Here is a 141010-nt window from a genome sequence, read left to right on the forward strand (position 1 = left end):
AGGGACAGGCCTCTTGGGTGGACTACAGGAGGGAAGTGAGATTGTGTAGGGAAAAAATCAGAAGGGCTAAGGCTCAGCTAGAAATTGGATTGGCCAAGTCAGTGAAAGATAACAAAAAATCTTTCTACAAATATATAAATTATAAAAGGCGGACTAGGGAGACCATACAGTCCCTATTGGACACAGAAGTAACAACAGTGACTGGGGATGAGGAAAAGGCTGAGGTACTTAATGCCTTCTTTGTCTCAGTCTTTAGTTGTAAGGAGGGTCGTTCCGTCTGTGTACAAACCCAGGAGCTAGAGGAGCATAATGAGGGTCCCATGATCCAAGAGGAGGTGGTCAGAGACTTGCTAGCCCGACTAGACACGCACAAGTCTATGGGGCTGGACGGGATTCACCCTAGGGTACTGAAGGAGCTGGCGGATGTGCTGGCCAAACCCCTTTCCATAATCTTCCAACAGTCCTGGAAGACTGGGGAAGTCCCACTGGACTCGAGGCTGGCTGATGTTGTGCCCATCTACAAAAAGGGCCGCAGGGAGGACCCAGGAAACTACAGGCCTGTCAGTCTGACCTCAGTGCCAGGGAAAGTCATGGAACAGGTGATCTTGAGTGCTATCATGAAGCACATGCAAGAGAACCGGGTGATCACGCCCAGTCAACATGGGTTCACAAAAGGCAGGTCTTGCCAGACTAACCTGATCGCCTTCTATGACAAAGTGACCCGGCTACTGGATGAGGGAAAGGCTGTGGATGTAGTCTTCCTGGACTTCAGTAAAGCCTTTGACACAGTTTCTCACAGCGTTCTGCTTGAGAAACTGTCAGCCTCTGGGCTGGACAGGCGCACACTCTCCTGGGTGGAAAACTGGTTGGCTGGCCGGGCCCAGAGAGTGGTGGTAAATGGTGTGAAATCCAGCTGGAGGCCAGTGACAAGTGGGGTTCCCCAGGGCTCAGTACTGGGTCCAGCCCTGTTCAATGTCTTCATCAATGATCTGGATGAAGGCATCGAGTGCACCCTTAGCAAGTTTGCGGACGACACTAAGCTGGGTGGAAGTGTCGATCTGCTGGAGGGTCGGGAGGCTCTGCAAAGGGATCTGAACAGGCTGGACCGCTGGGATGAGTCCAATGGCATGAGGTTTAACAAGGCCAAATGCCAGGTCCTGCACTTGGGGCACAACAACCCTATGCAGTGCTACAGACTGGGAGAAGTCTGTCTAGAAAGCTGCCTGGAGAAGAGGGACCTGGGGGTATTGGTTGACAGCCGACTGAATATGAGCCAGCAGTGTGCCCAGGTGGCCAAGAAGGCCAATGGCATCTTGGCTTGTATCAGAAACGGCGTGACCAGCAGGTCCAGGGAGGTTATCCTCCCTCTGTACTCGGCACTGGTGAGACCGCTCCTCGAATCCTGTGTTCAGTTCTGGGCCCCTCACCACAAGAAGGATGTTGAGGCTCTGGAGAGAGTCCAGAGAAGAGCAACAAAGCTGGTGAAAGGGCTGGAGAACAGGCCTTATGAGGAGCGGCTGAGAGAGCTGGGGTTGTTTAGCCTGGAGAAGAGGAGGCTGAGGGGTGACCTCATTGCTCTCTACAACTACATGAAAGGAGGTTGTAGAGAGGAGGGTGCCGGCCTCTTCTCCCAAGTGACAGGGGACAGGAGAAGAGGGAATGGCCTCAAGCTCCGCCAGGGGAGGTTTAGGCTAGACGTTAGGAAAAAATTCTTTACATAAAGGGTCATTGGGAACTGGAACAGGCTGCCCAGGGAGGTGGTTGAGTCACGTTCGCTGGAGGTGTTTAAGGCACGGGTGGACGAGGTGCTGAGGGATATGATTTAGTGTTTGGTAGGAACGGTTGGACTCAGAGTACCGGTGGGTCTCTTCAAACCTGGTTATTCTGTGATTCTGTGATTCTGTGATTCTGTAAGGCAAAGAAACGTAAAGCAAGGCAACGTAAAGCAACTTAAAGCAAGGCAACGTAAATAAGTTAATGTAAGGCAACGTAAATTAAGACAACGTAAAGCAAGGCAACGTAAAGTAAGGCAACGTAAAGAAAAGTAAAACAAGACAACGTAAAGCAACGTAAAGCAAGGCAACGTAAAGCAAGGCAACGTAAAGCAACGTAAAGCAAAGCAAGGTAAAGCAAGGCAACGTAAAGCAGCGTAAAGTAAGGTAACGTAAAGTAAGGCAATGTAAGGCAACGTAAAGTAAGGCAATGTAAGGCAATGTAAAGTAAGCAATGTAACGCAACATAAAGTAAGGCAACGTAAAGCAAGGCAACGTAAAGCAAGGCAACGTAAAGCAACGTAAAGCAAGGCAACGTAAAGCAACGTAAAGTAAGGCAACGTAAAGTAAGTGTACGTAAGGCAACATAAAGTAAGGCAATGTAAAGCAATGTAAAGCAAGGCAACGTAAAGTAAGGCAATGTAAAGCGACGTAAAGCAAGGCAACGTAAGGTAAGGCAACGTAAAGCAACGTAAAGCAAGGCAACGTAAGTCAAGAGAACGTAAAGCAAGGCAATGTTAAGCAACGTAAATCAAGGCAACGTAAAGCAAGGCAACGTAAATCAACGTAAAGCAAGGCAACGTAAAGCAAGGCATCGTAAACCAACGTAAAGTAAGGCAACGTATGGTAACGTAAAGCAAGGCAACGTAAAGCAAAGCAACGTAAAGCAACGTAAAGCAAGGCAACGTAATGCAAGGCAACGTAAAGCAAGGCAACGTAAAGCAACGTAAATCAAGGCAACGTAAACCAAAGCAACGTAAAGCAACGTAAAGAAAGGCAACGTAAAGTAAGGCAACGTAAGGCAACGTAAAGTAAGGCAACGTAAATCAAGGCAACGTAAACAAGGCAACGTAAATTAAGGCAACGTAAAGCAACGTTAAGCAAGGCAACGTAAAGCAAGGCAATGTAAAGCAACGTAGAGTAATGCAACGTAAAGTAAGGCAACGTAAAGCAAGGAAACCTAAAGTAAGGCAACGTAAAGCAACGTAAAGCAAGGCAACGTAAAGGAAGGCAACGTAAAGCAACGTAAAGCAAGGCAACGTAAAATAAGGCAACGTAAGGCAACGTAAGGTAAGGCAACGTAAAGCAAGGAAACGTAAAGTAAGAGAACGTAAAGTAAGGCAACGTAAAGCAACGTAAAGTAAGGCAACGTAAAGCAAGGCAACCTAAAGTAAGGCAACGTAAAGCAACGTAAAGCAAGGCAACGTAAAGCAAGGCAACGTAAAGCAACGTAAATCAAGGCAACGTAAAGCAACGTAAACCAAGGCAAGGCAAGGCAACGTAAAGCAAGGAAACGTAAAGCAACTTAAAGCAAGGCAACTTAAAGTAAGGCATTGCAAGGAAACGTAAAGCAAGGCAACGTAAAACAACGTAAAGCAAGGCAAGGCAAGGCAAAGTAATGCAAGGCAACGTAAAGCAACGTAAAGCAAGGCAACGTAAAGCAACGTAAAGCAAGGCAAGGCAAGGCAACGTAAAGCAAGGCAATGGAAAGCAATATAAAGCAAGGCAAGGGAAGGCAACATAAAGCAAGGCAACGTAAAGCAACGTAAGGCAAGGCAACGTAAAACAACGTAAAGCAAGGCAAGGCAAAGTAATGCAAGGCAACGTAAAGCAACGTAAAGCAAGGCAACGTAAAGCAACGTAAAGCAAGGCAAGGCAAGGCAACGTAAAACAAGGCAACGTAAAGCAAGGCAATGGAAAGCAATATAAAGCAAGGCAAGGGAAGGCAACGTAAAGCAAGGCAACCTAAAGCAACGTAAAGCAAGGCAATGTAAAGCTACGTAAAGCAAGGCAACGTAAAGCAACGTAAAGCAAGGCAAGGCAAGGCAACGTGAAGCAAGACAACGTAAAGCAACGTGAAGCAAGGCAACGTAAAGCAACGTAAAGCAATGCAACGTAAAGCAACGTAAAGCAAGGCAAGGCAACGTAAAGCAAGGCAACATAAAGCAACGTAAAGCAAATCAACGTAAAGCAACGTAAAGCAAGGCAAGGCAAGGCAACGTAAAGCAACGTAAAGCAAGGAAACATAAAGCAACATAAAGTAAGGCAAGGCAAGGCAAAGTAAAGCAAGGCAAGGCAAGGCAACTTAAACAAGGCAACGTAAAGCAACGGAAAGCAAGGCAAGGAAAGGCAACGTAAAGCAAGACAAAGTAAAGCAATGTAAAGCAAGGAAACGTAAAGCAACGTAAAGCAAGGCAAGGCAACGTAAAGCAAGGCAACGTTAAGCAACGTAAAGCAAGGCAACGTAAATCAATGTAAAGCAAGGCAATGTAAAGCAACGGAAAGCAAGGCAAGGCAAGGCAACGTAAAGCAAGGCAACGTAAAGCAACAAAAAGCAAGGCAACGTAAAGCAACGTAAAGCAACAAAAAGCAAGGCAACGTAAAGCAACATAAAGCAAGGCAAGGCAAGGCAACGTAAAGCTAGGCAAGGCAAGGCAACGTAAAGCAAGACAACGTAAAGCAACGTAATGCAACGTAAAGCAAGGCAACGTAAAGCTACATAAAGCAAGGCAAGGAAACATAAAGCAAGGCAAGGCAAGGCAACGTAAAGCAACATAAAGGAAGGCAACGTAAGGCAACTTAAGGCAAGGCAACGTAAGGCAACGTAAGGTAAGGCAACGTAAAGGAACGTAAGGTAAGGCAACTTAAGGCAAGGCAACGTAAGGCAAGGCAACGTAAGGCAACGTAAGGTAAGGCAACGTAAGGTAACGTGAGGTAAGGCAACGTAAGGCAACGTAAGCTAAAGCAACGTAAATTGAGTCAACGTAAGGTAAGGCAACGTAAGGCAACGTAAAGTAAGGCAACGTAAGGTAAGGCATCGTAAGGTAAGGCAACGTAATGCAACGTAACGTAAGGCAACGTAAGGCAACCTAAGGTAAGGCAACGTAAGTTAAGGCAAGGTAGGGGAAGGCAATATAAGGCTCCGTAAGGTAAAGCAACGTAAATCAAGGCAACGTAAGGTAAGGCAACGTAAGGCAAAGTAAGGTAAAGCAACGTAAGGCAAAGTAAGGTAAAGCAACGTAAGGTAAGGCAACGTAAGGCAAGGCAACTTAAGTTAAGGCATCGTAAGGCAACATAAGGCAACGTAAGGCAACATAAGGCAAGGCAACATAAGTTAAGGCAACGTAAGGCAACATAAGGCAACGTAAGGCAACATAAGGCAAGGCAACATAAGTTAAGGCAACGTAAGGCAACGTAAGGTAAGGCAATGTAAGGCAACGTATGGCAAGGCAACGTAAGGTAAGGCAACGTAAGGCAACGTAAGGTAAAGCAACATAAAGTAAGGCAACGTAAGGTAAGGCAACGTAAGGGATACCAACGTGAAGGATATCGAGAAGAAAAGAAATATTTATGGCCAGTGGAAGAAGGGACAGGCCTCTTGGGTGGACTACAGGAGGGAAGTGAGATTGTGTAGGGAAAAAATCAGAAGGGCTAAGGCTCAGCTAGAAATTGGATTGGCCAAGTCAGTGAAAGATAACAAAAAAATCTTTCTACAAATATATAAATTATAAAAGGCGGACTAGGGAGACCATACAGTCCCTATTGGACACAGAAGTAGCAACAGTGACTGGGGATGAGGAAAAGGCTGAGGTACTTAATGCCTTCTTTGTCTCAGTCTTTAGTTGTAAGGAGGGTCGTTCCGTCTGTGTACAAACCCAGGAGCTAGAGGAGCATAATGAGGGTCCCATGATCCAAGAGGAGGTGGTCAGAGACTTGCTAGCCCGACTAGACACGCACAAGTCTATGGGGCTGGACGGGATTCACCCTAGGGTACTGAAGGAGCTGGCGGATGTGCTGGCCAAACCCCTTTCCATAATCTTCCAACAGTCCTGGAAGACTGGGGAAGTCCCACTGGACTCGAGGCTGGCTGATGTTGTGCCCATCTACAAAAAGGGCCGCAGGGAGGACCCAGGAAACTACAGGCCTGTCAGTCTGACCTCAGTGCCAGGGAAAGTCATGGAACAGGTGATCTTGAGTGCTATCATGAAGCACATGCAAGAGAACCGGGTGATCACGCCCAGTCAACATGGGTTCACAAAAGGCAGGTCTTGCCAGACTAACCTGATCGCCTTCTATGACAAAGTGACCCGGCTACTGGATGAGGGAAAGGCTGTGGATGTAGTCTTCCTGGACTTCAGTAAAGCCTTTGACACAGTTTCTCACAGCGTTCTGCTTGAGAAACTGTCAGCCTCTGGGCTGGACAGGCGCACACTCTCCTGGGTGGAAAACTGGTTGGCTGGCCGGGCCCAGAGAGTGGTGGTAAATGGTGTGAAATCCAGCTGGAGGCCAGTGACAAGTGGGGTTCCCCAGGGCTCAGTACTGGGTCCAGCCCTGTTCAATGTCTTCATCAATGATCTGGATGAAGGCATCGAGTGCACCCTTAGCAAGTTTGCGGACGACACTAAGCTGGGTGGAAGTGTCGATCTGCTGGAGGGTCGGGAGGCTCTGCAAAGGGATCTGAACAGGCTGGACCGCTGGGCAGAGTCCAATGGCATGAGGTTTAACAAGGCCAAATGCCAGGTCCTGCACTTGGGGCACAACAACCCTATGCAGTGCTACAGACTGGGAGAAGTCTGTCTAGAAAGCTGCCTGGAGAAGAGGGACCTGGGGGTATTGGTTGACAGCCGACTGAATATGAGCCAGCAGTGTGCCCAGGTGGCCAAGAAGGCCAATGGCATCTTGGCTTGTATCAGAAACGGCGTGACCAGCAGGTCCAGGGAGGTTATCCTCCCTCTGTACTCGGCACTGGTGAGACCGCTCCTCGAATCCTGTGTTCAGTTCTGGGCCCCTCACCACAAGAAGGATGTTGAGGCTCTGGAGAGAGTCCAGAGAAGAGCAACAAAGCTGGTGAAAGGGCTGGAGAACAGGCCTTATGAGGAGCGGCTGAGAGAGCTGGGGTTGTTTAGCCTGGAGAAGAGGAGGCTGAGGGGTGACCTCATTGCTCTCTACAACTACATGAAAGGAGGTTGTAGAGAGGAGGGTGCCGGCCTCTTCTCCCAAGTGACAGGGGACAGGAGAAGAGGGAATGGCCTCAAGCTCCGCCAGGGGAGGTTTAGGCTAGACGTTAGGAAAAAATTCTTTACATAAAGGGTCATTGGGAACTGGAACAGGCTGCCCAGGGAGGTGGTTGAGTCACGTTCGCTGGAGGTGTTTAAGGCACGGGTGGACGAGGTGCTGAGGGATATGATTTAGTGTTTGGTAGGAACGGTTGGACTCAGAGTACCGGTGGGTCTCTTCAAACCTGGTTATTCTGTGATTCTGTGATTCTGTGATTCTGTAAGGCAAAGAAACGTAAAGCAAGGCAACGTAAAGCAACGTAAAGCAAGGCAACGTAAAGCAACGTAAAGCAAAGCAAGGTAAAGCAAGGCAACGTAAAGCAGCGTAAAGTAAGGTAACGTAAAGTAAGGCAATGTAAGGCAACGTAAAGTAAGGCAATGTAAGGCAATGTAAAGTAAGGCAATGTAAAGCAAGGCAACGTAAAGCAAGGCAACGTAAAGCAACGTAAAGCAAGGCAACGTAAAGCAACGTAAAGTAAGGCAACGTAAAGTAAGTGTACGTAAGGCAACATAAAGTAAGGCAATGTAAAGCAATGTAAAGCAAGGCAACGTAAAGTAAGGCAATGTAAAGCGACGTAAAGCAAGGCAACGTAAAGTAAGGCAACGTAAAGCAACGTAAAGCAAGGCAACGTAAGTCAAGAGAACGTAAAGCAAGGCAATGTTAAGTAACGTAAATCAAGGCAACGTAAAGCAAGGCAACGTAAATCAACGTAAAGCAAGGCAATGTAAAGCAAGGCATCGTAAACCAACGTAAAGTAAGGCAACGTATGGTAACGTAAAGCAAGGCAACGTAAAGCAAAGCAACGTAAAGCAACGTAAAGCAAGGCAACGTAATGCAAGGCAACGTAAAGCAAGGCAACGTAAAGCAACGTAAATCAAGGCAACGTAAACCAAAGCAACGTAAAGCAACGTAAAGAAAGGCAACGTAAAGTAAGGCAACGTAAGGCAACGTAAAGTAAGGCAACGTAAATCAAGGCAACGTAAACAAGGCAACGTAAATTAAGGCAACGTAAAGCAACGTTAAGCAAGGCAACGTAAAGCAAGGCAACGTAAAGCAACGTAGAGTAATGCAACGTAAAGTAAGGCAACGTAAGGCAACGTAAACCAAGGCAACATAAAGTAAGGCACCGTAAGGCAACGTAAAGCAAGGCAACGTAAAGCAACGTAAAGCAAGGCAACGTAAAGTAAGGCAACGTAAGGCAACGTAAAGTAAGGCAACGTAAAGCAACATAAATCAAGGAAACGTAAAGCATGGAAAGGTAAAGCAAGACAACGTAAAGCAACGTAAAGCAAGGAAACGTAAAGCAACGTAAAGCAAGGCAACGTGAAGTAAGGCAACTAAAAGCAACGTAAAGCAAGGCAACGTAAAGCAACCTAAAGCAAGGCAACATAAAGCAAGGCAACATAAGGCAAAGTAAAGCAAGGCAACCTAAAGCAAGGCAACGTAAACCAAGGCAACGTAAAGCAACGTAAAGCAACGTAAAGCAAGGCAACGTAAAGCAACATAAAGCAAGGCAATGTAAAGGAAGGCAACGTAAAGCTACGTAAATCAAGGCAAGGAAACGTAAAGCAAGGCAAGGCAAGGCAACGTAAACCAAGCAACATAAAGCAACGTAAAGCAAGGCAACGTAAAGCAAGAGAACGTAAAGCAAGGCAACGTAAAGCAACGTAAATTAAGGCAAGGTAAAGTAAGGCTACGTAAGGCAACGTAAAGTAAGGCAATGTAAAGCAACGTAAAGCAAGGCAACGTAAAGCAAGGCAACGTAAAGCAACGTAAAGCAATGTAAAGCAAGGCAACGTAAAGCTACGTAAATCAAGGCAAGGAAACGTAAAGCAAGGCAAGGCAAGGCAACGTAAACCAAGCAACGTAAAGCAACGTAAAGCAAGGCAACGTAAAGCAAGAGAACGTAAAGCAACGTAAAGCAAGGCAACGTAAAGCAACGTAAATTAAGGCAAGGTAAAGTAAGGCTACGTAAGGCAACGTAAAGTAAGGCAATGTAAAGCAACGTAAAGCAAGGCAACGTAAAGTAAGGCAATGTAAAGCAACGTAAAGCAAGGCAACGTAAAGTAAGGCAGCGTAAAGCAACGTAAAGTAAGGCAACGTAAGTCAAGGCAACGTAAAGCAAGGCAATGTTAAGCAACGTAAAGCAAGGCAACGTAAAGCAAGGCAACGTAAAGCAACGTAAAGCAATGCAACGTAAAGCAAGGCAACGTAAAGCAAGGCAAAGTAAGGCAACGTAAGTCAAGGCAACGTAAAGCAAGGCAATGTTAAGCAATGTAAAGCAAGGCAACGTAAAGCAAGGCAACGTAAAGCAACGTAAAGCAAGGAAAGGTAAAGCAAGGCAACGTAAACCAACGTAAAGCAAGGCAACGTAATGTAATGTAAAGCAAGGCAACGTAAAGGAAATCAACGTAAAGCAATGTAAAGCAAGGCAACGTAAACCAACGCAAAGCAAGGCAACGTAATGTAATGTAAAGCAAGGCAACGTAAAGGAAAGCAACGTAAAGCAACGTAAAGCAAGGCAACGTAAAGCAACATAAAGCAAGGCAAGGCAAAGTAAGGCAACGTAAAGCAACGTAAAGCAAGGCAACGTAAAGCAAGGCAACGTAAAGCAACCTAAAGCAAGGCAACGTAAGGCAAGGCAACGTAAAGCAATGTAAAGCAAGGCAACGTAAAGCAACGTAAAGTAAGGCAACGTAAAGCAAGGCAACGTAAAACAACGTAAAGCAAGGCAACGTAAAGCAACGTAAAGCAATGCAACGTAAAGTAAGGCAACGTAAAGCAAGGCAAAGTAAGGCAACGTAAGTCAAGGCAACGTAAAGCAAGGCAATGTTAAGCAATGTAAAGCAAGGCAACGTAAAGCAAGGCAACGTAAAGCAACGTAAAGCAAGGAAAGGTAAAGCAAGGCAACGTAAACCAACGTAAAGCAAGGCAACGTAATGTAATGTAAAGCAAGGCAACGTAAAGGAAAGCAACGTAAAGCAATGTAAAGCAAGGCAACGTAAACCAACGCAAAGCAAGGCAACGTAATGTAATGTAAAGCAAGGCAACGTAAAGGAAAGCAACGTAAAGCAACGTAAAGCAAGGCAACGTAAAGCAACATAAAGCAAGGCAAGGCAACGTAAGGCAACGTAAAGCAACGTAAAGCAAGGCAACGTAAAGCAAGGCAACGTAAAGCAACCTAAAGCAAGGCAACGTAAGGCAAGGCAACGTAAAGCAATGTAAAGCAAGGCAACGTAAAGCAACGTAAAGTAAGGTAACGTAAAGCAAGGCAACGTAAAACAACGTAAAGCAAGGCAACGTAAAGCAACGTAAAGCAAGGCAACGTAAAGTAAGGCAACGTAAGGCAACGTAAGGTAAGGCAACGTAAAGCAAGGCAACGTAAAGCAAGGCAACGTAAAGTAGAGGCAACGTAAAGCAACGTAAAGTAAGGCAACGTAAAGCAAGGAAACCTAAAGTAAGGCAACGTAAAGCAACGTAAAGCAAGGCAACGTAAAGCAAGGCAACGTAAAGCAACGTAAAGCAAGGCAACGTAAAATAAGGCAACGTAAGGCAACGTAAGGTAAGGCAACGTAAAGCAAGGCAACGTAAAGTAAGAGAACGTAAAGTAAGGCAACGTAAAGCAACGTAAAGTAAGGCAACGTAAAGCATGGCAACCTAAAGTAAGGCAACGTAAAGCAACGTAAAGCAAGGCAACGTAAAGCAAGGCAACGTAAAGCAACGTAAAGCAAGGCAACGTAAAGCAAGGCAAAGTAAAGCAACGTAAAGCAAGGCAAGGTAAAGCAAGGCAACGTAAAGCAAGGCAAAGTAAAGCAACGTAAAGCAAGGCAAGGTAAAGCAAGGCAACGTAAAGCAACGTAAAGTAAGGTAAGGTAAAGTAAGGCAATGTAAAGCAAGGAAACGTAAAGCAACGTAAAGCAAGGCAACGTAAAGCTATGTAAAGCAAGGCAAGGTATGGCAACGTAAAGCAAGGCAACGTAAAGCAAAGTAAAGCAAGGCAACGTAAAGCAACGTAAAGCAAGGTAAGGCAACGTAAAGCAAGGCAACGTAAAGCAACGTAAAGCAAGGCAAGGGAAGGCAACGTATAGCAAGGCAACGTAAAGCAACGTAAAGCAAGGCAACGTAAAGCAACGTAAAGAAAGGCAACGTAAAGCAACGTAAAGCAAGGCAACATAAAGCAACGTAAAATAAAGCAATGTAAAGCAAGGCAACGTAAAGCAAGGCAACGTAAAGAAAGGCAACGTAAAGCAACGTAAAGCAAGGCAAGGTAAAGCAAGGCAACGTAAAGCAACGTAAAGTAAGGTAACGTAAAGTAAGGCAATGTAAAGCAAGGAAACGTAAAGCAACGTAAAGCAAGGCAACGTAAAGCTATGTAAAGCAAGGCAAGGTATGGCAACGTAAAGCAAGGCAACGTAAAGCAAAGTAAAGGAAGGCAACGTAAAGCAACGTAAAGCAAGGTAAGGCAACGTAAAGCAAGGCAACGTAAAGCAACGTAAACAAGGCAAGGAAAGGCAACGTATAGCAAGGCAACGTAAAGCAACGTAAAGCAAGGCAACGTAAAGCAACGTAAAGAAAGGCAACGTAAAGCAACGTAAAGCAAGGCAACATAAAGCAACGTAAAATAAAGCAATGTAAAGCAAGGCAACGTAAAGTAAGGCAACGTAAAGAAAGGCAACGTAAAGCAACGTAAAGCAAGGCAACGTAAAGCAAGGCAACGTAAAGCAAGGCAACGTAAAGCAACCTAAAGCAAGGCAACGTAAAGCAACGTAAAGCAAAGCAAGGTAAAGCAAGGCAACGTAAAGCAGCGTAAAGTAAGGTAACGTAAAGTAAGGCAATGTAAGGCAACATAAAGTAAGGCACCGTAAGGCAACGTAAAGCAAGGCAACGTAAAGCAACATAAAGCAAGGCAACGTAAAGTAAGGCAACGTAAGGCAACGTAAAGTAAGGCAACGTAAAGCAACATAAATCAAGGAAACGTAAAGCATGGAAAGGTAAAGCAAGACAACGTAAAGCAACGTAAAGCAAGGAAACGTAAAGCAACATAAAGCAAGGCAACGTAAAGTAAGGCAACGTAAAGCAACATAAATCAAGGAAACGTAAAGCATGGAAAGGTAAAGCAAGACAACGTAAAGCAACGTAAAGCAAGGAAACGTAAAGCAACGTAAAGCAAGGCAACGTGAAGTAAGGCAACTAAAAGCAACGTAAAGCAAGGCAACGTAAAGCAACCTAAAGCAAGGCAACATAAAGCAAGGCAACATAAGGCAAAGTAAAGCAAGGCAACCTAAAGCAAGGCAACGTAAACCAAGGCAACGTAAAGCAACGTAAAGCAACGTAATGCAAGGCAACGTAAAGCAACGTAAAGCAAGGCAATGTAAAGGAAGGCAACGTAAAGCTACGTAAATCAAGGCAAGTAAACGTAAAGCAAGGCAAGGCAAGGCAACGTAAACCAAGCAACGTAAAGCAACGTAAAGCAAGGCAACGTAAAGCAAGAGAACGTAAAGCAACGTAAAGCAAGGCAACGTAAAGCAACGTAAATTAAGGCAAGGTAAAGTAAGGCTACGTAAGGCAACGTAAAGTAAGGCAATGTAAAGCAACGTCAAGCAAGGCAACGTAAAGCAAGGCAACGTAAAGCAACGTAAAGCAATGTAAAGCAAGGCAACGTAAAGCTACGTAAATCAAGGCAAGGAAACGTAAAGCAAGGCAAGGCAAGGCAACGTAAACCAAGCAACGTAAAGGAACGTAAAGCAAGGAAACGTAAAGCAAGAGAACGTAAAGCAACGTAAAGCAAGGCAACGTAAAGCAACGTAAATTAAGGCAAGGTAAAGTAAGGCTACGTAAGGCAACGTAAAGTAAGGCAACGTTAAGCAACGTAAAGCAAGGCAACGTAAATCAACGTAAAGCAAGGCAATGTAAAGCAACGGAAAGCAAGGCAAGGCAAGGCAACGTAAAGCAAGGCAACGTAAAGCAACAAAAAGCAAGGCAACGTAAAGCAACATAAAGCAAGGCAAGGCAAGGCAACGTAAAGCTAGGCAAGGCAAGGCAACGTAAAGCAAGGCAACGTAAAGCAACGTAATGCAACGTAAAGCAAGGCAACGTAAAGCTACATAAAGCAAGGCAAGGAAACGTAAAGCAAGGCAAGGCAAGGCAACGTAAAGCAACATAAAGGAAGGCAACGTAAGGCAACTTAAGGCAAGGCAACGTAAGGCAACGTAAGGTAAGGCAACGTAAAGGAACGTAAGGTAAGGCAACTTAAGGCAAGGCAACGTAAGGCAAGGCAACGTAAGGCAACGTAAGGTAAGGCAACGTAAGGTAACGTGAGGTAAGGCAACGTAAGGCAACGTAAGCTAAAGCAACGTAAATTGAGTCAACGTAAGGTAAGGCAACGTAAGGCAACGTAAAGTAAGGCAACGTAAGGTAAGGCATCGTAAGGTAAGGCAACGTAATGCAACGTAACGTAAGGCAACGTAAGGCAACCTAAGGTAAGGCAACGTAAGTTAAGGCAAGGTAGGGGAAGGCAATATAAGGCTCCGTAAGGTAAAGCAACGTAAATCAAGGCAACGTAAGGTAAGGCAACGTAAGGCAAAGTAAGGTAAAGCAACGTAAGGTAAGGCAACGTAAGGCAAGGCAACTTAAGTTAAGGCAACGTAAGGCAACATAAGGCAACGTAAGGCAACATAAGGCAAGGCAACATAAGTTAAGGCAACGTAAGGCAACATAAGGCAACGTAAGGCAACATAAGGCAAGGCAACATAAGTTAAGGCAACGTAAGGCAACGTAAGGTAAGGCAATGTAAGGCAACGTATGGCAAGGCAACGTAAGGTAAGGCAACGTAAGGCAACGTAAGGTAAAGCAACATAAAGTAAGGCAACGTAAGGTAAGGCAACGTAAGGGATACCAACGTGAAGGATATCGAGAAGAAAAGAAATATTTATGGCCAGTGGAAGAAGGGACAGGCCTCTTGGGTGGACTACAGGAGGGAAGTGAGATTGTGTAGGGAAAAAATCAGAAGGGCTAAGGCTCAGCTAGAAATTGGATTGGCCAAGTCAGTGAAAGATAACAAAAAATCTTTCTACAAATATATAAATTATAAAAGGCGGACTAGGGAGACCATACAGTCCCTATTGGACACAGAAGTAACAACAGTGACTGGGGATGAGGAAAAGGCTGAGGTACTTAATGCCTTCTTTGTCTCAGTCTTTAGTTGTAAGGAGGGTCGTTCCGTCTGTGTACAAACCCAGGAGCTAGAGGAGCATAATGAGGGTCCCATGATCCAAGAGGAGGTGGTCAGAGACTTGCTAGCCCGACTAGACACGCACAAGTCTATGGGGCTGGACGGGATTCACCCTAGGGTACTGAAGGAGCTGGCGGATGTGCTGGCCAAACCCCTTTCCATAATCTTCCAACAGTCCTGGAAGACTGGGGAAGTCCCACTGGACTCGAGGCTGGCTGATGTTGTGCCCATCTACAAAAAGGGCCGCAGGGAGGACCCAGGAAACTACAGGCCTGTCAGTCTGACCTCAGTGCCAGGGAAAGTCATGGAACAGGTGATCTTGAGTGCTATCATGAAGCACATGCAAGAGAACCGGGTGATCACGCCCAGTCAACATGGGTTCACAAAAGGCAGGTCTTGCCAGACTAACCTGATCGCCTTCTATGACAAAGTGACCCGGCTACTGGATGAGGGAAAGGCTGTGGATGTAGTCTTCCTGGACTTCAGTAAAGCCTTTGACACAGTTTCTCACAGCGTTCTGCTTGAGAAACTGTCAGCCTCTGGGCTGGACAGGCGCACACTCTCCTGGGTGGAAAACTGGTTGGCTGGCCGGGCCCAGAGAGTGGTGGTAAATGGTGTGAAATCCAGCTGGAGGCCAGTGACAAGTGGGGTTCCCCAGGGCTCAGTACTGGGTCCAGCCCTGTTCAATGTCTTCATCAATGATCTGGATGAAGGCATCGAGTGCACCCTTAGCAAGTTTGCGGACGACACTAAGCTGGGTGGAAGTGTCGATCTGCTGGAGGGTCGGGAGGCTCTGCAAAGGGATCTGAACAGGCTGGACCGCTGGGCAGAGTCCAATGGCATGAGGTTTAACAAGGCCAAATGCCAGGTCCTGCACTTGGGGCACAACAACCCTATGCAGTGCTACAGACTGGGAGAAGTCTGTCTAGAAAGCTGCCTGGAGAAGAGGGACCTGGGGGTATTGGTTGACAGCCGACTGAATATGAGCCAGCAGTGTGCCCAGGTGGCCAAGAAGGCCAATGGCATCTTGGCTTGTATCAGAAACGGCGTGACCAGCAGGTCCAGGGAGGTTATCCTCCCTCTGTACTCGGCACTGGTGAGACCGCTCCTCGAATCCTGTGTTCAGTTCTGGGCCCCTCACCACAAGAAGGATGTTGAGGCTCTGGAGAGAGTCCAGAGAAGAGCAACAAAGCTGGTGAAAGGGCTGGAGAACAGGCCTTATGAGGAGCGGCTGAGAGAGCTGGGGTTGTTTAGCCTGGAGAAGAGGAGGCTGAGGGGTGACCTCATTGCTCTCTACAACTACATGAAAGGAGGTTGTAGAGAGGAGGGTGCCGGCCTCTTCTCCCAAGTGACAGGGGACAGGAGAAGAGGGAATGGCCTCAAGCTCCGCCAGGGGAGGTTTAGGCTAGACGTTAGGAAAAAATTCTTTACATAAAGGGTCATTGGGAACAGGAACAGGCTGCCCAGGGAGGTGGTTGAGTCACGTTCGCTGGAGGTGTTTAAGGCACGGGTGGACGAGGTGCTGAGGGATATGATTTAGTGTTTGGTAGGAACGGTTGGACTCAGAGTACCGGTGGGTCTCTTCAAACCTGGTTATTCTGTGATTCTGTGATTCTGTGATTCTGTAAGGCAAAGAAACGTAAAGCAAGGCAACGTAAAGCAACGTAAAGCAAGGCAACGTAAAGCAACGTAAAGCAAAGCAAGGTAAAGCAAGGCAACGTAAAGCAGCGTAAAGTAAGGTAAGGTAAAGTAAGGCAATGTAAGGCAACGTAAAGTAAGGCAATGTAAGGCAATGTAAAGTAAGGCAATGTAAAGCAAGGCAACGTAAAGCAAGGCAACGTAAAGCAACGTAAAGCAAGGCAACGTAAAGCAACGTAAAGTAAGGCAACGTAAAGTAAGTGTACGTAAGGCAACATAAAGTAAGGCAATGTAAAGCAATGTAAAGCAAGGCAACGTAAAGTAAGGCAATGTAAAGCGACGTAAAGCAAGGCAACGTAAAGTAAGGCAACGTAAAGCAACGTAAAGCAAGGCAACGTAAGTCAAGAGAACGTAAAGCAAGGCAATGTTAAGTAACGTAAATCAAGGCAACGTAAAGCAAGGCAACGTAAATCAACGTAAAGCAAGGCAATGTAAAGCAAGGCATCGTAAACCAACGTAAAGTAAGGCAACGTATGGTAACGTAAAGCAAGGCAACGTAAAGCAAAGCAACGTAAAGCAACGTAAAGCAAGGCAACGTAATGCAAGGCAACGTAAAGCAAGGCAACGTAAAGCAACGTAAATCAAGGCAACGTAAACCAAAGCAACGTAAAGCAACGTAAAGAAAGGCAACGTAAAGTAAGGCAACGTAAGGCAACGTAAAGTAAGGCAACGTAAATCAAGGCAACGTAAACAAGGCAACGTAAATTAAGGCAACGTAAAGCAACGTTAAGCAAGGCAACGTAAAGCAAGGCAACGTAAAGCAACGTAGAGTAATGCAACGTAAAGTAAGGCAACGTAAGGCAACGTAAACCAAGGCAACATAAAGTAAGGCACCGTAAGGCAACGTAAAGCAAGGCAACGTAAAGCAACGTAAAGCAAGGCAACGTAAAGTAAGGCAACGTAAGGCAACGTAAAGTAAGGCAACGTAAAGCAACATAAATCAAGGAAACGTAAAGCATGGAAAGGTAAAGCAAGACAACGTAAAGCAACGTAAAGCAAGGAAACGTAAAGCAACGTAAAGCAAGGCAACGTGAAGTAAGGCAACTAAAAGCAACGTAAAGCAAGGCAACGTAAAGCAACCTAAAGCAAGGCAACATAAAGCAAGGCAACATAAGGCAAAGTAAAGCAAGGCAACCTAAAGCAAGGCAACGTAAACCAAGGCAACGTAAAGCAACGTAAAGCAACGTAAAGCAAGGCAACGTAAAGCAACATAAAGCAAGGCAATGTAAAGGAAGGCAACGTAAAGCTACGTAAATCAAGGCAAGGAAACGTAAAGCAAGGCAAGGCAAGGCAACGTAAACCAAGCAACATAAAGCAACGTAAAGCAAGGCAACGTAAAGCAAGAGAACGTAAAGCAAGGCAACGTAAAGCAACGTAAATTAAGGCAAGGTAAAGTAAGGCTACGTAAGGCAACGTAAAGTAAGGCAATGTAAAGCAACGTAAAGCAAGGCAACGTAAAGCAAGGCAACGTAAAGCAACGTAAAGCAATGTAAAGCAAGGCAACGTAAAGCTACGTAAATCAAGGCAAGGAAACGTAAAGCAAGGCAAGGCAAGGCAACGTAAACCAAGCAACGTAAAGCAACGTAAAGCAAGGCAACGTAAAGCAAGAGAACGTAAAGCAACGTAAAGCAAGGCAACGTAAAGCAACGTAAATTAAGGCAAGGTAAAGTAAGGCTACGTAAGGCAACGTAAAGTAAGGCAATGTAAAGCAACGTAAAGCAAGGCAACGTAAAGTAAGGCAATGTAAAGCAACGTAAAGCAAGGCAACGTAAAGTAAGGCAGCGTAAAGCAACGTAAAGTAAGGCAACGTAAGTCAAGGCAACGTAAAGCAAGGCAATGTTAAGCAACGTAAAGCAAGGCAACGTAAAGCAAGGCAACGTAAAGCAACGTAAAGCAATGCAACGTAAAGCAAGGCAACGTAAAGCAAGGCAAAGTAAGGCAACGTAAGTCAAGGCAACGTAAAGCAAGGCAATGTTAAGCAATGTAAAGCAAGGCAACGTAAAGCAAGGCAACGTAAAGCAACGTAAAGCAAGGAAAGGTAAAGCAAGGCAACGTAAACCAACGTAAAGCAAGGCAACGTAATGTAATGTAAAGCAAGGCAACGTAAAGGAAATCAACGTAAAGCAATGTAAAGCAAGGCAACGTAAACCAACGCAAAGCAAGGCAACGTAATGTAATGTAAAGCAAGGCAACGTAAAGGAAAGCAACGTAAAGCAACGTAAAGCAAGGCAACGTAAAGCAACATAAAGCAAGGCAAGGCAAAGTAAGGCAACGTAAAGCAACGTAAAGCAAGGCAACGTAAAGCAAGGCAACGTAAAGCAACCTAAAGCAAGGCAACGTAAGGCAAGGCAACGTAAAGCAATGTAAAGCAAGGCAACGTAAAGCAACGTAAAGTAAGGCAACGTAAAGCAAGGCAACGTAAAACAACGTAAAGCAAGGCAACGTAAAGCAACGTAAAGCAATGCAACGTAAAGTAAGGCAACGTAAAGCAAGGCAAAGTAAGGCAACGTAAGTCAAGGCAACGTAAAGCAAGGCAATGTTAAGCAATGTAAAGCAAGGCAACGTAAAGCAAGGCAACGTAAAGCAACGTAAAGCAAGGAAAGGTAAAGCAAGGCAACGTAAACCAACGTAAAGCAAGGCAACGTAATGTAATGTAAAGCAAGGCAACGTAAAGGAAAGCAACGTAAAGCAATGTAAAGCAAGGCAACGTAAACCAACGCAAAGCAAGGCAACGTAATGTAATGTAAAGCAAGGCAACGTAAAGGAAAGCAACGTAAAGCAACGTAAAGCAAGGCAACGTAAAGCAACATAAAGCAAGGCAAGGCAACGTAAGGCAACGTAAAGCAACGTAAAGCAAGGCAACGTAAAGCAAGCCAACGTAAAGCAACCTAAAGCAAGGCAACGTAAGGCAAGGCAACGTAAAGCAATGTAAAGCAAGGCAACGTAAAGCAACGTAAAGTAAGGTGACGTAAAGCAAGGCAACGTAAAACAACGTAAAGCAAGGCAACGTAAAGCAACGTAAAGCAAGGCAACGTAAAGTAAGGCAACGTAAGGCAACGTAAGGTAAGGCAACGTAAAGCAAGGCAACGTAAAGCAAGGCAACGTAAAGTAGAGGCAACGTAAAGCAACGTAAAGTAAGGCAACGTAAAGCAAGGAAACCTAAAGTAAGGCAACGTAAAGCAACGTAAAGCAAGGCAACGTAAAGCAAGGCAACGTAAAGCAACGTAAAGCAAGGCAACGTAAAATAAGGCAACGTAAGGCAACATAAGGTAAGGCAACGTAAAGCAAGGCAACGTAAAGTAAGAGAACGTAAAGTAAGGCAACGTAAAGCAACGTAAAGTAAGGCAACGTAAAGCATGGCAACCTAAAGTAAGGCAACGTAAAGCAACGTAAAGCAAGGCAACGTAAAGCAAGGCAACGTAAAGCAACGTAAAGCAAGGCAACGTAAAGCAAGGCAAAGTAAAGCAACGTAAAGCAAGGCAAGGTAAAGCAAGGCAACGTAAAGCAACGTAAAGCAAGGCAACATAAAGCTATGTAAAGCAAGGCAAGGTATGGCAACGTAAAGCAAGGCAACGTAAAGCAATGTAAAGCAAGGCAACGTAAAGCAACGTAAAGCAAGGTAAGGCAACGTAAAGCAAGGCAACGTAAAGCAACGTAAAGCAAGGCAAGGAAAGGCAACGTATAGCAAGGCAACGTAAAGCAACGTAAAGCAAGGCAACGTAAAGCAACGTAAAGAAAGGCAACGTAAAGCAACGTAAAGCAAGGCAACATAAAGCAACGTAAAATAAAGCAAAGTAAAGCAAGGCAACGTAAAGCAAGGCAACGTAAAGAAAGGCAACGTAAAGCAACGTAAAGCAAGGCAAGGTAAAGCAAGGCAACGTAAAGCAACGTAAAGTAAGGTAACGTAAAGTAAGGCAATGTAAAGCAAGGAAACGTAAAGCAACGTAAAGCAAGGCAACGTAAAGCTATGTAAAGCAAGGCAAGGTATGGCAACGTAAAGCAAGGCAACGTAAAGCAAAGTAAAGGAAGGCAACGTAAAGCAACGTAAAGCAAGGTAAGGCAACGTAAAGCAAGGCAACGTAAAGCAACGTAAACAAGGCAAGGAAAGGCAACGTATAGCAAGGCAACGTAAAGCAACGTAAAGCAAGGCAACGTAAAGCAACGTAAAGAAAGGCAACGTAAAGCAACGTAAAGCAAGGCAACATAAAGCAACGTAAAATAAAGCAATGTAAAGCAAGGCAACGTAAAGTAAGGCAACGTAAAGAAAGGCAACGTAAAGCAACGTAAAGCAAGGCAACGTAAAGCAAGGCAACATAAAGCAAGGCAACGTAAAGCAAGGCAACGTAAAGCAACGTAAAGCAAGGCAACGTAAAGCAACGTAAAGTAAGGCAACGTAAAGTAAGTGTACGTAAGGCAACATAAAGTAAGGCAATGTAAAGCAATGTAAAGCAAGGCAACGTAAAGTAAGGCAATGTAAAGCGACGTAAAGCAAGGCAACGTAAAGTAAGGCAACGTAAAGCAACGTAAAGCAAGGCAACGTAAGTCAAGAGAACGTAAAGCAAGGCAATGTTAAGTAACGTAAATCAAGGCAACGTAAAGCAAGGCAACGTAAATCAACGTAAAGCAAGGCAATGTAAAGCAAGGCATCGTAAACCAACGTAAAGTAAGGCAACGTATGGTAACGTAAAGCAAGGCAACGTAAAGCAAAGCAACGTAAAGCAACGTAAAGCAAGGCAACGTAATGCAAGGCAACGTAAAGCAAGGCAACGTAAAGCAACGTAAATCAAGGCAACGTAAACCAAAGCAACGTAAAGCAACGTAAAGAAAGGCAACGTAAAGTAAGGCAACGTAAGGCAACGTAAAGTAAGGCAACGTAAATCAAGGCAACGTAAACAAGGCAACGTAAATTAAGGCAACGTAAAGCAACGTTAAGCAAGGCAACGTAAAGCAAGGCAACGTAAAGCAACGTAGAGTAATGCAACGTAAAGTAAGGCAACGTAAGGCAACGTAAACCAAGGCAACATAAAGTAAGGCACCGTAAGGCAACGTAAAGCAAGGCAACGTAAAGCAACGTAAAGCAAGGCAACGTAAAGTAAGGCAACGTAAGGCAACGTAAAGTAAGGCAACGTAAAGCAACATAAATCAAGGAAACGTAAAGCATGGAAAGGTAAAGCAAGACAACGTAAAGCAACGTAAAGCAAGGAAACGTAAAGCAACGTAAAGCAAGGCAACGTGAAGTAAGGCAACTAAAAGCAACGTAAAGCAAGGCAACGTAAAGCAACCTAAAGCAAGGCAACATAAAGCAAGGCAACATAAGGCAAAGTAAAGCAAGGCAACCTAAAGCAAGGCAACGTAAACCAAGGCAACGTAAAGCAACGTAAAGCAACGTAAAGCAAGGCAACGTAAAGCAACATAAAGCAAGGCAATGTAAAGGAAGGCAACGTAAAGCTACGTAAATCAAGGCAAGGAAACGTAAAGCAAGGCAAGGCAAGGCAACGTAAACCAAGCAACATAAAGCAACGTAAAGCAAGGCAACGTAAAGCAAGAGAACGTAAAGCAAGGCAACGTAAAGCAACGTAAATTAAGGCAAGGTAAAGTAAGGCTACGTAAGGCAACGTAAAGTAAGGCAATGTAAAGCAACGTAAAGCAAGGCAACGTAAAGCAAGGCAACGTAAAGCAACGTAAAGCAATGTAAAGCAAGGCAACGTAAAGCTACGTAAATCAAGGCAAGGAAACGTAAAGCAAGGCAAGGCAAGGCAACGTAAACCAAGCAACGTAAAGCAACGTAAAGCAAGGCAACGTAAAGCAAGAGAACGTAAAGCAACGTAAAGCAAGGCAACGTAAAGCAACGTAAATTAAGGCAAGGTTAAGTAAGGCTACGTAAGGCAACGTAAAGTAAGGCAATGTAAAGCAACGTAAAGCAAGGCAACGTAAAGTAAGGCAATGTAAAGCAACGTAAAGCAAGGCAACGTAAAGTAAGGCAGCGTAAAGCAACGTAAAGTAAGGCAACGTAAGTCAAGGCAACGTAAAGCAAGGCAATGTTAAGCAACGTAAAGCAAGGCAACGTAAAGCAAGGCAACGTAAAGCAACGTAAAGCAATGCAACGTAAAGCAAGGCAACGTAAAGCAAGGCAAAGTAAGGCAACGTAAGTCAAGGCAACGTAAAGCAAGGCAATGTTAAGCAATGTAAAGCAAGGCAACGTAAAGCAAGGCAACGTAAAGCAACGTAAAGCAAGGAAAGGTAAAGCAAGGCAACGTAAACCAACGTAAAGCAAGGCAACGTAATGTAATGTAAAGCAAGGCAACGTAAAGGAAATCAACGTAAAGCAATGTAAAGCAAGGCAACGTAAACCAACGCAAAGCAAGGCAACGTAATGTAATGTAAAGCAAGGCAACGTAAAGGAAAGCAACGTAAAGCAACGTAAAGCAAGGCAACGTAAAGCAACATAAAGCAAGGCAAGGCAAAGTAAGGCAACGTAAAGCAACGTAAAGCAAGGCAACGTAAAGCAAGGCAACGTAAAGCAACCTAAAGCAAGGCAACGTAAGGCAAGGCAACGTAAAGCAATGTAAAGCAAGGCAACGTAAAGCAACGTAAAGTAAGGCAACGTAAAGCAAGGCAACGTAAAACAACGTAAAGCAAGGCAACGTAAAGCAACGTAAAGCAATGCAACGTAAAGTAAGGCAACGTAAAGCAAGGCAAAGTAAGGCAACGTAAGTCAAGGCAACGTAAAGCAAGGCAATGTTAAGCAATGTAAAGCAAGGCAACGTAAAGCAAGGCAACGTAAAGCAACGTAAAGCAAGGAAAGGTAAAGCAAGGCAACGTAAACCAACGTAAAGCAAGGCAACGTAATGTAATGTAAAGCAAGGCAACGTAAAGGAAAGCAACGTAAAGCAATGTAAAGCAAGGCAACGTAAACCAACGCAAAGCAAGGCAACGTAATGTAATGTAAAGCAAGGCAACGTAAAGGAAAGCAACGTAAAGCAACGTAAAGCAAGGCAACGTAAAGCAACATAAAGCAAGGCAAGGCAACGTAAGGCAACGTAAAGCAACGTAAAGCAAGGCAACGTAAAGCAAGCCAACGTAAAGCAACCTAAAGCAAGGCAACGTAAGGCAAGGCAACGTAAAGCAATGTAAAGCAAGGCAACGTAAAGCAACGTAAAGTAAGGTGACGTAAAGCAAGGCAACGTAAAACAACGTAAAGCAAGGCAACGTAAAGCAACGTAAAGCAAGGCAACGTAAAGTAAGGCAACGTAAGGCAACGTAAGGTAAGGCAACGTAAAGCAAGGCAACGTAAAGCAAGGCAACGTAAAGTAGAGGCAACGTAAAGCAACGTAAAGTAAGGCAACGTAAAGCAAGGAAACCTAAAGTAAGGCAACGTAAAGCAACGTAAAGCAAGGCAACGTAAAGCAAGGCAACGTAAAGCAACGTAAAGCAAGGCAACGTAAAATAAGGCAACGTAAGGCAACATAAGGTAAGGCAACGTAAAGCAAGGCAACGTAAAGTAAGAGAACGTAAAGTAAGGCAACGTAAAGCAACGTAAAGTAAGGCAACGTAAAGCATGGCAACCTAAAGTAAGGCAACGTAAAGCAACGTAAAGCAAGGCAACGTAAAGCAAGGCAACGTAAAGCAACGTAAAGCAAGGCAACGTAAAGCAAGGCAAAGTAAAGCAACGTAAAGCAAGGCAAGGTAAAGCAAGGCAACGTAAAGCAACGTAAAGTAAGGTAACGTAAAGTAAGGCAATGTAAAGCAAGGAAACGTAAAGCAACGTAAAGCAAGGCAACATAAAGCTATGTAAAGCAAGGCAAGGTATGGCAACGTAAAGCAAGGCAACGTAAAGCAATGTAAAGCAAGGCAACGTAAAGCAACGTAAAGCAAGGTAAGGCAACGTAAAGCAAGGCAACGTAAAGCAACGTAAAGCAAGGCAAGGAAAGGCAACGTATAGCAAGGCAACGTAAAGCAACGTAAAGCAAGGCAACGTAAAGCAACGTAAAGAAAGGCAACGTAAAGCAACGTAAAGCAAGGCAACATAAAGCAACGTAAAATAAAGCAAAGTAAAGCAAGGCAACGTAAAGCAAGGCAACGTAAAGAAAGGCAACGTAAAGCAACGTAAAGCAAGGCAAGGTAAAGCAAGGCAACGTAAAGCAACGTAAAGTAAGGTAACGTAAAGTAAGGCAATGTAAAGCAAGGAAACGTAAAGCAACGTAAAGCAAGGCAACGTAAAGCTATGTAAAGCAAGGCAAGGTATGGCAACGTAAAGCAAGGCAACGTAAAGCAAAGTAAAGGAAGGCAACGTAAAGCAACGTAAAGCAAGGTAAGGCAACGTAAAGCAAGGCAACGTAAAGCAACGTAAAGCAAGGCAACGTAAAACAACGTAAAGCTAGGCAAGGCAAGGCAAAGTAATGCAAGGCAACGTAAAGCAACGTAAAGCAAGGCAACGTAAAGCAACGTAAAGCAAGGCAAGGCAAGGCAACGTAAAGCAAGGCAACGTAAAGCAAGGCAATGGAAAGCAATATAAAGCAAGGCAAGGGAAGGCAACGTAAAGCAAGGCAACGTAAAGCAATGTAAAGCAAGGCAACCTAAAGCTACGTAAAGCAAGGCAACGTAAAGCAATGTAAAGCAAGGCAACCTAAAGCTACGTAAAGCAAGGCAACGTAAAGCAACGTAAAGCAAGGCAAGGCAAGGCAACGTGAAGCAAGACAACGTAAAGCAACGTAAAGCAATGCAACGTAAAGCAACTTAAAGCAAGGCAAGTCAACGTAAAGCAAGGCAACGTAAAGCATCGTAAAGCAAATCAACGTAAAGCAACGTAAAGCAAGGCAAGGCAAGGCAACGTAAAGCAACGTAAAGCAAGGAAACATAAAGCAACATAAAGTAAGACAAGGCAAGGCAATGTAAAGCAAGGCAAGGCAAGGCAACTTAAAGCAAGGCAGCGTAAAGCAACGGAAAGCAAGGCAACGTAAAGCAACGTAAAGCAAGACAAAGTAAAGCAATGTAAAGCAAGGAAACGTAAAGCAACGTAAAGCAAAGCAAGGCAACGTAAAGCAAGGCAACGTAAAGCAACGTAAAGCAAGGCAACGTAAAGCAACGTAAAGCAAGGCAATGTAAAGCAACGGAAAGCAAGGCAAGGCAAGGCAATGTAAAGCAAGGCAACGTAAAGCAACGTAAAGCAAGGCAATGTAAAGCAACGGAAAGCAAGGCAAGGCAAGGCAACGTAAAGCAAGGCAACGTAAAGCAACAAAAAGCAAGGCAACGTAAAGCAACATAAAGCAAGGCAAGGCAAGGCAACGTAAAGCTAGGCAAGGCAAGGCAACGTAAAGCAAGTCAACGTAAAGCAACGTAATGCAACGTAAAGCAAGGCAACGTAAAGCTACATAAAGCAAGGCAAGGAAACGTAAAGCAAGGCAAGGCAAAGCTACATAAAGCAAGGCAAGGAAACGTAAAGCAAGGCAAGGCAAGGCAACGTAAAGCAACATAAAGGAAGGCAACGTAAGGCAACTTAAGGCAAGGCAACGTAAGGCAAGGCAACGTAAAGCAACGTAATGCAACGTAAAGCAAAGTAAAGCAAGGCAACTTAAAGCAACGTAAAGCAAGGTAAGGCAACGTAAAGCAAGGCAACGTAAAGCAACGTAAAGCAAGGTAAGGCAACGTAAAGCAAGGCAACGTAAAGCAACGTAAAGCAAGGCAAGGAAAGGCAACGTAAAGCAAGGCAACGTAAAGCAACGTAAAGCAAGGCAACGTAAAGCAACGTAAAGAAAGGCAACGTAAAGCAACGTAAAGCAAGGCAACATAAAGCAACGTAAAATAAATCAATGTAAAGCAAGGCAACGTAAAGCAAGGCAACATAAAGCAAGGCAACGTAAAGCAACCTAAAGCAAGGGAACGTAATGCAAGGCAACGTAAAGCAATGTAAAGCAAGGCAACGTAAAGCAAGGCAACGTAAAGCAACGTAAAGCAAGGCAACGTAAAGCAAGGCAACGTAAAGCAGCGTAAAGCAAGGCAACGGAAAGTAAGGCAACATAAGGCAACGTTAGGTAAGGCAACGTTAGGTAAGGCAACGTAAATCAAGGCAACGTAAAGTAATGCAACGTAAAGCATCGTAAAGTAAGGCAACGTAAAGCAAGGCAACCTAAAATAAGGCAACGTAAAGCAACGTAAAGCAAGGCAACGTAAAGCAAGGCAACGTAAAGCAATGTAAAGTAAGTCAACGTAAAGCAAGGCAACGTAAAGCAACGTAAAGCAAGGCAACGTAAAGCAACGTAAAGCAAGGCATCTTAAAGCAAGGTAAGGCAAGGAAACTAAAGCAAGGCAACGTAAAACAACGTAAAGCAAGGAAAGGCAAGGCAAAGTAATGCAAGGCAACGTAAAGCAACGTAAAGCAAGGCAACGTAAAGCAACGTAAAGCAAGGCAAGGCAAGGCAACGTAAAGCAAGGCAACGTAAAGCAAGGCAATGGAAAGCAATATAAAGCAAGGCAAGGGAAGGCAACGTAAAGCAAGGCAACGTAAAGCAACGTAAAGCAAGGCAACGTAAAACAACGTAAAGCTAGGCAAGGCAAGGCAAAGTAATGCAAGGCAACGTAAAGCAACGTAAAGCAAGGCAACGTAAAGCAACGTAAAGCAAGGCAAGGGAAGGCAACGTAAAGCAAGGCAACGTAAAGCAATGTAAAGCAAGGCAACCTAAAGCTACGTAATGCAAGGCAGCGTAAAGCAACGTAAAGCAAGGCAAGGCAAGGCAACGTGAAGCAAGACAACGTAAAGCAACGTAAAGCAATGCAACGTAAAGCAACGTAAAGCAAGGCAAGGCAAGGCAACGTAAAGCAAGGCAACGTAAAGCATCGTAAAGCAAATCAACGTAAAGCAACGTAAAGCAAGGCAAGGCAAGGCAACGTAAAGCAACGTAAAGCAAGGAAACATAAAGCAACATAAAGTAAGACAAGGCAAGGCAATGTAAAGCAAGGCAAGGCAAGGCAACTTAAAGCAAGGCAGCGTAAAGCAACGGAAAGCAAGGCAACGTAAAGCAATGTAAAGCAAGACAAAGTAAAGCAATGTAAAGCAAGGAAACGTAAAGCAACGTAAAGCAAGGCAAGGCAACATAAAGCAAGGCAACGTAAAGCAACGTAAAGCAAGGTAACGTAAAGCAACGTAAAGCAAGGCAATGTAAAGCAACGTAATGCAAGGCAACGTAAAGCAAGGCAACGAAAGCAAGGCAACGTAAAGCAAGGCAACGTAAAGCAAGGCAACCTAAAGCAACGTAAAGCAAGGCAATGTAAAGCAACGTAATGCAAGGCAACGTAAAGCAAGGCAACGAAAGCAAGGCAACGTAAAGCAACAAAAAGCAAGGCAACGTAAAGCAACATAAAGCAAGGCAAGGCAAGGAAACGTAAAGCTAGGCAAGGCAAGGCAACGTAAAGCAAGGCAACGTAAAGCAACGTAATGCAACGTAAAGCAAGGCAACGTAAAGCTACATAAAGCAAGGCAAGGAAACGTAAAGCAAGGCAAGGCAAGGCAACGTAAAGCAACATAAAGGAAGGCAACGTAAGGCAACTTAAGGCAAGGCAACGTAAGGCAACGTAAGGTAAGGCAACGTAAAGGAACGTAAGGTAAGGCAACTTAAGGCAAGGCAACCTAAGGCAAGACAACGTATGGCAACGTAAGGTAAGGCAACGTAAGGTAAGGCAACGTAAGGTAACGTGAGGTAAGGCAACGTAAGGCAACGTAAGCTAAAGCAACGTAAAGTGAGGCAACGTAAGGTAAGGCAACGTAAGGCAACCTAAGGTAAGGCAACGTAAGGTAAGGCATCGTAAGTTAAGGCAACGTAAGGCAACGTAACATAAGGCAACGTAAGGCAACGTAAGCTAAAGCAACGTAAAGTGAGGCAACGTAAAGTAAGGCAACGTAAAGTAAAGCAACGTAAAGTAAGGCAACGTAAGGCAAGGCAAGGCAACGTAAAGTAAGGCAACGTAAAGCAACGTAAGTCAAGGCAACGTATGGAAAGGCAACGTAAATCAAGGCAACGTAAAGCAACGTAAAGTAAGGCAACGTAAAGCAAGGCAAAGTAAAGTAAGGCAACGTAAAGCAACGTAAAGTAAGGCAACGCAAATTAAAGCAACGCAAACTAAGGCAACGTAAAGTAAGGCAACGTAAAGCAACGTAAAGTAAGGCAACGTAAAGCAAGGCAACGTAAAGCAACCTAAAGCAAGGCAACGTAAGGCAAGGCAACGTAAAGCAATGTAAAGCAAGGCAACGTAAAGCAACGTAAAGTAAGGCAACGTAAAGCAAGGCCACGTAAAACAACGTAAAGCAAGGCAACGTAAAGCAACGTAAAGCAATGCAACGTAAAGTAAGGCAACGTAAAGCAAGGCAAAGTAAGGCAACGTAAGTCAAGGCAACGTAAAGCAAGGCAATGTTAAGCAATGTAAAGCAAGGCAACGTAAAGCAAGGCAACGTAAAGCAACGTAAAGCAAGGAAAGGTAAAGCAAGGCAACGTAAACCAACGTAAAGCAAGGCAACGTAATCTAATGTAAAGCAAGGCAACATAAAGGAAAGCAACGTAAAGCAATGTAAAGCAAGGCAACGTAAACCAACGCAAAGCAAGGCAACGTAATGTAATGTAAAGCAAGGCAACGTAAAGGAAAGCAACGTAAAGCAACGTAAAGCAAGGCAACGTAAAGCAACATAAAGCAAGGCAAGGCAACGTAAGGCAACGTAAAGCAACGTAAAGCAAGGCAACGTAAAGCAAGGCAACGTAAAGCAACCTAAAGCAAGGCAACGTAAGGCAAGGCAATGTAAAGCAATGTAAAGCAAGGCAACGTAAAGCAACGTAAAGTAAGGCAACGTAAAGCAAGGCAACGTAAAACAACGTAAAGCAAGGCAACGTAAAGCAACGTAAAGCAAGGCAACGTAAAGTAAGGCAACGTAAGGCAACGTAAGGTAAGGCAACGTAAAGCAAGGCAACGTAAAGCAAGGCAACGTAAAGTAAGGCAACGTAAAGCAACGTAAAGTAAGGCAACGTAAAGCAAGGAAACCTAAAGTAAGGCAACGTAAAGCAACGTAAAGCAAGGCAACGTAAAGCAAGGGAACGTAAAGCAACGTAAAGCAAGGCAACGTAAAATAAGGCAACGTAAGGCAACGTAAGGTAAGGCAACGTAAAGCAAGGCAACGTAAAGTAAGAGAACGTAAAGTAAGGCGACGTAAAGCAACGTAAAGTAAGGCAACGTAAAGCATGGCAACCTAAAGTAAGGCAACGTAAAGCAACGTAAAGCAAGGCAACGTAAAGCAAGGCAACGTAAAGCAACGTAAAGCAAGGCAACGTAAAGAAAGGCAAAGTAAAGCAACGTAAAGCAAGGCAAGGTAAAGCAAGGCAACGTAAAGCAACGTAAAGTAAGGTAACGTAAAGTAAGGCAATGTAAAGCAAGGAAACGTAAAGCAACGTAAAGCAAGGCAACGTAAAGCTATGTAAAGCAAGGCAAGGTATGGCAACGTAAAGCAAGGCAACGTAAAGCAAAGTAAAGCAAGGCAACGTAAAGCAACATAAAGCAAGGTAAGGCAACGTAAAGCAAGGCAACGTAAAGCAACGTAAAGCAAGGCAAGGAAAGGCAACGTATAGCAAGGCAACGTAAAGCAACGTAAAGCAAGGCAACGTAAAGCAACGTAAAGAAAGGCAACGTAAAGCAACGTAAAGCAAGGCAACATAAAGCAACGTAAAATAAAGCAATGTAAAGCAAGGCAACGTAAAGCAAGGCAACGTAAAGAAAGGCAACGTAAAGCAACGTAAAGCAAGGCAAGGTAAAGCAAGGCAACGTAAAGCAACGTAAAGTAAGGTAACGTAAAGTAAGGCAATGTAAAGCAAGGAAACGTAAAGCAACGTAAAGCAAGGCAACGTAAAGCTATGTAAAGCAAGGCAAGGTATGGCAACGTAAAGCAAGGTAACGTAAAGCAACGTAAATCAAGGTAAGGCAACGTAAAGCAAGGCAACGTAAAGCAACGTAAAGAAGGCAAGGAAAGGCAACGTATAGCAAGGCAACGTAAAGCAACGTAAAGCAAGGCAACGTAAAGCAACGTAAAGAAAGGCAACGTAAAGCAACGTAAAGCAAGGCAACATAAAGCAACGTAAAATAAAGCAATGTAAAGCAAGGCAACGTAAAGTAAGGCAACGTAAAGAAAGGCAACGTAAAGCAACGTAAAGCAAGGCAACGTAAAGCAAGGCAACATAAAGCAAGGCAACGTAAAGCAACCTAAAGCAAGGCAACGTAATGCAAGGCAAAGTAAAGCAATGTAAAGCAAGGCAATGTAAAGCAAGGCATCGTAAAGCAACGTAAAGCAAGGCAACGTAAAGCAAGGCAACGTAAAGCAGCGTAAAGCAAGGCAACGGAAAGTAAGGCAACATAAGGCAACGTTAGGTAAGGCAACGTAAATCAAGGCAACGTAAATAAAGGCAACGTAAAGTAATGCAACGTAAAGCAACGTAAAGTAAGGCAACGTAAAGCAAGGCAACCTAAAATAAGGCAACGTAAAGCAACGTAAAGCAAGGCAACGTAAAGCAAGGCAACGTAAAGCAATGTAAAGTAAGTCAACGTAAAGCAAGGCAACGTAAAGCAACGTAAAGCAAGGCAACGTAAAGCAACGTAAAGCAAGGCATCTTAAAGCAAGGTAAGGCAAGGAAACTAAAGCAAGGCAACGTAAAACAACGTAAAGCAAGGAAAGGCAAGGCAAAGTAATGCAAGGCAACGTAAAGCAACGTAAAGCAAGGCAACGTAAAGCAACGTAAAGCAAGGCAAGGCAAGGCAACGTAAAGCAAGGCAACGTTAATTAAGGCAATGGAAAGCAATATAAAGCAAGGCAAGGGAAGGCAACGTAAAGCAAGGCAACGTAAAGCAACGTAAAGCAAGGCAACGTAAAACAACGTAAAGCTAGGCAAGGCAAGGCAAAGTAATGCAAGGCAACGTAAAGCAACGTAAAGCAAGGCAACGTAAAGCAACGTAAAGCAAGGCAAGGCAAGGCAACGTAAAGCAAGGCAACGTAAAGCAAGGCAATGGAAAGCAATATAAAGCATGGCAAGGGAAGGCAACGTAAAGCAAGGCAACGTAAAGCAATGTAAAGCAAGGCAACCTAAAGCTACGTAAAGCAAGGCAACGTAAAGCAATGTAAAGCAAGGCAACCTAAAGCTACGTAAAGCAAGGCAACGTAAAGCAACGTAAAGCAAGGCAAGGCAAGGCAACGTGAAGCAAGACAACGTAAAGCAACGTAAAGCAATGCAACGTAAAGCAACTTAAAGCAAGGCAAGTCAACGTAAAGCAAGGCAACGTAAAGCATCGTAAAGCAAATCAACGTAAAGCAACGTAAAGCAAGGCAAGGCAAGGCAACGTAAAGCAACGTAAAGCAAGGAAACATAAAGCAACATAAAGTAAGACAAGGCAAGGCAATGTAAAGCAAGGCAAGGCAAGGCAACTTAAAGCAAGGCAGCGTAAAGCAACGGAAACAAGGCAACGTAAAGCAACGTAAAGCAAGACAAAGTAAAGCAATGTAAAGCAAGGAAACGTAAAGCAACGTAAAGCAAGGCAAGGCAACGTAAAGCAAGGCAACGTAAAGCAACGTAAAGCAAGGCAACGTAAAGCAACGTAAAGCAAGGCAATGTAAAGCAACGGAAAGCAAGGCAAGGCAAGGCAACGTAAAGCAAGGCAACGTAAAGCAACAAAAAGCAAGGCAACGTAAAGCAACATAAAGCAAGGCAAGGCAAGGCAACGTAAAGCTAGGCAAGGCAAGGCAACGTAAAGCAAGTCAACGTAAAGCAACGTAATGCAACGTAAAGCAAGGCAACGTAAAGCTACATAAAGCAAGGCAAGGAAACGTAAAGCAAGGCAAGGCAAGGCAACGTAAAGCAAGGCAACGTTAATTAAGGCAATGGAAAGCAATATAAAGCAAGGCAAGGGAAGGCAACGTAAAGCAAGGCAACGTAAAGCAACGTAAAGCAAGGCAACGTAAAACAGCGTAAAGCTAGGCAAGGCAAGGCAAAGTAATGCAAGGCAACGTAAAGCAACGTAAAGCAAGGCAACGTAAAGCAACGTAAAGCAAGGCAAGGCAAGGCAACGTAAAGCAAGGCAACGTAAAGGAAGGCAATGGAAAGCAATATAAAGCATGGCAAGGGAAGGCAACGTAAAGCAAGGCAACGTAAAGCAATGTAAAGCAAGGCAACCTAAAGCTACGTAAAGCAAGGCAACGTAAAGCAATGTAAAGCAAGGCAACCTAAAGCTACGTAAAGCAAGGCAACGTAAAGCAACGTAAAGCAAGGCAAGGCAAGGCAACGTGAAGCAAGACAACGTAAAGCAACGTAAAGCAATGTAACGTAAAGCAACTTAAAGCAAGGCAAGTCAACGTAAAGCAAGGCAACGTAAAGCATCGTAAAGCAAATCAACGTAAAGCAACGTAAAGCAAGGCAAGGCAAGGCAACGTAAAGCAACGTAAAGCAAGGAAACATAAAGCAACATAAAGTAAGACAAGGCAAGGCAATGTAAAGCAAGGCAAGGCAAGGCAACTTAAAGCAAGGCAGCGTAAAGCAACGGAAAGCAAGGCAACGTAAAGCAACGTAAAGCAAGACAAAGTAAAGCAATGTAAAGCAAGGAAACGTAAAGCAACGTAAAGCAAGGCAAGGCAACGTAAAGCAAGGCAACGTAAAGCAACGTAAAGCAAGGCAACGTAAAGCAACGTAAAGCAAGGCAATGTAAAGCAACGGAAAGCAAGGCAAGGCAAGGCAACGTAAAGCAAGGCAACGTAAAGCAACAAAAAGCAAGGCAACGTAAAGCAACATAAAGCAAGGCAAGGCAAGGCAACGTAAAGCTAGGCAAGGCAAGGCAACGTAAAGCAAGTCAACGTAAAGCAACGTAATGCAACGTAAAGCAAGGCAACGTAAAGCTACATAAAGCAAGGCAAGGAAACGTAAAGCAAGGCAAGGCAAGGCAACGTAAAGCAACATAAAGGAAGGCAACGTAAGGCAACTTAAGGCAAGGCAACGTAAGGCAAGGCAACGTAAAGCAACGTAATGCAACGTAAAGCAAAGTAAAGCAAGGCAACTTAAAGCAACGTAAAGCAAGGTAAGGCAACGTAAAGCAATGCAACGTAAAGCAACGTAAAGCAAGGCAAGGCAAGGCAACGTAAAGCAAGGCAACGTAAAGCATCGTAAAGCAAATCAACGTAAAGCAACGTAAAGCAAGGCAAGGCAAGGCAACGTAAAGCAACGTAAAGCAAGGAAACATAAAGCAACATAAAGTAAGACAAGGCAAGGCAATGTAAAGCAAGGCAAGGCAAGGCAACTTAAAGCAAGGCAGCGTAAAGCAACGGAAAGCAAGGCAACGTAAAGCAACGTAAAGCAAGACAAAGTAAAGCAATGTAAAGCAAGGAAACGTAAAGCAACGTAAAGCAAGGCAAGGCAACGTAAAGCAAGGCAACGTAAAGCAACGTAAAGCAAGGCAACGTAAAGCAACGTAAAGCAAGGCAATGTAAAGCAACGTAATGCAAGGCAACGTAAAGCAAGGCAACGAAAGCAAGGAAACGTAAAGCAAGGCAACGTAAAGCAAGGCAACCTAAAGCAACGTAAAGCAAGGCAATGTAAAGCAACGTAATGCAAGGCAACGTAAAGCAAGGCAACGAAAGCAAGGCAACGTAAAGCAACAAAAAGCAAGGCAACGTAAAGCAACATAAAGCAAGGCAAGGCAAGGCAACGTAAAGCTAGGCAAGGCAAGGCAACGTAAAGCAAGGCAACGTAAAGCAACGTAATGCAACGTAAAGCAAGGCAACGTAAAGCTACATAAAGCAAGGCAAGGAAACGTAAAGCAAGGCAAGGCAAGGCAACGTAAAGCAACATAAAGGAAGGCAACGTAAGGCAACTTAAGGCAAGGCAACGTAAGGCAACGTAAGGTAAGGCAACGTAAAGGAACGTAAGGTAAGGCAACTTAAGGCAAGGCAACCTAAGGCAAGACAACGTATGGCAACGTAAGGTAAGGCAACGTAAGGTAAGGCAACGTAAGGTAACGTGAGGTAAGGCAACGTAAGGCAACGTAAGCTAAAGCAACGTAAAGTGAGGCAACGTAAGGTAAGGCAACGTAAGGCAACCTAAGGTAAGGCAACGTAAGGTAAGGCATCGTAAGTTAAGGCAACGTAAGGCAACGTAACATAAGGCAACGTAAGGCAACGTAAGCTAAAGCAACGTAAAGTGAGGCAACGTAAAGTAAGGCAACGTAAAGTAAAGCAACGTAAAGTAAGGCAACGTAAGGCAAGGCAAGGCAACGTAAAGTAAGGCAACGTAAAGCAACGTAAGTCAAGGCAACGTATGGAAAGGCAACGTAAAGCAAGGCAACGTAAAGCAACGTAAAGTAAGGCAACGTAAAGCAACGTAAAGTAAGGCAACGCAAATTAAAGCAACGCAAACTAAGGCAACGTAAAGTAAGGCAACGTAAAGCAACGTAAAGTAAGGCAACGTAAAGCAAGGCAACGTAAAGCAACCTAAAGCAAGGCAACGTAAGGCAAGGCAACGTAAAGCAATGTAAAGCAAGGCAACGTAAAGCAACGTAAAGTAAGGCAACGTAAAGCAAGGCAACGTAAAACAACGTAAAGCAAGGCAACGTAAAGCAACGTAAAGCAATGCAACGTAAAGTAAGGCAACGTAAAGCAAGGCAAAGTAAGGCAACGTAAGTCAAGGCAACGTAAAGCAAGGCAATGTTAAGCAATGTAAAGCAAGGCAACGTAAAGCAAGGCAACGTAAAGCAACGTAAAGCAAGGAAAGGTAAAGCAAGGCAACGTAAACCAACGTAAAGCAAGGCAACGTAATCTAATGTAAAGCAAGGCAACGTAAAGGAAAGCAACGTAAAGCAATGTAAAGCAAGGCAACGTAAACCAACGCAAAGCAAGGCAACGTAATGTAATGTAAAGCAAGGCAACGTAAAGGAAAGCAACGTAAAGCAACGTAAAGCAAGGCAACGTAAAGCAACATAAAGCAAGGCAAGGCAACGTAAGGCAACGTAAAGAAACGTAAAGCAAGGCAACGTAAAGCAAGGCAACGTAAAGCAACCTAAAGCAAGGCAACGTAAGGCAAGGCAACGTAAAACAACGTAAAGCTAGGCAAGGCAAGGCAAAGTAATGCAAGGCAACGTAAAGCAACGTAAAGCAAGGCAACGTAAAGCAACGTAAAGCAAGGCAAGGCAAGGCAACGTAAAGCAAGGCAACGTAAAGCAAGGCAATGGAAAGCAATATAAAGCATGGCAAGGGAAGGCAACGTAAAGCAAGGCAACGTAAAGCAATGTAAAGCAAGGCAACCTAAAGCTACGTAAAGCAAGGCAACGTAAAGCAATGTAAAGCAAGGCAACCTAAAGCTACGTAAAGCAAGGCAACGTAAAGCAACGTAAAGCAAGGCAAGGCAAGGCAACGTGAAGCAAGACAACGTAAAGCAACGTAAAGCAATGCAACGTAAAGCAACTTAAAGCAAGGCAAGTCAACGTAAAGCAAGGCAACGTAAAGCATCGTAAAGCAAATCAACGTAAAGCAACGTAAAGCAAGGCAAGGCAAGGCAACGTAAAGCAACGTAAAGCAAGGAAACATAAAGCAACATAAAGTAAGACAAGGCAAGGCAATGTAAAGCAAGGCAAGGCAAGGCAACTTAAAGCAAGGCAGCGTAAAGCAACGGAAACAAGGCAACGTAAAGCAACGTAAAGCAAGACAAAGTAAAGCAATGTAAAGCAAGGAAACGTAAAGCAACGTAAAGCAAGGCAAGGCAACGTAAAGCAAGGCAACGTAAAGCAACGTAAAGCAAGGCAACGTAAAGCAACGTAAAGCAAGGCAATGTAAAGCAACGGAAAGCAAGGCAAGGCAAGGCAACGTAAAGCAAGGCAACGTAAAGCAACAAAAAGCAAGGCAACGTAAAGCAACATAAAGCAAGGCAAGGCAAGGCAACGTAAAGCTAGGCAAGGCAAGGCAACGTAAAGCAAGTCAACGTAAAGCAACGTAATGCAACGTAAAGCAAGGCAACGTAAAGCTACATAAAGCAAGGCAAGGAAACGTAAAGCAAGGCAAGGCAAGGCAACGTAAAGCAAGGCAACGTTAATTAAGGCAATGGAAAGCAATATAAAGCAAGGCAAGGGAAGGCAACGTAAAGCAAGGCAACGTAAAGGAAGGCAATGGAAAGCAATATAAAGCATGGCAAGGGAAGGCAACGTAAAGCAAGGCAACGTAAAGCAATGTAAAGCAAGGCAACCTAAAGCTACGTAAAGCAAGGCAACGTAAAGCAATGTAAAGCAAGGCAACCTAAAGCTACGTAAAGCAAGGCAACGTAAAGCAACGTAAAGCAAGGCAAGGCAAGGCAACGTGAAGCAAGACAACGTAAAGCAACGTAAAGCAATGTAACGTAAAGCAACTTAAAGCAAGGCAAGTCAACGTAAAGCAAGGCAACGTAAAGCATCGTAAAGCAAATCAACGTAAAGCAACGTAAAGCAAGGCAAGGCAAGGCAACGTAAAGCAACGTAAAGCAAGGAAACATAAAGCAACATAAAGTAAGACAAGGCAAGGCAATGTAAAGCAAGGCAAGGCAAGGCAACTTAAAGCAAGGCAGCGTAAAGCAACGGAAAGCAAGGCAACGTAAAGCAACGTAAAGCAAGACAAAGTAAAGCAATGTAAAGCAAGGAAACGTAAAGCAACGTAAAGCAAGGCAAGGCAACGTAAAGCAAGGCAACGTAAAGCAACGTAAAGCAAGGCAACGTAAAGCAACGTAAAGCAAGGCAATGTAAAGCAACGGAAAGCAAGGCAAGGCAAGGCAACGTAAAGCAAGGCAACGTAAAGCAACAAAAAGCAAGGCAACGTAAAGCAACATAAAGCAAGGCAAGGCAAGGCAACGTAAAGCTAGGCAAGGCAAGGCAACGTAAAGCAAGTCAACGTAAAGCAACGTAATGCAACGTAAAGCAAGGCAACGTAAAGCTACATAAAGCAAGGCAAGGAAACGTAAAGCAAGGCAAGGCAAGGCAACGTAAAGCAACATAAAGGAAGGCAACGTAAGGCAACTTAAGGCAAGGCAACGTAAGGCAAGGCAACGTAAAGCAACGTAATGCAACGTAAAGCAAAGTAAAGCAAGGCAACTTAAAGCAACGTAAAGCAAGGTAAGGCAACGTAAAGCAATGCAACGTAAAGCAACGTAAAGCAAGGCAAGGCAAGGCAACGTAAAGCAAGGCAACGTAAAGCATCGTAAAGCAAATCAACGTAAAGCAACGTAAAGCAAGGCAAGGCAAGGCAACGTAAAGCAACGTAAAGCAAGGAAACATAAAGCAACATAAAGTAAGACAAGGCAAGGCAATGTAAAGCAAGGCAAGGCAAGGCAACTTAAAGCAAGGCAGCGTAAAGCAACGGAAAGCAAGGCAACGTAAAGCAACGTAAAGCAAGACAAAGTAAAGCAATGTAAAGCAAGGAAACGTAAAGCAACGTAAAGCAAGGCAAGGCAACGTAAAGCAAGGCAACGTAAAGCAACGTAAAGCAAGGCAACGTAAAGCAACGTAAAGCAAGGCAATGTAAAGCAACGTAATGCAAGGCAACGTAAAGCAAGGCAACGAAAGCAAGGAAACGTAAAGCAAGGCAACGTAAAGCAAGGCAACCTAAAGCAACGTAAAGCAAGGCAATGTAAAGCAACGTAATGCAAGGCAACGTAAAGCAAGGCAACGAAAGCAAGGCAACGTAAAGCAACAAAAAGCAAGGCAACGTAAAGCAACATAAAGCAAGGCAAGGCAAGGCAACGTAAAGCTAGGCAAGGCAAGGCAACGTAAAGCAAGGCAACGTAAAGCAACGTAATGCAACGTAAAGCAAGGCAACGTAAAGCTACATAAAGCAAGGCAAGGAAACGTAAAGCAAGGCAAGGCAAGGCAACGTAAAGCAACATAAAGGAAGGCAACGTAAGGCAACTTAAGGCAAGGCAACGTAAGGCAACGTAAGGTAAGGCAACGTAAAGGAACGTAAGGTAAGGCAACTTAAGGCAAGGCAACCTAAGGCAAGACAACGTATGGCAACGTAAGGTAAGGCAACGTAAGGTAAGGCAACGTAAGGTAACGTGAGGTAAGGCAACGTAAGGCAACGTAAGCTAAAGCAACGTAAAGTGAGGCAACGTAAGGTAAGGCAACGTAAGGCAACCTAAGGTAAGGCAACGTAAGGTAAGGCATCGTAAGTTAAGGCAACGTAAGGCAACGTAACATAAGGCAACGTAAGGCAACGTAAGCTAAAGCAACGTAAAGTGAGGCAACGTAAAGTAAGGCAACGTAAAGCAACGTAAGTCAAGGCAACGTATGGAAAGGCAACGTAAAGTAAGGCAACGTAAAGCAACGTAAAGTAAGGCAACGCAAATTAAAGCAACGCAAACTAAGGCAACGTAAAGTAAGGCAACGTAAAGCAACGTAAAGTAAGGCAACGTAAAGCAAGGCAACGTAAAGCAACCTAAAGCAAGGCAACGTAAGGCAAGGCAACGTAAAGCAATGTAAAGCAAGGCAACGTAAAGCAACGTAAAGTAAGGCAACGTAAAGCAAGGCAACGTAAAACAACGTAAAGCAAGGCAACGTAAAGCAACGTAAAGCAATGCAACGTAAAGTAAGGCAACGTAAAGCAAGGCAAAGTAAGGCAACGTAAGTCAAGGCAACGTAAAGCAAGGCAATGTTAAGCAATGTAAAGCAAGGCAACGTAAAGCAAGGCAACGTAAAGCAACGTAAAGCAAGGAAAGGTAAAGCAAGGCAACGTAAACCAACGTAAAGCAAGGCAACGTAATCTAATGTAAAGCAAGGCAACGTAAAGGAAAGCAACGTAAAGCAATGTAAAGCAAGGCAACGTAAACCAACGCAAAGCAAGGCAACGTAATGTAATGTAAAGCAAGGCAACGTAAAGGAAAGCAACGTAAAGCAACGTAAAGCAAGGCAACGTAAAGCAACATAAAGCAAGGCAAGGCAACGTAAGGCAACGTAAAGCAACGTAAAGCAAGGCAACGTAAAGCAAGGCAACGTAAAGCAACCTAAAGCAAGGCAACGTAAGGCAAGGCAATGTAAAGCAATGTAAAGCAAGGCAACGTAAAGCAACGTAAAGTAAGGCAACGTAAAGCAAGGCAACGTAAAACAACGTAAAGCAAGGCAACGTAAAGCAACGTAAAGCAAGGCAACGTAAAGTAAGGCAACGTAAGGCAACGTAAGGTAAGGCAACGTAAAGCAAGGCAACGTAAAGCAAGGCAACGTAAAGTAAGGCAACGTAAAGCAACGTAAAGTAAGGCAACGTAAAGCAAGGAAACCTAAAGTAAGGCAACGTAAAGCAACGTAAAGCAAGGCAACGTAAAGCAAGGCAACGTAAAGCAACGTAAAGCAAGGCAACGTAAAATAAGGCAACGTAAGGCAACGTAAGGTAAGGCAACGTAAAGCAAGGCAACGTAAAGTAAGAGAACGTAAAGTAAGGCAACGTAAAGCAACGTAAAGTAAGGCAACGTAAAGCATGGCAACCTAAAGTAAGGCAACGTAAAGCAACGTAAAGCAAGGCAACGTAAAGCAAGGCAACGTAAAGCAACGTAAAGCAAGGCAACGTAAAGCAAGGCAAAGTAAAGCAACGTAAAGCAAGGCAAGGTAAAGCAAGGCAACGTAAAGCAACGTAAAGTAAGGTAACGTAAAGTAAGGCAATGTAAAGCAAGGAAACGTAAAGCAACGTAAAGCAAGGCAACGTAAAGCTATGTAAAGCAAGGCAAGGTATGGCAACGTAAAGCAAGGCAACGTAAAGCAAAGTAAAGCAAGGCAACGTAAAGCAACGTAAAGCAAGGTAAGGCAACGTAAAGCAAGGCAACGTAAAGCAACGTAAAGCAAGGCAAGGAAAGGCAACGTATAGCAAGGCAACGTAAAGCAACGTAAAGAAAGGCAACGTAAAGCAACGTAAAGCAAGGCAACATAAAGCAACGTAAAATAAAGCAATGTAAAGCAAGGCAACGTAAAGCAAGGCAACGTAAAGTAAGGCAACGTAAAGCAACGTAAAGCAAGGCAAGGTAAAGCAAGGCAACGTAAAGCAACGTAAAGTAAGGTAACGTAAAGTAAGGCAATGTAAAGCAAGGAAACGTAAAGCAACGTAAAGCAAGGCAACGTAAAGCTATGTAAAGCAAGGCAAGGTATGGCAACGTAAAGCAAGGCAACGTAAAGCAACGTAAAGCAAGGTAAGGCAACGTAAAGAAAGGCAACGTAAAGCAACGTAAAGAAGGCAAGGAAAGGCAACGTATAGCAAGGCAACGTAAAGCAACGTAAAGCAAGGCAACGTAAAGCAACGTAAAGAAAGGCAACGTAAAGCAACGTAAAGCAAGGCAACATAAAGCAACGTAAAATAAAGCAATGTAAAGCAAGGCAACGTAAAGTAAGGCAACGTAAAGAAAGGCAACGTAAAGCAACGTAAAGCAAGGCAACGTAAAGCAAGGCAACATAAAGCAAGGCAACGTAAAGCAACCTAAAGCAAGGCAACGTAATGCAAGGCAAAGTAAAGCAATGTAATGCATGGCAATGTAAAGCAAGGCATCGTAAAGCAACGTAAAGCATGGCAACGTAAAGCAAGGCAACGTAAAGCAGCGTAAAGCAAGGCAACGGAAAGTAAGGCAACATAAGGCAACGTTAGGTAAGGCAACGTAAATCAAGGCAACGTAAATAAAGGCAACGTAAAGTAATGCAACGTAAAGCAACGTAAAGTAAGGCAACGTAAAGCAAGGCAACCTAAAATAAGGCAACGTAAAGCAACGTAAAGCAAGGCAACGTAAAGCAAGGCAACGTAAAGCAATGTAAAGTAAGTCAACGTAAAGCAAGGCAACGTAAAGCAACGTAAAGCAAGGCAACGTAAAGCAACGTAAAGCAAGGCATCTTAAAGCAAGGTAAGGCAAGGAAACTAAAGCAAGGCAACGTAAAACAACGTAAAGCAAGGAAAGGGAAGGCAAAGTAATGCAAGGCAACGTAAAGCAACGTAAAGCAAGGCAACGTAAAGCAACGTAAAGCAAGGCAAGGCAAGGCAACGTAAAGCAAGGCAACGTTAATTAAGGCAATGGAAAGCAATATAAAGCAAGGCAAGGGAAGGCAACGTAAAGCAAGGCAACGTAAAGCAACGTAAAGCAAGGCAACGTAAAACAACGTAAAGCTAGGCAAGGCAAGGCAAAGTAATGCAAGGCAACGTAAAGCAACGTAAAGCAAGGCAACGTAAAGCAACGTAAAGCAAGGCAAGGCAAGGCAACGTAAAGCAAGGCAACGTAAAGCAAGGCAATGGAAAGCAATATAAAGCATGGCAAGGGAAGGCAACGTAAAGCAAGGCAACGTAAAGCAATGTAAAGCAAGGCAACCTAAAGCTACGTAAAGCAAGGCAACGTAAAGCAATGTAAAGCAAGGCAACCTAAAGCAACGTAAAGCAAGGCAACGTAAAGCAACGTAAAGCAAGGCAAGGCAAGGCAACGTGAAGCAAGACAACGTAAAGCAACGTAAAGCAATGCAACGTAAAGCAACTTAAAGCAAGGCAAGTCAACGTAAAGCAAGGCAACGTAAAGCATCGTAAAGCAAATCAACGTAAAGCAACGTAAAGCAAGGCAAGGCAAGGCAACGTAAAGCAACGTAAAGCAAGGAAACATAAAGCAACATAAAGTAAGACAAGGCAAGGCAATGTAAAGCAAGGCAAGGCAAGGCAACTTAAAGCAAGGCAGCGTAAAGCAACGGAAAGCAAGGCAACGTAAAGCAACGTAAAGCAAGACAAAGTAAAGCAATGTAAAGCAAGGAAACGTAAAGCAACGTAAAGCAAGGCAAGGCAACGTAAAGCAAGGCAACGTAAAGCAACGTAAAGCAAGGCAACGTAAAGCAACGTAAAGCAAGGCAATGTAAAGCAACGGAAAGCAAGGCAAGGCAAGGCAACGTAAAGCAAGGCAACGTAAAGCAACAAAAAGCAAGGCAACGTAAAGCAACATAAAGCAAGGCAAGGCAAGGCAACGTAAAGCTAGGCAAGGCAAGGCAACGTAAAGCAACATAAAGGAAGGCAACGTAAGGCAACTTAAGGCAAGGCAACGTAAGGCAAGGCAACGTAAACCAACGTAATGCAACGTAAAGCAAAGTAAAGCAAGGCAACTTAAAGCAACGTAAAGCAAGGTAAGGCAACGTAAAGCAAGGCAACGTAAAGCAACGTAAAGCAAGGTAAGGCAACGTAAAGCAAGGCAACGTAAAGCAACGTAAAGCAAGGCAAGGAAAGGCAACGTAAAGCAAGGCAACGTAAAGCAACGTAAAGAAAGGCAACGTAAAGCAACGTAAAGCAAGGCAACATAAAGCAACGTAAAATAAATCAATGTAAAGCAAGGCAACGTAAAGTAAGGCAACGTAAAGGAAGGCAACGTAAAGCAACGTAAAGCAAGGCAACGTAAAGCAAGGCAACATAAAGCAAGGCAACGTAAAGCAACCTAAAGCAAGGCAACGTAATGCAAGGCAACGTAAAGCAATGTAAAGCAAGGCAACGTAAAGCAAGGCAACGTAAAGCAACGTAAAGCAAGGCAACGTAAAGCAAGGCAACGTAAAGCAGCGTAAAGCAAGGCAACGGAAAGTAAGGCAACATAAGGCAACGTTAGGTAAGGCAACGTAAATCAAGGCAACGTAAATAAAGGCAACGTAAAGTAATGCAACGTAAAGCATCGTAAAGTAAGGCAACGTAAAGCAAGGCAACCTAAAATAAGGCAACGTAAAGCAACGTAAAGCAAGGCAACGTAAAGCAAGGCAACGTAAAGCAATGTAAAGTAAGTCAACGTAAAGCAAGGCAACGTAAAGCAACGTAAAGCAAGGCAACGTAAAGCAACGTAAAGCAAGGCATCTTAAAGCAAGGTAAGGCAAGGAAACTAAAGCAAGGCAACGTAAAACAACGTAAAGCAAGGAAAGGCAAGGCAAAGTAATGCAAGGCAACGTAAAGCAACGTAAAGCAAGGCAACGTAAAGCAACGTAAAGCAATGCAAGGCAAGGCAACGTAAAGCAAGGCAACGTAAAGCAAGGCAATGGAAAGCAATATAAAGCAAGGCAAGGGAAGGCAACGTAAAGCAAGGCAACGTAAAGCAACGTAAAGCAAGGCAACGTAAAACAACGTAAAGCTAGGCAAGGCAAGGCAAAGTAATGCAAGGCAACGTAAAGCAACGTAAAGCAAGGCAACGTAAAGCAACGTAAAGCAAGGCAAGGGAAGGCAACGTAAAGCAAGGCAACGTAAAGCAAGGCAATGGAAAGCAATATAAAGCAAGGCAAGGGAAGGCAACGTAAAGCAAGGCAACGTAAAGCAATGTAAAGCAAGGCAACCTAAAGCTACGTAAAGCAAGGCAACGTAAAGCAACGTAAAGCAAGGCAAGGCAAGGCAACGTGAAGGAAATCAACGTAAAGCAACGTAAAGCAATGCAACGTAAAGCAACGTAAATCAAGGCAAGGCAATGCAACGTAAAGCAAGGCAACGTAAAGCATCGTAAAGCAAATCAACGTAAAGCAACGTAAAGCAAGGCAAGGCAAGGCAACGTAAAGCAACGTAAAGCAAGGAAACATAAAGCAACATAAAGTAAGACAAGGCAAGGCAATGTAAAGCAAGGCAAGGCAAGGCAACTTAAAGCAAGGCAGCGTAAAGCAACGGAAAGCAAGGCAACGTAAAGCAACGTAAAGCAAGACAAAGTAAAGCAATGTAAAGCAAGGAAACGTAAAGCAACGTAAAGCAAGGCAAGGCAACATAAAGCAAGGCAACGTAAAACAACGTAAAGCAAGGCAACGTAAAGCAACGTAAAGCAAGGCAATGTAAAGCAACGTAATGCAAGGCAACGTAAAGCAAGGCAACGAAAGCAAGGCAACATAAAGCAAGGCAACCTAAAGCAACGTAAAGCAAGGCAATGTAAAGCAACGTAATGCAAGGCAACTTAAAGCAAGGCAACGAAAGCAAGGCAACGTAAAGCAACAAAAAGCAAGGCAACGTAAAGCAACATAAAGCAAGGCAAGGCAAGGCAACGTAAAGCTAGGCAAGGCAAGGCAACGTAAAGCAAGGCAACGTAAAGCAACGTAATGCAACGTAAAGCAAGGCAACGTAAAGCTACATAAAGCAAGGCAAGGAAACGTAAAGCAAGGCAAGGCAAGGCAACGTAAAGCAACATAAAGGAAGGCAACGTAAGGCAACTTAAGGCAACGCAACGTAAGGCAACGTAAGGTAAGGCAACGTAAAGGAACGTAAGGTAAGGCAACTTAAGGCAAGGCAACCTAAGGCAAGACAACGTAAGGCAACGTAAGGTAAGGCAACGTAAGGTAAGGCAACGTAAGGTAACGTGAGGTAAGGCAACGTAAGGCAACGTAAGCTAAAGCAACGTAAAGTGAGGCAACGTAAGGTAAGGCAACGTAAGGCAACGTAAAGTAAGGCAACGTAAGGTAAGGCATCGTAAGTTAAGGCAACGTAAGGCAACGTAACATAAGGCAACGTAAGGCAACGTAAGCTAAAGCAACGTAAAGTGAGGCAACGTAAAGTAAGGCAACGTAAAGTAAAGCAACGTAAAGTAAGGCAACGTAAGGCAAGGCAAGGCAACGTAAAGTAAGGCAACGTAAAGCAACATAAGTCAAGGCAACGTATGGAAAGGCAACGTAAAGCAAGGCAACGTAAAGCAACGTAAAGTAAGTCAACGTAAAGCAAGGCAAAGTAAAGTAAGGCAACGTAAAGCAACGTAAAGTAAGGCAACGCAAATTAAAGCAACGCAAACTAAGGCAACGTAAAGTAAGGCAACGTAAAGCAACGTAAAGTAAGGCAACGTAAAGCAAGGCAACGTAAAGCTAGGCAACGTAAAGCAAGGCAACGTAAAGTAAGGCAACGTAAAGAAACGTAAAGTAAGGCATCGTAAAGTAGAGGCAACGTAAAGCAACGTAAAGTAAGGCAACGTAAAGCAAGGCAACGTAAAGTAAGGCAACGTAAATCAACGTAAAGCAAGGCAATGTAAAGCAAGGCAACGTAAAGCAACGTAAAGTAAGGCAACATAAAGTAAGGCAAAATAAAGCAACGTAAAGTAAGGTAACGTAAATAAAGGCAACGTAAAGCAACGTAAAGCAACATAAATCAAGGCAACGTAAAGCAAGGCTACATAAAGTAAGGCAACGTAGAGTAAGGCAACATAAAGAAACGTAAAGTAAGGCAACGTAAAGTAAGGCAACGTAAAGTAAGGCGACGTAAAGTAAGGCAACGTAAGGCAAGGCAAGGCAAGGCAACGTAAGGCAAGGCAACGTAAAGTAAGGCAACGTAATGTAAGGCAACGTAAGGCAACGTAATATAAGGCAACGTAAAGCAACGTAAGGCAAGGCAACGTAAAGTATGATAACGTAAAGTAAGGGAACATAAAGCAATGGAAGGCAAGGCAACGTTAAGTAAGGCAACGTATAGCAAAGTAAGGCAAGGCAACGTAAAGTAAGCCAACGTAAAGTAAGGCAACGTAAAGCAACGTAAAGTAAGGCAACGTAAAGCAAGGCAACGTAAAGCAAAGCAACGTAAAGTAAGGCAACGTAAAGCAACGTAAAGTTAGACAACGTAATGTAAAGCAACGTAAAGCAACGTTAAGCAAGGCAACATAAAGCAAGGCAACGTAAAGTAAGGCAACGTAAAGCAACGTAAAGTAAGGAAACGTAAAGTAAGGCAACGTAAAGCAACCTAAGGCAAGGCAACGTAAAGTAAGGCAACGTAAATTAAGGCAACATAAAGCAACGTAAGGCAAGGAAACGTTAAGTTAGGCAACGTAAAGCAACGTAAAGTAAGGCAACCTAAAGTAAGGCAACGTAAAGCAACGTAAAGTATGATAACGTAAAGTAAGGCAACATAAAGCAATGGAAGGCAAGGCAACGTTAAGTAAGGCAACGAAATCAAAGTAAGGCAAGGCAACGTAAAGTAAGCCAACGTAAAGTAAGGCAACGTAAAGGAACGTAAAGTAAGGCAATGTAAAGCAAGGCAACGTAAAACATGGAAACGTAAAGTAAGGCAACGTAAAACAACGTAAAATAAGGCAAAGTAAATCAACGTAAAGCAAGGCAACGTAAAGCAAGGCAACGTAAAGTAAGGCAACGTAAAGTAAGGCAACGTAAAGGAACGTAAAGTAAGGAAACGCAAAGTAAAGCAACGCAAACTAAGGCAACGTAAAGTAAGGCAACGTAAAGCAACGTAAAGTAAGGCAACGTAAAGCAAGGCAACGTAAAGCAAGGCAACGTAAAGCAAGGCAACGTAAAGTAAAGGCAAAGTAAAGCAACGTAAAGCAAGGCAACGTAAAGTAAGGCAACGTAAAGCAAGGTAAATTAAGGCAATGTAACGAAGTGAACGTAAAGCAACGTAAAGTAAGGCAACGTAAAGTAAGGCTACGTAAAGCAACGTAAAGCAAGGCCACGTAAAGCAACGTAAAGCAAGGCCACGTAAAGTAACGTAAAGTAAGGCAACGTAAAGCAAGGCAACTTAAAGCAACGTAAAGCAAAGCAACATGAAGTAAGGCAACATAAAGTAAGGCAACGTAAAGCAAGGCAACGTAAAGTAAGGCAACGTAAAGCAACGTAAAGCAAGGCAACGTAAAGCAAGGCAACGAAAGCAAGGCAACGTAAAGCAACGTAAAACAAGGCAAAGTAAAGCAAGGGAACGTAAAGCAACGTAAAGTAAGGAAACGTAAAGTAAGGCAACGTAAAGCAATGTAAAGTAAGTCAACGTAAAGCAAGGCAACGTAAAGCAAGGCAACGTAAATTAAGGCTACGTAAAGCAACGTAAAGTTAGAGAACGTAATGTAAAGCAACGTAAAGCAAGGCAACGTAAAGCAAGGCCAACGTAAAGTAAGACAACGTAAAGCAACGTAAAGTAAGGAAACGTAAAGTAAGGCAACGTAAAGCAACGTAAAGTAAGATAACGTAAAGTAAGGCAACGTAAAGCAACGTAAAGTAAGGCAACGTAAACCATGGCGACGTAAAATAAGGCAACGTAAAGCAACGTAAAGTAAAGGCAACGTAAAGTAAGGCAAGGTAAAGAAACGTAAAGCAAGGCAACGTAAAGCAACGTAAAGCAAGGCAACGTTAAGCAACGTAAAGTAAAGCAATGTAAACCAACATAAAGCAAGGCAACGTAAAGCAAGGCAATGTAAAGCAAGGAAATGTACAGCAATGTAAAGTAAGGCAACGTAGAGTAAGGCAACGTAAAGCAACGTAAATAAGGCAACGTAATGTAAGGCAACGTAGAGTAAGGCAACGTAAAGAAACGTAAAGTAAAGCAACGTAAAGTAAGGCAACGTAAAGTAAGGCAGCGTAAAGTAAGGCAACGTAAAGTAAGGCTACGTTAAGCAACGTAAAGCAAGGCCACGTAAAGCAACGTAAAGCAAGGCCACGTAAAGTAACGTAAAGCAAGGCAACGTAAAGCAAGGCAACGTAAAGCAACGTAAAGTAAGGCAACATGAAGTAAGGCAACATAAAGTAAGGCAACGTAAAGCTACGTAAAGCAAGGCAACGTAAAATAAGGCAACGTAAAGCAACGTAAAGTAAGTCAATGTAAAGCAAGGCAACGTAAAGTAAGGCAACGTAAAGCAAGGCAACGTAAAGCAAGGCAACGTAAAGCAAGGCAACGTAAAGCAAGGCAACGTAAAGCAATGTAAAGCAAGGCAACGTAAAACAAGGCAACGTAAAGCAACGTAAAGTAAGGCAACATAAAGCAAGGCAATGTAAAGTAAGGCAACGTAAAGCAACGTAAAGTAAGGCAACGTAAAGCAAGGCAACGTAAAGCAACGTAAAGTAAGGCAACGTAAAGCAAGGCAACGTAAAGCAAGGCAACGTAAAGCAAGGCAAAGTAAAGTAAGGGAACGTAAAGCAACGTAAAGTACGATATCGTAAAGTAAGGCAACGTAAAGCAACGTAAAGTAAGGCAACGTAAAGCAAGGCAAAGTAAAGCAAGGCAACGTAAAGTAAGGCAACGTAAAACAACGTAAAATAAGGCAAAGTAAATCAACGTAAAGCAAGGCAACGTAAAGCAAGGCAACGTAAAGTAAGGCAACGTAAAGTAAGGCAACGTAAAGCAACGTAAAGTAAGGCAACGCAAAGTAAAGCAACGCAAACTAAGGCAACGTAAAGCTACGTAAAGTAAGGCAACGTAAAGCAAGGCAAGGTAAAGCAAGGCAACGTAATGTAAGGCAACGTAAAGCAACGTAAAGTAAGGCATCGTAAAGTAAGGCAACGTAAAGCAACGTAAAGTAAGGCAACGTAAAGCAAGGCAACGTTAAGTAAGGCAACGTAAAGCAACGTAAATTAAGGCAACGTAACGAAGTCAACGTAAAGCAACGTAAAGTAAGGCAACGTAAAGTAAGGCTACGTAAAGCAACGTAAAGCAAGGCCACGTAAAGCAACGTAAAGCAAGGCCACGTAAAGTAACGTAAAGTAAGGCAACGTAAAGCAAGGCAACGTAAAGCAACGTAAAGTAAGGCAAAATGAAGTAAGGCAACATAAAGTAAGGCAATGTAAAGCAACGTAAAGCAAGGCAACGTAAAGTAAGGCAACGTAAAACAACGTAAAGTAAGTCAATGTAAAGCAAGGCAACGTAAAGCAAGGCAACGTAAAGCAAGGCAACGTAAAGCACGGTAACGTAAAGCAAGGCAACGTAATGCAATGTAAAGCAAGGCAACGTAAAACAAGGCAACGTAAAGCAACGTAAAGTAAGGCAACATAAAGGAAGGCAACGTAAAGCAACGTAAAGCAAGGCAACGTAAAGCAAGGCAACGAAAGCAAGGCAACGTAAAGCAACGTAAAACAAGGCAAAGTAAAGCAAGGCAACGTAAAGCAACGTATAGTAAGGAAACGTAAAGTAAGGCAACGTAAAGCAATGTAAAGTAAGTCAACGTAAAGCAAGGCAACGTAAAGCAACGTAAAGTAAGGCAACATGAAGTAAGGCAACATAAAGTAAGGCAACGTAAAGCAACGTAAAGCAAGGCAACATAAAGTAAGGCAACGTAAAACAACGTAAAGTAAGTCAATGTAAAGCAAGGCAACGTAAAGTAAGGCAACGTAAAGCAACGTAAAGCAAGGCATCGTAAAGAAAGGCAACGTAAAGCAACGTAAAGCAAGGCAACGTAAAGCAAGGAACGTAAATTAAGGAAACGTAAAGCAACGTAAAGGAAGGGAACGTAAAGCAAGGCAAGGTAAATCAAGGCAACGTAAAGCAACGTAAAGCAAGGCAACGTAAAGCAAGGAAACGTAAAGTAAGGGAACGTAAAGCAACGTAAAGCAAGGCAACGTAAAGTAAGGCAACGTAAAGCAACGTAAAGCAAGGCAACGTAAAGCAACGTAAAGCAAGGCAACGTAAAGCAACGTAAAGCAAGGCAACGTAAAGCAAGGCAACGTAAAGCAAAGTAAAGTAAGGCAACGTAATGCAACGTAAAATAAGGCAACGTAAAGTAAGGCAACGTAAAGCAACGTAAGGTAAGGCAACGTAAAGTAAGGCAACGTAAAGCAACGTAAGTAAAGGGAACGTAAATTAAGGCAACATAAAGCAACGTAAGGCAAGGAAACGTTAAGTTAGGCAACGTAAAGCAACGTAAAGTAAGGCAACGTAAAGTAAGGCAACGTAAAGCAGGATAACGTAAAGCAAGGCAACGTAAAGTAAGGCAACGTCAAGCAACGTAAAGTAAGGCAATGTAAAGCAACATAAAGCAAGGCAAGCTAAAGCAAGGCAACGTAAAGTAAGGCAAAGTAAAGCAACGTAAAGTAAGGCAACGTAAAAAACGTAATGTAAGGAAACGCAAAGCAAGGCAATGTACAATAATGCAACGTAAAGCAACGTAAAGTAAGGCAACGTAAAGTAAGGCAACGTAAAGCAACGTAAAGTAAGGCAAGGTAAAGCAAGGCAACGTAAAGTTAACATAAAGCAAGGCAACGTAAAGCAAGGCAACGTAAAGCAAGGCAACGTAAAGTAAAGCAACGTAAAGTAAGGCAACGTAAAGTAAGGCAACGTAAAGCAACATAAAGAAACGTAAAGCAAGGCAACTTAAAGTAAGGCAACGTAAAGCAAGGCAACGTAAAACAAGGCAACGTAAAGTAAGGCAACGTAAAACAACGTAAAATAAGGCAAAGTAAATCAACGTAAAGCAAGGCAACGTAAAGCAAGGCAACGTAAAGTAAGGCAACGTAAAGTAAGGCAACGTAAAGCAACGTAAAGTAAGGCAACGCAAAGTAAAGCAACGCAAACTAAGGCAACATAAAGTAAGGCACCGTAAAGCAACGTAAAGTAAGGCAACGTAAAGCAAGGCAAGGTAAAGCAAGGCAACGTAAAGTAAGGCAAAGTAAAGCAACGTAAAGTAAGGCATCGTAATGTAAGGCAACATAAAGCAACGTAAAGTAAGGCAACGTAAAGCAAGGCAACGTAAAGCAAGGCAACGTAAAGCAAGGCAACGTAAAGTAAGGCAACGTAAAGCAACGTAAATTAAGGCAATGTAACGAAGTGAACGTAAAGCAATGTAAAGTAAGGCAACGTAAAGTAAGGCTACGTAAAGCAACGTAAAGCAAGGCCACGTAAATGAACGTAAAGCAAGGCCACGTAAAGTAACGTAAAGTAAGGCAAAATAAAGGAAGGCAACGTAAAGCAACGTAAAGCAAGGCAACGTAAAGCAAGGCAACGAAAGCAAGGCAACGTAAAGCAACGTAAAACAAGGCAAAGTAAAGCAAGGGAACGTAAAGCAACGTAAAGTAAGGAAACGTAAAGTAAGGCAACGTAAAGCAATGTAAAGTAAGTCAACGTAAAGCAAGGCAATGTAAAGCAAGGCAACGTAAAGTAAGGCAACGTAAAGCAACGTAAAGTTAGAAAACGTAATGAAAAGCAACGTAAAGCAACGTAAAGCAAGGCAACGTAAAGCAAGGCCAACATAAAGTAAGGCAACGTAAAGCAACGTAAAGTAAGGAAACGTAAAGTAAGGCAACGTAAAGCAACGTAAAGTAAGGCAACGTAAAGGTACGTAAAGTAAGGTAACGTAAAGCAAGGCAACGTAAAGCAAGGCAAGGTAAAGTAAGTCAACGTAAAGCAACGTAAAGTAAGATAACGTAAAGTAAGGCAACGTAAAGCAACGTAAAGTATGGCAACGTAAAGTAAGGCAAGGTAAAGGAACGTAAAGCAAGGCAACGTAAAGCAAGGCAACGTAAAGCAACGTAAAGAAAGGCAACGTTAAGCAACGTAAAGTAAAGCAATGTAAACCAACATAAAGCAAGGCAACGTAAAGCAAGGCAATGTAAAGCAAGGAAATGTACAGCAATGTAAAGTAAGTCAACGTAGAGTAAGGCAACGTAAAGCAACGTAAAGTAAGGCAACGTAAAGCTACGTAAAGTAAGGCAACGTTAAGCAAGGCAACGTAAAGCAAGGCAACGTAAAGCAAAGTAAAGTAAGGCAACGTAAAGTAAGGCAACGTAAAGCAACGTAAGTTAAGGCAACGTAAAGTAAGGCAACGTAAAGTAAGGCAACGTAAAGCAACGTAAGTTAAGGCAACGTAAAGTAAGGCAACGTAAAGCAACCTAAGGCAAGGCAACGTAAAGTAATGCAACGTAAATTAAGGCAACATAAAGCAACGTAAGTAAAGGAAATGTTAAGTTAGGCAACGTAAAGCAACGTAAAGTAAGGCAACGTAAAGTAAGGCAACGTAAAGCAACGTAAAGTATGATAACGTAAAGTAAGGCAACATAAAGCAATGTAAGGCAAGGCAACGTTAAGTAAGGCAACGTAAAGCAAAGTAAGGCAAGGCAACGTAAAGTAAGCCAACGTAAAGTAAGGCAACGTAAAGGAACACAAAGTAAGGCAACGTAAAGCAAGGCAACGTAAAACAAGGCAACGTAAAGTAAGGCAACGTAAAACAACGTAAAATAAGGCAAAGTAAATCAACGTAAAGTAAGGCAACGTAAAGCAAGGCAACGTAAAGTAAGCCAACGTAAAGTAAGGCAACGTAAAGGAACACAAAGTAAGGCAACGTAAAGCAAGGCAACGTAAAACAAGGCAACGTAAAGTAAGGCAACGTAAAACAACGTAAAATAAGGCGAAGTAAATCAACGTAAAGTAAGGCAACGTAAAGCAAGGCAACGTAAAGTAAGGCAACGTAAAGTAAGGCAACGTAAAGAAACGTAAAGTAAGGCAACGCAAATTAAAGCAACGCAAACTAAGGCAACGTAAAGTAAGGCAACGTAAAGCAACGTAAAGTAAGGCAACGTAAAGCAAGGCAACGTAAAGCAAGGCAACGTAAAGCAAGGCAAAGTAAAGTAAGGCAAAGTAAAGCAACGTAAAGTAAGGCATCGTAAAGTAAGGCAATGTAAAGCAACGTAAAGCAAGGCAACGTAAAGCAAGGCAACGTAAAGCAAGGCAACGTAAAGTAAGGCAACGTAAAGCAACGTAAATTAAGGCAATGTAACGAACTGAACGTAAAGCAACGTAAAGTAAGGCAACGTAAAGTAAGGCTACGTAAAGCAACGTAAAGCAAGGCCACGTAAAGCAACGTAAAGCAAGGCCACGTAAAGTAACGTAAAGTAAGGCAACGTAAGCAAGGCAACATGAAGTAAGGCAACATAAAGTAAGGCAAAGTAAAGCAACGTAAAGTAAGGCAACGTGAGGTAAGGCAACGTAAGGCAACGTAAGGTAAGGCATCGTAAAGTAAGGCAACGTAAGGCAAGGCAAGGCAAAGTAAAGTAAGGCAAGGCAATGTAAAGTAAGGCAACGTAAAGTAAGGCAAAGTAAGGGAAGGCAAGGCAAGGCAACGTAAAGTAAGGCAACGTAAGGCAAGGCAAGGCAAGGCAACGTAAAGTAAGGCAACGTAACGCAAGGCAAGGCAAGGCAACGTAAAGTAAGGCAAGGCAACGTAAGGCAAGGCAAGGCAACGTAAAGTAAGACAAGGCAAAGTAAACTAAGGCAACGCAAGGCAAGGCAAGGCAAGGCAACGTAAAGTAAGGCAAGGCAACGTAAAGTAAGGCAAGGCAACGTAAAGTAAGGCAACGTAAGGCAATGCAAGGCAACGTAAGGCAAGGCAAGGCAAGGCAACATAAGGCAAGTCAAGGCAAGGCAACGTAAAGTAAGGCAAGGGAACCTAAAGTAAGGCAAGGCAAAGTAAATTAAGGCAAGGTAACGTAAAGTAAGGCAAGGCAACTTAAAGTAAGGCAACGTAAAGTAAGGCAACGTAAAGCAACGTAAGGAAAGGCAATGTGAAGAAGGCAACCTAAAGTAAGGCAACATAAAGCAACGTAAAGTAAGGCAACATAAAGTAAGGCAACGTAAGAAAAGGCAACGTGAAGTAAGGCAACGTAAAGTAAGGCAACGTAAAGAAACGTAAGGCAAGGCAACGTAAAGAAACGTAAGGCAAGGCAACGTAAAGTAAGGCAACGTAAAGTAAGGCAACGTAAAGCAACGTAAAGAAACGTAAAGCAACATAAGGCAACGTAAAGTAAGGCAACGTAAAGTAAGGCAACGTAAAGCAACGTAAGGCAACGTAAAGTAAGGCAAAGTAAGGCAAGGCAACGTAAAGTAAGGCAACGTAAAGTAAGGCAACGTAAAGCAACGTAAGGGAAGGCAACGTAAAATAAATCAACATAAAGTAAGGCAACGTAAAGCAATGTAAGGCAACGTAAAGTAAGGAAACGTAAGGCAAGGAAAGGCAAGGCAAGGAAACGTAAGGCAAGGCAAGGCAACGAAAGGAAAGGAAACATAAAGTAAGGCAACGTAAATAAAGGCAACGTAAATTAAGGCAACGTAAAGCAAGTCAACGTAAAGCAACGTAAGGCAAGGCAACGTAAAGTAAGGCAACGTAAAGTAAGGCAACGTAAAGCAACGTAAAGTAAGGCAACGTAAAGAAATTCAATGTAAGGCAAGGCAACGTAAAGTAAGGCAACGTAAAGTAAGGCAACGTAAAGTAAGGCAACGTAAATCAACGTAAGGCAAGTCAACGTAAAATAAGGAAACGTAAAGTAAGGCAACGTAAAGCAATGTAAAGTAAGGCAACGTAAAGTAAGGCAACATAAGGCAAGGCAACGTAAAGTAAGGTAACGTAAAGTATAACAACGTAAAGCAACTTAAGGCAAGGCAACCTAAAGTAAGGCAACGTAAAGTAAGGCAACGTAAAGCAACGTAAAGTAAGGCAACGTAAAGCAACGTAAGGCAAGGCAACGTAAAGTAAGGCAACGTAAAGTAAGGCAACGTAAAGCAACGTAAGGCAAGGCAACGTAAAGTAAGGCAACGTAAAGCAACGTAAGGCAAGGCAACGTTAAGTAAGGCAACGTAAATCAACGTAAAGTAAGGCAACGTAAAGTAAGGCAACGTAAAGCAGGGCAACGTAAAGCAAGGCAACGTAAAGTAAGGCAACGTAAAGCAACGTAAAGTAAGGCAATGTAAATCAACATAAAGCAAGGCAAGGTAAAGCATGCAACGTAAAGTAAGGCAACGTAAAGAAACGTAAAGTAAGGCAACGTAAAGTAAGGCAACGTAAAGCAACGTAAAGTAAGGCAACGTAAAGCAACGTAAAGTAAGGCAACGTAAAGCAACGTAAAGCAAGGCAACGTAAAGCAAGGCAACATAAAGTAAGGCAACGTAAAGCAAGGCAACGTAAAGCAACGTAAAGTAAGGCATCGTAAAGTAAGGCAACGTAAAGCAACGTAAAGTAAGGCAACACAAAGGAAGGCAACGTAAAGTAAGGCAACGTAAAACAACGTAAAGTAAGGCAACGTAAAGCAAGGTAAAGCAAGGCAACGTAAAGTAAGGCAACGTAAGGCAACGTAAAGTAAGGCAACGTAAATCAAGGCAACGTAAAGCAATCAACGTAAAGCAATGTAAAGCAACGCAACGTAAAGTAAGGCAACGTAAGGCAAGGCAAGGCAAAGCTACGTAAAGTAAGGCAAGGCAACGTAAAGTAAGGCAAGGCAACGTAAAGTAAGGCAAGGCAACATAAAGTAAGGCAACGTAAGGCAAGGCAAGGCAACGTAAGGCAGGGAAAGGCAAGGCAACATAAGGCAAGGCAAGGCAAGGCAACGTAAAGTAAGGCAAGGGAACATAAAGTAAGGCATGGCAACGTAAAGTAAGGCAAGGTAACGTAAAGTAAGGCAAGGCAACGTAAAGTAAGGCAACGTAAAGTAAGGCAACGTAAATCAACGTAAGGCAAGTCAACGTAAAGTAAGGAAACGTAAAGTAAGGCAACGTAAAGCAATGTAAAGTAAGGCAACGTAAAGTAAGGAAACATAAGGCAAAGCAACGTAAAGTAAGGTAACCTAAAGTATGACAACGTTAAGCAACTTAAGGCAAGGCAACGTAAAGTAAGGCAACATAAAGTAAGGCAAAGTAAAGCAACGTAAGGCAAGGCAACGTAAAGTAAGGCAACGTAAAGCAAAGTAAAGTAAGGCAACGTAATGCAACGTAAAATAAGGCAACGTAAAGTAAGGCAACGTAAAGCAACGTAAGGTAAGGCAACGTAAAGTAAGGCAACGTAAAGCAACGTAAGTAAAGGGAACGTAAATTAAGGCAACATAAAGCAACGTAAGGCAAGGAAACGTTAAGTTAGGCAACGTAAAGCAACGTAAAGTAAGGCAACGTAAAGTAAGGCAACGTAAAGCAGGACAACGTAAAGCAAGGCAACGTAAAGTAAGGCAACGTCAAGCAACGTAAAGTAAGGCAATGTAAAGCAACATAAAGCAAGGCAAGGTAAAGCAAGGCAACGTAAAGTAAGGCAAAGTAAAGCAACGTAAAGTAAGGCAACGTAAAAAACGTAATGTAAGGAAACGCAAAGCAAGGCAATGTAAAATAATGCAACGTAAAGCAACGTAAAGTAAGGCAACGTAAAGTAAGGCAACGTAAAGCAACGTAAAGTAAGGCAAGGTAAAGCAAGGCAACGTAAAGTTAACATAAAGCAAGGCAACGTAAAGCAAGGCAACGTAAAGCAAGGCAACGTAAAGTAAAGCAACGTAAAGTAAGGCAACGTAAAGTAAGGCAACGTAAAGCAACATAAAGAAACGTAAAGCAAGGCAACTTAAAGTAAGGCAACGTAAAGCAAGGCAACGTAAAACAAGGCAACGTAAAGTAAGGCAACGTAAAACAACGTAAAATAAGGCAAAGTAAATCAACGTAAAGCAAGGCAACGTAAAGCAAGGCAACGTAAAGTAAGGCAACGTAAAGCAACGTGAAGTAAGGCAACGCAAAGTAAAGCAACGCAAACTAAGGCAACATAAAGTAAGGCACCGTAAAGCAACGTAAAGTAAGGCAACGTAAAGCAAGGCAAGGTAAAGCAAGGCAACGTAAAGTAAGGCAAAGTAAAGCAACGTAAAGTAAGGCATCGTAAAGTAAGGCAACATAAAGCAACGTAAAGTAAGGCAACGTAAAGCAAGGCAACGTAAAGCAAGGCAACGTAAAGTAAGGCAACGTAAAGCAACGTAAATTAAGGCAATGTAACGAAGTGAACGTAAAGCAATGTAAAGTAAGGCAACGTAAAGCAAGGCAACGTAAAGCAAGGCAACGTAAAGCAAGGCAACGTAAAGCAAGGCAACGTAAAGTAAGGCAACGTAAAGCAACGTAAATTAAGGCAATGTAACGAAGTGAACGTAAAGCAATGTAAAGTAAGGCAACGTAAAGTAAGGCTACGTAAAGCAACGTAAAGCAAGGCCACGTAAATGAACGTAAAGCAAGGCCACGTAAAGTAACGTAAAGTAAGGCAAAATAAAGGAAGGCAACGTAAAGCAACGTAAAGCAAGGCAACGTAAAGCAAGGCAACGAAAGCAAGGCAACGTAAAGCAACGTAAAACAAGGCAAAGTAAAGCAAGGGAACGTAAAGCAACGTAAAGTAAGGAAACGTAAAGTAAGGCAACGTAAAGCAATGTAAAGTAAGTCAACGTAAAGCAAGGCAATGTAAAGCAAGGCAACGTAAAGTAAGGCAACGTAAAGCAACGTAAAGTTAGAAAACGTAATTAAAAGCAACGTAAAGCAAAGTAAAGCAAGGCAACGTAAAGCAAGGCCAACATAAAGTAAGGCAACGTAAAGCAAAGTAAAGTAAGGAAACGTAAAGTAAGGCAACGTAAAGCAACGTAAAGTAAGGCAACGTAAAGGTACGTAAAGTAAGGTAACGTAAAGCAAGGCAACGTAAAGCAAGGCAAGGTAAAGTAAGTCAACGTAAAGCAACGTAAAGTAAGATAACGTAAAGTAAGGCAACGTAAAGCAACGTAAAGTATGGCAACGTAAAGTAAGGCAAGGTAAAGGAACGTAAAGCAAGGCAACGTAAAGCAAGGCAACGTAAAGCAACGTAAAGAAAGGCAACGTTAAGCAACGTAAAGTAAAGCAATGTAAACCAACATAAAGCAAGGCAACGTAAAGCAAGGCAATGTAAAGCAAGGAAATGTACAGCAATGTAAAGTAAGTCAACGTAGAGTAAGGCAACGTAAAGCAACGTAAAGTAAGGCAACGTAAAGCTACGTAAAGTAAGGCAACGTTAAGCAAGGCAACGTAAAGCAAGGCAACGTAAAGCAAAGTAAAGTAAGGCAACGTAAAGTAAGGCAACGTAAAGCAACGTAAGGTAAGGCAACGTAAAGTAAGGCAACGTAAAGTAAGGCAACGTAAAGCAACGTAAGTTAAGGCAACGTAAAGTAAGGCAACGTAAAGCAACCTAAGGCAAGGCAACGTAAAGTAATGCAACGTAAATTAAGGCAACATAAAGCAACGTAAGTAAAGGAAATGTTAAGTTAGGCAACGTAAAGCAACGTAAAGTAAGGCAACGTAAAGTAAGGCAACGTAAAGCAACGTAAAGTATGATAACGTAAAGTAAGGCAACATAAAGCAAAGTAAGGCAAGGCAACGTAAAGTAAGCCAACGTAAAGTAAGGCAACGTAAAGGAACACAAAGTAAGGCAACGTAAAGCAAGGCAACGTAAAACAAGGCAACGTAAAGTAAGGCAACGTAAAACAACGTAAAATAAGGCGAAGTAAATCAACGTAAAGTAAGGCAACGTAAAGCAAGGCAACGTAAAGTAAGGCAACGTAAAGTAAGGCAACGTAAAGAAACGTAAAGTAAGGCAACGCAAATTAAAGCAACGCAAACTAAGGCAACGTAAAGTAAGGCAACGTAAAGCAACGTAAAGTAAGGCAACGTAAAGCAAGGCAACGTAAAGCAAGGCAACGTAAAGCAAGGCAAAGTAAAGTAAGGCAAAGTAAAGCAACGTAAAGTAAGGCATCGTAAAGTAAGGCAACGTAAAGCAACGTAAAGCAAGGCAACGTAAAGCAAGGCAACGTAAAGTAAGGCAACGTAAAGCAACGTAAATTAAGGCAATGTAACGAAGTGAACGTAAAGCAACGTAAAGTAAGGCAACGTAAAGTAAGGCTACGTAAAGCAACGTAAAGCAAGGCCACGTAAAGCAACGTAAAGCAAGGCCATGTAAAGTAACGTAAAGTAAGGCAACGTAAGCAAGGCAACATGAAGTAAGGCAACATAAAGTAAGGCAACGTAAAGCAACGTAAAGCAAGGCAACGTAAAGTAAGGGAACGTAAAGCAACGTAAAGTAAGTCAATGTAAAGCAAGGCAACGTAAAGCAAGGCAACGTAAAGCAAGGCAACGTAAAGCAAGGTAAACGTAAAGCAAGGCAACGTAAAACAAGGCAACGTAAACAACGTAAAGTAAGGCAACATAAAGGAAGGCAACGTAAAGCAACGTAAAGCAAGGCAACGTAAAGCAAGGCAACGAAAGCAAGGCAACGTAAAGCAACGTAAAACAAGGCAAAGTAAAGCAAGGGAACGTAAAGCAACGTAAAGTAAGGAAACGTAAAGTAAGGCAACGTAAAGCAATGTAAAGTAAGTCAACGTAAAGCAAGGCAACGTAAAGCAAGGCAACGTAAAGTAAGGCAACGTAAAACAACGTAAAGTTAGACAACGTAATGTAAAGCAACGTAAAGCAACGTAAAGCAAGGCAACGTAAAGCAAGGCCAACGTAAAGTAAGGCAACGTAAAGCAACGAAAAGTAAGGCAACGTAAAGGTACGTAAAGTAAGGTAACGTAAAGCAAGGAAACGTAAAGCAAGGCAAGGTAAAGTAAGTCAACGTAAAGCAACGTAAAGTAAGATAACGTAAATTAAGTCAACGTAAAGCAACGTAAAGTAAGGCAACGTAAACCATGGCGACGTAAAATAAGGCAACGTAAAGCAACGTAAAGTAAAGGCAACGTAAAGTAAGGCAAGGTAAAGGAACGTAAAGCAAGGCAACATAAAGCAAGGCAACGTAAAGCAACGTAAAGCAAGGCAACGTTAAGCAACGTAAAGTAAAGCAATGTAAACCAACATAAAGCAAGGCAACGTAAAGCAAGGCAATGTAAAGCAAGGAAATGTACACCAATGTAAAGCAAGGCAACGTAGAGTAAGGCAACGTAAAGCAACGTAAATAAGGCAACGTAATGTAAGGCAACGTAGAGTAAGGCAACGTAAAGAAACGTAAAGTAAAGCAACGTAAAGTAAGGCAACGTAAAGTAAGGAAGCGTAAAGTAAGGCAACGTAAAGTAAGGCTACGTTAAGCAACGTAAAGCAAGGCCAAGTAAAGCAACGTAAAGCAAGGCCACGTAAAGTAACGTAAAGCAAGGCAACATAAAGCAAGGCAACGTAAAGCAACGTAAAGTAAGGCAACATGAAGTAAGGCAACATAAAGTAAGGCAACGTAAAGCAACGTAAAGCAAGGCAACTTAAAGTAAGGCAACGTAAAGCAACGTAAAGTAAGTCAATGTAAAGCAAGGCAACGTAAAGTAAGGCATCGTAAAGTAAGGCAACGTAAAGCAACGTAAAGCAAGGCAACGTAAAGCAAGGCAACGTAAAGTAAGGCAACGTAAAGCAACGTAAATTAAGGCAATGTAACGAAGTGAACGTAAAGCAACGTAAAGTAAGGCAACGTAAAGTAAGGCTACGTAAAGCAACGTAAAGCAAGGCCACGTAAAGTAACGTAAAGTAAGGCAACGTAAGCAAGGCAACATGAAGTAAGGCAACATAAAGTAAGGCAACGTAAAGCAACGTAAAGCAAGGCAACGTAAAGTAAGGGAACGTAAAGCAACGTAAAGTAAGTCAATGTAAAGCAAGGCAACGTAAAGCAAGGCAACGTAAAGCAAGGCAACGTAAAGCAAGGTAAACGTAAAGCAAGGCAACGTAAAACAAGGCAACGTAAACAACGTAAAGTAAGGCAACATAAAGGAAGGCAACGTAAAGCAACGTAAAGCAAGGCAACGTAAAGCAAGGCAACGAAAGCAAGGCAACGTAAAGCAACGTAAAACAAGGCAAAGTAAAGCAAGGGAACGTAAAGCAACGTAAAGTAAGGAAACGTAAAGTAAGGCAACGTAAAGCAATGTAAAGTAAGTCAACGTAAAGCAAGGCAACGTAAAGCAAGGCAACGTAAAGTAAGGCAACGTAAAACAACGTAAAGTTAGACAACGTAATGTAAAGCAACGTAAAGCAACGTAAAGCAAGGCAACGTAAAGCAAGGCCAACGTAAAGTAAGGCAACGTAAAGCAACGAAAAGTAAGGCAACGTAAAGGTACGTAAAGTAAGGTAACGTAAAGCAAGGAAACGTAAAGCAAGGCAAGGTAAAGTAAGTCAACGTAAAGCAACGTAAAGTAAGATAACGTAAATTAAGTCAACGTAAAGCAACGTAAAGTAAGGCAACGTAAACCATGGCGACGTAAAATAAGGCAACGTAAAGCAACGTAAAGTAAAGGCAACGTAAAGTAAGGCAAGGTAAAGGAACGTAAAGCAAGGCAACATAAAGCAAGGCAACGTAAAGCAACGTAAAGCAAGGCAACGTTAAGCAACGTAAAGTAAAGCAATGTAAACCAACATAAAGCAAGGCAACGTAAAGCAAGGCAATGTAAAGCAAGGAAATGTACACCAATGTAAAGCAAGGCAACGTAGAGTAAGGCAACGTAAAGCAACGTAAATAAGGCAACGTAATGTAAGGCAACGTAGAGTAAGGCAACGTAAAGAAACGTAAAGTAAAGCAACGTAAAGTAAGGCAACGTAAAGTAAGGAAGCGTAAAGTAAGGCAACGTAAAGTAAGGCTACGTTAAGCAACGTAAAGCAAGGCCAAGTAAAGCAACGTAAAGCAAGGCCACGTAAAGTAACGTAAAGCAAGGCAACATAAAGCAAGGCAACGTAAAGCAACGTAAAGTAAGGCAACATGAAGTAAGGCAACATAAAGTAAGGCAACGTAAAGCAACGTAAAGCAAGGCAACTTAAAGTAAGGCAACGTAAAGCAACGTAAAGTAAGTCAATGTAAAGCAAGGCAACGTAAAGTAAGGCAACGTAAAGCAAGGCAACGTAAAGCAAGGTAAAGGAAGGCAACGTAAAGCAAGGCAACGTAAAGCAAGGCAACGTAAAGCAATGTAAAGCAAGGCAACGTAAAACAAGGCAACGTAAAGCAACGTAAAGTAAGGCAACATAAAGCAAGGCAACGTAAAGTAAGGCAACGTAAAGCAACGTAAAGTAAAGCAACGTAAAGTAAGGCAACGTAAAGCAACGTAAAGTAAGGCAACGTAAAGCAAGGCAACGTAAAGCAAGGCAAAGTAAAGCAAGGCAACGTAAAGTAAGGCAACGTCAAGCAACGTAAAGTATGATAACGTAAAGTAAGGCAACATAAAGCAATGTAAGGCAAGGCAACGTTAAGTAAGGCAACGTAAAGCAACGTAAAGTAAGGCAACGTAAAGCAAGGCAACGTAAAGCAAGGTAACGTAAAGTAAGGCAACGTAAAACAACATAAAATAAGGCAAAGTAAATCAACGTAAAGCAAGGCAACGTAAAGTAAGGCAACGTAAAGTAAGGCAACGTAAAGTAAGGCAACGTAAAGCAACGTAAAGTAAGGCAACGTAAAGTAAGGCAACGTAAAGTAAGGCAACGTAAAGTAAGGCAACGTAAAGCAACGTAAAGTAAGGCAACGCAAAGTAAAGCAACGCAAACTAAGGCAACGTAAAGTAAGGCAACATAAAGCAACGTAAAGTAAGGCAACGTAAAGCAAGGCAACGTAAAGCAAGGCAACGTAAAGTAAGGCAACGTAAAGCAACGTAAAGTAAGGCATCGTAAAGTAAGGCAACATAAAGCAACGTAAAGTAAGGCAACGTAAAGCAAGGCAACGTATAGTAAGGCAACGTAAAGCAACGTAAATTAAGGCAACGTAACAAAGTCAACGTAAAGCAACGTAAAGTAAGGCAACGTAAAGTAAGGCTACGTAAAGCAACGTAAAGCAAGGCCACGTAAAGTAACGTAAAGCAAGGCCACGTAAAGTAACGTAAAGTAAGGCAACGTAAAGCAAGGCAACGTAAAGTAAGGCAACGTAAAGCAACGTAAATTATGGCAATGTAACGAAGTGAACGTAAAGCAACGTAAAGTAAGGCAACGTAAAGTAAGGCTACGTAAAGCAACGTAAAGCAAGGCCACGTAAAGCAACGTAAAGCAAGGCCACGTAAAGTAACGTAAAGTAAGGCAACGTAAGCAAGGCAACATGAAGTAAGGCAACATAAAGAAAGGCAACGTAAAGCAACGTAAAGCAAGGCAACGTAATGTAAGGCAACGTAAAGCAACGTAAAGTAAGTCAATGTAAAGCAAGGCAACGTAAAGCAAGGCAACGTAAAGCAAGGCAACGTAAAACAAGGCAACGTAAAGCAACGTAAAGTAAGGCAACATAAAGGAAGGCAACGTAAAGCAACGTAAAGCAAGGCAACGTAAAGCAAGGCAACGAAAGCAAGGCAACGTAAAGCAACGTAAAACAAGGCAAAGTAAAGCAAGGGAAAGTAAAGCAACGTAAAGTAAGGAAACGTAAAGTAAGGCAACGTAAAGCAATGTAAAGTAAGTCAACGTAAAGCAAGGCAACGTAAAGCAAGGCAACGTAAAGTAAGGCAACGTAAAACAACGTAAAGTTAGACAACGTAATGTAAAGCAACGTAAAGCAACGTAAAGCAAGGCAACGTAAAGCAAGGCCAACGTAAAGTAAGGCAACGTAAAGCAACAAAAAGTAAGGCAACGTAAAGGTACGTAAAGTAAGGTAACGTAAAGCAAGGAAACGTAAAGCAAGGCAAGGTAAAGTAAGTCAACGTAAAGCAACGTAAAGTAAGATAACGTAAAGTAAGTCAACGTAAAGCAACGTAAAGTAAGGCAACGTAAACCATGGCGACGTAAAATAAGGCAACGTAAAGCAACGTAAAGTAAAGGCAACGTAAAGTAAGGCAAGGTAAAGGAACGTAAAGCAAGGCAACATAAAGCAAGGCAACGTAAAGCAACGTAAAGCAAGGCAACGTTAAGCAACGTAAAGTAAAGCAATGTAAACTAACATAAAGCAAGGCAACATAAAGCAAGGCAATGTAAAGCAAGGAAATGTACACCAATGTAAAGTAAGGCAACGTAGAGTAAGGCAACGTAAAGCAACGTAAATAAGGCAACGTAATGTAAGGCAACGTAGAGTAAGGCAACGTAAAGAAACGTAAATTAAAGCAACGTAAAGTAAGGCAACGTAAAGTAAGGCAACGTAAAGTAAGGCAACGTAAAGTAAGGCTACGTTAAGCAACGTAAAGCAAGGCCAAGTAAAGCAACGTAAAGCAAGGCCACGTAAAGTAACGTAAAGCAAGGCAACATAAAGCAAGGCAACGTAAAGCAACGTAAAGTAAGGCAACATGAAGTAAGGCAACATAAAGTAAGGCAACGTAAAGCAACGTAAAGCAAGGCAACTTAAAGTAAGGCAACGTAAAGCAACGTAAAGTAAGTCAATGTAAAGCAAGGCAACGTAAAGTAAGGCAACGTAAAGCAAGGCAACGTAAAGCAAGGTAAAGGAAGGCAACGTAAAGCAAGGCAACGTAAAGCAAGGCAACGTAAAGCAATGTAAAGCAAGGCAACGTAAAACAAGGCAACGTAAAGCAACGTAAAGTAAGGCAACATAAAGCAAGGCAACGTAAAGTAAGGCAACGTAAAGCAACGTAAAGTAAAGCAACGTAAAGTAAGGCAACGTAAAGCAACGTAAAGTAAGGCAACGTAAAGCAAGGCAACGTAAAGCAAGGCAAAGTAAAGCAAGGCAACGTAAAGTAAGGCAACGTCAAGCAACGTAAAGTATGATAACGTAAAGTAAGGCAACATAAAGCAATGTAAGGCAAGGCAACGTTAAGTAAGACAACGTAAAGCAAAGTAAGGCAAGGCAACGTAAAGTAAGACAACGTAAAGTAAGGCAACGTAAAGCAACGTAAAGTAAGGCAACGTAAAGCAAGGCAACGTAAAGCAAGGTAACGTAAAGTAAGGCAACGTAAAACAACATAAAATAAGGCAAAGTAAATCAACGTAAAGCAAGGCAACGTAAAGTAAGGCAACGTAAAGTAAGGCAACGTAAAGTAAGGCAACGTAAATCAACGTAAAGTAAGGCAACGTAAAGTAAGGCAACGTAAAGTAAGGCAACGTAAAGCAACGTAAAGTAAGGCAACGCAAAGTAAAGCAACGCAAACTAAGGCAACGTAAAGTAAGGCAACATAAAGCAACGTAATGTAAGGCAACGTAAAGGAAGGCAACGTAAAGTAAGGCAACGTAAAGCAACGTAAAGTAAGGCATCGTAAAGTAAGGCAACTTAAAGCAACGTAAAGTAAGGCAACGTAAAGCAAGGCAACGTATAGTAAGGCAACGTAAAGCAACGTAAATTAAGGCAACGTAACGAAGTCAACGTAAAGCAACGTAAAGTAAGGCAACGTAAAGTAAGGCTACGTAAAGCAACGTAAAGCAAGGCCACGTAAAGCAACGTAAAGCAAGGCCACGTAAAGTAACGTAAAGTAAGGCAACGTAAAGCAAGGCAACGTAAAGCAACGTAAAGTAAGGCAACATGAAGTAAGGCAACATAAAGTAAGGCAACGTAAAGCAACGTAAAGCAAGGCAACGTAAAGTAAGGCAACGTAAAGCAACGTAAAGTAAGTCAATGTAAAGCAAGGCAACGTAAAGCAAGGCAACGTAAAGCAAGGCAACGTAAAGCAAGGCAACGTAATGCAATGTAAAGCAAGGCAACGTAAAACAAGGCAACGTAAAGCAACGTAAAGTAAGGCAACATAAAGGAAGGCAACGTAAATCAACGTAAAGCAAAGCAAAGTAAAGGAAGGCAACGAAAGCAAGGCAACGTAAAGCAACGTAAAACAAGGCAAAGTAAAGCAAGGCAACGTAAAGTAACGTAAAGTAAGGAAACGTTAAGTTAGACAACGTAATGTAAAGCAACGTAAAGCAACGTAAAGTAAGGCAACGTAAAGTAAGGCAACGTAAAGCAACGTAAAGTAAGGAAACGTAAAGCAACGTAAAGTAAGGCAACTTAAACCTTGGCGACGTAAAATAAGGCAACGTAAAGCAACATAAATTAAAGGCAACGTAAAGTAAGGCAAGGTAAAGGAACGTAATGCAAGGCAACGTAAAGCAAGGCAACGTAAAGCAATGTAAAGCAAGGCAACGTAAAGCAAGGCAACGTAAAGCAAGGAAATGTACAGCAACGTAAAGTAAGGCAACGTAGAGTAAGGCAACGTAAAGAAACGTAAAGTAAAGCAAATTAAAGTAAGGCAACGTAAAGTAAGGCAACGTAAAGTAAGGCAACGTAAAGCAACGTAAGGCAGCGTAAAGTAAGGCAACGTAAGGGAAGGCAAGGCAACGTAAGGCAAGGCAAGGTAAAGTAAGGCAACGTAAAGTAAGGCAATGTAAAGAAACGTAAGGCAACGTAAAGTAAGGCAAAGTAAAGTAAGGCAATGTAAAGTAAGGCAACGTGAAGTAAGGCAACGTAAAGCAACGTAAGGCAAGGCAACGAAAGGCAAGGCAACGTAAAGTAAGGCAATGTAAATTATGGCAACGTAAAGCAACGTAAGGCAAGGAAACGTAAAGCAACGTAAGGCAAGGCAACGTAAAGTAAGGCAACGTAAAGTAAGGCAACGTAAAGCAACGTAAGGCAAGGCAACGTAAAGTAAGGCAACGTAAAGCAACGTAAGGCAAGGCAACGTTAAGTAAGGCAACGTAAATCAACGTAAAGTAAGGCAACGTAAAGTAAGGCAACGTAAAGCAGGGCAACGTAAAGCAAGGCAACGTAAAGTAAGGCAACGTAAAGCAACGTAAAGTAAGGCAATGTAAATCAACATAAAGCAAGGCAAGGTAAAGCATGCAACGTAAAGTAAGGCAACGTAAAGAAACGTAAAGTAAGGCAACGTAAAGTAAGGCAACGTAAAGCAACGTAAAGTAAGGCAACGTAAAGCAACGTAAAGTAAGGCAACGTAAAGCAACGTAAAGCAAGGCAACGTAAAGCAAGGCAACATAAAGTAAGGCAACGTAAAGCAAGGCAACGTAAAGCAACGTAAAGTAAGGCATCGTAAAGTAAGGCAACGTAAAGCAACGTAAAGTAAGGCAACACAAAGGAAGGCAACGTAAAGTAAGGCAACGTAAAACAACGTAAAGTAAGGCAACGTAAAGCAAGGTAAAGCAAGGCAACGTAAAGTAAGGCAACGTAAGGCAACGTAAAGTAAGGCAACGTAAATCAAGGCAACGTAAAGCAATCAACGTAAAGCAATGTAAAGCAACGCAACGTAAAGTAAGGCAACGTAAGGCAAGGCAAGGCAAAGCTACGTAAAGTAAGGCAAGGCAACGTAAAGTAAGGCAAGGCAACGTAAAGTAAGGCAAGGCAACATAAAGTAAGGCAACGTAAGGCAAGGCAAGGCAACGTAAGGCAGGGAAAGGCAAGGCAACATAAGGCAAGGCAAGGCAAGGCAACGTAAAGTAAGGCAAGGGAACATAAAGTAAGGCATGGCAACGTAAAGTAAGGCAAGGTAACGTAAAGTAAGGCAAGGCAACGTAAAGTAAGGCAACGTAAAGTAAGGCAACGTAAATCAACGTAAGGCAAGTCAACGTAAAGTAAGGAAACGTAAAGTAAGGCAACGTAAAGCAATGTAAAGTAAGGCAACGTAAAGTAAGGAAACATAAGGCAAAGCAACGTAAAGTAAGGTAACCTAAAGTATGACAACGTTAAGCAACTTAAGGCAAGGCAACGTAAAGTAAGGCAACATAAAGTAAGGCAAAGTAAAGCAACGTAAGGCAAGGCAACGTAAAGTAAGGCAACGTAAAGCAAAGTAAAGTAAGGCAACGTAATGCAACGTAAAATAAGGCAACGTAAAGTAAGGCAACGTAAAGCAACGTAAGGTAAGGCAACGTAAAGTAAGGCAACGTAAAGCAACGTAAGTAAAGGGAACGTAAATTAAGGCAACATAAAGCAACGTAAGGCAAGGAAACGTTAAGTTAGGCAACGTAAAGCAACGTAAAGTAAGGCAACGTAAAGTAAGGCAACGTAAAGCAGGACAACGTAAAGCAAGGCAACGTAAAGTAAGGCAACGTCAAGCAACGTAAAGTAAGGCAATGTAAAGCAACATAAAGCAAGGCAAGGTAAAGCAAGGCAACGTAAAGTAAGGCAAAGTAAAGCAACGTAAAGTAAGGCAACGTAAAAAACGTAATGTAAGGAAACGCAAAGCAAGGCAATGTAAAATAATGCAACGTAAAGCAACGTAAAGTAAGGCAACGTAAAGTAAGGCAACGTAAAGCAACGTAAAGTAAGGCAAGGTAAAGCAAGGCAACGTAAAGTTAACATAAAGCAAGGCAACGTAAAGCAAGGCAACGTAAAGCAAGGCAACGTAAAGTAAAGCAACGTAAAGTAAGGCAACGTAAAGTAAGGCAACGTAAAGCAACATAAAGAAACGTAAAGCAAGGCAACTTAAAGTAAGGCAACGTAAAGCAAGGCAACGTAAAACAAGGCAACGTAAAGTAAGGCAACGTAAAACAACGTAAAATAAGGCAAAGTAAATCAACGTAAAGCAAGGCAACGTAAAGCAAGGCAACGTAAAGTAAGGCAACGTAAAGCAACGTGAAGTAAGGCAACGCAAAGTAAAGCAACGCAAACTAAGGCAACATAAAGTAAGGCACCGTAAAGCAACGTAAAGTAAGGCAACGTAAAGCAAGGCAAGGTAAAGCAAGGCAACGTAAAGTAAGGCAAAGTAAAGCAACGTAAAGTAAGGCATCGTAAAGTAAGGCAACATAAAGCAACGTAAAGTAAGGCAACGTAAAGCAAGGCAACGTAAAGCAAGGCAACGTAAAGTAAGGCAACGTAAAGCAACGTAAATTAAGGCAATGTAACGAAGTGAACGTAAAGCAATGTAAAGTAAGGCAACGTAAAGCAAGGCAACGTAAAGCAAGGCAACGTAAAGCAAGGCAACGTAAAGCAAGGCAACGTAAAGTAAGGCAACGTAAAGCAACGTAAATTAAGGCAATGTAACGAAGTGAACGTAAAGCAATGTAAAGTAAGGCAACGTAAAGTAAGGCTACGTAAAGCAACGTAAAGCAAGGCCACGTAAATGAACGTAAAGCAAGGCCACGTAAAGTAACGTAAAGTAAGGCAAAATAAAGGAAGGCAACGTAAAGCAACGTAAAGCAAGGCAACGTAAAGCAAGGCAACGAAAGCAAGGCAACGTAAAGCAACGTAAAACAAGGCAAAGTAAAGCAAGGGAACGTAAAGCAACGTAAAGTAAGGAAACGTAAAGTAAGGCAACGTAAAGCAATGTAAAGTAAGTCAACGTAAAGCAAGGCAATGTAAAGCAAGGCAACGTAAAGTAAGGCAACGTAAAGCAACGTAAAGTTAGAAAACGTAATTAAAAGCAACGTAAAGCAAAGTAAAGCAAGGCAACGTAAAGCAAGGCCAACATAAAGTAAGGCAACGTAAAGCAAAGTAAAGTAAGGAAACGTAAAGTAAGGCAACGTAAAGCAACGTAAAGTAAGGCAACGTAAAGGTACGTAAAGTAAGGTAACGTAAAGCAAGGCAACGTAAAGCAAGGCAAGGTAAAGTAAGTCAACGTAAAGCAACGTAAAGTAAGATAACGTAAAGTAAGGCAACGTAAAGCAACGTAAAGTATGGCAACGTAAAGTAAGGCAAGGTAAAGGAACGTAAAGCAAGGCAACGTAAAGCAAGGCAACGTAAAGCAACGTAAAGAAAGGCAACGTTAAGCAACGTAAAGTAAAGCAATGTAAACCAACATAAAGCAAGGCAACGTAAAGCAAGGCAATGTAAAGCAAGGAAATGTACAGCAATGTAAAGTAAGTCAACGTAGAGTAAGGCAACGTAAAGCAACGTAAAGTAAGGCAACGTAAAGCTACGTAAAGTAAGGCAACGTTAAGCAAGGCAACGTAAAGCAAGGCAACGTAAAGCAAAGTAAAGTAAGGCAACGTAAAGTAAGGCAACGTAAAGCAACGTAAGGTAAGGCAACGTAAAGTAAGGCAACGTAAAGTAAGGCAACGTAAAGCAACGTAAGTTAAGGCAACGTAAAGTAAGGCAACGTAAAGCAACCTAAGGCAAGGCAACGTAAAGTAATGCAACGTAAATTAAGGCAACATAAAGCAACGTAAGTAAAGGAAATGTTAAGTTAGGCAACGTAAAGCAACGTAAAGTAAGGCAACGTAAAGTAAGGCAACGTAAAGCAACGTAAAGTATGATAACGTAAAGTAAGGCAACATAAAGCAAAGTAAGGCAAGGCAACGTAAAGTAAGCCAACGTAAAGTAAGGCAACGTAAAGGAACACAAAGTAAGGCAACGTAAAGCAAGGCAACGTAAAACAAGGCAACGTAAAGTAAGGCAACGTAAAACAACGTAAAATAAGGCGAAGTAAATCAACGTAAAGTAAGGCAACGTAAAGCAAGGCAACGTAAAGTAAGGCAACGTAAAGTAAGGCAACGTAAAGAAACGTAAAGTAAGGCAACGCAAATTAAAGCAACGCAAACTAAGGCAACGTAAAGTAAGGCAACGTAAAGCAACGTAAAGTAAGGCAACGTAAAGCAAGGCAACGTAAAGCAAGGCAACGTAAAGCAAGGCAAAGTAAAGTAAGGCAAAGTAAAGCAACGTAAAGTAAGGCATCGTAAAGTAAGGCAACGTAAAGCAACGTAAAGCAAGGCAACGTAAAGCAAGGCAACGTAAAGTAAGGCAACGTAAAGCAACGTAAATTAAGGCAATGTAACGAAGTGAACGTAAAGCAACGTAAAGTAAGGCAACGTAAAGTAAGGCTACGTAAAGCAACGTAAAGCAAGGCCACGTAAAGCAACGTAAAGCAAGGCCATGTAAAGTAACGTAAAGTAAGGCAACGTAAGCAAGGCAACATGAAGTAAGGCAACATAAAGTAAGGCAACGTAAAGCAACGTAAAGCAAGGCAACGTAAAGTAAGGGAACGTAAAGCAACGTAAAGTAAGTCAATGTAAAGCAAGGCAACGTAAAGCAAGGCAACGTAAAGCAAGGCAACGTAAAGCAAGGTAAACGTAAAGCAAGGCAACGTAAAACAAGGCAACGTAAACAACGTAAAGTAAGGCAACATAAAGGAAGGCAACGTAAAGCAACGTAAAGCAAGGCAACGTAAAGCAAGGCAACGAAAGCAAGGCAACGTAAAGCAACGTAAAACAAGGCAAAGTAAAGCAAGGGAACGTAAAGCAACGTAAAGTAAGGAAACGTAAAGTAAGGCAACGTAAAGCAATGTAAAGTAAGTCAACGTAAAGCAAGGCAACGTAAAGCAAGGCAACGTAAAGTAAGGCAACGTAAAACAACGTAAAGTTAGACAACGTAATGTAAAGCAACGTAAAGCAACGTAAAGCAAGGCAACGTAAAGCAAGGCCAACGTAAAGTAAGGCAACGTAAAGCAACGAAAAGTAAGGCAACGTAAAGGTACGTAAAGTAAGGTAACGTAAAGCAAGGAAACGTAAAGCAAGGCAAGGTAAAGTAAGTCAACGTAAAGCAACGTAAAGTAAGATAACGTAAATTAAGTCAACGTAAAGCAACGTAAAGTAAGGCAACGTAAACCATGGCGACGTAAAATAAGGCAACGTAAAGCAACGTAAAGTAAAGGCAACGTAAAGTAAGGCAAGGTAAAGGAACGTAAAGCAAGGCAACATAAAGCAAGGCAACGTAAAGCAACGTAAAGCAAGGCAACGTTAAGCAACGTAAAGTAAAGCAATGTAAACCAACATAAAGCAAGGCAACGTAAAGCAAGGCAATGTAAAGCAAGGAAATGTACACCAATGTAAAGCAAGGCAACGTAGAGTAAGGCAACGTAAAGCAACGTAAATAAGGCAACGTAATGTAAGGCAACGTAGAGTAAGGCAACGTAAAGAAACGTAAAGTAAAGCAACGTAAAGTAAGGCAACGTAAAGTAAGGAAGCGTAAAGTAAGGCAACGTAAAGTAAGGCTACGTTAAGCAACGTAAAGCAAGGCCAAGTAAAGCAACGTAAAGCAAGGCCACGTAAAGTAACGTAAAGCAAGGCAACATAAAGCAAGGCAACGTAAAGCAACGTAAAGTAAGGCAACATGAAGTAAGGCAACATAAAGTAAGGCAACGTAAAGCAACGTAAAGCAAGGCAACTTAAAGTAAGGCAACGTAAAGCAACGTAAAGTAAGTCAATGTAAAGCAAGGCAACGTAAAGTAAGGCATCGTAAAGTAAGGCAACGTAAAGCAACGTAAAGCAAGGCAACGTAAAGCAAGGCAACGTAAAGTAAGGCAACGTAAAGCAACGTAAATTAAGGCAATGTAACGAAGTGAACGTAAAGCAACGTAAAGTAAGGCAACGTAAAGTAAGGCTACGTAAAGCAACGTAAAGCAAGGCCACGTAAAGTAACGTAAAGTAAGGCAACGTAAGCAAGGCAACATGAAGTAAGGCAACATAAAGTAAGGCAACGTAAAGCAACGTAAAGCAAGGCAACGTAAAGTAAGGGAACGTAAAGCAACGTAAAGTAAGTCAATGTAAAGCAAGGCAACGTAAAGCAAGGCAACGTAAAGCAAGGCAACGTAAAGCAAGGTAAACGTAAAGCAAGGCAACGTAAAACAAGGCAACGTAAACAACGTAAAGTAAGGCAACATAAAGGAAGGCAACGTAAAGCAACGTAAAGCAAGGCAACGTAAAGCAAGGCAACGAAAGCAAGGCAACGTAAAGCAACGTAAAACAAGGCAAAGTAAAGCAAGGGAACGTAAAGCAACGTAAAGTAAGGAAACGTAAAGTAAGGCAACGTAAAGCAATGTAAAGTAAGTCAACGTAAAGCAAGGCAACGTAAAGCAAGGCAACGTAAAGTAAGGCAACGTAAAACAACGTAAAGTTAGACAACGTAATGTAAAGCAACGTAAAGCAACGTAAAGCAAGGCAACGTAAAGCAAGGCCAACGTAAAGTAAGGCAACGTAAAGCAACGAAAAGTAAGGCAACGTAAAGGTACGTAAAGTAAGGTAACGTAAAGCAAGGAAACGTAAAGCAAGGCAAGGTAAAGTAAGTCAACGTAAAGCAACGTAAAGTAAGATAACGTAAATTAAGTCAACGTAAAGCAACGTAAAGTAAGGCAACGTAAACCATGGCGACGTAAAATAAGGCAACGTAAAGCAACGTAAAGTAAAGGCAACGTAAAGTAAGGCAAGGTAAAGGAACGTAAAGCAAGGCAACATAAAGCAAGGCAACGTAAAGCAACGTAAAGCAAGGCAACGTTAAGCAACGTAAAGTAAAGCAATGTAAACCAACATAAAGCAAGGCAACGTAAAGCAAGGCAATGTAAAGCAAGGAAATGTACACCAATGTAAAGCAAGGCAACGTAGAGTAAGGCAACGTAAAGCAACGTAAATAAGGCAACGTAATGTAAGGCAACGTAGAGTAAGGCAACGTAAAGAAACGTAAAGTAAAGCAACGTAAAGTAAGGCAACGTAAAGTAAGGAAGCGTAAAGTAAGGCAACGTAAAGTAAGGCTACGTTAAGCAACGTAAAGCAAGGCCAAGTAAAGCAACGTAAAGCAAGGCCACGTAAAGTAACGTAAAGCAAGGCAACATAAAGCAAGGCAACGTAAAGCAACGTAAAGTAAGGCAACATGAAGTAAGGCAACATAAAGTAAGGCAACGTAAAGCAACGTAAAGCAAGGCAACTTAAAGTAAGGCAACGTAAAGCAACGTAAAGTAAGTCAATGTAAAGCAAGGCAACGTAAAGTAAGGCAACGTAAAGCAAGGCAACGTAAAGCAAGGTAAAGGAAGGCAACGTAAAGCAAGGCAACGTAAAGCAAGGCAACGTAAAGCAATGTAAAGCAAGGCAACGTAAAACAAGGCAACGTAAAGCAACGTAAAGTAAGGCAACATAAAGCAAGGCAACGTAAAGTAAGGCAACGTAAAGCAACGTAAAGTAAAGCAACGTAAAGTAAGGCAACGTAAAGCAACGTAAAGTAAGGCAACGTAAAGCAAGGCAACGTAAAGCAAGGCAAAGTAAAGCAAGGCAACGTAAAGTAAGGCAACGTCAAGCAACGTAAAGTATGATAACGTAAAGTAAGGCAACATAAAGCAATGTAAGGCAAGGCAACGTTAAGTAAGGCAACGTAAAGCAACGTAAAGTAAGGCAACGTAAAGCAAGGCAACGTAAAGCAAGGTAACGTAAAGTAAGGCAACGTAAAACAACATAAAATAAGGCAAAGTAAATCAACGTAAAGCAAGGCAACGTAAAGTAAGGCAACGTAAAGTAAGGCAACGTAAAGTAAGGCAACGTAAAGCAACGTAAAGTAAGGCAACGTAAAGTAAGGCAACGTAAAGTAAGGCAACGTAAAGTAAGGCAACGTAAAGCAACGTAAAGTAAGGCAACGCAAAGTAAAGCAACGCAAACTAAGGCAACGTAAAGTAAGGCAACATAAAGCAACGTAAAGTAAGGCAACGTAAAGCAAGGCAACGTAAAGCAAGGCAACGTAAAGTAAGGCAACGTAAAGCAACGTAAAGTAAGGCATCGTAAAGTAAGGCAACATAAAGCAACGTAAAGTAAGGCAACGTAAAGCAAGGCAACGTATAGTAAGGCAACGTAAAGCAACGTAAATTAAGGCAACGTAACAAAGTCAACGTAAAGCAACGTAAAGTAAGGCAACGTAAAGTAAGGCTACGTAAAGCAACGTAAAGCAAGGCCACGTAAAGTAACGTAAAGCAAGGCCACGTAAAGTAACGTAAAGTAAGGCAACGTAAAGCAAGGCAACGTAAAGTAAGGCAACGTAAAGCAACGTAAATTATGGCAATGTAACGAAGTGAACGTAAAGCAACGTAAAGTAAGGCAACGTAAAGTAAGGCTACGTAAAGCAACGTAAAGCAAGGCCACGTAAAGCAACGTAAAGCAAGGCCACGTAAAGTAACGTAAAGTAAGGCAACGTAAGCAAGGCAACATGAAGTAAGGCAACATAAAGAAAGGCAACGTAAAGCAACGTAAAGCAAGGCAACGTAATGTAAGGCAACGTAAAGCAACGTAAAGTAAGTCAATGTAAAGCAAGGCAACGTAAAGCAAGGCAACGTAAAGCAAGGCAACGTAAAACAAGGCAACGTAAAGCAACGTAAAGTAAGGCAACATAAAGGAAGGCAACGTAAAGCAACGTAAAGCAAGGCAACGTAAAGCAAGGCAACGAAAGCAAGGCAACGTAAAGCAACGTAAAACAAGGCAAAGTAAAGCAAGGGAAAGTAAAGCAACGTAAAGTAAGGAAACGTAAAGTAAGGCAACGTAAAGCAATGTAAAGTAAGTCAACGTAAAGCAAGGCAACGTAAAGCAAGGCAACGTAAAGTAAGGCAACGTAAAACAACGTAAAGTTAGACAACGTAATGTAAAGCAACGTAAAGCAACGTAAAGCAAGGCAACGTAAAGCAAGGCCAACGTAAAGTAAGGCAACGTAAAGCAACAAAAAGTAAGGCAACGTAAAGGTACGTAAAGTAAGGTAACGTAAAGCAAGGAAACGTAAAGCAAGGCAAGGTAAAGTAAGTCAACGTAAAGCAACGTAAAGTAAGATAACGTAAAGTAAGTCAACGTAAAGCAACGTAAAGTAAGGCAACGTAAACCATGGCGACGTAAAATAAGGCAACGTAAAGCAACGTAAAGTAAAGGCAACGTAAAGTAAGGCAAGGTAAAGGAACGTAAAGCAAGGCAACATAAAGCAAGGCAACGTAAAGCAACGTAAAGCAAGGCAACGTTAAGCAACGTAAAGTAAAGCAATGTAAACTAACATAAAGCAAGGCAACATAAAGCAAGGCAATGTAAAGCAAGGAAATGTACACCAATGTAAAGTAAGGCAACGTAGAGTAAGGCAACGTAAAGCAACGTAAATAAGGCAACGTAATGTAAGGCAACGTAGAGTAAGGCAACGTAAAGAAACGTAAATTAAAGCAACGTAAAGTAAGGCAACGTAAAGTAAGGCAACGTAAAGTAAGGCAACGTAAAGTAAGGCTACGTTAAGCAACGTAAAGCAAGGCCAAGTAAAGCAACGTAAAGCAAGGCCACGTAAAGTAACGTAAAGCAAGGCAACATAAAGCAAGGCAACGTAAAGCAACGTAAAGTAAGGCAACATGAAGTAAGGCAACATAAAGTAAGGCAACGTAAAGCAACGTAAAGCAAGGCAACTTAAAGTAAGGCAACGTAAAGCAACGTAAAGTAAGTCAATGTAAAGCAAGGCAACGTAAAGTAAGGCAACGTAAAGCAAGGCAACGTAAAGCAAGGTAAAGGAAGGCAACGTAAAGCAAGGCAACGTAAAGCAAGGCAACGTAAAGCAATGTAAAGCAAGGCAACGTAAAACAAGGCAACGTAAAGCAACGTAAAGTAAGGCAACATAAAGCAAGGCAACGTAAAGTAAGGCAACGTAAAGCAACGTAAAGTAAAGCAACGTAAAGTAAGGCAACGTAAAGCAACGTAAAGTAAGGCAACGTAAAGCAAGGCAACGTAAAGCAAGGCAAAGTAAAGCAAGGCAACGTAAAGTAAGGCAACGTCAAGCAACGTAAAGTATGATAACGTAAAGTAAGGCAACATAAAGCAATGTAAGGCAAGGCAACGTTAAGTAAGACAACGTAAAGCAAAGTAAGGCAAGGCAACGTAAAGTAAGACAACGTAAAGTAAGGCAACGTAAAGCAACGTAAAGTAAGGCAACGTAAAGCAAGGCAACGTAAAGCAAGGTAACGTAAAGTAAGGCAACGTAAAACAACATAAAATAAGGCAAAGTAAATCAACGTAAAGCAAGGCAACGTAAAGTAAGGCAACGTAAAGTAAGGCAACGTAAAGTAAGGCAACGTAAATCAACGTAAAGTAAGGCAACGTAAAGTAAGGCAACGTAAAGTAAGGCAACGTAAAGCAACGTAAAGTAAGGCAACGCAAAGTAAAGCAACGCAAACTAAGGCAACGTAAAGTAAGGCAACATAAAGCAACGTAATGTAAGGCAACGTAAAGGAAGGCAACGTAAAGTAAGGCAACGTAAAGCAACGTAAAGTAAGGCATCGTAAAGTAAGGCAACTTAAAGCAACGTAAAGTAAGGCAACGTAAAGCAAGGCAACGTATAGTAAGGCAACGTAAAGCAACGTAAATTAAGGCAACGTAACGAAGTCAACGTAAAGCAACGTAAAGTAAGGCAACGTAAAGTAAGGCTACGTAAAGCAACGTAAAGCAAGGCCACGTAAAGCAACGTAAAGCAAGGCCACGTAAAGTAACGTAAAGTAAGGCAACGTAAAGCAAGGCAACGTAAAGCAACGTAAAGTAAGGCAACATGAAGTAAGGCAACATAAAGTAAGGCAACGTAAAGCAACGTAAAGCAAGGCAACGTAAAGTAAGGCAACGTAAAGCAACGTAAAGTAAGTCAATGTAAAGCAAGGCAACGTAAAGCAAGGCAACGTAAAGCAAGGCAACGTAAAGCAAGGCAACGTAATGCAATGTAAAGCAAGGCAACGTAAAACAAGGCAACGTAAAGCAACGTAAAGTAAGGCAACATAAAGGAAGGCAACGTAAATCAACGTAAAGCAAAGCAAAGTAAAGGAAGGCAACGAAAGCAAGGCAACGTAAAGCAACGTAAAACAAGGCAAAGTAAAGCAAGGCAACGTAAAGTAACGTAAAGTAAGGAAACGTTAAGTTAGACAACGTAATGTAAAGCAACGTAAAGCAACGTAAAGTAAGGCAACGTAAAGTAAGGCAACGTAAAGCAACGTAAAGTAAGGAAACGTAAAGCAACGTAAAGTAAGGCAACTTAAACCTTGGCGACGTAAAATAAGGCAACGTAAAGCAACATAAATTAAAGGCAACGTAAAGTAAGGCAAGGTAAAGGAACGTAATGCAAGGCAACGTAAAGCAAGGCAACGTAAAGCAATGTAAAGCAAGGCAACGTAAAGCAAGGCAACGTAAAGCAAGGAAATGTACAGCAACGTAAAGTAAGGCAACGTAGAGTAAGGCAACGTAAAGAAACGTAAAGTAAAGCAAATTAAAGTAAGGCAACGTAAAGTAAGGCAACGTAAAGTAAGGCAACGTAAAGCAACGTAAGGCAGCGTAAAGTAAGGCAACGTAAGGGAAGGCAAGGCAACGTAAGGCAAGGCAAGGTAAAGTAAGGCAACGTAAAGTAAGGCAATGTAAAGAAACGTAAGGCAACGTAAAGTAAGGCAAAGTAAAGTAAGGCAATGTAAAGTAAGGCAACGTGAAGTAAGGCAACGTAAAGCAACGTAAGGCAAGGCAACGAAAGGCAAGGCAACGTAAAGTAAGGCAATGTAAATTATGGCAACGTAAAGCAACGTAAGGCAAGGAAACGTAAAGTAAGGCAACGTAAAATAAGGCAACGTAAAGTAAGGCAACGTAAGGCAAGGCAACGTGAAGTAAGGCAATGTAAAGTAAGGCAATGTAAAGCAATGTAAAGTAAGGCAACGTAAAGTAAGGCAACATAAGGCAAGGCAACGTAAAGCAACGTAAAGTAAGGCAACGTAAAGCAACTTTAAGTAAGTCAATGTAAAGCAAGGCAACGTAAAGCAAGGCAACGTAAAGTAAGGAAACGTAAAGCAACTTAAAGTAAGGCAACGTAAATCAACATAAAAAAAGGCAACGTAAAGCAAGGCCACGTAAAGTAAGGCAACGTAAAGCAACGTAAAGTAAGGCAACGTAAAGCAAGGCAACGTAAAGTAAGGCAACGTAAAACAACGTAAAGTAAGGCAACGTAAAGTAAGGCAACATAAAGTAACGTAAAGCAAGGCCACGTAAAGCAACGTAAAGCAAGGCAAGTTGAAGGAAAGTAAAGTAAGGCAAGGTAAAGCAAGGCAACGTAAAGCAACGTATAGTAAGGCAACATAAAGTAAGGCAAGATAAAGTAAGGTAACGTAAAGTAACGTAAAGCAAGGCAACGTAAAGTAAGGCAACGTAAAGCAACGTAAAGCAATGCAATGTAAAGCAAGGCAACGTAAAGCAAGGCAACGTAAAGCAACGTAAAGCAATGCAACGTAAAGCAAGGCAACGTAAAGCAAGGCAATGTAAAGCAAGGCAATGTACAGCAACGTATATTAAGGCAACGTAGAGTAAGGCAACGTAAAGCAACGTAAATTATGCAACGTAAAGTAAGGCAACGTAAAGTAAGGCAACGTAAAGCAACGTAAGGCGACGTAAAGTAAGGCAACGTAAGGCAAGACAAGGCAAGGCAACGTAAGGCAAGGCAAGGTAAAGTAAGGCAACGTAAAGTAAGGCAATGTAAAGAAACGTAAGGCAACGTAAAGTAAGGCAAAGTAAAGTAAGGCAACGTAAAGTAAGGCAACGTAAAGCAACCTAAAGTAAGGGAATGTAAGGCAAGACAAGGCAACGTAAGGCAAGGCAAGGCAAGGCAAGGGAACATAAGGCAAGGCAACGTAAATAAAGGCAACGTAAAGTAAAACAACGTAAAGGAACGTAAGGCAACGTAAAGTAAGGCAACGTAAAGTAAGGCAACGTAAAGCAACATAAATTAAGGCAACGTAAAGTATGGCAACGTAAAGCAACGTAAGGCAAGGCAACGTAAAGTAAGGCAACTTAATGTAAGGCAACGTAAAGCAACGTAAGGCAAGGCAACGTAAAGTAAGGCAACGTAAAGTAAAGGCAACGTAAAGCAACGTAAATTAAGGCAACGTAAAGTAAGGCAACGTAAAGCAAGGCAACGTAAAGCAAGGCAATGTAAAGCAAGGCAATGTACAGCAACTTAAAGTAAGGCAAGGTAGAGTAATGCAACGTAAAGCAACGTAAATAAGGCAACGTAGAGTAAGGCAACGTAGAGTAAGGCAACGTAAAGAAACGTAAAGTAATGCAACGTAAATTAAGGCAACGTAAAGTAAGGCAACGTAAAGCAACGTAAGGCGACGTTAAGTAAGGCAACGTAAGGCAAGGCAAGGCAAGGCAACGTAAGGCAAGGCAAGGTAAAGTAAGGCAACGTAAATTAAGGCAATGTAAAGAAACGTAAGGCAACGTAAAGTAAGACAAAGTAAAGTAAGGCAACGTAAAGTAAGGCAACGTAAAGTAACCTAAAGTAAGGGAACGTAAGGCAAGGCAAGGCAAGGCAACGTAAGGCAAGGCAAGGCTAGGCAAGGCAAGGGAACATAAGGCAAGGCAACGTAAATAAAGGCAACGTAAAGTAAAACAACTTAAAGGAACGTAAGGCAACGTAAAGTAAGGCAACATAAAGTAAGGCAATGTAAAGCAACGTAAGGCAACGTAAAGTAAGGCAACGTAAGACAAGGAAAGGCAAGGCAACATAAGGAAAGGCAAGGCAACGTAAAGAAAGGCAAAATAAAGCAACGTAAGGCAAGGCAACGTAAGGAAAGGCAACGTGAATTAAGGCAACGTAAAGCAGCATAAAGTAATGCAACGTAAAGTAAAGGCAACGTAAAGTAAGGCAACGTAAAGTAAAGGCAACGTAAAGCAACGTAAGGCATCGTAATGTAAAGGCAACGTAATTCAAGGCAACGTAAAGTAATGCAACGTAAAGCAACGTATGGCAAGGCAACGTAAAGTAAGGCAACGTAAAGTAAGTCAACGTAAAGCAACCTAAAGTAAGGCAACGTAAAGTAAGGCAACGTAAGGCAAGGCAACGTAAAATTAGGCAACGTAAAGTTAGGCAACGTAAAGCAACGTAAGGCAAGGCAACGTAAAGTAAGGCAACGTAAAGTAAAGGCAATGTAAAGCAACGTAAGGCAACGTAAAGTAAGGCAACGTAAGGCAAGGCAAGGCAACGTAGGGCAAGGCAACGTAAAGTAAAGGCAACATAAAGTAAGACAACGTAAAGCAACGTAAGGCAACATAAAGTAAGCCAACGTAAAGCAACGTAAGGCAACGTAAAGTAAGCCAACGTAAAGCAACGTAAGGCAACATAAATTAAGGCAACGTAAGGCAAGGCAAGGCAACGTAAGGCAAGGCAACGTAAAGTAAGGCAACGTAAAATAAGGCAACGTAAAGAAACGTAAAGCAACGTAAGGCAAGGCAACATAAAGTAAGGCAACGTGAAGTAAGGCAACATAAAGCAACGTAAGGAAAGGCAACGTAAAGTAAGGAAACGTAAAATAAGGCAATGTAAGGTAAGGCAACGTAAAGCAACGTAAGGCAATGTAAAGTAAGGCAACGTAAATTACGGCAACGTAAAGCAACGTAAGGAAAGGAAACGTAAAGTAAGGCAACGTAAAGTAAGGCAACGTAAGGTAAGGCAACGTAAGGGAAGGCAACGTGAAGGAAGGCAATGTAAAGTAATGCAACGTAAAGCAATGTAAAGTAAGACAACATAAAGTAAGGCAACATAAGGCAAGGCAACGTAAAGTAAGGTAACGTAAAGTAAGACAACGTAAAGAAAGGTAAGGCAAGGGAACGTAAACTAAGGCAACGTAAAGAAAGGCAACGTAAAGCAACGTAAGGCAAGGCAACGTAAAGTAAGGCAACGTAAAGCAACGTAAAGTAAGGCAACGTAAAGTAAGGCAACGTAAAGCAACGTAAGGCAAGGCAACGTAAAGTAAGGCAACGTAAAGTAAAGGCAACGTAAAGCAACGTAAAGTAAGGCAACGTAAAGTAAGGCAACGTCAAGTAAGGCAACGTAAAGCAAGGCAACGTAAAGTAAGGCAACGTAAAGCAACGTAAAGTAAGGCAACGTAAAGTAAGGCAACGTAAAGCAACGTAAGGCAAGGCAACGTAAAGTAAGGCAACTTAAAGTAAAGGCAACGTAAAGCAACGTAAAGTAAGGCAACGTAAAGTAAGGCAACGTCAAGTAAGGCAACGTAGAGCAAGGCAACGTAAAGTAAGGCAACGTAAAGCAAAGTAAAGTAAGGCAACGTAAATTAAGACAACGTAAAGCAAGGCAACGTAAAGTAAGGCAACGTAAAGCAACGTAAAACAAGACAACGTAAAGTAATGTAAAGCAAAGCAACGTAAAGCAAGGCAACGTAAATCAACGTAAAGCAAGGCAACGTAAAGCAAGGCAAATCAAAGTAAGGCAGCGTAAAGTAAGGAAATGTAAAGCAACGTAAAGTAAGGCGTCGTAAAGTAAGGCAACATAAAGCAACGTAAAGTAAGGCAACGTAAAGCAAGGCAGCGTAAACTAAGAGAAAGTAAAGCAACGTAAAGTAAGGGAACGTAAAGTAAGGCAACGTAAAGCAACGTAAAGTAAGGCAACGTGAAGTAAGGCAACGTAAAGCAACGTAAAGCAAGGCCACGTAAAGCAACGTAAAGCAAGGCAAGTTAAAGGAAAGTAAAGTAAAGGCAAGTTAAAGCAAGGCAATGTAAAACAAGGTAAAGTATGCAACATAAAGTAAGGCAAGATAAAGTAAGGTAACGTAAAGCAAGGCAACATAAAGTAAGGCAACTTAAAGCAACGTAAAGTAAGGCAATGTAAAGCAAGGCAACGTAAAGCAAGGCAACGTAAAACAAGGCAACGTAAAGCAACGTAATGCAAGGCAACGTAAAGCAAGACAACGTAAAGCAATGTAAAGCAAGGCAACCTATTACAAGGCAACGTAAAGCAACGTAAAGTAAGGCAACATAAAGCAAGGCAACGTAAAGCAACGTAAAGCAAGGCAAGGTAAAGCAAGGCAACATAAAGCAAGGCAACGTAAAGCAACGTAAAGCAAGGCAACGTAAAGTAAGGCAACGTAAAGCAATGTAAAGTAAGGCAACGAAAGCAAGGCAACGTAAAGCAACGTAAAGCAAGGCAAATTAAAGCAAGGCAACGTAAAGCAACGTAAAGTAAGGCAACGTAAAGCACGGTAAAGCAAGGCAAGGTAAAGGAAAGTAAAGTAAGGCAACGTAAATTAAGGCAAAGTAAGGCAACGTAAAGTAAGGACGTAAAGCAAGGCAACGTAAAGTAAGGCAACGTAAAGCAACGTAAAGTAAGGCAACGAAAGCAAGGCAACGTAAAGCAACGTAAAGTAAGGCAACGAAAGCAAGGCAACGTAAAGCAACGTAAAGCAAAGCAAATTAAAGCAAGGCAAAGTAAAGCAAGGCAACGTAAAGTAAGGCAACGTAAAGCAACGTAAAGTTAGATAACATAAAGTAATGAAACGTAAAGCAACGTAAAGCAAGGCAATGTAGAGCAACAGAAAGTAAGGCAAAGTAAAGCAAAGTAAAGGAAGGCAACGTAAAGCAAGAAAACGTAAATCAGTGTAAAGCAAGGCAACGTAATGCAAGGCAAAGTAAATCAACAAAAGAGGCCAATGTAAAGTAAGGCAACGTAAAGCAAGGTAAAGTAAGGCAACGTAAAGCATGGCGACGTAAAGTAAGACAACATAAAGCAAAGTAAAGTAAGGCAACGTGAAGTAAGGCAACGTAAGGCAAGACAACGTAAGGAAAGGCAACGTAAAGTAAGGCAACGTAAAGCAACATAAATTTAGGCAACGTAAAGTAAAGGCAACGTAAAGTAAGGTAATGTAAAGTAAGGCAACGTAAAGCAATGTAAGGCAACGTAAAGTAAGGCAACGTAAGGCAAGGCAACGTAAAGTATGGCAACGTAAAGCAACGTAAGGCAAGGAAACGTAAAGGAAGGCAACGTAAAGTAAGGCAACATAAAGTAAGGCAACGTAAGGCAAGGCAACGTAAAGTAAGGCAACGTAAAGTAAGGCAACGTAAAGCAACGTAAAGCAAGGCCACGTAAAGCACGGTAAAGCAAGGCAAGGTAAAGGAAAGTAAAGTAAGGCAACGTAAATTAAGGCAAAGTAAGGCAACGTAAAGTAAGGTCGTAAAGCAAGGCAACGTAAAGTAAGGCAACGTAAAGCAATGTAAAGTAAGGCAACGAATGCAAGGCAACGTAAAGCAACGTAAAGCAAAGCAAATTAAAGCAAGGCAACGTAAAGCAAGGCAACGTAAAGTAAGGCAACGTAAAGCAACGTAAAGTTAGATAACATAAAGTAATGAAACGTAAAGCAACGTAAAGCAAGGCAACGTAAAGCAAGGCAACGTAAAGTAAGGCAACGTAAAGTAAGGCAACTTAAAGCAACGTAAAGTAAGGCAACGTAAAGTAAGGCAACGTAAAGCAACAGAAAGTAAGGCAAAGTAAAGCAACATAAAGTAAGGCAACGTAAAGCAAGGCAACGTAAAGCAAGACAACGTAAATCAACGTAAAGCAAGGCAACGTAATGCAAGGCAAAGTAAATCAACGAAAGGAGGCCAACGTAAAGTAAGGCAACGTAAAGCAACGTAAAGTAAGGCAACGTAAAGCATGGCAACGTAAAGTAAGGCAACGTAAAGCAACGTAAATTGAAGGCAACGTAAAGTAAGACAACATAAAGCAACGTAAAGTAAGGCAACGTAAAGCAACGTAAAGCAAGGCCACGTAAAGCAACGTGAAGCAAGGCAAGGTAAAGAAACGTAAAGCAAGGCAACGTTAAGCAACGTAAAGGAAGGCAACGTAAAGCAACGTAAAGGAAGGCAACGTAAAGCAAGGCAACGTAAAGCAAGGCAACGTAAATCAAGGCATCGTAACGAAACGTAAAGCAAGGCAACGTAAAGCAAGGCAACGTAAAGCAATGTAAAGCAAGGCAAGGTAAAGTAAGGCAACGTAAAGCAACGTAAAGCTAGGCAACGTAAAGCAAGGCAACGTAAAGCAACGTAAAGCAAGGCAACGTAAAGCAAGGCAACGTAAATCAATGTAAAGCAAGGCAACGTAAAGCAAGGCAACGTAAAGCAACGTAAAGCAAGGCAACGTAAAGTAAGGCAACATAATGCAAAGTAAATCAAGGCAACGTAAAGCAAGGCAACGAAAAGCAAGGAAACGTAAAGCAATGTAAAGCAAGGCAACCTAAAACAAGGCAACGAAAGCAAAGTAAAGTAAGGCAACGTAAAGCAGGGCAACGTAAAGCAACGTAAAGCAAAGCAACTTAAAGCAAGGCAAAGTAAAGCAACGTAAAGCAAGGCAACGTAAAGCAAGGCAATGTAAAGCAACGTAAAGCAATGAAACGTAAAGCAAGGCAACGTAAAACAAGGTAAAGTAAGGCAACGTAAATTAAGGCAACGTAAAGCAACGTAAAGTAAGGCAACGTAAAGCAACGTAAAGTAAGGCAACGTAAAGTAAGGCAACGTAAAGCAAGGCAATGTAAAGCAAGGCTACGTAAAGTAAGGCAACGTAATGTAAGGCAACGTAAGGCAACGTAAAGTAAGGCAACGTAAAGCAAGGCAACGTAAAGCAAGGCAACGTAAAGCAACGTAAAGTAACGCAACGTAAAGCAAGGCAACGTAAAGCAACGTAAAGCAAGGCAACGTAAAGCAAGGCAACGTAAACCAACGTAAAATAAGGCAACGTAAAGTAAGGCAACGTAAAGTAAGGGAACGAAAAGCAACGTAAAGTAAGACAACGTAAAGTAAGGCAACGTAAAGCAACTTAAAGCAAGGCAACGTAAAGTAAGGCAACGTAAAGCAAGGCAACGTAAAACAACAGAAAGTAAGGCAACGTAAAGCAACATAAAGCAAGGCAACGTAAAGCATGGCGACGTAAAGTAAGGCAACGTAAAGCAACGTAAATTAAAGGCAACGTAAAGTAAGACAACGTAAAGCAACATAAAGTAAGGCAACGTAAAGTAAGGCAACGTAAAGCAAAGTAAAGCAAGGCAACGTAAAGCAAGGCAACGTAAAGCAACGTAAAGCAAGGCAACGTTAAGCAACGTAAAGTAAGGCAACGTAAAGCAACGTAAAGGAAGGCAACGTAAAGCAAGGCAACGTAAAGCAAGACAACGTAAATCAAGGCGTCGTAACGAAATGTAAAGCAAGGCAATGTAAAGCAAGGCAACGTAAAGCAATATAAAGCAAGGCAAGGTAAAGCAAGGCAACGTAAAGCAATGTAAAGCAAGGCAACGTAAAGCAAGGCAAGGTAAAGGAAAGTAAAGTAAGGCAACATAAAGCAAGGCAACTTAAAGAAACGTAAAATAAGGCAACCTAAAGTAAGGCAACATAAAGTAATTTAACGTAAAGCAACGTAAAGCAAGGCAACGTAAAGTAAGGCAACATAATGCAAAGTAAATCAAGGCAACGTAAAGCAAGGCAACGAAAAGCAAGGAAACGTAAAGCAATGTAAAGCAAGGTAACCTAAAACAAGGCAACGAAAGCAACGTAAAGTAAGGCAACGTAAAGCAGGGCAAAGTAAAGCAACGTAAAGCAAAGCAACTTAAAGCAAGGCAAATTAAAGCAACGTAAAGCAAGGCAACGTAAAGCAAGGCAACGTAAAGCAACGTAAAGTAAGACAAAGTAAAGTAAGGCAACGTAAAGCAACTTAAAGCAAGGCAACGTAAAGTAAGGCAACGTAAAGTAAGGCAACGTAAAGTAAGGCAACGTAAAGTAAGGCAACGAAAAGCAACGTAAAGTAAGACAAAGTAAAGTAAGGCAACGTAAAGCAACTTAAAGCAAGGCAACGTAAAGTAAGGCAACGTAAAGTAAGGCAACGTAAAGCAACGTAAAGTAAGGCAACGTAAAGCAACATAAAGCAAGGCAACGTAAAGCATGGCGACGTAAAGTAAGGCAACGTAAAGCAACGTAAATTAAAGGCAACGTAAAGTAAGACAACGTAAAGCAACGTAAAGTAATGCAACGTAAAGTAAGGCAACGTAAAGCAACGTAAAGCAAGGCAACGTAAAGCAAGGCAACGTAAAGCAACGTAAAACAAGGCAACGTTAAGCAACGTAAAGTAAGGCAATGTAAAGCAACGTAAAGCAAGGCAACGTAAATCAAGGCAACGTAAAGCAAGGCAACGTAAATAAAGGCATCGTAACGAAACGTAAAGCAAGGCAACGTAAAGCAAGGCAACGTAAAGCAATGTAAAGCAAGGCAAGGTAAAGCAAGGCAACGTAAAGCAAGGTAAAGCTAGGCAACGTAAAGCAAGGCAACGTAAAGCAACGTAAAGCAAGGCAACGTAAAGCAATGTAAAGCAAGGCAACGTAAAGCAAGGCAGCGTAAAGAAACGTAAAGCAAGGCAAGGTAAAGGAAAGTAAAGTAAGGCAACGTAAAGCAAGGCAACTTAAAGCAACGTAAAATAAGGCAACATAAAGTAAGGCAACATAAAGTAAGGCAACGTAAAGCAAAGTAAAGCAAGGCAACGTAAAGTAAGGCAACATAATGCAAAGTAAATCAAGGAAACGTCAAGCAAGGCAACGAAAAGCAAGGAAACGTAAAGCAATGTAAAGCAAGGCAACCTAAAACAAGGCAACGAAAGCAACGTAAAGTAAGGCAACGTAAAGCAGGGCAAAGTAAAGCAACGTAAAGCAAAGCAAATTAAAGCAAGGCAAAGTAAAGCAACGTAAAGCAAGGCAACGTAAAGCAAGGCAACGTAAAGCAACGTAAAGCAAGGCAACGTAAAGCAAGGCAACGTAAAGCAACGTAAAGTAAGGCAATGTAAAGTAAGGCAACGTAAAGTAAGGCAACGAAAAGCAACGTAAAATAAGGCAACGTAAAGTAAGGCAACGTAAAGTAAAGGCAACGTAAAGCAACGTAAAGCAAGGCAACGTAAAGCAAGGCAACGTAGAGCAACGTAAAGTAAGGCAACGTAAAGTAAGGCAACGTAAAGCAATGTAAAGTAAGGCAACGTAAAGCAAGGCAACGTAAAGTAAAGGCAACGTAAAGTAAGGCTATGTAAAGCAACGTAATGCAACGTAAAGTAAGGCAGCGTAAAGCAACGTAAGGCAACATAAATTAAGGCAACGTAAGGCAAGGCAAGACAACGTAAGGCAAGGCAAGGCAACGTAAGGAAAGGCAACGTAAAGTAAGGCAACGTAAAGTAAGGCAATGTAAAGAAACGTAAAGCAACGTAAGTCAAGGCAAGTAAAGTAAGGCAAAGTGAAGTAAGGCAACGTAAGGCAAGACAACGTAAGGAAAGGCAATGTAAATTAAGGCAACGTAAAGCAACATAAATTTAGGCAATGTAAAGTAAGGCTACGTAAAGCAATGTAAGGCAACGTAAAGTAAGGCAACGTAAGGCAAGGCAACTTAAAGTAAGGCAACGTAAAGTACGGCAACGAAAAGCAACGTAAGGCAAGGAAAGGTAAAGTAAGGCAACGTAAAGTAAGGCAACATAAAGTAAGGAAACGTAAGGCAAGGAAACGTGAAGTAAGGCAATGTAAAGTAAGGCAACGTAAAGCAATGTAAAGTAAGGCAACATAAAGTAAGGCAACATAAGGCAAGGCAACGTAAAGTAAGGTAACGTAAAGTAAGACAACATAAAGCAACGTAAGGCAAGGGAACTTAAAGTAAGGCAACGTAAAGTAAGGCAACGTAAAGCAACGTAAAGCAAGGCCACGTAAAGCACGGTAAAGCAAGGCAAGGTAAAGGAAAGTAAAGTAAGGCAACGTAAATTAAGGCAAAGTAAAGCAATGTAAATTAAGGCAACGAAAGCAAGGCAACGTAAAGCAACGTAAAGCAAAGCAAATTAAAGCAAGGCAACGTAAAGCAAGGCAACGTAAAGTAAGGCAACGTAAAGCAACGTAAAGTTAGATAACATAAAGTAATGAAACGTAAAGCAACGTAAAGCAAGGCAACGTAAAGCAAGGCAACGTAAAGTAAGGCAACGTAAAGCATGGCGACGTAAAGCAACAGAAAGTAAGACAAAGTAAAGCAACGTAAAGTAAGGCAACGTAAAGTAAGGCAACGTAAAGCAATGTAAAGCAAGGCAACGTAAAAAAAGGCAATGTAAAGCAAGGTAACGTAAAGCAAGACAACGTAAATCAACGTAAAGCAAGGCAAAGTAATGCAAGGCAAACTAAATCAACGTAAAGTAAGACAACGTAAAGTAAGGCAACGTAAAGCAACGTAAAGTAAGGCAACGTAAAGCATGGCGACGTAAAGCAACAGAAAATAAGACAAAGTAAAGCAACGTAAAGTAAGGCAACGTAAAGCAAGGCAACGTAAAGCAAGGCAACGTAAAGCAAGGTAAATCAAGGCAACGTTAAGCAACGTCAACTAAGGCAACGTAAAGCAACTTAAAGCAAGGCAACGTAAAGTAAGGCAACGAAATCAAGGCAACGTAAATTAAGGCAACGAAAAGCAACGTAAAGTAAGACAACGTAAAGTAAGGCAACGTAAAGCAACTTAAAGCAAGGCAACGTAAAGTAAGGCAACGAAATCAAGGCAACGTAAAGCAACGTAAAGCAAGGCAAATTAAAGCATGGCAACGTAAAGCAACGTAAAGTAAGGCAACGTAAAGTAAGGCAACGTAAATCAATGTAAAGTAAGGCAACGTAAAGCAAGGCAACGTAAAGTAAAGGCAACGTAAAGTAAGGCTATGTAAAGCAACGTAATGCAACGTAAAGTAAGGCAGCGTAAAGCAACGTAAAGCAACATAAATTAAGGCAACGTAAGGCAAGGCAAGGCAACGTAAGGAAAGGCAACGTAAAGTAAGGCAACGTGAAGTAAGGCAACGTAAAGCAACGTAAGGAAAGGCAATGTAAAGTAAGGCAAAATAAAGCAACATAAAGTAAGGCAACGTAAAGTAAGGCAACGTAAAGCAACAGAAAGTAAGGCAACGTAAAGCAACGTAAAGTAAGGCAACGTAAAGCAAGGCAACGTAAAGCAAGACAACGTAAATCAACGTAAAGCAAGGCAAAGTAATGCAAGGCAAACTAAATCAACGTAAAGTAAGACAACGTAAAGTAAGGCAACGTAAAGCAACGTAAAGTAAGGCAACGTAAAGCATGGCGACGTAAAGCAACAGAAAGTAAGACAAAGTAAAGCAACGTAAAGTAAGGCAACGTAAAGCAACGTAAAGCAAGGCAACGTAAAGCAAGGCAACGTAAAGAAAGGTAAAGCAAGGCAACGTTAAGCAACGTAAAGTAAGGCAACGTAAAGCAACGTAAAGCAAGGCAACGTAAAGCAAGGCAACGTAAATCAAGGCATCGTAACGAAACGTAAAGCAAGGCAACGTAAAGCAAGGCAACGTAAAGCAATGTAAAGCAAGGCAACGTAAAGCAAAGCAACGTAAAGCAATGTAAAGCAAGGCAACGTAAAGCAAGGCAACGTAAAGCAACCTAAAGCAAGGCAACGTAAAGCAATGTAAAGCAAGGCAACGTAAAGCAAGGCAACGTAAAGCAACGTAAAGCAAGGCAAGGTAAAGGAAAGTAAAGTAAGGCAACGTAAAGCAAGGCAACTTAAAGCAACGTAAAATAGGGCAACATAAAGTAAGGCAACATAAAGTAAGGCAACGTAAAGCAACGTAAAGCAAGGCAACACAAAGTAAGGCAACATAATGCAACGTAAATCAAGGCAACGTAAAGCAAGGCAACTTAAAGCAAGGCAACGTAAAGCAATGTAAAGCAAGGCAACCTAAAACTAGGCAACGTAAAGCAACGTAAATTAAGGCAACGTAAAGCAGGGAAACGTAAAGCAACGTAAAGCAAGGCAACGTAAAGCAAGGCAACGAAAAGCAACGTAAAGCAATGAAACGTAAAGCAAGGCAACGTAAAGCAACGTAAAGTAAGGCAACGTAAAGTAAGGCAACGTACAGTAAGGCAACGAAAAGCAACGTAAAGTAAGACAATGTAAAGTAAGGCAACGTAAAGTAAGCCAACGTAAAGCAACTTAAAGCAAGGCAACGTAAAGTAAGGCAACGTAAAGCAAGGCAACGTAAAGCAACGTAAAGTACGGCAACGTAAAGCAACGTAATGAAAGGCAACGTAAAGCAAGGCAGCTTAAAGCAAGGCAGCGTAAAGCAACGTAAAGCAAGGCAACGTAAAGCAAGGCAACGTAAAGCAAGGCAACGTAAAGCAAGGCAATGTAAAGCAACGTAAAGTAAGGCAAGGTAAAGCAAGGCAACGTAAAGTAATGTAAAGCAAGGCAACGTAAAGCAAGGCAACGTAAAGCAACGTAAAGCAAGGCAACGTAAAGCAAGGCAACGTAAAGCAACGAAAAAGCAAGGCAACGTAAAGCAATGTAAAGCAAGGCAACGTAAATTAAGGCAACGTAAAGCAAGGCAACGTAAAGCTACGTAAATCAAGGCAACGTAAAGCAACGTAAAGCAAGGCAACGTAAAGCAAGGCAACGTAAAGCAACGAAAAAGCAAGGCAACGTAAAGCAATATAAAGCAAGGCAACGTAAAGTAAGGCAACGTAAAGCAAGGCAACGTAAAGCTACGTAAAGAAAGGCAACGTAAAGCAAGGCAAGGTAAAGGAAAGTAAAGTAAGGCAACGTAAAGTAAGTCAACATAAAGTAAGGCAACGTAAAGCAACGTAAAGTAAGGCAACGTAAAGCAAGTCAACGTAAATCAAGGCAACGTAAAGCAAGGCAACGTAAAGCAATGTAAAGTAAGGCAACATAAAGCAAGGCAACGTAAAGCAACGTAAAGCAAGGCAACGTAAAGCAAGGCAACGTAAAGCAACGTAAAGCAAGGCAACGTAAAGCAAGGCAACGTAAAGCAACGTAAAGCAAGGAAACGTAAACAAGGCAACGTAAATAAAGGCAACGTAAAGTAAGGCAACGTAAAGCAACGTAAAGTAAGACAACGTAAAGCAAGGCAACATAAAGCAACGTAAAGCAAGGCAAAGTAAAGCAAGGCAACGTAAAGCAACGTAAAGCAACGTAAAGTAAGGCAACGTAAAGCAAGGAAACGTAAAGCAACCTAAAGGAAGGCAACGTAAAGCAAGGCAACGTAAAGCAAAGTAAAGTTAGGCAACGTAAAGAAAGGCAACGTAAGGCAACGTAAAGTAAGGCAACGTAATGGACGGCAACGTAAAGCAAGGCAACGTAAAGCAAGGCAACGTAAAGTAAGGCAATGTAATCCAACGTAAAGTATGGCAACGTAAAGCAAGGCAATGTAACGTATGTCAACGTAAAGCAACGTAACGCAAGGCAACGTAAAGCAAGGCAAGGTAAAGCAAGGCAACGTAAAGCAACGTAAAGTAATGCAACATAAAGCATGGCAACGTAAAGGAAGGCAACGTAAAACAACGTAAAGGAAGGCAACGTAAATCAAGGCAACGTAAAGTAAGGGAATGTAAAGCAACGTAAAGCAAGGCAACGTAAAGTAAGGCAACGTAAAGCAACGTAAAGCAAGGCAACGTAAAGTAAGGCAATGTAAAGCAACGTAAAGTAGGGCAACGTAAAGCAAGGCAACGTAAAGCAACGTAAAGCATCGCAACGTAAAGCAAGGCAACGTAAAGCAAGGCAACGTAAAGCAAGACAACGTAAAGCAACGTAAAGCAAGGGAACTTAAAGCAAGGTGACGTAAGGCAGCGTAAAGTAAGGCAACGTAAAGTAAGGCTACGTAAGGCAACGTAAATTAAGGCAACGTAAAGCAACGTAAAGTAAGGCAAAGTAAAACAAGGCAACGTAAAGTAAGGCAATGTAAAGAAACTTAAAGCAAGGCAATGTAAAGTAAGCCAACGTAAAGCAACGTAAAGTAAGGCAACGTAAAGCAAGGCAACGTAAAGCAACATCAAGCAAGGCAACGTGAACCAAGGCAACGTAAGGCAACGTAAAGCAACGTAAAGTAAGGTAACGTAAAGCAAGGCTACGTAAAGCAAGGCAACGTAAAGCAACGTAAAGGAAGGCAACGTAAAGGAAGGCAACGTAAATCAAGGCAACGTAAATGAAGGAAACTTAAAGCAACGTAAAGAAAGGCAACGGAAAGCAAGGCAACGTAAAGCAAGGCAATGTAAAGTAAGGCAACGTAAAGCAACGTAAAGCAAGGCAACGTAATAGAAGGCAATGTAAAGCAACGTAAAGTAAGGCAACGTAAATTAGTGTAAAGTGAGGCAACGTAAAGCAAGGCAACGTAAAGCAAGGCAACGTAAAGCAACGTAAAGCAAGGCAACGTAAAGCAAGGAAAGTTAAAGAAACGTAAAGCAAGGCAAGGTAAAGCAAGGCAACCTATAGCAACATAAAGTAAGGCAACGTAAAGTAAGGCAACGTAATGCAACACAAAGTAAGGCAACGTAAAGCAAGGAAACGTTAAGTAACATAAAGCAAGGCAACAAAAAGCAACGTAAAGTAAGGCAACGTAAGGCAACGTAAAGCAAGGCAACGTAAAATAAGGCAACGTAAAGCAACTTAAAGTAAGTTAACGTAAAGCAAGGCAACGTAAAGTAAGGCAAGGTAAAGCAACGTAAATGAAGGCAACGTAAAGTAAGGCAACGTAAATCAAGGCAACGTAAAGCAAGGCAACATAAAGCAACGTAAAGCAAGGCAACGTAAAGCAAGGCAACGTAAAGCAACGTAAATTAAGGCAACGTAAAGCAAGGCAACGTAAAGCAACATAAAGCAAGGCAACGTAAAGCAAGGCAACGTAAAGGAACGTAAAGTAAGGCAACGTAAAGTAAGGCAACGTAAAGCAACGTAAAGTAAGGAAACGCAAAGCAAGGCAACGTAAAGCAAGGCAATGTAAAGCAAGGCAACGTAAAGCAATGTAAAGCAAGGCAGCGTAAAGCAAGGCATCGTAAAGCAACGTAATGTAAGGCAACGAAAAGCAAGGAAACGTAAAGCAACGTAAAGCAAGGCAACGTAAAGCAAAGCAACATAAAGCAACGTAAAGCAAGGCAACGAAAAGCAAGGCAACGTAAAGCAATGTAAAACAAGGCAACTTAAAGCAAGGCAACGTAAAGGAATGTAAAGCAAGGCAACGTAAATTAAGGCAACGTAATGCAATGAAAGTAAGGCAACCTAAAGCAAGGCAACCTAAAGCAAGGCAACGTAAAGCAAGGCAACGTAAAGCAACGTAAAGTAAAGCAACATAAAGCAAGGCAACGTAAAGTAAGGCAACGTAAAGCAACGTAAAGCAAGGCAACGTAAAGGAAGGCAACGTAAAGCAACGTAAAGTAAGGCAACTTATAGCAGCGTAAAGTAAGGCAACGTAAAGCAAGGCAACGCAAAGCAAGGCAAGTTAAAGCAAGGCAACGTAAAGCAAGGAAACTTAAAGTAACGTAAAGCAAGGCAACGTAAAGCAACGCAACGTAAACTAAGGCAATGTAAAGCAACGTATAGCAAGGCAACGTAAATCAACGTAAAACAAGGCAACGTAAAGTATGGCAACGTAAGGCAAAGTAAAGTAAGGCAAAGTAAAGCAACGTAAAGGAAGGCAACGTAAAGCAAGGCAATGTTAAGCAACGTAAAGCAAGGTAACGTAAATTAAGGCAAGATAAGTCAACGTAAAGCAAGGCAACGTAAGGCAACGTAAAGCAAGGCAACGTAAAGTAACGTAAAGCAAGGCAACGTAAAGCAATGCAACGTAAGGCAACGTAAAGCAAGGCAATGTAAAGCAAGGCAACGTAAAGCAACGTAAAGCAGGGCAGCGTAAAGCAATGCAACGTAAAGCAATGTAAAGAAAGGCAACGTAAAGCAAGGCAAAGTAAGGCAAAGGAAAGGAAGGCAAGGTAAAGAAAGGCAAATTAAAGTAAAGTAAATCAAGGCAAGGTAAAGCAAGGAAACGTAAAGCAACGTAAAGCAAGGCAACGTAAAGCAAGGCAACGTAAAGCAAGGTAACGTAAAGCAACGTAAAGCAAGGAAACTCAAAGCAAGGCAACGTAAGGCAACGTAAAGCAACATAAAGTTAGGCAACGTAAAGCAAGGCAACGTAAATCAACGTAAAGCAAGGCTACTTAAAGCAACGTAAAGCAAGGCAAGGCAACGTAAGGGAACGTAAAGCAACGTAAAGCAAGGCAACGTAAAGCAAGGCAACATAAAGCATCGTAAAGCAAGGCAACGTAAAGCAACGTAAAGCAAGGCAACGTAAAAAAAGGCAACGTAAAACAAGGTAACGTAAAGCAAGACAACGTAAATCAACGTAAAGCAAGGCAAAGTAATGCAAGGCAAACTAAATCAACGTAAAGTAAGACAACGTAAAGTAAGGCAACGTAAAGCAACGTAAAGTAAGGCAACGTAAAGCATGGCGACGTAAAGCAACAGTAAGTAAGACAAAGTAAAGCAACGTAAAGTAAGGCAACGTAAAGCAAGGCAACGTAAAGCAAGGCAACGTAAAGCAAGGTAAATCAAGGCAACGTTAAGCAACGTAAACTAAGGCAACGTAAAGCAACGTAAAGCAAGGCAACGTAAAGCAAGGCAACGTAAATCAAGGCATCGTAACGAAACGTAAAGCAAGGGAACGTAAAGCAAGGCAACGTAAAGCAATGTAAAGCAAGGCAACGTAAAGCAAAGCAACGTAAAGCAACGTAAAGCTAGGCAACGTAAAGCAAGGCAACGTAAAGCATCGTAAAGCAAGGCAACGTAAAGCAAGGCAGCTTAAAGCAAGGCAGCGTAAAGCAACGTAAAGCAAGGCAACGTAAAGCAAGGCAACGTATAGCGAGGCAATGTAAAGCAACGTAAAGTAAGGCAAGGTAAAGCAAGGCAACGTAAAGCAATGTAAAGCAAGGCAACGTAAAGAAAGGCAACGTAAAGCAACGTAAAGCAAGGCAACGTAAAGCAAGGCAACGTAAAGCAACGAAAAAGCAAGGCAACGTAAAGCAATGTAAAGCAAGGCAACGTAAAGTAAGGCAACGTAAAGTAAGGCAACGTAAAGCAACGTAAAGTAAGGCAACGTAAAGCAAGGCAACATAAAGCAACGTAAAGCAAGGCAACGTTAAGCAACGTAAATCAAGGCATCGTAACGAAACGTAAAACAAGGCAACGTAAAGCAAGGCAACGTAAAGCAATGTAAAGCAAGGCAAGGTAAAGCAAGGCAACGTAAAGCAACGTAAAGCAAGGCAACGTAAAGCAACGTAAAGCAAGGCAACGTAAAGCAATGTAAAGCAAGGCAACGTAAAGCAAGGCAACGTAAAGCAACGTAAAGCAAGGCAAGTTAAAGGAAAGTAAAGTAAGGCAACGTAAAGCAAGGCAATTTAAAGCAACGTAATATAAGGCAACATAAAGTAAGGCAACATAAAATAAGGCAACGTAGAGCAAAGTAAAGCAAGGCAACGTAAAGTAAGGCAACATAATGCAAAGTAAATCAAGGAAACGTCAAGCAAGGCAACGAAAAGCAAGGAAACGTAAAGCAATGTAAAGCAAGGCAAAGTAAAGCAACGTAAAGCAAGGCAACGTAAAGGAGGGCAACGTAAAGCAACGTAAAGCAAAGCAACTTAAAGCAAGGCAAAGTAAAGCAACGTAAAGCAAGGCAACGTAAAGCAAGGCAACGTAAAGCAACGTAAAGCAATGAAACTTAAAGCAAGGCAACGTAAAGCAACGTAAAGTAAGGCAACGTAATGTAAGGCAACGTAAGGCAACGTAAAGTAAGGCAACGTAAAGCAAGGCAACGTAAAGCAAGGAAACGTAAAGCAACGTAAAGTAAGGCAACGTAAAGCAAGGCAACGTAAAGCAACGTAAAGCAAGGCAACGTAAAGCAAGGCAACGTAAAGCAACATAAAGTAAGGCAACGTAAAGTAAGGCAACGTAAAGTAAGGCAACGAAAAGCAACGTAAAGTAAGACAACGTAAAGTAAGGCAACGTAAAGCAACTTAAAGCCAGGCAACGTAAAGTAAGGCAACGAAATCAAGGCAACGTAAAGCAACGTAAAGCAAGGCAAATTAAAGCATGGCAACGTAAAGCAACGTAAAGTAAGGCAACGTAAAGTAAGGCAACGTAAAGCAATGTAAAGTAAGGCAACGTAAAGCAAGGCAACGTAAAGTAAGGCTATGTAAAGCAACGTAATGCAACGTAAAGTAAGGCAGCGTAAAGCAACGTAAGGCAACATAAATTAAGGCAACGTAAGGCAAGGCAAGGCAACGTAAGGAAAGGCAACGTAAAGTAAGGCAACGTAAAGTAAGGCAACGTAAAGAAACGTAAAGCAACGTAAGGCAAGGCAACGTAAAGTAAGGCAACGTGAAGTAAGGCAACGTAAGGCAAGACAACGTAAGGAAAGGCAACGTAAGGAAAGGCAACGTAAAGTAAGGCAACGTAAAGCAACATAAATTTAGGCAACGTAAAGCAATGTAAGGCAACGTAAAGTAAGGCAACGTAAGGCAAGGCAACGTAAAGTAAGGCAACGTAAAGTACGGCAACGAAAAGCAACGTAAGGCAAGGAAACGTAAAGTAAGGCAACGTAAAGTAAGGCAACATAAAGTAAGGCAACGTAAGGCAAGGAAACGTGAAGTAAGGCAATGTAAAGTAAGGCAACGTAAAGCAATGTAAAGTAAGGCAACATAAAGTAAGGCAACATAAGGCAAGGCAACGTAAAGTAAGGTAACGTAAAGTAAGGCAACGTAAAGCAACGTAAAGCAAGGCCACGTAAAGCACCGTAAAGCAAGGCAAGGTAAAGGAAAGTAAAGTAAGGCAACGTAAATTAAGGCAAAGTAAAGCAATGTAAAGTAAGGCAACGAAAGCAAGGCAACGTAAAGGAACGTAAAGCAAAGCAAATTAAAGCAAGGCAACGTAAAGCAAGGCTACGTAAAGTAAGGCAACGTAAAGCAACGTAAAGTTAGATAACAAAGTAATGAAACGTAAAGCAACGTAAAGCAAGGCAACGTAAAGCAAGGCAACGTAAAGCAAGGCAACGTAAAGTAAGGCAACGTAAAGCAACGTAAAGTAAGGCAACGTAAAGTAAGGCAAAGTAAAGCAACATAAAGTAAGGCAACGTAAAGTAAGGCAACGTAAAGCAACAGAAAAAAGGCAACGTAAAGCAACGTAAAGTAAGGCAACGTAAAGCAAGGCAACGTAAAGCAAGACAACGTAAATCAACGTAAAGCAAGGCAAAGTAATGCAAGGCAAACTAAATCAACGTAAAGTAAGACAACGTAAAGTAAGGCAACGTAAAGCAACGTAAAGTAAGGCAACGTAAAGCATGGCGACGTAAAGCAACAGAAAGTAAGACAAAGTAAAGCAACGTAAAGTAAGGCAACGTAAAGTAAGGCAACGTAAAGCAACGTAAAGCAAGGCAACGTAAAGCAAGGCAACGTAAAGAAAGGTAAAGCAAGGCAACGTTAAGCAACGTAAAGTAAGGCAACGTAAAGCAACGTAAAGCAAGGCAACGTAAAGCAAGGCAACGTAAATCAAGGCATCGTAACGAAACGTAAAGCAAGGCAACGTAAAGCAAGGCAACGTAAAGCAATGTAAAGCAAGGCAACGTAAAGCAAAGCAACGTAAAGCAATGTAAAGCAAGGCAACGTAAAGCAAGGCAACGTAAAACAATCTAAAGCAAGGCAACGTAAAGCAATGTAAAGCAAGGCAACGTAAATCAAGGCAACGTAAAGCAACGTAAAGCAAGGCAAGGTAAAGGAAAGTAAAGTAAGGCAACGTAAAGCAAGGCAACTTAAAGCAACGTAAAATAGGGCAACATAAAGTAAGGCAACATAAAGTAAGGCAACGTAAAGCAACGTAAAGCAAGGCAACACAAAGTAAGGCAACATAATGCAACGTAAATCAAGGCAACGTAAAGCAAGGCAACGTAAAGCAATGTAAAGCAAGGCAACCTAAAACTAGGCAACGTAAAGCAACGTAAATTAAGGCAACGTAAAGCAGGGAAACGTAAAGCAACGTAAAGCAAAGCAACGTAAAGCAAGGCAACGTAAAGCAACGTAAAGCAAGGCAAAGTAAAGCAAGGCAACGAAAAGCAACGTAAAGCAATGAAACGTAAAGCAAGGCAACGTAAAGCAACATAAAGTAAGGCAACGTAAAGTAAGGCAACGTAAAGTAAGGCAACGAAAAGCAACGTAAAGTAAGACAATGTAAAGTAAGGCAACGTAAAGTAAGGCAACGTAAAGTAACTTAAAGCAAGGCAACGTAAAGTAAGGCAACGTAAAGCAAGGCAACGTAAAGCAACGTAAAGTAAGGCAACGTAAAGCAACGTAAAGCAAGGCAACGTAAAGCAAGGCAGCTTAAAGCAAGGCAGCGTAAAGCAACGTAAAGCAAGGCAACGTAAAGCAAGGCAACGTAAAGCAAGGCAATGTAAAGCAACGTAAAGTAAGGCAAGGTAAAGCAAGGCAACGTAAAGCAATGTAAAGCAAGGCAACGTAAAGCAAGGCAACGTAAAGCAATGTAAAGCAAGGCAACGTAAAGCAAGGCAACGTAAAGCAACGAAAAAGCAAGGCAACGTAAAGCAATGTAAAGCAAGGCAACATAAAGTAAGGCAACGTAAAGCAAGGCAACGTAAAGCTACGTAAAGCAAGGCAACGTAAAGCAACGTAAAGCAAGGCAACGTAAAGCAATGCAACGTAAAGGAACGAAAAAGCAAGGCAACGTAAAGCAATATAATGCAAGGCAACGTAAAGTAAGGCAACGTAAAGCAACGTAAAGTAAGACAACGTAAAGCAAGGCAACATAAAGCAACGTAAAGCAAGGTAACGTAAAGCAACGTAAAGCAAGGAAACTCAAAGCAAGGCAACGTAAGGCAACGTAAAGCAACATAAAGTTAGGCAACGTAAAGCAAGGCAACGTAAATCAACGTAAAGCAAGGCTACTTAAAGCAACGTAAAGCAAGGCAAGGCAACGTAAGGGAACGTAAAGCAACGTAAAGCAAGGCAACGTAAAGCAAGGCAACATAAAGCATCGTAAAGCAAGGCAACGTAAAGCAACGTAAAGCAAGGCAACGTAAAAAAAGGCAACGTAAAACAAGGTAACGTAAAGCAAGACAACGTAAATCAACGTAAAGCAAGGCAAAGTAATGCAAGGCAAACTAAATCAACGTAAAGTAAGACAACGTAAAGTAAGGCAACGTAAAGCAACGTAAAGTAAGGCAACGTAAAGCATGGCGACGTAAAGCAACAGTAAGTAAGACAAAGTAAAGCAACGTAAAGTAAGGCAACGTAAAGCAAGGCAACGTAAAGCAAGGCAACGTAAAGCAAGGTAAATCAAGGCAACGTTAAGCAACGTAAACTAAGGCAACGTAAAGCAACGTAAAGCAAGGCAACGTAAAGCAAGGCAACGTAAATAAAGGCATCGTAACGAAACGTAAAGCAAGGGAACGTAAAGCAAGGCAACGTAAAGCAATGTAAAGCAAGGCAACGTAAAGCAACGTAAAGCAAGGAAACGTAAACAAGGCAACGTAAATAAAGGCAACGTAAAGTAAGGCAACGTAAAGCAACGTAAAGTAAGACAACGTAAAGCAAGGCAACATAAAGCAACGTAAAGCAAGGCAAAGTAAAGCAAGGCAACGTAAAGCAACGTAAAGCAACGTAAAGTAAGGCAACGTAAAGCAAGGAAACGTAAAGCAACCTAAAGGAAGGCAACGTAAAGCAAGGCAACGTAAAGCAAAGTAAAGTTAGGCAACGTAAAGAAAGGCAACGTAAGGCAACGTAAAGTAAGGCAACGTAATGGACGGCAACGTAAAGCAAGGCAACGTAAAGCAAGGCAACGTAAAGTAAGGCAATGTAATCCAACGTAAAGTATGGCAACGTAAAGCAAGGCAATGTAACGTATGTCAACGTAAAGCAACGTAACGCAAGGCAACGTAAAGCAAGGCAAGGTAAAGCAAGGCAACGTAAAGCAACGTAAAGTAATGCAACATAAAGCATGGCAACGTAAAGGAAGGCAACGTAAAACAACGTAAAGGAAGGCAACGTAAATCAAGGCAACGTAAAGTAAGGGAATGTAAAGCAACGTAAAGCAAGGCAACGTAAAGTAAGGCAACGTAAAGCAACGTAAAGCAAGGCAACGTAAAGTAAGGCAATGTAAAGCAACGTAAAGTAGGGCAACGTAAAGCAAGGCAACGTAAAGCAACGTAAAGCATCGCAACGTAAAGCAAGGCAACGTAAAGCAAGGCAACGTAAAGCAAGACAACGTAAAGCAACGTAAAGCAAGGGAACTTAAAGCAAGGTGACGTAAGGCAGCGTAAAGTAAGGCAACGTAAAGTAAGGCTACGTAAGGCAACGTAAATTAAGGCAACGTAAAGCAACGTAAAGTAAGGCAAAGTAAAACAAGGCAACGTAAAGTAAGGCAATGTAAAGAAACTTAAAGCAAGGCAATGTAAAGTAAGCCAACGTAAAGCAACGTAAAGTAAGGCAACGTAAAGCAAGGCAACGTAAAGCAACATCAAGCAAGGCAACGTGAACCAAGGCAACGTAAGGCAACGTAAAGCAACGTAAAGTAAGGTAACGTAAAGCAAGGCTACGTAAAGCAAGGCAACGTAAAGCAACGTAAAGGAAGGCAACGTAAAGGAAGGCAACGTAAATCAAGGCAACGTAAATGAAGGAAACTTAAAGCAACGTAAAGAAAGGCAACGGAAAGCAAGGCAACGTAAAGCAAGGCAATGTAAAGTAAGGCAACGTAAAGCAACGTAAAGCAAGGCAACGTAATAGAAGGCAATGTAAAGCAACGTAAAGTAAGGCAACGTAAATTAGTGTAAAGTGAGGCAACGTAAAGCAAGGCAACGTAAAGCAAGGCAACGTAAAGCAACGTAAAGCAAGGCAACGTAAAGCAAGGAAAGTTAAAGAAACGTAAAGCAAGGCAAGGTAAAGCAAGGCAACCTATAGCAACATAAAGTAAGGCAACGTAAAGTAAGGCAACGTAATGCAACACAAAGTAAGGCAACGTAAAGCAAGGAAACGTTAAGTAACATAAAGCAAGGCAACAAAAAGCAACGTAAAGTAAGGCAACGTAAGGCAACGTAAAGCAAGGCAACGTAAAATAAGGCAACGTAAAGCAACTTAAAGTAAGTTAACGTAAAGCAAGGCAACGTAAAGTAAGGCAACGTAAAGCAACGTAAATGAAGGCAACGTAAAGTAAGGCAACGTAAATCAAGGCAACGTAAAGCAAGGCAACATAAAGCAACGTAAAGCAAGGCAACGTAAAGCAAGGCAACGTAAAGCAACGTAAATTAAGGCAACGTAAAGCAAGGCAACGTAAAGCAACATAAAGCAAGGCAACGTAAAGCAAGGCAACGTAAAGGAACGTAAAGTAAGGCAACGTAAAGTAAGGCAACGTAAAGCAACGTAAAGTAAGGAAACGCAAAGCAAGGCAACGTAAAGCAAGGCAATGTAAAGCAAGGCAACGTAAAGCAATGTAAAGCAAGGCAGCGTAAAGCAAGGCATCGTAAAGCAACGTAATGTAAGGCAACGAAAAGCAAGGAAACGTAAAGCAACGTAAAGCAAGGCAACGTAAAGCAAAGCAACATAAAGCAACGTAAAGCAAGGCAACGAAAAGCAAGGCAACGTAAAGCAATGTAAAACAAGGCAACTTAAAGCAAGGCAACGTAAAGGAATGTAAAGCAAGGCAACGTAAATTAAGGCAAAGTAATGCAATGAAAGTAAGGCAACCTAAAGCAAGGCAACCTAAAGCAAGGCAACGTAAAGCAAGGCAACGTAAAGCAACGTAAAGTAAAGCAACATAAAGCAAGGCAACGTAAAGTAAGGCAACGTAAAGCAACGTAAAGCAAGGCAACGTAAAGGAAGGCAACGTAAAGCAACGTAAAGTAAGGCAACTTATAGCAGCGTAAAGTAAGGCAACGTAAAGCAAGGCAACGCAAAGCAAGGCAAGTTAAAGCAAGGCAACGTAAAGCAAGGAAACTTAAAGTAACGTAAAGCAAGGCAACGTAAAGCAACGCAACGTAAACTAAGGCAATGTAAAGCAACGTATAGCAAGGCAACGTAAATCAACGTAAAACAAGGCAACGTAAAGTATGGCAACGTAAGGCAAAGTAAAGTAAGGCAAAGTAAAGCAACGTAAAGGAAGGCAACGTAAAGCAAGGCAATGTTAAGCAACGTAAAGCAAGGTAACGTAAATTAAGGCAAGATAAGTCAACGTAAAGCAAGGCAACGTAAGGCAACGTAAAGCAAGGCAACGTAAAGTAACGTAAAGCAAGGCAACGTAAAGCAATGCAACGTAAGGCAACGTAAAGCAAGGCAATGTAAAGCAAGGCAACGTAAAGCAACGTAAAGCAGGGCAGCGTAAAGCAATGCAACGTAAAGCAATGTAAAGAAAGGCAACGTAAAGCAAGGCAAAGTAAGGCAAAGGAAAGGAAGGCAAGGTAAAGAAAGGCAAATTAAAGTAAAGTAAATCAAGGCAAGGTAAAGCAAGGAAACGTAAAGCAACGTAAAGCAAGGCAACGTAAAGCAAGGCAACGTAAAGCAAGGTAACGTAAAGCAACGTAAAGCAAGGAAACTCAAAGCAAGGCAACGTAAGGCAACGTAAAGCAACATAAAGTTAGGCAACGTAAAGCAAGGCAACGTAAATCAACGTAAAGCAAGGCTACTTAAAGCAACGTAAAGCAAGGCAAGGCAACGTAAGGGAACGTAAAGCAACGTAAAGCAAGGCAACGTAAAGCAAGGCAACATAAAGCATCGTAAAGCAAGGCAACGTAAAGCAACGTAAAGCAAGGCAACGTAAAAAAAGGCAACGTAAAACAAGGTAACGTAAAGCAAGACAACGTAAATCAACGTAAAGCAAGGCAAAGTAATGCAAGGCAAACTAAATCAACGTAAAGTAAGACAACGTAAAGTAAGGCAACGTAAAGCAACGTAAAGTAAGGCAACGTAAAGCATGGCGACGTAAAGCAACAGTAAGTAAGACAAAGTAAAGCAACGTAAAGTAAGGCAACGTAAAGCAAGGCAACGTAAAGCAAGGCAACGTAAAGCAAGGTAAATCAAGGCAACGTTAAGCAACGTAAACTAAGGCAACGTAAAGCAACGTAAAGCAAGGCAACGTAAAGCAAGGCAACGTAAATCAAGGCATCGTAACGAAACGTAAAGCAAGGGAACGTAAAGCAAGGCAACGTAAAGCAATGTAAAGCAAGGCAACGTAAAGCAAAGCAACGTAAAGCAACGTAAAGCTAGGCAACGTAAAGCAAGGCAACGTAAAGCATCGTAAAGCAAGGCAACGTAAAGCAAGGCAGCTTAAAGCAAGGCAGCGTAAAGCAACGTAAAGCAAGGCAACGTAAAGCAAGGCAACGTATAGCGAGGCAATGTAAAGCAACGTAAAGTAAGGCAAGGTAAAGCAAGGCAACGTAAAGCAATGTAAAGCAAGGCAACGTAAAGAAAGGCAACGTAAAGCAACGTAAAGCAAGGCAACGTAAAGCAAGGCAACGTAAAGCAACGAAAAAGCAAGGCAACGTAAAGCAATGTAAAGCAAGGCAACGTAAAGTAAGGCAACGTAAAGTAAGGCAACGTAAAGCAACGTAAAGTAAGGCAACGTAAAGCAAGGCAACATAAAGCAACGTAAAGCAAGGCAACGTTAAGCAACGTAAATCAAGGCATCGTAACGAAACGTAAAACAAGGCAACGTAAAGCAAGGCAACGTAAAGCAATGTAAAGCAAGGCAAGGTAAAGCAAGGCAACGTAAAGCAACGTAAAGCAAGGCAACGTAAAGCAACGTAAAGCAAGGCAACGTAAAGCAATGTAAAGCAAGGCAACGTAAAGCAAGGCAACGTAAAGCAACGTAAAGCAAGGCAAGTTAAAGGAAAGTAAAGTAAGGCAACGTAAAGCAAGGCAATTTAAAGCAACGTAATATAAGGCAACATAAAGTAAGGCAACATAAAATAAGGCAACGTAGAGCAAAGTAAAGCAAGGCAACGTAAAGTAAGGCAACATAATGCAAAGTAAATCAAGGAAACGTCAAGCAAGGCAACGAAAAGCAAGGAAACGTAAAGCAATGTAAAGCAAGGCAAAGTAAAGCAACGTAAAGCAAGGCAACGTAAAGGAGGGCAACGTAAAGCAACGTAAAGCAAAGCAACTTAAAGCAAGGCAAAGTAAAGCAACGTAAAGCAAGGCAACGTAAAGCAAGGCAACGTAAAGCAACGTAAAGCAATGAAACTTAAAGCAAGGCAACGTAAAGCAACGTAAAGTAAGGCAACGTAATGTAAGGCAACGTAAGGCAACGTAAAGTAAGGCAACGTAAAGCAAGGCAACGTAAAGCAAGGAAACGTAAAGCAACGTAAAGTAAGGCAACGTAAAGCAAGGCAACGTAAAGCAACGTAAAGCAAGGCAACGTAAAGCAAGGCAACGTAAAGCAACATAAAGTAAGGCAACGTAAAGTAAGGCAACGTAAAGTAAGGCAACGAAAAGCAACGTAAAGTAAGACAACGTAAAGTAAGGCAACGTAAAGCAACTTAAAGCCAGGCAACGTAAAGTAAGGCAACGAAATCAAGGCAACGTAAAGCAACGTAAAGCAAGGCAAATTAAAGCATGGCAACGTAAAGCAACGTAAAGTAAGGCAACGTAAAGTAAGGCAACGTAAAGCAATGTAAAGTAAGGCAACGTAAAGCAAGGCAACGTAAAGTAAGGCTATGTAAAGCAACGTAATGCAACGTAAAGTAAGGCAGCGTAAAGCAACGTAAGGCAACATAAATTAAGGCAACGTAAGGCAAGGCAAGGCAACGTAAGGAAAGGCAACGTAAAGTAAGGCAACGTAAAGTAAGGCAACGTAAAGAAACGTAAAGCAACGTAAGGCAAGGCAACGTAAAGTAAGGCAACGTGAAGTAAGGCAACGTAAGGCAAGACAACGTAAGGAAAGGCAACGTAAGGAAAGGCAACGTAAAGTAAGGCAACGTAAAGCAACATAAATTTAGGCAACGTAAAGCAATGTAAGGCAACGTAAAGTAAGGCAACGTAAGGCAAGGCAACGTAAAGTAAGGCAACGTAAAGTACGGCAACGAAAAGCAACGTAAGGCAAGGAAACGTAAAGTAAGGCAACGTAAAGTAAGGCAACATAAAGTAAGGCAACGTAAGGCAAGGAAACGTGAAGTAAGGCAATGTAAAGTAAGGCAACGTAAAGCAATGTAAAGTAAGGCAACATAAAGTAAGGCAACATAAGGCAAGGCAACGTAAAGTAAGGTAACGTAAAGTAAGGCAACGTAAAGCAACGTAAAGCAAGGCCACGTAAAGCACCGTAAAGCAAGGCAAGGTAAAGGAAAGTAAAGTAAGGCAACGTAAATTAAGGCAAAGTAAAGCAATGTAAAGTAAGGCAACGAAAGCAAGGCAACGTAAAGGAACGTAAAGCAAAGCAAATTAAAGCAAGGCAACGTAAAGCAAGGCTACGTAAAGTAAGGCAACGTAAAGCAACGTAAAGTTAGATAACAAAGTAATGAAACGTAAAGCAACGTAAAGCAAGGCAACGTAAAGCAAGGCAACGTAAAGCAAGGCAACGTAAAGTAAGGCAACGTAAAGCAACGTAAAGTAAGGCAACGTAAAGTAAGGCAAAGTAAAGCAACATAAAGTAAGGCAACGTAAAGTAAGGCAACGTAAAGCAACAGAAAAAAGGCAACGTAAAGCAACGTAAAGTAAGGCAACGTAAAGCAAGGCAACGTAAAGCAAGACAACGTAAATCAACGTAAAGCAAGGCAAAGTAATGCAAGGCAAACTAAATCAACGTAAAGTAAGACAACGTAAAGTAAGGCAACGTAAAGCAACGTAAAGTAAGGCAACGTAAAGCATGGCGACGTAAAGCAACAGAAAGTAAGACAAAGTAAAGCAACGTAAAGTAAGGCAACGTAAAGTAAGGCAACGTAAAGCAACGTAAAGCAAGGCAACGTAAAGCAAGGCAACGTAAAGAAAGGTAAAGCAAGGCAACGTTAAGCAACGTAAAGTAAGGCAACGTAAAGCAACGTAAAGCAAGGCAACGTAAAGCAAGGCAACGTAAATCAAGGCATCGTAACGAAACGTAAAGCAAGGCAACGTAAAGCAAGGCAACGTAAAGCAATGTAAAGCAAGGCAACGTAAAGCAAAGCAACGTAAAGCAATGTAAAGCAAGGCAACGTAAAGCAAGGCAACGTAAAACAATCTAAAGCAAGGCAACGTAAAGCAATGTAAAGCAAGGCAACGTAAATCAAGGCAACGTAAAGCAACGTAAAGCAAGGCAAGGTAAAGGAAAGTAAAGTAAGGCAACGTAAAGCAAGGCAACTTAAAGCAACGTAAAATAGGGCAACATAAAGTAAGGCAACATAAAGTAAGGCAACGTAAAGCAACGTAAAGCAAGGCAACACAAAGTAAGGCAACATAATGCAACGTAAATCAAGGCAACGTAAAGCAAGGCAACGTAAAGCAATGTAAAGCAAGGCAACCTAAAACTAGGCAACGTAAAGCAACGTAAATTAAGGCAACGTAAAGCAGGGAAACGTAAAGCAACGTAAAGCAAAGCAACGTAAAGCAAGGCAACGTAAAGCAACGTAAAGCAAGGCAAAGTAAAGCAAGGCAACGAAAAGCAACGTAAAGCAATGAAACGTAAAGCAAGGCAACGTAAAGCAACATAAAGTAAGGCAACGTAAAGTAAGGCAACGTAAAGTAAGGCAACGAAAAGCAACGTAAAGTAAGACAATGTAAAGTAAGGCAACGTAAAGTAAGGCAACGTAAAGTAACTTAAAGCAAGGCAACGTAAAGTAAGGCAACGTAAAGCAAGGCAACGTAAAGCAACGTAAAGTAAGGCAACGTAAAGCAACGTAAAGCAAGGCAACGTAAAGCAAGGCAGCTTAAAGCAAGGCAGCGTAAAGCAACGTAAAGCAAGGCAACGTAAAGCAAGGCAACGTAAAGCAAGGCAACGTAAAGCAAGGCAATGTAAAGCAACGTAAAGTAAGGCAAGGTAAAGCAAGGCAACGTAAAGCAATGTAAAGCAAGGCAACGTAAAGCAAGGCAACGTAAAGCAATGTAAAGCAAGGCAACGTAAAGCAAGGCAACGTAAAGCAACGAAAAAGCAAGGCAACGTAAAGCAATGTAAAGCAAGGCAACATAAAGTAAGGCAACGTAAAGCAAGGCAACGTAAAGCTACGTAAAGCAAGGCAACGTAAAGCAACGTAAAGCAAGGCAACGTAAAGCAATGCAACGTAAAGGAACGAAAAAGCAAGGCAACGTAAAGCAATATAATGCAAGGCAACGTAAAGTAAGGCAACGTAAAGCAACGTAAAGTAAGACAACGTAAAGCAAGGCAACATAAAGCAACGTAAAGCAAGGTAACGTAAAGCAACGTAAAGCAAGGAAACTCAAAGCAAGGCAACGTAAGGCAACGTAAAGCAACATAAAGTTAGGCAACGTAAAGCAAGGCAACGTAAATCAACGTAAAGCAAGGCTACTTAAAGCAACGTAAAGCAAGGCAAGGCAACGTAAGGGAACGTAAAGCAACGTAAAGCAAGGCAACGTAAAGCAAGGCAACATAAAGCATCGTAAAGCAAGGCAACGTAAAGCAACGTAAAGCAAGGCAACGTAAAAAAAGGCAACGTAAAACAAGGTAACGTAAAGCAAGACAACGTAAATCAACGTAAAGCAAGGCAAAGTAATGCAAGGCAAACTAAATCAACGTAAAGTAAGACAACGTAAAGTAAGGCAACGTAAAGCAACGTAAAGTAAGGCAACGTAAAGCATGGCGACGTAAAGCAACAGTAAGTAAGACAAAGTAAAGCAACGTAAAGTAAGGCAACGTAAAGCAAGGCAACGTAAAGCAAGGCAACGTAAAGCAAGGTAAATCAAGGCAACGTTAAGCAACGTAAACTAAGGCAACGTAAAGCAACGTAAAGCAAGGCAACGTAAAGCAAGGCAACGTAAATAAAGGCATCGTAACGAAACGTAAAGCAAGGGAACGTAAAGCAAGGCAACGTAAAGCAATGTAAAGCAAGGCAACGTAAAGCAAAGCAACGTAAAGCAATGTAAAGCTAGGCAACGTAAAGCAAGGCAACGTAAAGCATCGTAAAGCAAGGCAACGTAAAGCAAGGCAGCTTAAAGCAAGGCAGCGTAAAGCAACGTAAAGCAAGGCAACGTAAAGCAAGGCAACGTAAAGCGAGGCAATGTAAAGCAACGTAAAGTAAGGCAAGGTAAAGCAAGGCAACGTAAAGCAATGTAAAGCAAGGCAACGTAAAGCAAGGCAACGTAAAGCAACGTAAAGCAAGGCAACTTAAAGCAAGGCAACGTAAAGCAACGAAAAAGCAAGGCAACGTAAAGCAATGTAAAGCAAGGCAACGTAAAGTAAGGCAACGTAAAGTAAGGCAACGTAAAGCAACGTAAAGTAAGGCAACGTAAAGCAAGGCAACATAAAGCAACGTAAAGCAAGGCAACGTTAAGCAACGTAAATCAAGGCATCGTAACGAAACGTAAAACAAGGCAACGTAAAGCAAGGCAACGTAAAGCAATGTAAAGCAAGGCAAGGTAAAGCAAGGCAACGTAAAGCAACGTAAAGCAAGGCAACGTAAAGCAACGTAAAGCAAGGCAACGTAAAGCAATGTAAAGCAAGGCAACGTAAAGCAAGGCAACGTAAAGCAACGTAAAGCAAGGCAAGTTAAAGGAAAGTAAAGTAAGGCAACGTAAAGCAAGGCAATTTAAAGCAACGTAATATAAGGCAACATAAAGTAAGGCAACATAAAATAAGGCAACGTAAAGCAAAGTAAAGCAAGGCAACGTAAAGTAAGGCAACATAATGCAAAGTAAATCAAGGAAACGTCAAGCAAGGCAACGAAAAGCAAGGAAACGTAAAGCAATGTAAAGCAAGGCAAAGTAAAGCAACGTAAAGCAAGGCAACGTAAAGCAGGGCAACGTAAAGCAACGTAAAGCAAAGCAACTTAAAGCAAGGCAAAGTAAAGCAACGTAAAGCAAGGCAACATAAAGCAAGGCAACGTAAAGCAACGTAAAGCAATGAAATTTAAAGCAAGGCAACGTAAAGCAACGTAAAGTAAGGCAACGTAATGTAAGGCAACGTAAGGCAACGTAAAGTAAGGCAACGTAAAGCAAGGCAACGTAAAGCAAGGAAACGTAAAGCAACGTAAAGTAAGGCAACGTAAAGCAAGGCAACGTAAAGCAACGTAAAGCAAGGCAACGTAAAGCAAGGCAACGTAAAGCAACGTAAAGTAAGGCAACGTAAAGTAAGGCAACGTAAAGTAAGGCAACGAAAAGCAACGTAAAGTAAGACAACGTAAAGTAAGGCAACGTAAAGCAACTTAAAGCAAGGCAACGTAAAGTAAGGCAACGAAATCAAGGCAACGTAAAGCAATGTAAAGCAAGGAAATTAAATCATGGCAACGTAAAGCAACGTAAAGTAAGGCAACGTAAAGTAAGGCAACGTAAAGCAATGTAAAGTAAGGCAACGTAAAGCAAGGCAACGTAAAGTAAAGGCAACGTAAAGTAAGGCTATGTAAAGCAACGTAATGCAACGTAAAGTAAGGCAGCGTAAAGCAACGTAAGGCAACATAAATTAAGGCAACGTAAGGCAAGGCAAGGCATCGTAAGGAAAGGCAACGTAAAGTAAGGCAACGTAAAGTAAGGCAACGTTTAGAAACGTAAAGCAACGTAAGGCAAGGCAACGTAAAGTAAGGCAACGTGAAGTAAGGCAACGTAAGGCAAGACAACGTAAGGAAAGGCAACGTAAAGTAAGGCAACGTAAAGCAACATAAATTTAGGCAATGTAAAGTAAGGCAATGTAAAGCAATGTAAGGCAACGTAAATTAAGGCAACGTAAGGCAAGGCAACGTAAAGTAAGGCAACGTAAAGTACGGCAACGAAAAGCAACGTAAGGCAAGGAAACGTAAAGTAAGGCAACGTAAAGTAAGGCAACATAAAGTAAGGCAACGTAAGGCAAGGAAACGTGAAGTAAGGCAATGTAAAGTAAGGCAACGTAAAGCAATGTAAAGTAAGGCAACATAAAGTAAAGCAACATAAGGCAAGGCAACGTAAAGTAAGGTAACGTAAAGTAAGACAACGTAAAGCAACGTAAAGCAAGGCCACGTAAAGCACCGTAAAGCAAGGCAAGGTAAAGGAAAGTAAAGTAAGGCAACGTAAATTAAGGCAAAGTAAAGCAATGTAAAGTAAGGCAACGAAAGCAAGGCAACGTAAAGCAACGTAAAGCAAAGCAAATTAAAGCAAGGCAACGTAAAGCAAGGCAACGTAAAGTAAGGCAACGTAAAGCAACGTAAAGTTAGATAACAAAGTAATGAAACGTAAAGCAACGTAAAGCAAGGCAACGTAAAGCAAGGAAACGTAAAGCAAGGCGACGTAAAGTAAGGCAAAGTAAAGCAACATAAAGTAAGGCAACGTAAAGTAAGGCAACGTAAAGCAACAGAAAAAAGGCAACGTAAAGCAACGTAAAGTAAGGCAACGTAAAGCAAGGCAACGTAAAGCAAGACAACGTAAATCAACGTAAAGCAAGGCAAAGTAATGCAAGGCAAACTAAATCAACGTAAAGTAAGACAACGTAAAGTAAGGCAACGTAAAGCAACGTAAAGTAAGGCAACGTAAAGCATGGCGACGTAAAGCAACAGAAAGTAAGACAAAGTAAAGCAACGTAAAGTAAGGCAACGTAAAGTAAGGCAACGTAAAGCAACGTAAAGCAAGGCAACGTAAAGCAAGGCAACGTAAAGAAAGGTAAAGCAAGGCAACGTTAAGCAACGTAAAGTAAGGCAACGTAAAGCAACGTAAAGCAAGGCAACGTAAAGCAAGGCAACGTAAATCAAGGCATCGTAACGAAACGTAAAGCAAGGCAACGTAAAGCAAGGCAACGTAAAGCAATGTAAAGCAAGGCAACGTAAAGCAAAGCAACGTAAAGCAATGTAAAGCAAGGCAACGTAAAGCAAGGCAACGTAAAACAATCTAAAGCAAGGCAACGTAAAGCAATGTAAAGCAAGGCAACGTAAATCAAGGCAACGTAAAGCAACGTAAAGCAAGGCAAGGTAAAGGAAAGTAAAGTAAGGCAACGTAAAGCAAGGCAACTTAAAGCAACGTAAAATAGGGCAACATAAAGTAAGGCAACATAAAGTAAGGCAACGTAAAGCAACGTAAAGCAAGGCAACACAAAGTAAGGCAACATAATGCAACGTAAATCAAGGCAACGTAAAGCAAGGCAACGTAAAGCAATGTAAAGCAAGGCAACCTAAAACTAGGCAACGTAAAGCAACGTAAATTAAGGCAACGTAAAGCAGGGAAACGTAAAGCAACGTAAAGCAAAGCAACGTAAAGCAAGGCAATGTAAAGCAACGTAAAGCAAGGCAAAGTAAAGCAAGGCAACGAAAAGCAACGTAAAGCAATGAAACGTAAAGCAAGGCAACGTAAAGCAACGTAAAGTAAGGCAACGTAAAGTAAGGCAACGTAAAGTAAGGCAACGAAAAGCAACGTAAAGTAAGACAATGTAAAGTAAGGCAACGTAAAGTAAGGCAACGTAAAGTAACTTAAAGCAAGGCAACGTAAAGTAAGGCAACGTAAAGCAAGGCAACGTAAAGCAACGTAAAGTAAGGCAACGTAAAGCAACGTAAAGCAAGGCAACGTAAAGCAAGGCAGCTTAAAGCAAGGCAGCGTAAAGCAACGTAAAGCAAGGCAACGTAAAGCAAGGCAACGTAAAGCAAGGCAATGTAAAGCAACGTAAAGTAAGGCAAGGTAAAGCAAGGCAACGTAAAGCAATGTAAAGCAAGGCAACGTAAAGCAAGGCAACGTAAAGCAACGTAAAGCAAGGCAACGTAAAGCAAGGCAACGTAAAGCAACGAAAAAGCAAGGCAACGTAAAGCAATGTAAAGCAAGGCAACGTAAAGTAAGGCAACGTAAAGCAAGGCAACGTAAAGCTACGTAAAGCAAGGCAACGTAAAGCAACGTAAAGCAAGGCAACGTAAAGCAATGCAACGTAAAGGAACGAAAAAGCAAGGCAACGTAAAGCAATATAATGCAAGGCAACGTAAAGTAAGGCAACGTAAAGCAAGGCAACGTAAAGGTACATAAAGAAAGGCAACGTAAAGCAACGTAAAGCAAGGAAAGGTAAAGGAAAGTAAATTAAGGGAACGTAAAGCAAGGCAACGTAAAGCAACGTAAAGTAAGGCAATATAAAGTAAGTCAACATAAAGTAAGGCAACGTAAAGCAACGTAAAGTAAGGCAATGTAAAGCAAGGCAACGTAAATCAAGGCAACGTAAAGCAAGGCAACGTAAAGCAATGTAAAGTAAGGCAACATAAAGCAAGGCAACGTAAAGCAACGTAAAGCAAGGCAACGTAAAGCAAGGCAACGTAAAGCAACGTAAAGCAAGGCAACGTAAAGTAAGGCAACGTAAAGCAACGTAAAGCAAGGAAACGTAAACAAGGCAACGTAAAGAAAGGCAACGTAAAGTAAGGCAACGTAAAGCAACGTAAAGTAAGACAACGTAAAGCAAGGCAACATAAAGCAACGTAAAGCAAGGCAAAGTAAAGCAAGGCAACGTAAGGCAACGTAAAGCAACGTAAAGAAACGTAAAGCAACGCAACGTAAAGCAAGGAAACTTAAAGCAACCTAAAGCAAGGCAACGTAAAGCAAGGCAACGTAAAGCAAAGTAAAGTTAGGCAACGTAAAGAAAGGCAACGTAAGGCAACGTAAAGTAAGGCAACGTAAAGTAAGGCAACGTAAAGTAAGGCAACGAAAAGCAAGGTAAAGTAAGACAACGTAAAGTAAGGCAACGTAAAGCAACTTAAAGCAAGGCAACGTAAAGTAAGGCAACGAAATCAAGGCAACGTAAAGCAACGTATAGCAAGGCAAATTAAAGCATGGCAACGTAAAGCAACGTAAAGTAAGGCAACGTAAAGTAAGGCAACGTAAAGCAATGTAAAGTAAGGCAACGTAAAGCAAGGCAACGTAAAGTAAAGGCAACGTAAAGTAAGGCTATGTAAAGCAACGTAATGCAACGTAAAGTAAGGCAACGTAAACCAACGTAAGGCAATATAAATTAAGGCAACGTAAGGCAAGGCAAGGCAACGTAAGGAAAGGCAACGTAAAGTAAGGCAACGTAAAGTAAGGCAACGTAAAGAAACGTAAAGCAACGTAAGGCAAGGCAACGTAAAGTAAGGCAACGTGAAGTAAGGCAACGTAAGGCAAGACAACGTAAGGAAAGGCAACGTAAAGTAAGGCAACGTAAAGCAACATAATTTTAGGCAATGTAAAGTAAGGCAACGTAAAGCAATGTAAGGCAACGTAAATTAAGGCAACGTAAGGCAAGGCAACGTAAAGTAAGGCAACGTAAAGTACGGCAACGAAAAGCAACGTAAGGCAAGGAAACGTAAAGTAAGGCAACGTAAAGTAAGGCAACATAAAGTAAGGCAACGTAAGGCAAGGAAACGTGAAGTAAGGCAATGTAAAGTAAGGCAACGTAAAGCAATGTAAAGTAAGGCAACATAAAGTAAGGCAACATAAGGCAAGGCAACGTAAAGTAAGGTAACGTAAAGTAAGACAACGTAAAGCAACGTAAGGCAAAGGAACGTAAAGTAAGGCAACGTAAAGCAACGTAAAGCAAGGCCACGTAAAGCACCGTAAAGCAAGGCAAGGTAAAGGAAAGTAAAGTAAGGCAACGTAAATTAAGGCAAAGTAAAGCAATGTAAAGTAAGGCAACGAAAGCAAGGCAACGTAAAGCAACGTAAAGCAAAGCAAATTAAAGCAAGGCAACGTAAAGCAAGGCAACGTAAAGTAAGGCAACGTAAAGCAACGTAAAGTTAGATAACAAAGTAATGAAACGTAAAGCAACGTAAAGCAAGGCAACGTAAAGCAAGGAAACGTAAAGCAAGGCGACGTAAAGTAAGGCAAAGTAAAGCAACATAAAGTAAGGCAACGTAAAGTAAGGCAACGTAAAGCAACAGAAAAAAGGCAACGTAAAGCAACGTAAAGTAAGGCAACGTAAAGCAAGGCAACGTAAAGCAAGACAACGTAAATCAACGTAAAGCAAGGCAAAGTAATGCAAGGCAAACTAAATCAACGTAAAGTAAGACAACGTAAAGTAAGGCAACGTAAAGCAACGTAAAGTAAGGCAACGTAAAGCATGGCGACGTAAAGCAACAGAAAGTAAGACAAAGTAAAGCAACGTAAAGTAAGGCAACGTAAAGTAAGGCAACGTAAAGCAACGTAAAGCAAGGCAACGTAAAGCAAGGCAACGTAAAGAAAGGTAAAGCAAGGCAACGTTAAGCAACGTAAAGTAAGGCAACGTAAAGCAACGTAAAGCAAGGCAACGTAAAGCAAGGCAACGTAAATCAAGGCATCGTAACGAAACGTAAAGCAAGGCAACGTAAAGCAAGGCAACGTAAAGCAATGTAAAGCAAGGCAACGTAAAGCAAAGCAACGTAAAGCAATGTAAAGCAAGGCAACGTAAAGCAAGGCAACGTAAAACAATCTAAAGCAAGGCAACGTAAAGCAATGTAAAGCAAGGCAACGTAAATCAAGGCAACGTAAAGCAACGTAAAGCAAGGCAAGGTAAAGGAAAGTAAAGTAAGGCAACGTAAAGCAAGGCAACTTAAAGCAACGTAAAATAGGGCAACATAAAGTAAGGCAACATAAAGTAAGGCAACGTAAAGCAACGTAAAGCAAGGCAACACAAAGTAAGGCAACATAATGCAACGTAAATCAAGGCAACGTAAAGCAAGGCAACGTAAAGCAATGTAAAGCAAGGCAACCTAAAACTAGGCAACGTAAAGCAACGTAAATTAAGGCAACGTAAAGCAGGGAAACGTAAAGCAACGTAAAGCAAAGCAACGTAAAGCAAGGCAATGTAAAGCAACGTAAAGCAAGGCAAAGTAAAGCAAGGCAACGAAAAGCAACGTAAAGCAATGAAACGTAAAGCAAGGCAACGTAAAGCAACGTAAAGTAAGGCAACGTAAAGTAAGGCAACGTAAAGTAAGGCAACGAAAAGCAACGTAAAGTAAGACAATGTAAAGTAAGGCAACGTAAAGTAAGGCAACGTAAAGTAACTTAAAGCAAGGCAACGTAAAGTAAGGCAACGTAAAGCAAGGCAACGTAAAGCAACGTAAAGTAAGGCAACGTAAAGCAACGTAAAGCAAGGCAACGTAAAGCAAGGCAGCTTAAAGCAAGGCAGCGTAAAGCAACGTAAAGCAAGGCAACGTAAAGCAAGGCAACGTAAAGCAAGGCAATGTAAAGCAACGTAAAGTAAGGCAAGGTAAAGCAAGGCAACGTAAAGCAATGTAAAGCAAGGCAACGTAAAGCAAGGCAACGTAAAGCAACGTAAAGCAAGGCAACGTAAAGCAAGGCAACGTAAAGCAACGAAAAAGCAAGGCAACGTAAAGCAATGTAAAGCAAGGCAACGTAAAGTAAGGCAACGTAAAGCAAGGCAACGTAAAGCTACGTAAAGCAAGGCAACGTAAAGCAACGTAAAGCAAGGCAACGTAAAGCAATGCAACGTAAAGGAACGAAAAAGCAAGGCAACGTAAAGCAATATAATGCAAGACAACGTAAAGTAAGGCAACGTAAAGCAAGGCAACGTAAAGGTACATAAAGAAAGGCAACGTAAAGCAACGTAAAGCAAGGAAAGGTAAAGGAAAGTAAAGTAAGGGAACGTAAAGCAAGGCAACGTAAAGCAACGTAAAGTAAGGCAATATAAAGTAAGTCAACATAAAGTAAGGCAACGTAAAGCAACGTAAAGTAAGGCAATGTAAAGCAAGGCAACGTAAATCAAGGCAACGTAAAGCAAGGCAACGTAAAGCAATGTAAAGTAAGGCAACATAAAGCAAGGCAACGTAAAGCAACGTAAAGCAAGGCAACGTAAAGCAAGGCAACGTAAAGCAACGTAAAGCAAGGCAACGTAAAGTAAGGCAACGTAAAGCAACGTAAAGCAAGGAAACGTAAACAAGGCAACGTAAAGAAAGGCAACGTAAAGTAAGGCAACGTAAAGCAACGTAAAGTAAGACAACGTAAAGCAAGGCAACATAAAGCAACGTAAAGCAAGGCAAAGTAAAGCAAGGCAACGTAAAGCAACGTAAAGAAACGTAAAGCAACGCAACGTAAAGCAAGGAAACTTAAAGCAACCTAAAGCAAGGCAACGTAAAGCAAGGCAACGTAAAGCAAAGTAAAGTTAGGCAACGTAAAGAAAGGCAACGTAAGGCAACGTAAAGTAAGGCAACGTAAAGTAAGGCAACGTAAAGTAAGGCAACGAAAAGCAAGGTAAAGTAAGACAACGTAAAGTAAGGCAACGTAAAGCAACTTAAAGCAAGGCAACGTAAAGTAAGGCAACGAAATCAAGGCAACGTAAAGCAACGTATAGCAAGGCAAATTAAAGCATGGCAACGTAAAGCAACGTAAAGTAAGGCAACGTAAAGTAAGGCAACGTAAAGCAATGTAAAGTAAGGCAACGTAAAGCAAGGCAACGTAAAGTAAAGGCAACGTAAAGTAAGGCTATGTAAAGCAACGTAATGCAACGTAAAGTAAGGCAACGTAAACCAACGTAAGGCAATATAAATTAACGCAACGTAAGGCAAGGCAAGGCAACGTAAGGAAAGGCAACGTAAAGTAAGGCAACGTAAAGTAAGGCAACGTAAAGAAACGTAAAGCAACGTAAGGCAAGGCAACGTAAAGTAAGGCAACGTGAAGTAAGGCAACGTAAGGCAAGACAACGTAAGGAAAGGCAACGTAAAGTAAGGCAACGTAAAGCAACATAATTTTAGGCAATGTAAAGTAAGGCAACGTAAAGCAATGTAAGGCAACGTAAATTAAGGCAACGTAAGGCAAGGCAACGTAAAGTAAGGCAACGTAAAGTACGGCAACGAAAAGCAACGTAAGGCAAGGAAACGTAAAGTAAGGCAACGTAAAGTAAGGCAACATAAAGTAAGGCAACGTAAGGCAAGGAAACGTGAAGTAAGGCAATGTAAAGTAAGGCAACGTAAAGCAATGTAAAGTAAGGCAACATAAAGTAAGGCAACATAAGGCAAGGCAACGTAAAGTAAGGTAACGTAAAGTAAGACAACGTAAAGCAACGTAAGGCAAAGGAACGTAAAGTAAGGCAACGTAAAGCAACGTAAAGCAAGGCCACGTAAAGCACCGTAAAGCAAGGCAAGGTAAAGGAAAGTAAAGTAAGGCAACGTAAATTAAGGCAAAGTAAAGCAATGTAAAGTAAGGCAACGAAAGCAAGGCAACGTAAAGCAACGTAAAGCAAAGCAAATTAAAGCAAGGCAACGTAAAGCAAGGCAACGTAAAGTAAGGCAACGTAAAGCAACGTAAAGTTAGATAACAAAGTAATGAAACGTAAAGCAACGTAAAGCAAGGCAACGTAAAGCAAGGCAACGTAAAGCAACGTAAAGTAAGGCAACGTAAAGTAAGGCAAAGTAAAGCAACATAAAGTAAGGCAACGTAAAGTAAGGCAACGTAAAGCAACAGAAAGAAAGGCAACGTAAAGCAACGTTAAGTAAGGCAACGTAAAGCAAGGCAACGTAAAGCAAGACAACGTAAATCAACGTAAAGCAAGGCAAAGTAATGCAAGGCAAACTAAATCAACGTAAAGTAAGACAACGTAAAGTAAGGCAACGTAAAGCAACGTAAAGTAAGGCAACGTAAAGCATGGCGACGTAAAGCAACAGAAAGTAAGACAAAGTAAAGCAACGTAAAGTAAGGCAACGTAAAGTAAAGCAACGTAAAGCAACGTAAAGCAAGGCAACGTAAAGCAAGGCAACGTAAAGAAAGGTAAAGCAAGGCAACGTTAAGCAACGTGAAGTAAGGCAACGTAAAGCAACGTAAAGCAAGGCAACGTAAAGCAAGGCAACGTAAATCAAGGCATCGTAACGAAACGTAAAGCAAGGCAACGTAAAGCAAGGCAAAGTAAAGCAATGTAAAGCAAGGCAACGTAAAGCAAAGCAACGTAAAGCAATGTAAAGCAAGGCAACGTAAAGCAAGGCAACGTTATGCAACGTAAAGCAAGGCAAGGTAAAGGAAAGTAAAGTAAGGCAACGTAAAGCAAGGCAACTTAAAGCAACGTAAAATAGGGCAAGATAAAGTAAGGCAACATAAAGTAAGGCAACGTAAAGCAACGTAAAGCAAGGCAACACAAAGTAAGGCAACATAATGCAACGTAAATCAAGGCAACGTAAAGCAAGGCAACGTAAAGCAATGTAAAGCAAGGCAACCTAAAACTAGGCAACGTAAAGCAACGTAAATTAAGGCAACGTAAAGCAGGGAAACGTAAAGCAACGTAAAGGAAAGCAACGTAAAGCAAGGCAACGTAAAGCAACGTAAAGCAAGGCAAAGTAAAGCAAGGCAACGAAAAGCAACGTAAAGCAATGAAACGTAAAGCAAGGCAACGTAAAGCAACGTAAAGTAAGGCAACGTAAAGTAAGGCAACGTAAAGTAAGGCAACGAAAAGCAACGTAAAGTAAGACAATGTAAAGTAAGGCAACGTAAAGTAAGGCAACGTAAAGTAACTTAAAGCAAGGCAACGTAAAGTAAGGCAACGTAAAGCAAGGCAACGTAAAGCAACGTAAAGTAAGGCAACGTAAAGCAACGTAAAGCAAGGCAACGTAAAGCAAGGCAGCTTAAAGCAAGGCAGCGTAAAGCAACGTAAAGCAAGGCAACGTAAAGCAAGGCAACGTAAAGCAAGGCAACGTAAAGCAAGGCAATGTAAAGCAACGTAAAGTAAGGCAAGGTAAAGCAAGGCAACGTAAAGCAATGTAAAGCAAGGCAACGTAAAGCAAGGCAACGTAAAGCAACGTAAAGCAAGGCAACGTAAAGCAAGGCAACGTAAAGCAACGAAAAAGCAAGGCAACGTAAAGCAATGTAAAGCAAGGCAACGTAAAGTAAGGCAACGTAAAGCAAGGCAACGTAAAGCTACGTAAAGCAAGGCAACGTAAAGCAATGTAAAGCAAGGCAACGTAAAGCAAGGCAACGTAAAGGAACGAAAAAGCAAGGCAACGTAAAGCAATATAATGCAAGGCAACGTAAAGTAAGGCAACGTAAAGCAAGGCAACGTAAAGGTACGTAAAGAAAGGCAACGTAAAGCAACGTAAAGCAAGGAAAGGTAAAGGAAAGTAAAGTAAGGCAACGTAAAGCAAGGCAACGTAAAGCAACGTAAAGTAAGGCAACATAAAGTAAGTCAACATAAAGTAAGGCAACGTAAAGCAACGTAAAGTAAGGCAATGTAAAGCAAGGCAACGTAAATCAAGGCAACGTAAAGCAAGGCAACGTAAAGCAATGTAAAGTAAGGCAACATAAAGCAAGGCAACGTAAAGCAACGTAAAGCAAGGCAACGTAAAGCAAGGCAACGTAAAGCAACGTAAAGCAAGGCAACGTAAAGCAAGGCAACGTAAAGCAACGTAAAGCAAGGAAACGTAAACAAGGCAATGTAAAGAAAGGCAACGTAAAGTAAGGCAACGTAAAGCAACGTAAAGTAAGACAACGTAAAGCAAGGCAACATAAAGCAACGTAAAGCACGGCAAAGTAAAGCAAGGCAACGTAAAGCAACGTAAAGAAACGTAAAGCAACGCAACGTAAAGCAAGGAAACTTAAAGCAACCTAAAGCAAGGCAACGTAAAGCAAGGCAACGTAAAGCAAAGTAAAGTTAGGCAACGTAAAGAAAGGCAACGCAAGGCAACGTAAAGTAAGGCAACGTAATGGAAGGCAACGTAAAGCAAGGCAACGTAAAGTAAGGCAATGTAATGCAACGTAAAGTATGGCAACGTAAAGCAAGGCAATGTAACGTATGTCAACGTAAAGCAACGTAACGCAAGGCAACGTAAAGCAAGGCAAGGTAAAGCAAGGCAACGTAAAGCAACGTAAAGTAATGCAACATAAAGCATGGCAACGTAAAGGAAGGCAACGTAAAACAACGTAAAGGGGGGCAACGTAAAGCAAGGCAACGTAAAGTAAGGGAATGTAAAGAAACGTAAAGCAAGGCAACGTAAAGTAAGGCAACGTAAAGCAACGTAAAGCAAGGCAACGTAAAGTAAGGCAATGTAAAGCAACGTAAAGTAGGGCAACGTAAAGCAAGGCAACGTAAAGAAACGTAAAGCATCGCAACGTAAAGCAAGGCAACGTAAAGCAAGGCAACGTAAAGCAAGACAACGTAAAGCAACGTAAAGCAAGGGAACTTAAAGCAAGGTGACGTAAGGCAGCGTAAAGTAAGGCAACGTAATGTAAGGCTACGTAAGGCAACGTAAATTAAGGCAACGTAAAGCAACGTAAAGTAAGGCAACGTAAATTAAGGCTACGTAAGGCAACGTAAATTAAGGCAACGTAAAGCAACGTAAAGTAAGGCAAAGTAAAACAAGGCAACGTAAAGTAAGCCAACGTAAAGCAACGTAAAGTAAGGCAACGTAAAGCAAGGCAACGTAAAGCAACATCAAGCAAGGCAACGTGAACCAAGGCAACGTAAGGCAACGTAAAGCAACGTAAAGTAAGGTAACGTAAAGCAAGGCTACGTAAAGTAAGGCAACGTAAAGCAACGTAAAGGAAGGCAACGTAAAGGAAGGCAACGTAAATCAAGGCAACGTAAATGAAGGAAACTTAAAGCAACGTAAAGAAAGGCAACGGAAAGCAAGGCAACGTAAAGCAAGGCAACGTAAAGTAAGGCAACGTAAAGCAACGTAAAGCAAGGCAACGTAATAGAAGGCAATGTAAAGCAACGTAAAGTAAGGCAACGTAAAGTAGTGTAAAGTGAGGCAACGTAAAGCAAGGCAACGTAAAGCAAGGCAACATAAAGCAACGTAAAGCAAGGCAACGTAAAGCAAGGAAAGTTAAAGAAACGTAAAGCAAGGGAAGGTAAAGCAAGGCAACCTATAGCAACATAAAGTAAGGCAACGTAAAGTAAGGCAACGTAATGCAACATAAAGTAAGGCAACGTAAAGAAAGGAAACGTTAAGTAACATAAAGCAAGGCAACGTAAAGCAACGTAAAGTAAGGCAACGTAAGGCAACGTAAAGCAAGGCAAAGTAAAATAAGGCAACGTAAAGCAACTTAAAGTAAGTTAACGTAAAGCAAGGCAACGTAAAGTAAGGCAAGGTAAAGCAACGTAAATGAAGGCAACGTAAAGTAAGGCAACGTAAATCAAGGCAACGTAAAGCAAGGCAACATAAAGCAACGTAAAGCAAGGCAACGTAAAGCAAGGCAACGTAAAGCAACGTAAAATAAGGCAACGTAAAGCAAGGCAACGTAAAGCAACATAAAGCAAGGCAACGTAAAGCAAGGCAACGTAAAGGAACGTAAAGTAAGGCAACGTAAAGTAAAGCAACGTAAAGCAACGTAAAGTAAGGAAACGCAAAGCAAGGCAACGTAAAGCAAGGCAATGTAAAGCAAGGCAACGTAAAGCAACGTAAAGCAAGGCAGCGTAAAGCAAGGAATCGTAAAGCAACGTAATGTAAGGCAACGAAAAGCAAGGAAACGTAAAGCAACGTAAAGCAAGGCAACGTAAAGCAAAGCAACATAAAGCAACGTAAAGCAAGGCAACGTAAAGCAATGTAAAGCAAGGCAACTTAAAGCAAGGCAACGTAAAGGAATGTAAAGGAAGGCAACGTAAATTAAGGCAACGTAAGGCAATGAAAGTAAGGCAACCTAAAGCAAGGCAACCTAAAGCAAGGCAACGTAAAGCAAGGCAACGAAAAGCAACGTAAAGTAAAGCAACGTAAAGCAAGGCAACGTAAAGTAAGGCAACGTAAAGCAACGTAAAGCAAGGCAACGTAAAGGAAGGAAACATAAAGTAATGTAAAGCAAGGCAACGTAAAGCAACGCAACGTAAACTAAGGCAATGTAAAGCAACGTAAAGCAAGGCAACGTAAATCAACGTAAAACAAGGCAACGTAAAGTAAGGCAAAGTAAGGCAAAGTAAAGTAAGGCAAAGTAAAGCAACGTAAAGGAAGGCAACGTAAAGCAAGGCAATGTTAAGCAACGTAAAGCAAGGTAACGTAAAGTAAGGCAACATAAGTCAACTTAAAGCAAGGCAACGTAAGGCAACGTAAAGCAAGGCAACGTAAAGCAACGTAAAGCAAGGCAACGTAAAGCAATGCAACGTAAGGCAACGTAAAGCAAGGCAATGTAAAGCAAGGCAACGTAAAGCAACCTAAAGCAGGGCAGCGTAAAGCAATGCAACGTAAAGCAATGTAAAGAAAGGCAACGTAAAGCAAGGCAAAGTAAGGCAAAGTAAAGCAAGGCAAGGTAAAGAAAGGCAAATTAAAGTAAAGTAAATCAAGGCAACGTAAAGCAAGGGAACGTAAAGCAACGTAAAGCAAGGCAACGTAAAGCAAGGCAACGTAAAGCAAGGCAACGTAAAGCAAGGTAACGTAAAGCAACGTAAAGCAAGGAAACTTAAAGCAAGGCAACGTAAGGTAATGTAAAGCAACATAAAGTTAGGCAACGTAAAGCAAGGCAACGTAAATCAACGTAAAGCAAGGCTACTTAAAGCAACGTAAAGCAAGGCAAGGCAACGTAAGGGAACGTAAAGCAACGTAAAGCAAGGCAACGTAAAGCAAGGCAACATAAAGCATCGTAAAGCAAGGAAACGTAAAGCAACGTAAAGCAAGGCAACTTAAAGTAAGGTAACGTAAAACAAGGCAACGTAAATCAACGTAAAGCAAGGCAAGGTAAAGCAACGTAAAGGAAGGCAAGGCAAGGAAACATAAAGCAAGGCAACGTTAAGCAACGTAAAGCAAGGCAACTTAAAGCAACATAAATCAAGGCAAGGCAAGGCAACGTAAAGCAAGGCAAGGCAAGGCAACGTAGAGCAAAGCAACTTAAAGCAACGTAATGCAAGGCAACGTAAAGAAACGTAAAGCAAGTCAACGTAAAGCAACATAAAGCAAGGCAAGGGAAGGCAACGTAAAGTAAGGCAACATAAAACGACGTAAAGCAAGGCAAGGCAAGGCAACGTAAAGCAACATAAAGCAAGGCAACGTAAAGCAAAATAAAGCAAGGCAAGGCAAGGCAACGTAAAGCAAGGCAACGTAAAGCAAGGCAACGTAAAGTAACGTAAAGCAAGGCAACGTAAAGCAATGCAACGTAAAGAAACCTAAAGCAAGGTATCGGAAAGCAACGTAAAGCAAGGTAAGCAAGGCAACAAAAAGCAAGGCAACGTAAAGCAAGGCAAGGCAACGTAAAGCAAGGCAACGTAAAGCAACGTAAAGCAAGGCAACGTAAAGCAAGGCAACGTAAAGCAAGGCAACGTAAAGCAAGGCAACGTAAGGCAACGTAAAGCAACGTAAAGCAAGGCAACGTAAAGCAACGTAATGAAAGGCAACGTAAAGTAAAGGCAATGTAAGGCAACGTAAAGCAAGGCAACGTAAAGCAACGTAAAGCAAGGCAACGTAAACCACGGCAACGTAAGTCCAAGTAAAGCAAGGCAACGTAAAGCAAGGCAACTTAAAGTAACGTAAAGCAAGGCAACGTAAATTAAGGCAACGTAAAGCAACGTAAAGCAAGGCAACGTAAAACAACGTAAAGCAAGGCAACGTAAAGCAAGGCAACGTAAGGCAAGGTAAAGCAACGTAAAGCAAGGCAACGTAAATCAACATAAAGCAAGGCCACAAAAAGCAACGTAGAGGAAGGCAAGGCAACGTAAGGGAGTGTAAAGCAACGTAAAGCAAGGCAACGTAAAGAAACATAAAGTAGGCAACTTAAAGCAACATAAAGCAAGGCAAGGCAAGGCAACGTAAAACAAGGCAACGTAAAGCAAGGCAACGTAAAGTAACGTAAAGCAAGGCATCGTAAAGCAATGTAAAGCAAGGCAAGGCAATGCAACGTAAGGTAAGGCAACGTAAAGCAATGCAACGTAAAGCAACGTAAGGTAAGGCAATGTAAAGCAATGCAACGTAAAGCAACGTAAAGCAAGGTATCGGAAAGCAACGTAAAGCAAGGTAAGCAAGGCAACAAAAAGCAAAGGCAACGTAAAGCAAGGCAAGGCAAGGCAACGTAAAGCAAGGCAACGTAAAGCAAGGCAACGTAAAGCAACGTAAACAAGGCAACGTAAAGCAAGGCAACGTAAAGCAAGGCAACGTAAGGCAACGTAAAGCAACGTAAAGCAAGGCAACGTAAAGCAACGTAAAGCAAGGCACCGTAAAGTAAAGGCAACGTAAGGCAACGTAAAGCAACGTAAAGCAAGGCAACGTAAACCACGGCAAAGCAAGGCTAAGTAAAGCAAGGCAACGTAAAGCAAGGCAACTTAAAGTAACGTAAAGCAAGGCGACGTAAATTAAGGCAACGTAAAGCAACGTAAAGCAAGGCAACGTAAAGCAAGGCAACGTAAGGCAAGGTAAAGCAACGTAAAGCAAGGCAACGTAAAGTAAGGCAACGTAAATCAACGTAAAGCAAGGCAACAAAAAGCAACGTAGAGCAAGGCAAGGCAACGTAAGGTAACGTAAAGCAACGTAAAGCAAGGCAACGTAAAGCAAGGCAACGTAAAGCTACGTAAAGCAAGGCAACGTAAAGTAAGGCAACGTAAAGCAATGTAAAGCAAGGCAACGTAAAGTAAGGCAACGTAAAGCAACGTAAAGTAAGGCAACGTAAAGCAAAGCAACGTAATGCAAGGCAACCTAAAGCAACGTAAAGCAAGGCAACGTAAAGCAAGGCAACGTAAGGCAACGTAAAGCAAGGGAACGTAAAGCAACGTAAAGCAAGGCAACGTAAAGTAAGGCAATGTAAGGCAACGTAAAGCAAGGCAACGTAAAGCAAAGTAAAGCAACGTAAAGCAACGCAACGTAAAGCAAGGCAACGTAAGGCTACGTAAAGCAAGGCAACGTAAAGCAAGGCAACGTAAAGCAACGTAAAGCAAGGCAACGTAAATCAAGGCAACGTAAGGCAAATTAAAGCAAGGCAAGGTAAAGCAAGGCAACTTAAAGTAACGTAAAGCAAGGCAACGTAAAGCAAGGAAACGTAAAGCAACGTAAAGCAAGGCAACATAAATTAAGGCAACGTAAAGCAAGGCAACGTAAAACAGCGTAAATCAAGGCATGGTAAAGCAACGTAAAGGAAGGCAAGGCAAGGCAACGTAAAGCAAGGCTAGTAAAGGCAACGTAGAGTAAGGCAACGTAAAGCAACGTAAAGCAAGGCAACGTAAAGCAACGTAAAGCAAGGCAAGGTAAAGAAAGGCAACGTAAGGCAAAGTAAAGCAAGACAAGGTAAAGCAAGGCAACTTAAAGTAACATAAGCAAGGCAACGTAAAGCAAGGAAACGTAAAGCAACGTAAAGCAAGTCAACGTAAAGCAAGGCAACGTAAGGCAAGGCAACGTAAAGCAAGGCAACGTAAAGCAACGTAAAGCAAGGCAACGCAAAGCAAGGCAACGTAAAGCAACGTAAAGCAAGGCAACGTAAAGCAAGGAAAGTTAAAGAAACGTAAAGCAAGGGAAGGTAAAGCAAGGCAACCTATAGCAACATAAAGTAAGGCAACGTAAAGTAAGGCAACGTAATGCAACATAAAGTAAGGCAACGTAAAGCAAGGAAACGTTAAGTTACATAAAGCAAGGCAACGTAAAGCAACGTAAAGTAAGGCAACGTAAGGCAACGTAAAGCAAGGCAACGTAAAATAAGGCAACGTAAAGCAACTTAAAGTAAGTTAACGTAAAGCAAGGCAACGTAAAGTAAGGCAAGGTAAAGCAACGTAAATGAAGGCAACGTAAAGTAAGGCAACGTAAATCAAGGCAACGTAAAGCAAGGCAACATAAAGCAACGTAAAGCAAGGCAACGTAAAGCAAGGCAACGTAAAGCAACGTAAAATAAGGCAACGTAAAGCAAGGCAACGTAAAGCAACATAAAGCAAGGCAACGTAAAGCAAGGCAACGTAAAGGAACGTAAAGTAAGGCAACGTAAAGTAAGGCAACGTAAAGCAACGTAAAGTAAGGAAACGCAAAGCAAGGCAACGTAAAGCAAGGCAATCTAAAGCAAGGCAACGTAAAGCAACGTAAAGCAAGGCAGCGTAAAGCAAGGCATCGTAAAGCAACGTAATGTAAGGCAACGAAAAGCAAGGAAAGGTAAAGCAACGTAAAGCAAGGCAACGTAAAGAAAAGCAACATAAAGCAACGTAAAGCAAGGCAACGTAAAGCAAGGCAACGTAAAGCAATGTAAAGCAAGGCAACTTAAAGCAAGGCAACGTAAAGGAATGTAAAGGAAGGCAACGTAAATTAAGGCAACGTAAGGCAATGAAAGTAAGGCAACCTAAAGCAAGGCAACCTAAAGCAAGGCAACGTAAAGCAAGGCAACGAAAAGCAACGTAAAGTAAAGCAACGTAAAGCAAGGCAACGTAAAGTAAGGCAACGTAAAGCAACGTAAAGCAAGGCAACGTAAAGGAAGGAAACATAAAGTAATGTAAAGCAAGGCAACGTAAAGCAACGCAACGTAAACTAAGGCAATGTAAAGCAACGTAAAGCAAGGCAACGTAAATCAAGGTAAAACAAGGCAACGTAAAGTAAGGCAAAGTAAGGCAAAGTAAAGTAAGGCAAAGTAAAGCTACGTAAAGGAAGGCAACGTAAAGCAAGGCAATGTTAAGCAACGTAAAGCAAGGTAACGTAAAGTAAGGCAACATAAGTCAACTTAAAGCAAGGCAACGTAAGGCAACGTAAAGCAAGGCAACGTAAAGCAACGTAAAGCAAGGCAACGTAAAGCAATGCAACGTAAGGCAACGTAAAGCAAGGCAATGTAAAGCAAGGCAACGTAAAGCAACGTAAAGCAGGGCAGCGTAAAGCAATGCAACGTAAAGCAATGTAAAGAAAGGCAACGTAAAGCAAGGCAAAGTAAGGCAAAGTAAAGCAAGGCAAGGTAAAGAAAGGCAAATTAAAGTAAAGTAAATCAAGGCAACGTAAAGCAAGGGAACGTAAAGCAACGTAAAGCAAGGCAACGTAAAGCAAGGCAACGTAAAGCAAGGCAACGTAAAGCAAGGTAACGTAAAGCAACGTAAAGCAAGGAAACTTAAAGCAAGGCAACGTAAGGTAACGTAAAGCAACATAAAGTTAGGCAACGTAAAGCAAGGCAACGTAAATCAACGTAAAGCAAGGCTACTTAAAGCAACGTAAAGCAAGGCAAGGCAACGTAAGGGAACGTAAAGCAACGTAAAGCAAGGCAACGTAAAGCAAGGCAACATAAAGCATCGTAAAGCAAGGAAACGTAAAGCAACGTAAAGCAAGGCAACTTAAAGTAAGGTAACGTAAAACAAGGCAACGTAAATCAACGTAAAGCAAGGCAAGGTAAAGCAACGTAAAGGAAGGCAAGGCAAGGAAACATAAAGCAAGGCAACGTTAAGCAACGTAAAGCAAGGCAACTTAAAGCAACATAAAGCAAGGCAAGGCAAGGCAACGTAAAGCAAGGCAAGGCAAGGCAACGTAGAGCAAAGCAACTTAAAGCAACGTAATGCAAGGCAACGTAAAGAAACGTAAAGCAAGTCAACGTAAAGCAACATAAAGCAAGGCAAGGGAAGGCAACGTAAAGTAAGGCAACATAAAACGACGTAAAGCAAGGCAAGGCAAGGCAACGTAAAGCAACATAAAGCAAGGCAACGTAAAGCAAAATAAAGCAAGGCAAGGCAAGGCAACGTAAAGCAAGGCAACGTAAACCACGGCAAAGCAAGGCTAAGTAAAGCAAGGCAACGTAAAGCAAGGCAACTTAAAGTAACGTAAAGCAAGGCGACGTAAATTAAGGCAACGTAAAGCAACGTAAAGCAAGGCAACGTAAAGCAAGGCAACGTAAGGCAAGGTAAAGCAACGTAAAGCAAGGCAACGTAAAGTAAGGCAACGTAAATCAACGTAAAGCAAGGCAACAAAAAGCAACGTAGAGCAAGGCAAGGCAACGTAAGGTAACGTAAAGCAACGTAAAGCAAGGCAACGTAAAGCAAGGCAACGTAAAGCTACGTAAAGCAAGGCAACGTAAAGTAAGGCAACGTAAAGCAATGTAAAGCAAGGCAACGTAAAGTAAGGCAACGTAAAGCAACGTAAAGTAAGGCAACGTAAAGCAAAGCAACGTAATGCAAGGCAACCTAAAGCAACGTAAAGCAAGGCAACGTAAAGCAAGGCAACGTAAGGCAACGTAAAGCAAGGGAACGTAAAGCAACGTAAAGCAAGGCAACGTAAAGTAAGGCAATGTAAGGCAACGTAAAGCAAGGCAACGTAAAGCAAAGTAAAGCAACGTAAAGCAACGCAACCTAAAGCAAGGCAACGTAAGGCTACGTAAAGCAAGGCAACGTAAAGCAAGGCAACGTAAAGCAACGTAAAGCAAGGCAACGTAAATCAAGGCAACGTAAGGCAAATTAAAGCAAGGCAAGGTAAAGCAAGGCAACTTAAAGTAACGTAAAGCAAGGCAACGTAAAGCAAGGAAACGTAAAGCAACGTAAAGCAAGGCAACATAAATTAAGGCAACGTAAAGCAAGGCAACGTAAAACAGCGTAAATCAAGGCAAGGTAAAGCAACGTAAAGGAAGGCAAGGCAAGGCAACGTAAAGCAAGGCTAGTAAAGGCAACGTAGAGTAAGGCAACGTAAAGCAACGTAAAGCAAGGCAACGTAAAGCAACGTAAAGCAAGGCAAGGTAAAGAAAGGCAACGTAAGGCAAAGTAAAGCAAGACAAGGTAAAGCAAGGCAACATAAAGTAACATAAGCAAGGCAACGTAAAGCAAGGAAACGTAAAGCAACGTAAAGCAAGTCAACGTAAAGCAAGGCAACGTAAGGCAAGGCAACGTAAAGCAAGGCAACGTAAAGCAACGTAAAGCAAGGCAACGCAAAGCAAGGCAACGTAAAGCAACGTAAAGCAAGGCAACGTAAAGCAAGGAAAGTTAAAGAAACGTAAAGCAAGGGAAGGTAAAGCAAGGCAACCTATAGCAACATAAAGTAAGGCAACGTAAAGTAAGGCAACGTAATGCAACATAAAGTAAGGCAACGTAAAGCAAGGAAACGTTAAGTAACATAAAGCAAGGCAACGTAAAGCAACGTAAAGTAAGGCAACGTAAGGCAACGTAAAGCAAGGCAACGTAAAATAAGGCAACGTAAAGCAACTTAAAGTAAGTTAACGTAAAGCAAGGCAACGTAAAGTAAGGCAAGGTAAAGCAACGTAAATGAAGGCAACGTAAAGTAAGGCAACGTAAGGCAACGTAAAGCAAGGCAACGTAAAATAAGGCAACGTAAAGCAACTTAAAGTAAGTTAACGTAAAGCAAGGCAACGTAAAGTAAGGCAAGGTAAAGCAACGTAAATGAAGGCAACGTAAAGTAAGGCAACGTAAATCAAGGCAACGTAAAGCAAGGCAACATAAAGCAACGTAAAGCAAGGCAACGTAAAGCAAGGCAACCTAAAGCAACGTAAAATAAGGCAACGTAAGGCAAGGCAACGTAAAGCAACATAAAGCAAGGCAACGTAAAGCAAGGCAACGTAAAGGAACGTAAAGTAAGGCAACGTAAAGTAAGGCAACGTAAAGCAACGTAAAGTAAGGAAACGCAAAGCAAGGCAACGTAAAGCAAGGCAATCTAAAGCAAGGCAACGTAAAGCAACGTAAAGCAAGGCAGCGTAAAGCAAGGCATCGTAAAGCAACGTAATGTAAGGCAACGAAAAGCAAGGAAACGTAAAGCAACGTAAAGCAAGGCAACGTAAAGCAAAGCAACATAAAGCAACGTAAAGCAAGGCAACGTAAAGCAAGGCAACGTAAAGCAATGTAAAGCAAGGCAACTTAAAGCAAGGCAACGTAAAGGAATGTAAAGGAAGGCAACGTAAATTAAGGCAACGTAAGGCAATGAAAGTAAGGCAACCTAAAGCAAGGCAACCTAAAGCAAGGCAACGTAAAGCAAGGCAACGAAAAGCAACGTAAAGTAAAGCAACGTAAAGCAAGGCAACGTAAAGTAAGGCAACGTAAAGCAACGTAAAGCAAGGCAACGTAAAGGAAGGAAACATAAAGTAATGTAAAGCAAGGCAACGTAAAGCAACGCAACGTAAACTAAGGCAATGTAAAGCAACGTAAAGCAAGGCAACGTAAATCAAGGTAAAACAAGGCAACGTAAAGTAAGGCAAAGTAAGGCAAAGTAAAGTAAGGCAAAGTAAAGCTACGTAAAGGAAGGCAACGTAAAGCAAGGCAATGTTAAGCAACGTAAAGCAAGGTAACGTAAAGTAAGGCAACATAAGTCAACTTAAAGCAAGGCAACGTAAGGCAACGTAAAGCAAGGCAACGTAAAGCAACGTAAAGCAAGGCAACGTAAAGCAATGCAACGTAAGGCAACGTAAAGCAAGGCAATGTAAAGCAAGGCAACGTAAAGCAACGTAAAGCAGGGCAGCGTAAAGCAATGCAACGTAAAGCAATGTAAAGAAAGGCAACGTAAAGCAAGGCAAAGTAAGGCAAAGTAAAGCAAGGCAAGGTAAAGAAAGGCAAATTAAAGTAAAGTAAATCAAGGCAACGTAAAGCAAGGGAACGTAAAGCAACGTAAAGCAAGGCAACGTAAAGCAAGGCAACGTAAAGCAAGGCAACGTAAAGCAAGGTAACGTAAAGCAACGTAAAGCAAGGAAACTTAAAGCAAGGCAACGTAAGGTAACGTAAAGCAACATAAAGTTAGGCAACGTAAAGCAAGGCAACGTAAATCAACGTAAAGCAAGGCTACTTAAAGCAACGTAAAGCAAGGCAAGGCAACGTAAGGGAACGTAAAGCAACGTAAAGCAAGGCAACGTAAAGCAAGGCAACATAAAGCATCGTAAAGCAAGGAAACGTAAAGCAACGTAAAGCAAGGCAACTTAAAGTAAGGTAACGTAAAACAAGGCAACGTAAATCAACGTAAAGCAAGGCAAGGTAAAGCAACGTAAAGGAAGGCAAGGCAAGGAAACATAAAGCAAGGCAACGTTAAGCAACGTAAAGCAAGGCAACTTAAAGCAACATAAAGCAAGGCAAGGCAAGGCAACGTAAAGCAAGGCAAGGCAAGGCAACGTAGAGCAAAGCAACTTAAAGCAACGTAATGCAAGGCAACGTAAAGAAACGTAAAGCAAGTCAACGTAAAGCAACATAAAGCAAGGCAAGGGAAGGCAACGTAAAGTAAGGCAACATAAAACGACGTAAAGCAAGGCAAGGCAAGGCAACGTAAAGCAACATAAAGCAAGGCAACGTAAAGCAAAATAAAGCAAGGCAAGGCAAGGCAACGTAAAGCAAGGCAACGTAAAGCAAGGCAACGTAAAGTAACGTAAAGCAAGGCAACGTAAAGCAATGCAACGTAAAGAAACGTAAAGCAAGGTATCGGAAAGCAACGTAAAGCAAGGTAAGCAAGGCAACAAAAAGCAAGGCAACGTAAAGCAAGGCAAGGCAACGTAAAGCAAGGCAACGTAAAGCAACGTAAAGCAAGGCAACGTAAAGCAAGGCAACGTAAAGCAAGGCAACGTAAAGCAAGGCAACGTAAGGCAACGTAAAGCAACGTAAAGCAAGGCAACGTAAAGCAACGTAATGAAAGGCAACGTAAAGTAAAGGCAATGTAAGGCAACGTAAAGCAAGGCAACGTAAAGCAACGTAAAGCAAGGCAACGTAAACCACGGCAACGTAAGTCCAAGTAAAGCAAGGCAACGTAAAGCAAGGCAACTTAAAGTAACGTAAAGCAAGGCAACGTAAATTAAGGCAATGTAAAGCAACGTAAAGCAAGGCAACGTAAAACAACGTAAAGCAAGGCAACGTAAAGCAAGGCAACGTAAGGCAAGGTAAAGCAACGTAAAGCAAGGCAACGTAAATCAACATAAAGCAAGGCCACAAAAAGCAACGTAGAGGAAGGCAAGGCAACGTAAGGGAGTGTAAAGCAACGTAAAGCAAGGCAACGTAAAGAAACATAAAGCAAGGCAACTTAAAGCAACATAAAGCAAGGCAAGGCAAGGCAACGTAAAACAAGGCAACGTAAAGCAAGGCAACGTAAAGTAACGTAAAGCAAGGCATCGTAAAGCAATGTAAAGCAAGGCAAGGCAATGCAACGTAAGGTAAGGCAACGTAAAGCAATGCAACGTAAAGCAACGTAAGGTAAGGCAATGTAAAGCAATGCAACGTAAAGCAACGTAAAGCAAGGTATCGGAAAGCAACGTAAAGCAAGGTAAGCAAGGCAACAAAAAGCAAAGGCAACGTAAAGCAAGGCAAGGCAAGGCAACGTAAAGCAAGGCAATGTAAAGCAAGGCAACGTAAAGCAACGTAAACAAGGCAACGTAAAGCAAGGCAACGTAAAGCAAGGCAACGTAAGGCAACGTAAAGCAACGTAAAGCAAGGCAACGTAAAGCAACGTAAAGCAAGGCACCGTAAAGTAAAGGCAACGTAAGGCAACGTAAAGCAATGTAAAGCAAGGCAACGTAAAGTAAGGCAACGTAAAGCAACGTAAAGTAAGGCAACGTAAAGCAAAGCAACGTAATGCAAGGCAACCTAAAGCAACGTAAAGCAAGGCAACGTAAAGCAAGGCAACGTAAGGCAACGTAAAGCAAGGGAACGTAAAGCAACGTAAAGCAAGGCAACGTAAAGTAAGGCAATGTAAGGCAACGTAAAGCAAGGCAACGTAAAGCAAAGTAAAGCAACGTAAAGCAACGCAACGTAAAGCAAGGCAACGTAAGGCTACGTAAAGCAAGGCAACGTAAAGCAAGGCAACGTAAAGCAACGTAAAGCAAGGCAACGTAAATCAAGGCAACGTAAGGCAAATTAAAGCAAGGCAAGGTAAAGCAAGGCAACTTAAAGTAACGTAAAGCAAGGCAACGTAAAGCAAGGAAACGTAAAGCAACGTAAAGCAAGGCAACATAAATTAAGGCAACGTAAAGCAAGGCAACGTAAAACAACGTAAATCAAGGCAAGGTAAAGCAACGTAAAGGAAGGCAAGGCAAGGCAACGTAAAGCAAGGCTAGTAAAGGCAACGTAGAGTAAGGCAACGTAAAGCAACGTAAAGCAAGGCAACGTAAAGCAACGTAAAGCAAGGCAAGGTAAAGAAAGGCAACGTAAGGCAAAGTAAAGCAAGACAAGGTAAAGCAAGGCAACTTAAAGTAACATAAGCAAGGCAACGTAAAGCAAGGAAACGTAAAGCAACGTAAAGCAAGGCAACGTAAAACAAGGCAACGGAAAGCAAGGCAACGTAAAGCAAGGTAACGTAAAGCAACGTAAAGCAAGGAAACTTAAAGCAAGGCAACGTAAGGTAACGTAAAGCAACATAAAGTTAGGCAACGTAAAGCAAGGCAACGTAAATCAACGTAAAGAAAGGCTACTTAAAGCAACGTAAAGCAAGGCAAGGCAACGTAAGGGAACGTAAAGCAACGTAAAGCAAGGCAACGTAAAGCAAGGCAACATAAAGCATCGTAAAGCAAGGAAACGTAAAGCAACGTAAAGCAAGGCAACTTAAAGTAAGGTAACGTAAAACAAGGCAACGTAAATCAACGTAAAGCAAGGCAAGGTAAAGCAACGTAAAGGAAGGCAAGGCAAGGAAACATAAAGCAAGGCAACGTTAAGCAACGTAAAGCAAGGCAACTTAAAGCAACATAAAGCAAGGCAAGGCAAGGCAACGTAAAGCAAGGCAAGGCAAGGCAACGTAGAGCAAAGCAACTTAAAGCAACGTAATGCAAGGCAACGTAAAGAAACGTAAAGCAAGTCAACGTAAAGCAACATAAAGCAAGGCAAGGGAAGGCAACGTAAAGTAAGGCAACATAAAACGACGTAAAGCAAGGCAAGGCAAGGCAACGTAAAGCAACATAAAGCAAGGCAACGTAAAGCAAAATAAAGCAAGGCAAGGCAAGGCAACGTAAAGCAAGGCAACGTAAAGCAAGGCAACGTAAAGTAACGTAAAGCAAGGCAACGTAAAGCAATGCAACGTAAAGAAACGTAAAGCAAGGTATCGGAAAGCAACGTAAAGCAAGGTAAGCAAGGCAACAAAAAGCAAGGCAACGTAAAGCAAGGCAAGGCAACGTAAAGCAAGGCAACGTAAAGCAACGTAAAGCAAGGCAACGTAAAGCAAGGCAACGTAAGGCAACGTAAAGCAACGTAAAGCAAGGCAACGTAAAGCAACGTAATGAAAGGCAACGTAAAGTAAAGGCAATGTAAGGCAACGTAAAGCAAGGCAACGTAAAGCAACGTAAAGCAAGGCAACGTAAACCACGGCAACGTAAGTCCAAGTAAAGCAAGGCAACGTAAAGCAAGGCAACTTAAAGTAACGTAAAGCAAGGCAACGTAAATTAAGGCAATGTAAAGCAACGTAAAGCAAGGCAACGTAAAACAACGTAAAGCAAGGCAACGTAAAGCAAGGCAACGTAAGGCAAGGTAAAGCAACGTAAAGCAAGGCAACGTAAATCAACATAAAGCAAGGCCACAAAAAGCAACGTAGAGGAAGGCAAGGCAACGTAAGGGAGTGTAAAGCAACGTAAAGCAAGGCAACGTAAAGAAACATAAAGCAAGGCAACTTAAAGCAACATAAAGCAAGGCAAGGCAAGGCAACGTAAAACAAGGCAACGTAAAGCAAGGCAACGTAAAGTAACGTAAAGCAAGGCATCGTAAAGCAATGTAAAGCAAGGCAAGGCAATGCAACGTAAGGTAAGGCAACGTAAAGCAATGCAACGTAAAGCAACGTAAGGTAAGGCAATGTAAAGCAATGCAACGTAAAGCAACGTAAAGCAAGGTATCGGAAAGCAACGTAAAGCAAGGTAAGCAAGGCAACAAAAAGCAAAGGCAACGTAAAGCAAGGCAAGGCAAGGCAACGTAAAGCAAGGCAATGTAAAGCAAGGCAACGTAAAGCAACGTAAACAAGGCAACGTAAAGCAAGGCAACGTAAAGCAAGGCAACGTAAGGCAACGTAAAGCAACGTAAAGCAAGGCAACGTAAAGCAACGTAAAGCAAGGCACCGTAAAGTAAAGGCAACGTAAGGCAACGTAAAGCAATGTAAAGCAAGGCAACGTAAAGTAAGGCAACGTAAAGCAACGTAAAGTAAGGCAACGTAAAGCAAAGCAACGTAATGCAAGGCAACCTAAAGCAACGTAAAGCAAGGCAACGTAAAGCAAGGCAACGTAAGGCAACGTAAAGCAAGGGAACGTAAAGCAACGTAAAGCAAGGCAACGTAAAGTAAGGCAATGTAAGGCAACGTAAAGCAAGGCAACGTAAAGCAAAGTAAAGCAACGTAAAGCAACGCAACGTAAAGCAAGGCAACGTAAGGCTACGTAAAGCAAGGCAACGTAAAGCAAGGCAACGTAAAGCAACGTAAAGCAAGGCAACGTAAATCAAGGCAACGTAAGGCAAATTAAAGCAAGGCAAGGTAAAGCAAGGCAACTTAAAGTAACGTAAAGCAAGGCAACGTAAAGCAAGGAAACGTAAAGCAACGTAAAGCAAGGCAACATAAATTAAGGCAACGTAAAGCAAGGCAACGTAAAACAGCGTAAATCAAGGCAAGGTAAAGCAACGTAAAGGAAGGCAAGGCAAGGCAACGTAAAGCAAGGCTAGTAAAGGCAACGTAGAGTAAGGCAACGTAAAGCAACGTAAAGCAAGGCAACGTAAAGCAACGTAAAGCAAGGCAAGGTAAAGAAAGGCAACGTAAGGCAAAGTAAAGCAAGACAAGGTAAAGCAAGGCAACTTAAAGTAACATAAGCAAGGCAACGTAAAGCAAGGAAACGTAAAGCAACGTAAAGCAAGTCAACGTAAAGCAAGGCAACGTAAGGCAAGGCAACGTAAAGCAAGGCAACGTAAAGCAACGTAAAGCAAGGCAACGCAAAGCAAGGCAACGTAAAGCAACGTAAAGCAAGGCAAGGCAAGGCAACGTAAAGCAAGGAAGGGCAACGTAAAGCAAGGCAACGTAAAGCAAGGCAACGTTAAAGCAACGTAAAGCAAGGCAACGAAAAGCAACGTAAAGCAAGGCAACTTAAATCATGCAACGTAAGGCAACGTAAAGCAACGTAAAGCAAGGCAACGTAAAGTAAGGCAACGTAAAGTAAGGCAACGTAAGGCAACGTAAAGCAAGACAACGTAAAGCAACGTAAAGCAAGGCAAAGCAAAGCACGGAAAAGTAAGGCCAAGTAAAGCAAGGCAAGGTAAAGCAAGGCAACTTAAAGTAATGTAAAGCAAGGGAACGTAAAGCAAGGCAACGTAAGGCAAGGTAAAGCAACGTAAAGAAAGGCAACGTAAAGCAAGGCAATGTAAAGCAAAGTAAAGCAAGGCAACTTAAAGCAAGGCAACGTAAAGCAACGTAAAGCAAGGCAACGTAAATTAACGTAAATCAAGGCAAGGCAAGGCAACGTAAAGCAAGGAAAGGCAAGGAAACGTAAAGCAAGGCAACGTCAAGCAACGTAAAGCAAGGCATCGTAAAGCAACGTAAAGCAAGGTAAGCCAGGCAACGAAAAAGAAGGCAACGTAAAGCAAGGCAAGGCAAGGCAACATAAAGCAAGGCAACGTAAAGCAAGGAAGGGCAACGTAAAGCAAGGCAACGTAAAGCAAGGCAACGTAAAGCAAGGCAACGTAAAGCAACGTAAAGCAAGGCAACGTAAAGCACGGCAACGTAAGGCAACGTAAATCAACGTCAAGCAAGGCAACGTAAAGTAAGGAAACGTAAGGCAACGTAAAGCAAGACAACGTAAAGCAACATAAAGCAAGGCAAAGGAAAGCACGGCAATGTAAGGCCAAGAAAAGCAAGGCAACGTAAAGCAAGGCAACTTAAAGTAATGTAAAGAAAGGCAACGTAAAGCAAGGCAACGTAAGGCAAGTTAAAGCAACATAAAGCAAGGCAACGTAAAGCAAGGCAATGTAAAGCAACGTAAAGCAAGGCAACTTAAAGCAAGGCAACGTAAGGCAAGGTAAGGCAACGTAAAGCAAGGCAACGTAAAGCAAGGCAACGTAAATCAAGGCAACATAAAGCATCGTAAAGCAAGGCAACGTAAAGCAACGTAAAGCAAGGCAACAAAAAATAATGTACAGCAAGGCAAGGACACATAAGGGAACGTAAAGCAACGTAAAGTGAGGCAACGTAAAGAAAAGTAAAGCAAGACAAGACAAGGTAAATTAAAGCAAGTCAACGGAAAGCAACGTAAATCAAGGCAAGGAAAGGCAACGTAAAGCAAGGCAACGTAAAGCAACGTAAAGAAAGGCAAGGCAAGGCAACGTAAAGCAAGGCAACGTAAAGCACCGTAAATCAATGCAACGTAAGGCAACGTAAAGCAAGACAACGTAAAGCAACGTAAAGCAAGGCAACGTAAAGCAACGTAAAGCAAGGCAATGTAAAACAACGTAAAGGAAGGCAAGGCAAGGCAATGTAAAGCAAGGCAACGTAAAGCAACGTAAAGCTAGGCAACGTAAAGCAAGGCAACGTAAAGCAACGTAAAGCAAGGCTACGTAAAGCAATGTAACGTAAAGTAACGTAAAGCAAGGCAAGGCAAGGCAACGTTAAGCAAGGCAAGGCAAGGCAACGTAAAGCAAGGCAACGTAAAGCAACGTTAAACAAGGCATCGTAAAGCAACCTAAAGCAAGGCAACGTAAATTAACGTAAAGCAAGGCAAGGCAAGGCAACGTAAAGCAAGGCAAAGTCAAGCAACGTAAAGCAAGGCAACGTAAAGCAACGTAAAGCAAGGTAAGCAAGGCAACCAAAAGCAAGGCAACGTAAAGCAAGGAAACGTAAAGCAAGGAAGGGCAACGTAAAGCAAGGCAACGTAAAGCAACGTAAAGCAAGGCAACGTAAAGCAACGTAAAGCAGGCAACGTAAAGCAAGGCAACGTAAGGCAACGTAAAGCAACGTAAAGCAAGGCAAGGTAAAGTAAGGCAACGTAAGGCAAAGTAAAGCAAGGCAACGTAAGGCAACGTAAAGCAACGTAAAGCAAGGCAAATCAAAACACGGCAAAGTAAGGCCAAGTAAAGCAAGGCAACGTAAAGGAAGGCAACTTAAAGTAATGTAAAGCAAGGCAATGTAAAGCAAGGCAACTTAAATGAAGGCAACATAAAGCATCGTAAAGAAAGGCAACGTAAAGCAACGAAAAGCAAGGCAACAAAAAGCAACGTAGAGCAAAGCAAGGCAACATAAGGGAACGTAAAGCAACGTAAAGCAAGGCAACGTAAAGCAACGTAAAGCGAGGCAACTTAAAGAAACGTAAAGCAAGGCAAGGCAACGTAATGCAAGGCAACGTAAAGAAACGTAAAGCAAGGCAAGGAAAGGCAACGTAAAGCAAGGCAACGTAAAGCAACGTAAAGCAACGTAAAGCAAGGCAAGGCAAGGCAACGTAAAGCAAGGCAACGTAAAGCAATGTAAATCAATGCAACGTAAGGCAACGTAAAGCAAGACCACGTAAAGCAACGTAAAGCAAGGCAACGTAAATCAAGGCAACGGAAAGCAACGTAAAGCAAGGCAACGTAAAGCAAGGAAACGTAAAGCAACGTAAAGCAAGGCAAGGCAAGGCAACGTAAAGCAAGGCAAGGCAAGAAAACGTAAAACAAGGCAACATAAAGCAAGGCAAGGCAAGGCAAATTAAAGCAAGGCAACATAAAGAAAGGCAAGGTAAAGCAAGGCAACGTAAGGGAAAGGAAAGCAAGGCAACGTAAATCAAGGCATCTTAAAGTAACTTAAAGCAAGGCAACGTAAACTAAGGCAACGTAAAGGAACTTAAAGCAAGGCAACGTAAAGCAAGGCAACGTAAAGCAACGTAAAGCAAGGACACGTAAAGCAAGGAAACGTAAAGCAACGTAAGGCAAGGCAACGTAAAGCAAGGCAACGTAAAGCAACGTAAAGCAAGGCAACTTAAAGCAAGGCAACGTAAGGAAACGTAAAGCAACGTAAAGCAAGGCAAAGTAAAGCAAGGCAACGTAAAGCAAGGCAACGTAAAGCAATGTAAAGCAAGGCAACGTAAAGCAACTTAAAGCAAGGCAAGGCAACATAAAGCAACGTAAAGTAAGGCAACGTAAAGCAAAGCAACGTAATGCAAGGCAACGTAAAGCAACGTAAAGCAAGGCAACGTAAAGCAAGGCAACGTAAGGCAACATAAAGCAAGGCAACGTAAAGCAACGTAAAGTAAGGCAATGTAAGGCAACGTAAAGCAAGGCAACGTAAAGCAACGTAAAGCAACGTAAATCAAGGCAATGAAAATCAAGGCAACGTAAGGATACCTAAAGCAAGGCAACGTAAAGCAAGGCAACGTAAAGCAACGTAAAGCAAGGGAACGTAAAGCAACGTAAAGCAAGGCAACGTAAAGCAACGTAAAGCAAGGCAACGTAAAGCAACGTAAATCAAGGCAACGTAAAGCAAGGCAACGTAAGGCTACGTAAAGCAAGGCAAGTTAAAGCAAGGCAACTTAAAGTAACGTAAAGCAAGGCAACGTAAAGCAAGGCAACGTAAAGCAACGTAAAGCAAGGCAACATAAATTAAGGCAACGTAAAGCAAGGCAACGTAAAACAACGTAAAGCAAGGCAAGGTAAAGCAACGTAAAGGAAGGCAAGGCAAGGCAACGTAAAGCAAGGCTAGTAAAGGCAACGTAGAGTAAGGCAACGTAAAGCAACGTAAAGCAAGGCAACGTAAAGCAACGTAAAGCAAGGCAAGGTAAAGAAAGGCAACGTAAGGCAAAGTAAAGCAAGACACGGTAAAGCAAGGCAACGTAAAGTAACGTAAATCAAGGCAACGTAAAGCAAGGAAACGTAAAGCAACGTAAAGCAAGGCAACGTAAAGCAAGGCAACGTAAAGCAACGTAAAGCAAGGGCACGTAAAGCAAGGAAACGTAAAGCAACGTAAGGCAAGGCAACGTAAAGCAAGGCAACGTAAAGCAACGTAAAGCAAGGCAACTTAAAGCAAGGCAACGTAAGGCAACGTAAAGCAACGTAAAGCAAGGCAAAGGAAAGCAAGGCAACGTAAAGCAAGGCAACGTAAAGCAACGTAAAGCAAGGCAACGTAAAGCAACTTAAAGCAAGGCAAGGCAACATAAAGCAACGTAAAGTAAGGCAACGTAAAGCAAAGCAACGTAATGCAAGGCAACGTAAAGCAACGTAAAGCAAGGCAACGTAAAGCAAGGCAACGTAAGGCAACATAAAGCAAGGCAACGTAAAGCAACGTAAAGCAAGGCAACGTAAAGTAAGGCAATGTAAGGCAATGTAAAGCAAGGCAACGTAAAGCAACGTAAAGCAACGTAAATCAAGGCAACGTAAAGCAAGGCAACGTAAGGATACCTAAAGCAAGGCAACGTAAAGCAAGGCAACGTAAAGCAACGTAAAGCAAGGCAACATAAATCAAGGCAACGTAAAGCAACGTAAAGCAAGGCAACGTAAAGCAACGTAAATCAAGGCAACGTAAAGCAAGGCAACGTAAGGCTACGTAAAGCAAGGCAAGTTAAAGCAAGGCAACTTAAAGTAACGTAAAGCAAGGCAACGTAAAGCAAGGAAACGTAAAGCAACGTAAAGCAAGGCAACATAAATTAAGGCAACGTAAAGCAAGGCAACGTAAAACAACGTAAAGCAAGGCAAGGTAAAGCAACATAAAGGAAGGCAAGGCAAGGCAACGTAAAGCAAGGCTAGTAAAGGCAACGTAGAGTAAGGCAACGTAAAGCAACGTAAAGCAAGGCAACGTAAAGCAACGTAAAGCAAGGCAAGGTAAAGAAAGGCAACGTAAGGCAAAGTAAAGCAAGACAAGGTAAAGCAAGGCAACTTAAAGTAACGTAAAGCAAGGCAACGTAAAGCAAGGAAACGTAAAGCAACGTAAAGCAAGGCAACGTAAAGCAAGGCAACGTAAGGCTACCTAAAGCAACGTAAGGCAAGGCAACGTAAAGCAAGGCAACGTAAAGCAACGTAAAGCAAGGCAACGCAAAGCAAGGCAACGTAAAGCAACGTAAAGCAAGGCAAGGCAAGGCAACGTAAAGCAAGGCAATGTAAAGCAACGTAAAGCAAGGCAACGTAAAGCAACGTAAAGCAAGGCAACTTTAATCAAGCAACGTAAGGCAACGTAAAGCAACGTAAAGCAAGGCAACGTAAAGTAAGGCAACGTAAAGTTAGGCAACGTAAGGCAACGTAAAGCAAGACAACGTAAAGCAACGTACAGCAAGGCAAAGCAAAGTACGGCAAAGTAAGGCCAAGTAAAGCAAGGCAAGGTAAAGCAAGGCAACTTAAAGTAATGTAAAGCAAGGCAACATAAAGCAAGGCAAGGCAAGGCAACGTAAAGCAAGGCAACGTAAAGCAACGTAAAGCAAGACATCGTAAAGCAAGGCAACGTAAATTAACGTAAAGCAAGGCAAGGCAAGGCAACGTAAAGCAAGGCAAGGCAAGGCAACGTAAATCAAGGCAACGTAAAGCAACGTAAAGCAAGGCAACGTAAAGCAACGTAAAGCAAGTCAACGTAAAGCACGGCAACGTAAGGCAACGTAAAGCAACGTAAAGCAAGGCAACGTAAAGTAAGGAAACGTAAGGCAACGTAAAGCAAGGCAAAGGAAAGCACGGCAA

The sequence above is a fragment of the Phaenicophaeus curvirostris genome, chromosome 26 (assembly GCF_032191515.1).
Source record: "Phaenicophaeus curvirostris isolate KB17595 chromosome 26, BPBGC_Pcur_1.0, whole genome shotgun sequence".
Classification (NCBI taxonomy): domain Eukaryota; kingdom Metazoa; phylum Chordata; class Aves; order Cuculiformes; family Cuculidae; genus Phaenicophaeus; species Phaenicophaeus curvirostris.